Source organism: Cavia porcellus, unplaced genomic scaffold, assembly GCF_034190915.1.
Source record: "Cavia porcellus strain 051 isolate PalLab524CR breed Dunkin Hartley unplaced genomic scaffold, mCavPor4.1 scaffold_3, whole genome shotgun sequence".
Lineage (NCBI taxonomy): Eukaryota > Metazoa > Chordata > Mammalia > Rodentia > Caviidae > Cavia > Cavia porcellus.
Genome location: NW_026947486.1, coordinates 108,563,573 through 108,707,751, shown reverse-complemented (window position 1 = coordinate 108,707,751; position 144,179 = coordinate 108,563,573). Strand labels below are relative to the sequence as shown.

Sequence of the window (144,179 nt, the reverse complement as noted above, 5' to 3'; positions counted from 1 at the left end):
AAATTTATGATAGAGAAGTAGGTGGATATAAAGGTATTTTATATATAATTCATTTTTTTTTTGGTCTTTTTTGTTTTTATCGGTTCCAGGGATAGAACTCACGACTGCCTGTTTGCAAGGCAGGCACGTATGCCGCTGAGCTAAATCCCCAGCCCATATAATTCATTTTTCTTCACACTTAAATTCATGATATATTACTATAACTAAAACTGCATTGAACAAAGGAATGCAGATATTTCTTGGATGTATTGGTTTCATTTCCTTTTGAGATATATATATATATATATATATATATATATATATATGATTGCAGAACAGACAGCAGTATGTAATTGAGTGTTTTACATTCAATTTTTGGAAGCCTTCATAATATCTTTCATTAAGACCAGTAAATTTAATTTCTACCAGGGCTGTACAACAAGTGTGCAATCGATTTCATTTTATCCACGTCTTTATCAACACATTTTAGCTTTTACCTTTTTGGTACTATCAATTCTAATGTATATGAAATGATAGGTTTTTTTAATGTAGATATCTGTGATAATAAAAATTTCAGCATTTTGCATATTTCTATACTGCCTCTTTGGAGAAATCATTTTTCAATTCATTTATCTTTCAGTTGAATCATCTGAATTCTTTATACATTTTATATATTAACTTTTTAACCATTTGTGTGGTATACAAACATTTTGTGATTGTATTCTATAGGTTACTTCTTCATTGATTCCTTTATTGTTCAAAATCATTTTCCTTTGATACAATAATGTTTGTCTATTTTCTGCTTTATTGCTTTTGCTTTTGACATCACATCCAAAAAAAATTCTCCAAAGACCTGCGTCAAGGAGCCTTTTTGCCTGTTTTTCTTTGAAGAGTTACCATATAAAAAGACATTAATAAAATATGATTCACAGTAACATCAATATAATACTTGAGAACAAATTTAATCAACAATGTAAAAAATCTCATATACTGGGAGCTATAAGTGACTGATCAAGTCAAACACAGTTGTACATTTCCATAATCTTATCACTCTGGAGAGCTGAGACAGAAGGATCACAATTTCACACCCAGTCTGGGAAACTTAGTTACATAGTAATACTCTGTCTCAAAATAAAAAGAAAAAAATTAAAAACTAAAAAGTACTGTGAATGCTTAATCTCCTATACCACAAAATCAGATTAATGAAAGAAACTATAGAAGATACAAATAAAGGGCAAGAGGTCTTGAGTTCATGGATTGCAAGCATCATCATTATTATTATTATTATTATTATTATTATTATTGTTTGTATTTTTACGGGTACCAGGGATTGAACTCACGACCACAGGCTTGCAAGGCAGGCGCTTATGCCCCTGAGCTAAATCCCCAGCCCCTAAGCATCATTATTATTAAAATGTCTATACTACACAAACCATTCTACTGAGCCAGTGGAATCCTTATTAAAATTCCAATGACATTTTTTACAGGAATAGAGAAAAGAAATATAATTTATCTGGATTCTCAAAATCTCTGAACAACCAAGTAAATCTTTAGCAAAAATAACAAATTTGAAGGCATCACACTACTATATGATCTCAAAAAGCTGGAGCAATCAGAGCCAAGTAGTACCGGTCCAAAGAGAAACACAGACCAGTAGAACCAAATCGGAATTGGGGAGAGGACAGTCCAACAAATAATGGACAAACTGGAAAAACTACATGCAGAACAATGGAACTACAGTCCCATTTATACTATAAACAAAAATTCCCCTAAATGGACCAAAAACTTGAACATAGGTCATTAAATTATGAACCTACTAGAGTGTGCTATAACTTCATAAGGATTTATGGGAAATTTGCTCAAACTGCAAGAACATATGGTACTGTCACCAGCAATGCTTCCACCAATTATTTTTGACCTGCAAATACAGATAAAGTGGTCCTGTCTCAGATAAATAAACATACTGAGCATCATTTCATGTTCTTATTAGATATTATTAGGTATTTTCTCAACTTTGGAGGCAAATTTTAAAGGAGTCACATTTCAAACTGCTGTTAAAATAAATACCTGGTAACATTTTTATGAACTTATGCACATCTCCATATGTATATGTGTATGGACAGATGTAGTATCTATATTTATAGGCATACATTGCTGCACTATATATTATATATAAATTATCTGCTGTGTATGTCTTATATACACATATATATATATATATACATATATGAATACATTAAATGTAGTCTATCTGTATACATAAAATAGATGCAGATGTATTTAGAAAGATACATAATTCATATCTAATCTATTTCATACTTACAGGGAAAGAGAAAGCATGTGTTTTTTATTTATGCTTTTTACATGAAGTCATAGTGTACTCTGTAGGAATATTTTCATGTTTGCCTCTTTAAGCATTACTATTTTAGCTTTTATATTTAGCTTTCTAAGTGGTATTAATTTCAGTTTTATATATGTTATGAAGTAGAGTTGAGGTTTATTTTTTCCTGGGTATTTAATCATTCCAGAAGGATTGTGGAGAAAATAATTTCTCTTTTACATTGAATTCTCTTGGCAGTATTGCTGAAGATCAGTGGATCAGGTAGGTCTGGGTCTATTTCTGAATTTCTCATTCTGTTTGTGAATCTTTGATTCTATCTATGTGCTAATAATAGCATTGCCTTGATTATTTTAACTTTACTGTAAAGCATGCCATGAGATTCATTTTATCTTCTTCAACACATCCTATTTATTTTGTCCTTCCATATAAATTTGAAAGTTAGGCTGCCAATTAGTACCAAAAAATGGTAGAGTTACAATCTTAACGTTAAGTCTTCCAATATTTGAGAATTATGGATGTTTCCCTTGATCATTATGTAATTTCTTTCAGCAGGACTTATTGCAGTTTGCTCTTTAAACCACTTTCACATCATTAGTTACATGTTTTCCAAATTATTTTATTTTATAATGATATAATGTAATTTTGATTTTCAAATTTGTGCTTTCCTAATATTCTGTGCTGGTACAAAATACAATTGATTTTTTTCTAAATCAATTTGGTACCTGGAGACTACTTATTTTCACTTATTATTCCTAATGATTGTTTTATAGATTCATTGAAATTTTCCATGTAAAGAATCATGCAGTCTGTGAATAAAGGCAGTTGTTTCTTTCCTTTCCTTTCCTTTCTTTTTCTTTCTTTCTTTTTCTTTCTTTCTTTCTTTCTTTCTTTCTTTCTTTCTTTCTTTCTTTCTTTCATTCTTTCTCTCTTTTGTTTCTTTCTTTTCTCTTTTTTTTACCAATTACACTAAGTTCCATACATAATATTAAGTAAAATCAGTGAGAACAGACATCATTAACATTTACACATCCCTGTTATTTACAAACTGTGTGCTTCCAAGATATTTAATTTAGTTCTGCCTCAGTTCCTCATTTGAAGAAGAGAACCATAGTAACACCACATTTTAAAAAAAGTAAGAATGTGTACAATAGGCAGTAGCTGATAAGTCACATAAGTTCTACGTGTATGATAATTCTCATTATTGCTCATTTATTAAAAAGTGCAATGTTGTGAACATTTCTTTGATTTATATTTTTTGCACTATATATGCTTTTCTTTCTAGTCTTCTCATTGTGGTTATTTCTTTCTCTTTTTTATCCAAGTTTTAATTTTTCATTAGTGTATGTTTGCAGTACATTATTATATTCTTCATGAGGAGTTGGCACATGTGCATAAAACTTCTCAATTCTTTCTTCTTCCCCTCATTCTCTTCCCCTTCTGAGCAGCACAATTTGTAATAGTTAAATTTTAGAAGCAGCTAAATGTCCAACAGCCAAGCCTGGTGGTGCATGCCCATAATCCCAGCATTTGGGAGGCTGAGAAAGGAGGAATATTGCCAAGATTGAAACTGCCCTGGGTTAAAATGTGAGCTCAAGGCCAGCCTGAACTGCATAGCTACACCCTATCTCAAAAAGACAAAAGCAAGCAAACAAACAAAAATCAAGCAAATGTCCCACAGAAGATAAAGGGGTAAAGAGAATATGGCATTTATACACAATAGAGTACTACTCTGCCATAAAGAAGGATACACTTGAGTCGTTTGTAGGAAAATTGATGCACCTTGAGATCATATTATTAATTAAACTCAGGCACACAAGCTTAAATATCTCATGGTTCCTCTTCTATATGAAACTCAAAATATAAATAAAAAGCAACATAAAGGGTAGATAATAAGAAACACACAGGGAGACAGATCTCTCACTGTGGTTAATTCACAAAGTGTTTAATTATTGTTTCAATTTCATTCTCAAACAAGCCCTGTATAGATATGTGTCTCAAAATTTCCATGTGCTTATATTAAATTTATTTGACCTAGATGTCATCATACATACCATTAAATCTCGTACTTTGGAGACTGAGGCAGGATGATTGCTGTAAATTGGACGTCAACTTGCAGTACTGATTGAAGAAAGTCAGCATGAATTACATCACAGAACCCTGACTCAAAAACCCAAATAAATTAAACAAAATAGTTCTTATGTATGACTCTTTCCAATGCTGTATATTTTAATCATGTGTAAGTTTTAAGTTTAAAGATTTTCAAGGTGCGTTAGTATACGGTGTTTAGAAAAATAGTCTATTCTTGGGCTATTCTGGTGCTTCTTTCTTTGTGGCATCTTTACTATGTTTTCCATTATCCTTTTATTAGAGCATGAACCTGCCTCTACTTTTGGACAATGAGCTGAGAAGACATTCTTTTAGTAGAACCCACAGAAAAGCAATATTTAAGCTGTCTGCATGATTGTTCTCTGCTTCAGTGACCAATGTCAGTAGAAAACTTGGAAGCTATTATCATAATAGATCCAGAGTGATGTCCAAAAGATGCTGGGGGCATGGCAACAGAGAGAAAGTAGCCCTTAATGTATTAAGCTAGTGTAAAATGTACATCATTGCAATATAAGCCTAGTCCACCTGAATACTAAGCTCTCTTCTATATTTTGGAAGCCTATCTGATTGGAAGCCTTGGTTATGTTCCATTTTAATTTGCCATTTCAGAAGGCCCAGAGTTGGGGATGAGAGAATCAAATGTGAGGAAAAAATATAATTTTTCAGAATTTCTTTAGAAGAAAATTTTTATGAATACGTGGAAACAAACTTTATGAGCCCTTGAATATTTGAATCAAACATTTTTGGATGTTAAGGGAACATGTTAAATAACTCTTTCTCTGTGAAGGAATTTTTGATTCCCATAAACTAATACTGCAGTTCTGCTTGGTTCCCTGTTTCATTCAGCTTACTGAAATGAAGCAGGAAGCAGAATCAAAAACATTTTGAGGGGTTGGGTGCACAAAATTGCTCCTCCCAGCATTATGTATGTCAAGAATTTCTTTTATAACCATGAAGTAAAATAATTTGAGCAATGGTTACATAATTTTCTTTTCACTAATTTTCACTGTTGATGGTTTTGTTATTTAGACTTAAAACATATTTCAGTTAGAAAGTTGTCTCTTTTTGTATTATTAGTACCCCTATAATTTTAGTTTTCTAATATTTCTATTTCACTCTTTATGAGTCTCTTTGATCTACTTTGTTATTTCCATTTTTACATATTTTATATCCTTCTTTAACACCACTTGCTAAATTATTGAGGCTGTCCACTTTTTATTGTTTATCAATATCAGTTTTACATTTACTTTGCCTTCATTTAGTTTTAAATTTTATAGATTTATGTTTTGTCTCATAAAACCTTGATTGGTTTCCATTTCTACTGTTTGTATGATTGTTGATTTTTCATATGTAAATAATGTCTAAGATACCCTTATAAGTTAATCAGAAGTATTTTATTTTTTCCCATTATTTCTGGCTTTTGTCTTCCCTCTGGCGTAGGCTTTATTCTGCTTCTGAGTGGTTGCCTTTTTGAAAGGCATTATGTTGTTTGCTTTTTTTCCATTTCTATAGTTGAAAATATATATTTAACATATGTTTATCTTTAGTAAAGTATAATTACATTAAAACCTACCTTGATCTTTTAAGAATGGATGAAAGAAACTGAAATCCATCACACCAGCCTCCTGTCTATTACATTTGTTACTACAGAGGGAAGCGCGGCTATTAGGACCTTCGGATCTGCAAGCTTGAATTTCCCCTCCATATCTCTGACATCTGGAGCTAATCTCTTTTACTTAGGTGTGACTTTTTCTCAGTCAAGTAAACCTAATATTGTTCTAATTAAAACTCCTTCCGCTATTTCCTTAATTTTATTTTCCTTTTAAGACACATGACATTCCTGAGTTTGCATGTAAATAAATTAGTCTTAATTTCAAACACAAAAGCATATTTTTCACTATATTTACATTTTGTCAAAATATTAGAAAGCATTTGACATTTGCCTTCTATCCATCCTAAAATCTCTTTAGTACTCATTTCTAATTTAATGATGAATGTTTTACAAAAAGAGAATGATTATAAGGAAAATTCAAATAAGAAGAAAATCTTACGTCAAGTTTTGTTGCATGGCATTCTATATAATAGAATTTTTGTAAACATTTTTTCTAGCGTGAACTGTAGTTCACATAGTAAATAACAGTGAAAACGATAACTTGCACATTATTATACCTAGTATGGTAATTAGAATACCATCAGTAAAGAATAAGAAAAACCAATTTAAGTATGGAACTGTGGGTATGTGTGCCTTTTTGAACTTTCTTCAGAAGATATCATTTTAACTGATTAGAAAACTAATAAAGCATTCCTCCTCAATAGAGGTGTTAATTGCTGACAATTCTCAAAATGTTCTCTCATATTTAACAACTTTAATTCTAACATTACACTTCATAGCCTAGTATTTTTCCACAGGGACTTGGACTACCAATTTGAAGTTTACAAGGACAGAAAAGACAAAGCTGATATTGGCATATATCATCAGTAATAATAATTGCATCAGAAAATACTTTTATAAGACATTTTTCATTCAACATTTTCAAAAGAGCTGGTAATTCTGCCAGGAGATTTTACATTATCATATAGAAATAGCTGATATTTTTGAAAGACTGTGATTTATTTAATATTCTGTTTGAACTCTAGATTGATCTCAAGGTTCCCAATTCCCAATCAGATTTCTAACTTTAAATTACAGTGACCTAATAATTTTCAAAACAAAGCATGATATACTGGCTATATTTTGATATATATATATATATATATATATATATATATAATTTATGTCTCATTTGAACTTTCACAAACTCTCAATTATTCTTACTTATGTAGGATCCTGCTTTTTGAAAGGTTTATTTTGTTTTTTTATTGCTGTATTGTGATTGTACATGTTGTGTATATGTGATGCTTCAATCAACAAATACATTTTAATGAGATTTTCTGGTTTGGTTGCTATTATATTTTATATATTTAAAGCTTCTTTTTTTGTAATTAGTGCATGGTCGTAGCACAGAATGGTGAGGATCATTTTGGTAGAGTGATATATGCATCTAATCTGTCCTCATCTGTAGCTGTCCCATGAGCCCTGCTCACACATCCTACTTATCTTCTTCCCTGTCCCCAAGTCTATTTCCTAGTCACTATTTATTTATTTATTTATTTAATCTCTCATGCAAGGGATATCTTGTGATACTTAACTTTTTGAGTCTGGCTTATTTCCGTTAAAATGATGGTCTCTAGCTACATTTAAATGAAGGTTGACCCTACATTACCTAGATTTATAAGTATTCTATATGGTGTTCAGAAACCATTACGAAATTCTTTCCATAACCAGTGAAGCACGTTATATGGAAAACTGAAACTAGAATACATATGAATAGCTTTCCCTTAAGATACAACCAACAAGGCCGTTCTGAGAATCCATCCATATACCATATGACTTACATTTATCAAACTAAGATATTTTTCATTTTCCTGAATCCAGACACATCAAAAATCCTCACAGTGCCAAAAGATTTCATTCTGTATTCTTATCCTTATTTCCATTCAAAGTTGTCCCTCAAACTTGGATTTAACCTTCCTGAAAAAAGAACCACTATGAAATATGACAGTATCACAAGACAAAAGCATACAAGACAATATTTTTCAGTATTTTGATTCTATTTTTTAACATTAAGAGACTTGGTATAGGGAGACTCTATTGTGGGAAGCTAAAATATTGCTGATTGCTGCTGGTGTGTATAAATTCTGTTTCCTAATTGTGTACAAAGCATGAACATCATAGAAAGGTCCAGAATTTTAAGATTTTCATGAAATATTCACTATGCAGAAAGTGTGGTGAGTGTAACAAAATCACTTCAGACTTGGATTTAAATATTAAGCTCAATTTTTAGAGTGTGTAGTCTTCAATGTTCCTTTTTCAATTTGAGATTTTTAATTATAATATAAGGTTGTTATATTAAATGTTGTAATAACAGAATTGTATCCAGCTAACACTACATTGCCTAGAAAAATACTGTTTAATAGATAGTAGCTATTAGTAAATGGAAAATATGAAGTGTTTCCATTTTCCCCTAAAGCAGACAACAGTGGTGTGATTCCATATAATGTGCAAAAGGATTTAGGGGAATTTCTTAGGCTCTTGAAAGGTGAACATTTTAAGTATTTTCCCAGAATAACTTCAAAACAAAACCATATAATGGATTTAATTCAAATTAGATTAACGATAGAGGCTTTGTTTCACAGTTAAATGATATGTTAGGAATGTACATGAATACAAGAAATGTTTCATTGAAACACGAATAATATCATCCAAGTAAATTCAAAACTCCATTAACCTGAGAGATGCAATTATGTGGAATGTTGAAATACGGAAGCAAAAATCCTTGTATTGTTTATGATGGGTATTTCAAGCTACTTCATGCAATTTTCCTTTTAAAACCTACAAAATTTTGGAGGAATTAGATTATCATTTTTCTACATCAAGATCATGAATACAAATTATTTTCAGTGACAAACTTCAGGGACAAATATATGTTTCAATGTTTTTATTATAACAAATTCTTTAAGCTTAGTAATCTGAATTGCAGTATAACTCAACACCTCATGGATTAAAACTAAATATGTAAAATTATCAAAACTTGATTTTGTTTAGACCATTTAACTTGTTTGGATCTCTCAGTTTTGTTCTACCATCAGTGTTAACACCTGAATTATACTAAATATAAATAAAAATATATTAACTACACCTGTAATATCTTCAACAGTTTTCCATAACACATAGAATAAAGTCCACATTCATTTCCATGGTTTATTTGACTTGGGTGATGACAACCTGTTAATAATCAACTTTGCAATATTTTTTTTCATTTTTGGAAGTTGCTATATTTATTTAACATATGCTAAATAATTACATTTCCTTTCTCACTTATCCCCTTTCTCCTGTCTAGAAATTTACCTCCTTTTTTTATGTCCCCTATTCTTCATTTTTATGTATATGTATCATTTATTTCATTTTATTTACTGTTTGGTGTCTAACATAAGAGAAAATATGCAATATTTAACTTTCTGAGTCTGGATAATTTCATTTAATATAACTGTCTCAGTCACTTTTCTCTCATTGCTGAGACAAATACTCAGTGCCTACAAGTTAAGGGAGGAAAGATTTATTTAGTTTACAGTTTGTCAAGGTTTCAGTCCATAATTGTCTGTCTCCTAAGCAGGATGTTTTGGCAGACAGAATTCACAAGAGGAGAAACAATTCATGGTAGTGGAAGACAGTAAAATCAAGTGAGTGAGAGAGAGAGAGAGAAAGAGAGAGAGAGAGAGAGAGAGAGAGAGAGAGAGAGAGAGAGAGATTTTTCTGTTCCTTATTTTGTATACAGGTTACTTGCCATACTCAAATCCTTAATGTCAGCATTGGACCATGAATCAATCACACACTTTAGATTCAGCCACCACCAAAAACCTCTATGACCCCAGGAGGCTTTGGTGGGGGGTACATCTAGACACGAACCATAACAATGACAGTTTCTAATTCCATCCATTTTCTCTGTCAATGACATGATTTTATTCTTTATTTTATGAATACCACATTTTGTTACTCATTCATCAGTCAGTGAAAATCAAGGCTGTTTCCAAAGCTTAACTATTGTGAATTGCTCTGCTATAAACATGGCTATGCACATTCCACTGCACTATGCAGTCCTTATTTCTTTCGAGAATATGGCTGTGCGTGTTATTCCTGGGACAAGTTGTGTTTCTATGTTCATTCTTTAAGGGATCTCTATACTGACGTCTATAATGTTTATACTACTTTATATTCTCACCAACACTGTAGAAGGGTTCCTTTTCCCCCTCATTTTGAACAAGATTCATTTGAGGTGAGCAGATACTGTACTTTATCTCCTTCCCTTAAGTTCCTTGAACACATCATACTACTTCCTGACTTTCTTTGTTCTTTTTTTTCCTGAGACATGATTCCCCTATGTGGTACAGGCTGGCCTGGAAATTTGGCAATCCTCCTGCCTCAGCATCCCAATTTCTGGGATGGGTGTAGGTCACTATGGCTGGCTATTTCCTGGACTGCTAAGTGTGAGACTGTTACTCTTTTTATCTCGAAGTCTCCTTTCATTTATCTATTCATAGAACAATATTTATTGAGATATACTGTGCTCCACACATTATTGAATGTGATTAAGGTATGCCATAAAAAAGACTCTAGAATGAAAGAATACATGATGTCTTTAAGGAACAACTTCAAAGTCTGTGTAGATAGTGCAAGAAAGGAGGTAAGTAATAGGGAGGTAGTTAAAGAAGTAAAGGAAATAGAAAAGTATCTCATTTCAATGTGTGTTCAGAAAATACAGTGAATTTTAAAAAGCTTTATTACAGCAAAAAAAAACACACTGCAATTAATTCCACAAATATTTGCCCTATTTGTGAATACTTTTATTCCATATTTCTTGCCATTTTCTAAAATAGCTTTGGAATGTTCTGTTATGTCTAGTTGAACTTTAGTGTCTGCAATGTCTTATCTTGCTTTAAAAATTTACATTTCATTGTTATTTTAACTCTTCATTAAGAAGAGCCAGAAGTAACAAGATGTCATATGCAATGTAAAATAAGTATCAGTACACACGGTATGTTTTTGTGAGTTTATTTTTTCTGTTGTACAACAGAATTTTTTTCTGTCAGCAACACCATTCGCTGGATTTTTGATCACATCTCCTAGCAACATGAAAGAGGATTTCCAAGACTGCTTCAGAAAATGCCATGAACAATGGGATGAGAGTGTTCAAACCAAGGTGAAATATTCTGAGAGGCATTAAAGGCAGTATGGCTTTTATGACAAAAACATTAAATTTATACACATAATATTCTTTTTAATGACATCTCATTAATAACATCTTTTTAGGTTTTGTTAAATAACACTTCATTGTTAGTTTGTTATACATGTTTTGTTTTGTAAAAGTCTCATCATGGCTTCTGTAAGGAGATGAAAACACTGGTTAGTAGGCTAATACAGTGATTGAAGTACAGTGATGAGTTAGAGAACAGGGTAGGGACAATGGAGATGGTGACAAGTTGTCACTGTCTGGATATATGTATATCTATATGTATATATACAGTTACCCTGGGTTGAACTCATGACCTCTTGCCTGTCAGACAGGCACTTATTCCACTGAGCTACATTCCCAGCTATTCTGGATATATTTTGAAAGATCCATTTGCATTGATAGTAAGATAGGAGGATATGAAATTTAAGGGAAAAAAATAAAAGATGTCTCCACACGTTTGCTCTAGGCAATCTGACAGAAGTAATTACCATCAAACTATAGTGGTAAGATAATACTAGGAGCATGCTTGTGAGGAGAGATGAAAGCACACTTAATTTTGGAAATACTAAGTTTAAATGTATTTTTGAGACCCAACAGGAAATGTCAAGCTGGCAGTTGAATAAACATTTGTGATTTCAGAAATGAGATCTGGGCTTCAGTTATGAATTCAGAGGTCATAAGTGTTTAAATGCTATAAGTTATAGAAACCAATCACTTGGGAATTGCATATTAAGAAGGAACAGAAACAACAATTTAACCTTGTGACACTTCATTTTTCTAATGAAAAGGAGGAGGAAATATTAAAAAAAATGACTGAAAAGTTGTGAACATGATCTGAGGAAATTAAAGAGATCACAAGATTCTGAAAAAAAAATTAAGTGCAGAATGTGTATCCAAACATGGAAAAGAAAGAAAAATATCAAGTGATATAGATAGGTCAAGTGATACAAGGATCAAGAAATGACAGTTGGGGGGACTGGGATTGATGGATGTCTAGCATGTGTCAGGCTTTGATATTGACCCACAATATCAAATTGCCATAGTGAAATGTAATGAAATGAAAAAGTGGTAGTAGAATTGAACTGGGGATGCCCCTCAGCCTAGAGATCTTGCATAGCATTATGAAGGCCTTGGATTCCACCCTCAGAACCAAAAATTTCAAGCAAGAATGAAAGAAAGCAAGAAAAACAAACAAAGAAAGAAAAAGAGAGAGAGAGAAAGACAAGAAAGAGAAATAAGAAAGAAAGAGAGAGAGAGGAAGAAAGGAAAGAAAGAAAGAGAGAGGAAGAAAGGAAAGAAAGAAAGAAAGAAAGAGAAAAAAGAGACAGATGAGGTAAAGGGGTGAGGGAGGGGAAGAGGGAGAGGAAAGGAAAGAAAAGGAGAGGAGAGGAGAGGAGAGGAAAGGAGAGGAAAGGAAAGGAAAGGAAAGGAAAGGAAAGGAAAGGAAAGGAAAGGAAAGGAAAGGAAAAAGGGGAAAGGAACGAAAACTATTAAATGTGCAGTGAACACCACTGGTGGTCTTTTAAACACAGCCTAGAAGAAGAGTATTAAGTTACAACACGTTAATTACATGAAGCTGAAGACGGTGGCGTGGCCCGGAATTCTAACACTCTAGAACCTGAGGCTGGAGGATCACAAATTAGAGCACTGCTTGGGCAATTTAGTAGCACTCTGAAACAAAGAAAACAAAAAAGTTAGTGTGAAGGCCCTATGTTCAGCACACAAGAAGAAAAAGCAAAGTTGGAATGGTTGTGATACAGTGTACAAATTTTGATTTTTTAAATTAAAGTGCTGAGTGAAGTTTCTTGCAAAGATATTAGCTTTAGGGAAGTTGGGTGTAAGTCTGTTAAAGTTTTGGAGAGAGATAAATTCTTCATCTGAAAGGATGACTACGTGAGAGAAATAGACTATGTTTGCTGTGAGCATTAAACATTTTAGGAGGATAGGCGATTCTCGAAGTTTGATTCCCTGACCAATAGAATGAAAGTTCATTGGAAATGGAAATTATTTGACTCTACCCATGGTGCATTAAAGGGGCAGCCTCAGTAGTGGTCGACAAATATGTGTTTTATTCAGTGCGGTAATGAAATCACCGAGGAAGGAATCAAGAAAACAGTATCATCACAATAGCTACAAGGGAAATTAAATACCTAGCAAAAAGCTCTGTCAAGGAAGTGAATGACCTTTGCAATGAAAATGACAGTGCTTTCTTCCACAGCACATACACAAAGAAATTTACAAACTACTAAGAGAGAAATTGAAGAGGACATAAAAATGGAAACACATTGCATATTCATGGATATAAAATGTTAATATTGTAAAAATGAACATATTAACTAAAGTGATGTACAGATTCAATGCAACACACAGAAAAATACTGTAATACTCTTCACAGAAATAAAAAATACAGTAATACTTGTATAAAATACTACAGACTGAGTAGACAAAACAATCATGAGTAAAAAAATTAAAACTCAATGCATTACAATATTTGACTCTAAAATATACTAATTTTGACTGTAAAGTATATTATAAAGCAGTAGCAATAATAAAACCCAAAATGTGTAATTGTCATTGTACAAAAGAGAGGAAAAGAAAGTGCTCTAAAGGATATAACTGCATCTATATTTAAGTGTATAAGATAGAAAACCATATTACTGAGTTTTGTTGAATCATTGAGCAAAACTGTTTGCAGTCTCACTGTTGAAAAGTCCACATTGTATGCTTTAATTTTGTAACTTGAACAATTATTTCTAAGATAACAATATGTAATCTATTAAATAGTGATCCCCTACTGTTTATTCTTTCTGAAATACTGTATAACTTGTACTCTTTTTCTATTTTTTTTCTTTTTCTCCTTAAATGAAACAAAAAAAAATAAATAAAAGCAGTAGCAATGAATATTATATTATTGGGAAAAACACACATATAGTCCAATGAAACAGAGCCAAGCATACAGAAATTAATATTCATATTACAACCTATTGAATTATTACACACACAGTGAGGAAACTGCAGAATTCAAGGTCCAGCCCATAAAAATGCCGAGAGAAGTGGATATCCGTATGCAAAAAACGTGTGGCCAGAGATTTAGCTCAACTGCATAAGTACTTGCCTGGCAAGTGCTAGGTCGTCACATATAGATCCCAGGTACAAAAAACAAAACAAAACAAAGAAACAAAAAAACTCACTTGCAGAAAAATGACGCTAGAACCCTGCTTTTCACAATATACAAAGACCGAGTCAAAATGAATCAAGGATTGAAAAGCAAGACCTAAAATTCAGAAAATAATAGAACAAAATTTCGAGGAATTTTTCAGGATATTAATCTGGCCAAGGACTTTTAGATATGATTTCCAAAAATACAGATAAAAAGCAATAATTAATCAATGAGATTAATAAAACTAAAAGATTTCTGCACAACACAGGAAACATTTACCATAGTGAGACTGTGACCTATAGAATAACAGCAAACATTTGGGAACTATTTATCTCACGTGGGATTAATATCCAGAATACGTAAAACACTCATGCAAGTCATCGTAAAGAAAATCTGATTGAATAATGGGCAAATGACTTGGATAGAAATTTCTTTTTTTTTTTTTTTTTTTTTTTTTTTGTCTTTTTCCTTTTTATCGGTACCCAGGGATCGAACTCACGACTGCCTGCTTGCAAGGCAGGCGCTTATGCTGCTGAGCTAAATCCCCAGCCCCAGATAGAAATTTCTGAAAAACTAATCATATATGTCCAGCAAGTATATGAAAAAATGTTCACCATAACTAATCATCAGGGGAATACGAATAAAAATCATAATGAAACATCATTTAACCTTAGTTAACGTAGCTGTCATAAAAAAATAGCGACTGCTGGCAAAGATATGATGACAGGGGAAGGAATGCTCACACATTGCTAATTGGAAAATATATTAGTTCAACCAGTAGTGAAAACAACATAAAAGTTCCAAACAGCACTAGAAGGGATGTATCGTCCATCAAGCACACAATTGAACATATACCCAAAGAAACTGAAATCAGTATATTAAGGAAATACTTGCATTCTAATGTGTATTACAGTCTTATTCTCAACAGCCAAGAGAGAGAAGCAGTGTGTAAATCCATCAGTGGTTGGACAGGTACAGTACATGTATCTTAGTTACCTTTTACTCGTTGCCGAGACAAAATACCTGAAGCCCAAGTTGGGAAAGGAAAGGTTTATTTCTTACAGTTTTTGGAGGTTTCAGTCCACACTCAGTTGGCTCCAAGGCAGGGTGGCATGGCAGGGCCACAGTTTATGGCAGCCGCCAACAGCAAGCAGGAACCAGCAAAGAGCAAGACACACCTTCTTCCTGCCATTACATCACATCCTGGCTCCACCGCTTTGTGGGTGGAGCACTGACACTATCTATTCAAGCACTAGACAATGACTGAATAACAAATGCACAATGCAAACTCATGAGGCCTGGGGGCCACAGACATAAACCATGACAACATGGAAGTACAATGGCTTATTCCTGAATCATAAAATAAAAATAAATCTTGTCATGTGAGAAAATATACATGGGATGAAAGGATATCATGGTAGGTGAAATGAAGAAGACAGAGAAAGAGATGTGCTCCACATTTCTGTATATTTAAAGATATTAAAACTTTGATCTTACAGAATTTAAAAATAGAATAATAGTTACCAGTGTCTGCCAATGATAGGAATGAAAGATGAAGAAACTACATTTCATGCGCACATGCGTGCATTTGAAGTGGAAGAAAACTATTGTTCAACATTAAGAAGGATAACTACTTTTGAAAGCAATCAGTTGAATATTTCAATATAGTTAGAAAAGAAAACTTTTGACCCTCCCTAAATAACAAAATTTTAACATCTGATGTCATCAATACTCCGGTTAACATGACTGGATCATCGCGTAACAGATACATGTGTTAAATTGTCACAATGTACTCCATAAATATGCCTAATTATTGTGTGCCAATTACATATATATATATATATATATATATATATATATATGCATTTTAAAAGTCAAACAAAGTAATATACTAACATAGAAATATTGGTTACTATGTTTTTTGTATTTTTGTACCAGAAAGTGAACTCAAGACCTTGCTTCTGCCAAGCAGGTACCGTGCCACTGAGCTATGTTCTCGGCCCAATATTGTGTGTTTTTTTTTTAAATTTTCACATTTTTATTAAACATTTATAAATGTCATTTTCACCACAAATTCATCACTGCCAAAGTTATCTATCATTTTTAAGGCAAAGTTTACATTATTCGAGGTACAGTTCTAATAATTCTTATGTGTTCTTTATATATTCTAGATAACAATCTGTCTGAAGACAGCTGGCAATTTTTTCTCATTCTGCGTGTTGTGCTTGCACTGTGTTGATATTTTCCTTTGCTGTATAGACATTTTAATTTGATATAATTTAATTTGTTTATTCTTGGTACTATTTCTGTGCAACAAAAATTCTGTTTAAAAAGTTTTTGTGTATGCTATGATTTCAAGAATTTTACCTATTTTATCTTTCATAAGATTGTTTCTGCTTTGACCAGGGATTCAGCCCAGTTACCAAAGTGTCTGCCTGGCAAGTGTGAGGTCATGATTTCCATCCCTGGTACAAAAACAACAACAACAACAACAACAACAACAACAAAGACATTGTTTCTGTTTTAACATTTAGAAAGTCAATAACAAATGCTGGAGATGATGTGGGAATAAAAGGAAACTTCTACACTATGTAGGAATATAAACTACTGCTATCGCTTTAGAAATCAAGATGGAGATTTCTCAAAAATGCTCAAAACACTTAAACTGAAAATTCCATTGGACCCGGGTATTCTTCTATGTATTTTCCCAAAAGAGTTAAGCAGTGATACTTGCATGTCCATGCTAATAACAGCACAATTCATAACAAGTGTTGGATATGACTAATAAGTCTGTCGTAGAATATGACATTGTGATGGATAAAGCTACTGTGGTATTTGTGTGGAATGGATTACTGCTGTGCCATGCAGTAGAAAGTACTTGTGTCAGTTGTAGGAAAATTGATGCAAATTGGTACAGAAATGTTAAGTGGGATAATTAAGGCACATAAGCTTATATTTGACATTTTTTTCTTATATGAGAAACCCAGAATATAAAGAGCAAAAGAGATGTTAAGTATCAGGAAGTAGGGAGACCGATCTTTCTCAAGGGGGGATGTGATGAAGAGATGGAGGGGGACAAAGGGAGAGAAAATGGAAAATAAATAAGATATGTACATGAACCATCTGCAAATGAAGAATGTAGTCAGCAGATGCTGCAAATATGTACTAATTAAAAATGAAAAAATTAAGAAATTTTACAAAATATGATCCCGGCTGATTTTGTCTTAATTCCCTAAAATTATATTTCTGTGTGATTGGTTTTGCAACTTTGGTGCTATAGATATAGATATAAATATAGACTCAAGATTTTCATAATGCAAAGATACGCTTTTTTTCTCACTTCATTTTTCCAACTTAAAACTTTCGTCAAGTTGTACAAAAGTGGCACGTATGCTACTGGGCATGATGTTTACCTGAACTGTAAACATAAGTCTTTGCCATAATGCCTTGGCAACACTGAACACATTTATGGGGATCTCTTATAAATAGATATTCTCTTGTGTATCACCATCCAGTCATCTAAACTCAGAATTTGACTTGGAAATAATAGTCATATGTAATCTTCAGACCCTGTTTGAATGTATGTCCTAAGACACATTTAATAGTAGGAAGTGAAAAAAGAAGAGAATGTATTTATCTGTAATGTGATTTTTAAGTTATTTATTACTTACGTAATAATTTTCATAGTGAAATCACAATAATTGATTAATCAGATGTTTTCTCCTTTTTATGTCTTGTCACATGATGAAAATCATCACTATAAGAAGTTAAAAAGTTTTGTGTGCTCCCTCAATAATATTTTGTTTCCTTAAAAAAAAGGAATTAAGAAGGTGCCCTTCATAGAGGACAGCATTCTTTCCCACAAATATGTGTCCCATTTTTCGTAGGGTTAATATTTTCTAATAATATGACAAACCTTCTCTAACATAAGAGTATATATAATGTGTTCCAAGAATTTTCATCTTCTCTTTCATATATATTTTAGCTTTGCTGTCCCTGTGCTGGTGATTGAATCTAGTATTTTTGCACTGAACTACATCCACATCTCTATTTTACTTTTTATACTGAGTTATGATCTCACTAAATTTACAAATTTGCTCATATTGGTCTTGAATTTGTGGTCCTCCTGGGACTACAGGCATGTGCCAACACATGAGGCTATATTTTAGCTTTTCTTATAATATCTTTCTCCATAAAAATTTAATTTATATATAGTTAAACCCTTAGAAGTCTTTTTTCATTTGTCTTCTTGAAACTGGGTCTCACTATGAAGTTCAAGCTGGCTCTGAGGTCACTTTGTAACCAAGGCTTGTCTCGAACTCACAATGATCCTCCGCCTCAGTATTTTCTGGGATTGCAGACATGCACACCCTATAAGTTTTGCATTCCTGTTCTGGTTACCGATGTCATTGTTAATCAGCCCCTTCAGAACAACCTATATTTTGGACAATACTATAAAGATATATCATTTTATTGGTAGTATTACTATGTCTTTATTCTCTGAACATTTGACTCTTTAATCTTTGTAATTATCTTTTCTGTATATGATATGAGTGTCTTTCCTTATTCCATAAATCATTTATTCTCAGTTAAATGTGATTTACCCACTGTATATAGAACATGTGAAAATGTCTGCAGACATTTTTGATTGTAACCTAGGAAAGGGGCTTGCAAACATATCTGGTATATAAGAACCAGAAATGCTGCAAAATGTTAGATGGTATGAAAGAGAGCATCTCACAGCAAAGAATTAGCCAGATAAACATGTCAGCAGTGTCAAGCTGAGAAACCATGACCTAGATGGATGGAATAAGAGAAAATCAAATAGTGTTAGGGAAATCAAATCAATCCCTTGCGAGAAGTGCTAACAGATTTTAAACATATCTGACCGGCAAAAACCAGGATTAAGCATTTCAATTTGAACCCTTATACTTAGCACATATGAAAGGGGACTAGCTCATTTTTGTACAGTTTTGGGAAAATGCATTTTCCTAGGGAAAGGTGAAGAGCATGCGTGCACACGCATGTGGAGTCATGAGAATCCATGTAGCATGTATAGCTTTCAGGGAGGTGCGAATGTAACCTTTTGTAATCATGCCAGCATCTCCTCCATCACGTATCATATCCATGCTGCCCATTCTATACTGTCACAACCAATCAGCCTGAAATAAAAATAACCAGTATAGGGACTTACAGTTTTGTTGGTTCTTTTATCTTGTTCTTAATAATTGGTGTTACAATGTATGATTCTACATCAAATAATAGATGCTGGAAATAGTGTGGACACCAATACCAGGATAAAATAAAAGCAATGCTCCTTTCACCATTTAAAAGGGAGAAGAGTAGAACATTTACCTTCATTTGAATACTATAGAATGCATGCATATATTGAATCATCAAATGGAATTATAAATATGTATGATTTTTATGTCAATTGAAAATTCATAATATTTGAGAATAAGACCTCCATTGCTTTACTGTATGGATAAAGGACACATAACAAACTCTAGCCATTTTACCGTCTTCTGAGGTTATCTGTCCTCAATTTTGTCCCTGGATCAACAATTTCCTTTTGTTGCTGGTAACCTTCCTTAAGTTCATATTCTAACAAAATTGGAAAACTTAACAGGACTCTCCTGCTAACATCACGTCATGCCCCGTGACCCATGAGACATGTTAGTTTTTGATAGGAGCAAATCATAAATTCAAAACATGTTATGAATGTTGGAATTTTTGTTTATTCTTCAATAAAGCAAGAGATTCAAAAGTCTTAAGACAATGTTACCTGTTAACTACTATACCACAGGTGCTGGAGATTTAGCTCAGTGGCATAAGCACCTGCCTGGTAAGTGCGAGGTCATGAGTTTGATCTCTAGTAACAACAACAACAACAACAACAAAAAACCCAAAGAAACAAAAACAAAAAGTACATACCACAGGTGGTCTTATGATATGGTAAAATGTTGTCTGAGCTTTGCAGAAAGGTGTCCTGACATATTTAGGCAAAATACACTGTTGCTATTGTTTATCAGTGTCAGACTTTAAGTCTTTCTGCATTTGGACTTCTCCTTTAAATTATAGAAAATAATTTGTTATTAAAAATGGTGAAGATATGTCATCTCTGATACTTCTATTGAGTCACATTTAGGAAAATTGTTGACATAGATTCCTTGTCCACGTTTTTGTCAGACTCTTATAAACTGTTTTGTTCTAGGCCAAATCTTGGGCTTCTAGGTTTATCTTTCTGTTGCCTACTTATATGGAGAATCCCTCATCAAGCAGATTTGGCCAGAGTACATCATCTTCAATATCTGTTCAATCTCTTCATCTCTTCCTGTGTCTAGCTTGACATTTGCACACCCTTGGCTTCTTGTCACTTACAAGCCCATTAGTTTATGCTAGAAGAAAGTTCCCTACCCTCAACTTACTTCATTGTTGACTCCCTTATTCTTTACCTGGACCAAAAACCAATATCTGTGTGGTTTTGAAAGGAGAGTGAGCCCTCTGTCTTCTTGTTTGTTGAACTCCCTCCATTTTGCCTTACCACTATTTTTAAGTGTCATAATGAGTTTTCTTTCATTATACTGTACTTCTGAGAATATATTACTTTGCTGATTGGGATCACATACTTATGATTAGAGGCTGGTGTGCCTGTGGACATTGCTACCACTTTTGTCAAGTTGGCATGGGCAGTGAGGACTTGTAGGAAATATTCTCTGTGTTTTAGGAGATGAGAAGGATACTTCTTGTCCTCAAGACTTCCTGATCTCTTCTAGCTGCCAGACTATTCATTTGGTGGCTATGGCATATATACATTATGGACATCTCTTTGATATAGGCTTATTTTTGCCATATTTACAATACAATGGTGTGCTGACAAATATTCATGGAATGGTTCTTTAAAAAGTTAAATAAAAATAAACCCAGGCAATCATGATTTGTAGTGTTAGTAAATTTGTAAACTTGGTAAAGTTCAGACATCTGTTTGGTAAAGGAGGTAAAGTTGAGAGGAGCATTGTAGAAAAACAGGAGAAAATAGTGGCAAATCCGAGATTAGTTGTCAAGGTCTTTGCCTCACATCTTCACTGTCACACCCAGGGAAAAGGGTAGAATCTAAAAGCTTCTATAAAACATGGCAATGATACAAAGGCTGTAACCACATGTTTTCCTCGTATAATAAATTGCTCTGCAGAATGGCCTTCTAATCTGGAGAGAGGTTATAACAGTAAAAAAAGTTGTACAAAAGTTGAACAAAAAGTTGTAGTAGCACTTGGAAATGGTAATACATGGTTTCCCCATGAAGCAACAACCATAGAGAGATAAATGAACATGTCTCTTAGAGGGTTGGTGGAGAGAAGTGGCATTAGAGCTGAGTGACATGGGATTTATTCACTGGGCCAATGTGCCAACCGTAACTCTTTTGTCTGAGTCACTTGTAGAAGCAAAGATATAGATCAGGGGCTAAGTACAAATAGTCACCAAGAGACAAAGCTCTAGGTTATGAGTTCATAAGCCACAACTTTTACAGCTGCCTGAAGAGAGGAGCCATAGGAAAATATAAGGCCCTGTGCACAGAATACGGAACTTACTTTTTTCTGGGGATCTACACGTTCTGAAGGAAGGAAAAGTCTATTTAGCTCACAATCAGTGGAGGTTTCAGTCCATAGTGTGCACATTTTTAAAACTTCACTTTCTGATTCCTCTGCAACTCAGAGGGGAGATTGTGTGTGTAAACATAAGACACTCCACACAAATAAAATAATTCATATAAAGAAAAGCAACATTGTTTTTGCCTACCCAGGTTTTATAGTTTTAGATCTTACATTTAAAATCCAGTTCACATTTATATATTTAATTTTTGCATATGATATAAAGTTAAGATTTGATTTATTGTTTACACACGTTTGTATATCTTTATGAATAATACTTACTCAAGAGATAGCTTTTTTCACTATTGTATACCCATTGTACCACTGATGAACATAAGTTGATCACGTACACATGTGTTTACTTTGACCTTTTCATTCACACCTTTGTGATTCCCTCTAAGTGTAACTGTCTCTTTAAGGAGAGAGAGAAAACGGGCTGTAATCATCTTGGATGTCTATGTGCCAGACAAAAACATGAATACAATCCTCTCAAAAGGTTCCCTCCGAAGAAAAGGCAACATGGAAATCTATATGGGTTATGGGGACCAGGACTACATTTGAGGAGCAACCGGCTTGCAGCAGTCAGTGCATTAGGAAAAGTGTGGAGTTCTATAACATCTGCTTTGTTGGAAAAGGGATGCTATGCAAAAGGCATCATAATAAATGCACTAAGGATATAACCAAGTTACTGTTGTGCACCTCATGAAACCATTTGCCACAACATGTTGGAGTTCAGACATAAAAAATGATGCTTCCTTTGAAATCAGCCTCTCTAGTTCTCTGCTCTCAGGTGTCTTTTATCCCTTCTCTCTCTCCCCTACTAGTTCACTCCACCCTGACCCCTGGCCCCCTAAGCCCAGTAAGGGGTGACCCCTACTTATATCATGTGGTACTTACTATGGTGAGACCTGCTAACACAAAGACATGGCTATTAAAACACCAAACAAAGACAAAGGGAAATTCTTGCTGAGAAAGGGTAGTGGACTGGTGAGAGTCCCAAAGTAGCTGAGATCAGAGGGACAGGCTGATACGTGCAGAGGCAAAGAGAGAGAAAGATATCAAGATGGAGGAAAATTCTGATGTTAATAAGAAAATAGCACTCTAGAGAAAACTGCCTAGATAGTATCAGACGGTGGCAAAAATATAAATTGCTCATTCATATGTAAGCTTTATTTTCACAGATGTCTGCTCAAGTCCTATGTTCACTTTTGAGATCATTTATCAGTTTGTTTTGCTATTAAGGTGAAGAAATTTTCACTTCTCTTCAAAACTAACATGTGATATAATACATAGTTCATGAACAATCACCCATTCTGTAGCCTGTCTTCGCAGTCTAAAGATTATTTTTTGATATGCAAAAAATTTAATTTGATGTAGCCCCATCTGAATATATTTGCTACTTTTCCCTCTTCTTTTGGTATCACAGCCAAATAATTAATTGGCAAAATTAATATCAAGAGTTTTTCAAACCTTTACAGATTTAGATCTTTAAATTAATTTTTCAATTACATGTGTTTAATTTTTACATATGGTATAAAATTAAGATTTGATTTATTGTTTATACATGTGTGTATCCTTTTATGACTAATACTTACTGAAGAGAGTGGTTTTTCTCCAGTGCATATCTTTGGCATCGTTGTTGAACACCAGGTGATGATGTATGTATGTGCTCATTTTGGGCTTTCCATTCTGATCCATTGGTCTACGTAACTATCTCAATGGCACCACATGTCTGAAAACACAAATAAAAACCACAAGACAGAGTCTCACACCTTCCAGAGTGCCTACTTAACAAAAGATAGCATTTAGAGAAGATAGAGAGAAAAGGGAATATTTTACATTCTTGGTTGGAAAATAAAATTCTAGAGAGGCTCTGATAAAAAGTATCAATGATCCTCAAAAAATTTAAAAGAGAGCTACCTTTTAATCCAGACATCTCACTTCCAATTACGTATCTAAAAGCACGGAAATCTGTATCTCAGAGAGACACCCATATTTCCCTAGAGCTTTTTAGTAGGTTCATTCCCATTGGATTTCTCAGAGGAAATCCACAAAGGAAGATCTGGGAGCAGGGGGAGTTTGGGTTGGGATATTTGATCCCTGATTCTTTCTCTCTGAGGTTCCTCAGCTTGGCATACCATTTGATAAGTATTTCTCTTCTTTATGTGTCAGTCTCTTCTCTAACCCCCCCAGCCTAGAAGTAGAAACTCTCACCATTAGTAACCCTAGTTTATTTCAGTTGCCACTCTTCCTCACTACTGTGCTCCACCTACCATTTAATTAATAGTCTTCTGCAGCATAAAACTTTTGAAATTAGTGAGAGTTGAACATATTATTTGTAAACTCCAAGGATCCTGGTAGATACAACTCTTATCAAGGAAATATCAGATCAGAAAATCCAGCAATGTGGGGTACATGAAAACCATAGGAATTACCCTAATCAGATGACAAACATCAAGTCCAGACAGTGATAAATTCAGAGAGCCAGGGTATTAGTATTCTTGTGGGGGAAACTCCTACACTACTGTCTCTCCTTCCTCTTTTTGCTGCAAATTGCAGAGTGTACCCTTTAGTTAAAAAATGAGGAGAAGAGGAACAGAAATACAAGGAGTCAAAGAAACATAACCATTTCATTGACTTCAGAGGACGAAATGGAGTTTAACTTTATATCGGATTTAGAGTTTTAATGATTGCATGGAACAGGACATGGTAATTTTTCTCAGATTAACTTGTACCATATAAGGTTGATCAGATAAACCATGAGGTCTATGTCATTCTTGGAGGTAAGGCAAAAATACCTAAATTCAATAAAGCTGAAACCTGGTAAATAAATGTTTTCTGATGACAAAGTCAAAATCAAATAAATAAATGATTTATGATAGCATTTTGCTTGTTCAAGGTATTTGTTACAATTCCTTTTGAATTGGGGTAGTATCTTTAAATCTTCCTTAGGCTCTGAAAATATGCCATTCCTTTACATAGTTTTAACAATACTGAACCATTTTACTGTTTACTATATTACACTTTTTATACTGTCAAGACGGTATTATTTCTGAGCCTGGTTGAAAATGTAATGAATAATATAAAATAATCACAATTATTCATTCTATTGTCGCATGTACACCAAACAATGAAAGCTTGATTAACCCTGACTAATTCTACTCCCAGGATAGAAGTAGTACGGCTGACTATAAACTATTCTTTGGTTACCACAAAAGCTACAGCAGTGGATACCAATATTCAAATACAGAACACACAAGGGAAAAATCAAAATCAAGACCAAGAAGCTGTTATCTTATGCTGTATTGCAAGGAAATGGTAAGAATGGTAGAGGAATAGGGTTTATGAAAATAGTGGCAAACTGTAGAGTGTGGGTCTGGTCCAAGAATCTGAGTTGTGAGTAGGCAGAAAAACCCCTTTTACGTAAGTGCTTACTGAATAAGTCAGGAGGGTCACAGTGGTTAAGGTGACCCTTAACCAAGAGAATATGATACTATTTACAATCTAACCAAGGTCAATGGCTTTTTTCTTCATCTTATGTGGAATAGTGCACATGTTTAACCTTCTGCTATTGGATTTAGGGCAAGCACTGAATTGTTATGTACCATCATTTATATTTTTTAACCTGACATGGTCCACAGAGTCTTCAAGGCATTGCTTCATAGCTTTCCATATGGCAGAATCTTTTGAGTTGTAAACTTCTTTTGGGAGGAAGAATAAGCAGACATACTTCACTACCAGACAGCCAGGCAGTGCTGAGGTCCTTACTTATTAATTATAATTATTCTAATTGGCTATTCAGAAATTACTGAAGGGAAACAAAATTATGCTATACCCTTGTGTCGGTGCTTCTGTATAGGCTTTAATTGGTTTCTCATAGTATTTATCTTCTTTACCCTTTAAACATATTTGCACAAGTGTCTTCTATGGCAGCAGTTCTGTTATTTTTTTTCTGCATCCCAAACTGTGGCCACTGTTAATTCACCTGCTCTATTGCCCTTCTAAACCTGATTTCTTATTTTGGTACCGAAGTTTGGACTCACAACCTTGCACTTGCCAGGCACCGCTGAGCTAAATCCCCAGCTCTAAAGCTGATTTCAGATATAACACGGATTTTCATTAATGGATATTTGTTGCCTATTTAGCAAGAATGGAAATCTTATTTGTGCAATGACCTCCAGTCACCAACAACAATAGTCAAGGCTCTCATGTTCTTCTAGAAATATATACAATGAATTGAAAAATTACTTATATTTTATTCACATTGGTTCTTATATATACACATCAAATCTTTTTCATTGGGCATTGTTTAATCAGTTTTATTGAACAACTGTCTTTCAAAGTAACAAATATGCCAATTTTAAGCACATAATCCCAAGAGTTTTCACAAGTATATACCTCAAGGAACCAGTACCACAATAAAGTTTATTTCCATTTTATCCCAATGTCCCCTCATGACTTTTTGTCATATTTCGTTCCCTATAATACTTAGGACCTACTAGCCACCAGTCTATCTTCTGTAACTAAAACATTGTCTTGTCTATGATCACAATCTAATGTAGGGAGCAACGAGTCTCACTTCTTTCACACTGATTGCTTTTTGAGATTCATATGTATGGCTGTGTACATCAGTAGTTTGTTTTATTTTGGAAATTTATTCCATTATGTAGAATACAAAACTGCTTTGTGTATTTACTAATCAGTAAATATTTTGCTTGTTTCTGGTCTGTTGCTTGCCCATTCAAAAGTCTCTTTTGGATAAGAAATTATTAATTTGAGTGAAATTCAATGTATGTGTTTAATTATGTCTTTATTTGTATGTAATTTCTAAGTCTACTGACCTAATTCACAGTCACAAGAATATTTAACCTATGCTTACCTTAGAAGTAGCATAGTTTTTATTCTCATTGTAATTTAGTTTTGTGAATAATTTGAAACATCCATACATGCATATAGACACGCATGTGTACATGCGCATGAATACATATACAATTATATAGAAATATATACATGAATGCAGATATTCACATTTTTCAGATAATTTTTCCCAAAAAACATTTCTCTAACTTAACTATCTTAGTCTCATATATGAATGAGAGTCATGGTTTATGTGTGTCCCCCAGGCCGCATGAGTTTGCCCTGTTCATTTTTGATGGTTCATTGTATAGTGATTGGATTGATGGTGTCAGTGCTCCACCCACATAGGGGGGGAGCCAGGATGTGATGTAATGCCAGGAAGAAGGTGTGTCTTGCTCTTTGCTGGTTCCAGCTTGCTGTTTGCAGCCACCATGAAAGGCAGCCCAGCCATGCCTGCCTGCCTGGGAGCCAACTGAGTGTGGACTGAAACCTCCAAAAACTGTAAGAAATAAACCTTTCCTTTCCCAACTTTGGGCTTCAGGTATTTTGTCTCAGGGATGTGTAAAAAGTAACCGAGACAGAATTTGGTACTGAGAGTGGGGTCGTTTGCTGTGACTATACCTGGCCATGTTTTTCAAGAGGCTTTAGAAATGGCTTGTGGGCAGAGTTTGGAAAGGATCAGACATGTCGCCTGGATGTGTAGAGCTGGAGAAGCTTAGGCTGTTCTGTAGAGGAGATTTTGGTCAGAACTCAGGACACCAAAAGGCTGATAGAAAACCTGATGCTAAAGACCAGGCTTGGGAGGTTTCTGCTGGGACGAAGGACTGCATTGGTCATTGGACTCCACATGATGTGTGTTTTGGCTTGGCAGAAAGTTTGTCTGCACTTTGCTCCTGCCCAGAGACTTTGCCTGAGACTGAGACAAAGGGCAATGGACTGATTAATCTTGAAGAAGAAATTAAAAAGCAATCAAAACTTGAGGCCATGGCATGGCTATTGTTGGGGGCTTTTAGCCAGCTGTATGTTTCAAATCAAGAGCAAAGAGCCCAGCAGGATAATTTAAAATGCTGTGAATTTGGCCAGAAGGAAAATTTCAGGAAGGCTGTGGATTGTAAAGACAGAGTTGAGGTTTTGATTGTTGATGGGAAACAGAGAGATAAGAAAGATGGCCCCGGGGGATCCCAAGAAGCAGGTCCCCAAAATTGGAGCCTCAAGTCAAGGGTGAAATAATTTGCTCATAGAAAAAAGCTACACAGTGCCATGCTCCAGAATGGCGACAGAGGCCAAGTGAGGTTCCAGAATGGTGACAGAGGCCACATGAGTTTCCAGAATGGTGGCAACACAGAGAAGCTTTACATCACAATCAGGTAAACAGAGCCCTGTGATCTAGGCAACTGACCCCTACAGCCAAGAGAGAGAATAGCCTGGTTACTGCTTCAGCTAACAGCAAACCTTGGCGGCATCCACAAGGTGCTGATTTTAGGTGCAAGAAAAATGCACGAATTCTGAGGGTAAAATGGCTTCCAACTTGATTGCAAAGGGCCTGGGAGGCCAAGCAGTGTGCCCCTGAGAGGGCAATTTGTGAAGATGTAAGTGTGAAGCCAAAGATGAAGTGGAGACCCCAGAAGTTTGGAAAAGCCAGGAATGTGGACGATCCAAGGAAAGCGCAAAAAGCAAGCAGAGAGGATTTAAAAGAGAAGCTGCGGGACCTGATACCCCTGGAAGTGCCATGGAGGTGGAATCACCCAAGCCTTTTGGAGCTTGCAACCAGTTTGCTTCAGATGCTGAGCATGGAACTCTAGGACTTAATGTTTGCCCTGCTGGATGTTGGACTTGCTTTGTTTGTTTCCAATGCTTTATATTCCCCCTGTTTGTAACTTTTGGAATGGTAATGTTTATCTTGTGCCTTTGCATTTCAGAAATGTTTAACCTTGTTTTGTTTGTACAGGGGCTTACAGTTAAGAGTTTGCCATAGATCTTGGAGGAAATTTGGGACTTGGACTGTTCAGCAATGCTGAAACTTAGGACTTTGGCAACTCTTGGAGGTGGACTAAATGTCTTTTGTATAAAGGGTGTACATGAGTCCTGGGGGCCAGGGGTGGAATGTCATGGTTTATGTCTGTGTCCCCCAGGCCTCATGAGGTTGCATTTTGCATTTGTGATTGGTTCATTGTCTAGTGCTTGGATTGATGGTGTCAGTGCTCCACCCACTGAGGGGTGGAGCCAGGATGTGATGTAATGGCAGGAAGGTGTGTCTTGCTCTTTGCTGGTTCCAGCTTGCTCTTTGCAGCCGCCATGAAAGGTGGCCCAGTCATGCCCACCTGCCTGGGAGCCAACTGAGTGTGAACTGAAACCTCCAAAAACTGTAAGAAATAAACCTTTCCTTTCCCAGCTTTGGGCTTCAGGTATTTTGTCTCAGCGATGAGTAAAAAGTAACCAAGACAATGAGTTTCTACATTGGAAACTTCTGTTAGTTCCACTAATAAATTTCTGATGTCTATCTATGCTAGTATGAAGCTATTTGCATAAAATAGATTTTACAGAAAGATTTGGAATTTGAAAAGCAGTTTTGTAACTTCTTGATTTTCTAATTATTTTAGGTAGTCTATATCTTTTCATTTCTTCAAGCATAATTAGCCTCTTAAAATCTACTAACAAGTTAGGGTTCTGTTTGACATTGAAATAAGTTTCTAAATCTAATTATAGAAGCGATTATATTAGAAATAAAATTTCAGTGATGCAAACAGTCAATTACTGGCAGTTGCAAAGGAAGTGAAATAACAAGATTTGGTTATATAAAATTTTGCATATAGAGTGAAAACTGGCAAAGGAAAAAAACAAGCTTATTAAATAACTTTAATAGTGATATAGAGCACAGTTGGTATAGTATTGACGATCTTACATTCTTAAGTGCTAATAGTGGTTGCCTTCTTTTAGGCAATTAGAAGTTGTGAAGCATATTAATCAATGTCATAGTGATATTATAAAGTGAGTGTAAACATCATACCAGAAATACAGAAAACTGACCTAAATGTTGCTTGTCTTAGAAGATAACAAGTGTGAAACCATGGCAAGAGGTAAAAGCATTTCTTAATTTTGCTTTGAAATCACTTAGGGTTAGACATTGGCTGAAAGAAACATTATGTTTCTCAACTTGGTACTTTTTTAGGGTCATGAATCATATGATATTGCATGTTTCTTAGGGTCTGCAGTTATCAGAAGTCAGTCATAAACAGTAGTTTCTTAGAGGTTTGTATATTATAACCACACACCCTGGATATACCTTTGCTCAACAGTCACATAGAGATGGAGCAAAATACATCTTCTACCATACAGACTTTTAAAGTAAAAGAATTAAGCAGCGGGCCACAGTTTCATTGTCACTGTTTCCTGATTAGTCATTCTTAATCTAATCACAAATAGGGTCCAAATAAGTATTTTCTCAACTGCGATGGACAATGCCTTATAGTACACTAATAGAATTTTGGTTTGCTGAAATAAGCAGTACCGTACTATAGTACTAAATGTACTCTAAAGTTAAAATAGAGGAGTTTCTGCTTCCAAATTTTGTATGTCTTTTGATTTGATCCTGGTGGGAGTGTTTTACAGCAAAGGGATTTTTCTAAAATTGAGCAGGTAATCTAGATCTCTCCAAATAAAGCTACTGGTTTTGAACTTGATTTGGGAGATCTGGAACACAGTTTTGTTTTCAATGCATATATTCTTGATCAACATGTCTATATTTGTAAGAAAACTTGCTGGAAGAATAGGCTAGATGATATATATATATATATATATATATATATATATATATATATATCATGGTGATTTGGCCAATGCAGTGCCACATACCACAAGGAAAATAGAGGTAGATTGTTGATTTTGATTTGCAAAGATGTTGTAGATCACAGATCTTCACTGAATCAATTTAATTTTGCAGTGTCTGGGGACCAGGAACTGCAAATTAAGACCATACTAAGAACATCACTTTAAGCTTCATTGTGATTTATAAACAATAGAAAATATAAAATTCATGGCATAATCACATTCAACCTGTAGTTCAATTTCAATCAATCTGACTAAACTCTAAGAAGAAACTGTTCTTTGATATGGCTTAGTCACAAATAGGAAGAGATAAATGATTAGAGGGCTTACATACTGCACCATCAGTGTGTGATTTGGCCCTAATGCACAGTCTCTTCAGGGCATCCTTGGAAGAAATACTCTGCTAGCCTGAACACTCATCATTAAAATTTTTGGAGACAAGTTAATGTGAAGTTTCCAAGATGCTGCTGGCTACTGGCATTCTAGATTTCTGACAGTGGTCCCCTTTTGTGCCATGGAATCATCTTCTTCCAAACCCCAAAGTGCAAAACTAACACAATTTATTTGTAGGTGTTTTCAAAATAACATTGTGATAGCTCAGACCCCAGAATAAAACCCAAGGAAGCAAGAAATTAAAATTTGGTGAGCAAAGGCTTTATTTTAGGCCAGGCCTGGTGACACAGCCTCCAGGAGCCAAAATGGAGACTGCACACCTTACAGCAAAAAGGGTTGGGTTTTAAAGCCGAAAACCACAGGAATGTTGTGAACTTTGACCCAGTTTGATAACTTCCTTGTAGTTAAATGTTTCTTGAGGACAGCACATTGTATTGCAGATAGGCTGAGGGGGGTGGGGGAATTACAAGAAACTGAAACTTAAAGTTTACTTAACCTAAAAAGAATGGGGAGGGGAGGGGGATTTACAAGGAGCTGAAACTTAAGTCTTTACTGGAGATCTGTTGAAATGGCACATGTAGAACAGAAAGGAGGCACAATGGTTAGAGCTAGGTTACAATATTCCCCTCTGATGTTGTGAGTGAGGCCAAATCCTTGGCCAGTTAGTTGGGAGGAAAGTTTAGGCCGTATTTCCTCGGCAAATAAATACTTGTCCTTTGGCGGGATAAAGGGAGGTAGTCTGGTTAACTATGGAGCTACAGTTAGTAAATGCAACAAACCCCACATCAATGTCGGAGGTATCATTACGAAAACCTTCTTGGAGACAGGGAGAGTCCTTGAAGCCTATGGGTTGTACTCTAAAGGGTGGGGCAGCACTACAATTTAAGTAATCTTTGTCCTCCAGCGTGGTCAGAGAAACATTGGTGGGAATCGCAAGAGGCATGGAGGAGCCCTGTGCCATGCATAACCAGCAATCTTCAGCCAAAGTTGGGTTGGAAGCATTTAAGTCTTTATGAGTGGCTTTTAGAATATCAGAAGTTTGAGCATCCAGATCAACTCCCCGCGATTTAGGCAGCATCAAGTGGTGGTAATGTATCTGGGGAAATATTATTTTTTAATAAGAACAATTCTGAGGCCATGGCCCTGGCTGGCTGCCTTTGTTAGGTATCACGCAGGACTTTAACTTACACATCCACATTTGAGTCAAACCCCTTGTACCTGAGGGTATAGCAACAAGGAATGCTAACTTGTCCCCACAATCTGTCCGAAGACTATATTATATAATTTATCATTTATGTGGGAAGGATCATGATCCTTTTTTTCCTATTGTATGTATAATTCCCCCCCAGTCGGTGTCTTCACCTTTAGTATAGCCCCTTCCCCAATCACAGGGGCTCCCATACAAAGATTTCAGCAATTGTTCTTTGCTTATGGGGGACCAAAGCCACCGTGCAAAGTCGGCATCAATGTTATTAAAATCCCCTGCAGTGAGATAGAAGGAGCAAAAGTAAGCAAGCTAAAGTAGTTCATGACTGGTTTAATCTACCTATGTTTAGTCAGTTTTAACTTCAAGAGGTTACCTTCAAGTCTGTTGTATAGTCCACTGATTATGTCCCTCCTTGTCCGCTCTTTCCAGTATGGTGAATCCACACAGTTTTTCCTGCTACCTTGATGGCAGTGTGGGTACTGAGCACCACAGTGAAGGGTCCTTTCCAGCAGGGTTTGAGAGAGTCTTGATTGTGATGTCGCACCAGGACAGAAGTTTCTGGCTTGATGGGTGCTTTGAGTGGCCTCTCAAAGGCAGGTCTGGATGTTTTTGTCTAAACAGCTGGTGGATCAAGGTCAACACAGGCTGGAGTGTCTGCAGGGACTTAATGAGATCTTGGTTAGTTATTTCAACTAATTTGTCCTCTGATAGTCTCGGGACCAGTGGAGGGGGCCTTCTGAACATAGCTTCAAAGGGGGAAATTCCAGAAACATATGGGTACATCTAGCTCGCAGCAGAGCAAAGGGAAGAAAGCTCACCCAATTATCGCCAGTTTCTAAAGACAGCTTAGCTAAAGTGTCCTTAAGAGTTTGGTTCATACATTCTACTTGCCCTGAGCTTTGTGACCAATAGGCACAGTGGAGTTTCCAATTAATCTTTAATGCCTGGGTTAACCTTTGGGTGACTTGGGCTATGAAAGCTGGAACATTATTGGACCCCATTGATAGTGGGAGGCCAAATCGAGGTACGATCTCATGCAATAGCTTTTTAACTACCACTAAGGCTGACTTGGACTTAGTAGGGAAAGCCTCTATCCAGCCAGTGAAGGTATCTGCTAATACCGAGAGACAGCAGTGCCCCTGTAAACCAAGCTTTACCATGTCTGTGAAGTCTACATCCCAATGTTCTCCTGGAACAATTCCTCGATGTCAGGTGGTCTCCAGTGCAGAGCTCTTGGCTGAGTTGACTAACAAGCATTGTGCGCATCTGGAGCTCAAAGAGGCAGTCAGTTTGGAGAGTTTTGGAATAAAAAACCGAGTTTTGAACAATTTAGCAAGTTTAGTTCGCCCTAAATGTGTAGTTTGGTGTGAACCTGGTGTAACAGCTCCCGCCCCAGTGCCTTCAGTAACAATACTCGTTTATCAGGTAACTGGTACCAGCCCCCTGGGTTGGGGGACTTCACTCCAAGTTGAGATGCTAACTGCAGGTCCTTCTCTATGTAGACCAGTTCTGATAAAGTGGGAGAAACCAACATCAGAGCAGTTACCTCCTCGGTTTACCCCTCTGATGTAGTGGCTATTTTTCAAGCAGCCTGATCTGCCAAATTGTTCCCTAGGGTGAATAACAGCAAGCCACGGAGGCAGCCAGACTGCTGCCAGCAAGTCTAGGATCTGTAGAGCACTTTTTTATCTTAGTCCCAGCTAAGGTTAAGAGACCTCGCTCCTGATAGGTGGCTCCATGTACATGTACAGTAGCAAAAGCATATCTACTGTCAGTATAGATGTTTACCCTCTTTCCCGTGGCTAGTTTTAGCACCTCAGTCAAAGCAATGAGCTCCGCCTTTTGGGCAGAGGTGCCAGGCTCTAACTGCTTAACCCAGAGTACCTCCTTTTCAGTGGTCACTGCTGCCCTGGCCACCTGTTTGCCATTCTGGATGAAGCTTCTTCCATCGGTGAAATAGTTGTCAGCATTTCCCAAAAGCTGGTTGATTAAGATCAGCCCATGGGTTCTGCTGCAGTTCGAGGATGTCAGTACACTCATGGAGAGGTGTGGCTTGGTTCATCGGGGTCATCCTCAGGCATAAGGGTGGCTGGGTTTAATGCTGAAGAAGTCTTGAAAACTACCAACTCTGGGTCTAGAAGCAGGGCCTGATAGTGTTAAATTCTAGCATTCGAGAGCCATTTTTCGGTTCGGGTTTTGATAAGAGTCTCTAAACTGTGGGAGATCACCACAGAAATCTTCTGTCCATAAGTAAGTTTTTTAGCCTCTCTAAGTAACATTGCCACAGCAGCTAGCATTCTCAGGCAGGGGGGCCATCCTCCTGTCACTGGATCAAGTCTTTTGGAGAGGTAGGCTATAGGCCTCTTCCAAGGGTCAATGTCCTGGGTTAGGATTCCTTTAGCAATGCCCCTGAGTTTATCTATGAACAAGGTGAACAGCTTGGTAACATCAGGGAGTTCCAGGGCTGGGGCCTCTGTCAAGGCCCACTTGAGCTGCTGGAAGGCCTGTTCACATTTGTCAGTCCAGTTCAGTGAATTTTCAGTTTCCCCCTTAAGGGAGTCATATAGGGGGTGAGCTTTTCAGTAAAATTTAGAATCCATAGCCTACAGTATCCAACTGCCCCCAGAAACTCTCGTACTTGTTTTTTATTTTTTTTTTATTTTTATTTTTTAATTCTCTCTCATAGAGCAATTCTAACACCTTGGTTATGTTCTTGTTGGTAGCTTCTTGTAAATTCTCAGTTCTCAAAGACCTTTTGTGCCATCTCTATTAACTGGCTGAGGGGCATTTTCTCAAATCTCTCAAACCTTTTCAATTTTTGCCTAACATGTGGGGCCAACTGAGTTGCCAAGAGAACAACTGGTGATACTCGGGAAACATCCTTACCTCTGGTTGTCCAATCGGGGTGGGACAAAAGGAAAACATGGTTTTGGCATTCTGGATCAGAGAGCAGGCTTCATCTGGATGGCACACCGCTTTTTGTCCCAGGGTGCCAGTAAAATGATGGCACTGAAATTATATACTTAACAAAAAGGGCTTTTTCATGGGTAACAAAATTAATTGTGCCACATAATCTCCTAGATGTCTACAGCACATGCAAGAACTTGTATTTTCTTTCTATGATCACTCACATTAGGCACACTAATTATTTCTTTTAAATTTAGATTGGCTTTTCTCTGTCTTTACAATCTATAACATTCTTGGAAATTCATTTCCCCCAAACTCACAGTACTGCATATTATCCTGTTGGGTTTTTTGCTCTCAATTTGCAACATAAAACTTCTTAAGAGCCCCCAACAATAGCCATGCCACAGAAAGCATTTTCTCTTTTACATCTTTACTTTAAGATAAAACCACCCTTTTTTACTTATTATTAGTCAATTACCTTTTTCTCTTGCTTTTTAGACCTTAAACATTAAAACCTTTAACAAAATCCTTGAAGTGACATTTTAGTAGTCTAAAACATATTTAATCATTTTATGTCTGTTTTACCATATTAAAATGCTGTATTTTAAAAAACTATAACCTTTTAACTGGCTCAATTACAGTATGACCTAGTTTTTACTTGGTAAAGTTGATATGACTCTTAAAAAACATAAATATACATATATATGTGCACATATGTTTACATTTTAACCAGAAAGAAAAATACTCTTTTTTAAAAGGCATGCCTTTTAAAAATTACTCTTTTTTAAAAGGTTGCAAGTAATCAGTTGAGGACTAAAACATTAAACAAGGTGCCACAACATTTAACACACAAACAAAGGTTGCTTCATGCACAGTTTGGTGAGCTAAAGGAAATAATTTTTTCATTATGAACCTTGAGTCTAATAAGCCATGTGGATCCTGCAACACAAATGGGCAACTAGCCCCTAAGTTAGTAACAAGTTCAAACAAGCTTTTCTAAAGCACAAAAATACTGAACATAAATATCTAAATCCCTTTGTCCATTTTGGGATCTTAGAAGGGGTTCCTAGGAGAGAATGTTCTGTTAGATTTGGGGTAACCAAAAGGAGAACAATTAGAACAAATGGATACACAAGACAAGACAAGCTGCAACAAAAATGGCCATTGCTCATCAATTAGCCAAATTTTGGAATTGGTCAAATTTTGGCATCTGGAGGAATTAACAAATTAACCAATGGAGTGGATCCCTTCATGGGGAAGAGTCACAAATGGACGAGATTCATCCCAGAAAACCCAACTGACTCTGTCCTCAGGAGGTCCTCACTCCCCAAATTGAGGGCATCCCCTCCCAATGGAGTGGTTCCCCACTCCACAAGTTGAGGGCATCCCCTCCTAATGGAGCGGTTCCCACTGGGGGCAGAGTCACAAATGGACGAGATTCGTCCCCAAAAAACAATTGACTCTGTCTTCGGGAGGTTCCCACTCCCCAAATTGAGGGTGTCCCCTCCCAAAGTGCAAACTGACTGTGGTCTAATTAACCCCTCTAGAATACTTACTTTTAGGTGTTCAGAATTGAGTCAGGGGTCTTCCTTCCATCCCAGACAAGCCCCCAAATGTGATAGCTGGGACCCTGGAATAAAACCCAAGGAAGCAAGAAATTAAAATTTGGTGAGCAAAGACTTTATTTTAGGCCAGGCCTGGCTACACAGCTTCCAGGAGCCAATATGGAGACTGTGCGCCTTACAGCTAAAAGGGTTGGGTTTTAAAGCCAAAAACCACAGGAATGTTGTGAACTTTGACCCAGTTTGATAACTTCCTTGTAGTTAAATGTTTCTTAAGGACAGCACATTGTATTGCAGATAGGCTGAAGGGGGGTGGGGGAATTACAAGAAACTGAAACTTAAAGCTTACTTAACCTAAAAAGACTGGGGAGGGGAGGGGGATTTACAAGGAGCTGAAACTTAAGTCTTTACTGGAGATGGAATTTTAGTCTCTATTGAAACGGTGCATACAGAACAGAAAGGAGGCACATTGTTTAGAACTAGGTTACTACAAACATATCTCAACTTTTGTTATCTGTGAAATCTTCCTACTTTTGCCTGTGCACTGATTTTTTAAAATGGCATGCTTATAAGCAACAAGTTAGTCTTATTAAGCTAGCCAGAGTTTTGATGGCTGCACAATCAGTTTAGTCCTAAAATGTTCCTTAGACCAACTAGTACTATTCAGAAAAAAATATGTAAAAATTATATTTCCATGAAAATTTTTACAGAGGGCCATACTGTATATTTTCATTAATTTAGTCATAATGATACAAGGGAAAGAAACTTCCATAATGCTAGATACCCTTTATGAGTTCATGTTCTCTAAAAACAAGAAAAATGAATCTTAGGAACAATTAAGGTTGAGAGCAGGATGTGTTTATTGAGAGAAAAAAAAGCTTCTGCCTAAGAGACAAAAGAGATCCTGAATGAACTGTTAAGAATCTGGCTTTTCTGGGAATTTTTATTGAGTAAAACTCAAGGTGAGGCAGGTCCAAGTTGGGAAAAAATGGAAAATCTCAAGGTAGGCATGAGGTGGGACAGAACTATGGCCAACCAATAAGATTACCAGTATAATAGCTCAGGTAAAACTGATTGAATTGGGGGAAAAATTGGGAATCCAGTCCCATAGTAAGCAGCCATGTATACAGAACCTGGGTTTTTCCTGTAGGGGGTTGGGTTAGTGGCTCCTTCTGGCTTCCTCCAGGCATTAGAGAGCTATTTAGAATATCAGTCCCTGATGTTTACCTATAGGGTGCGGTGCATTTATTTTATCTTTTGTCTTGAGATCTCACCCACAGCAGGAGGTGTTTGTATCCCCTACAGTTGCAAGGTATCTGGGCTTCTGCCATGGCTCATCAGAGGGCCTTGTCCTAGCTGACTGTTTACAATATTTCTTACTCAGCTGCCTATGACAATTGTATCTTAAAAACATTAATGATTCCAGAAGAGTTACTGCATACTCAGTTTGTGATTTTATGCTTAAGCTTTAGAATTTTATGAGAAAATTATTTCTAATTTTATATTATGAGCAATTCAGTTTCAATAAAGTTAAGAAACATGGTTATGGTTACAATGCTGGTAAGTAGCAGAACTTTGGACTAACAATAATAATGTCTTTATACTACCTGGTGATAGGGTTTTTGTCACAATATTGTAAGTGCTGTACACTAGCAAAAAGAGCTTTGTTACGTTTTTGTTATGCCTAAGTTATATGACCAAAGTACCTGTAACCTCATCATACTTCTCTATGCGCCATTTTTCTGAGTGACCTAATTGATATGTTAATCAATGCTCCCCTCTGTAAAGAACTGTAAATTCCTGGGAATCTGACCTAATTGATATGTTAACCATTGCTGCCCTCTGCAAACAACAGATGCTATCTAAAATTGAGTGCTAAAATAAGTTGACAAAGGATTGTTAATTCCTGCTAGACTTCTCTGTCCTCTGCAAAAGGAAACAAAGGTCTTCCTCATTCCTTAGCATATCAAGGTTTTTTCATTTCCTGATCCATGCCCATAACCCCTTACTTTGCAAACCATGCTTTCTGCAAAACGTCTAAAAAGTTTTGAGAGAGACACACAGCTTTTGCAAACTCCAACTGCACTGTGTCACTGGGCCAAGGATAAAATAAATCAGCGCTGCTTTTTAAAAACATGTCTGGCCTCATTTTTGGACTCAAGGTTGGGGTTTAGGGGCTTGTTTTTGGACTACAAGACTAAGGACATGGAGAGAACTCCATGACCACCAGGGCCTGGTTTTCTCTGCCAGAAATGTGGGGCTCAGGATATACAGATAATTTCCAACTGGGGTGGCACTTAGGGCCAGCATTGCTGAAGTGCAAGCAGCCAAATGGATTTTTTTTCATGAGCAAACAGGAACTGGGGAAGAAGCAGGAAGTGGTCCGCATTCCTGCTTTGGCCTTCCACCTTGTTAGATCACTGCCGTAATTTCTACTGAGGCACGAACCTTTCACCTGGCTACTTGACTTCTGGTGCTAATGATCTGTGGTATTGCACGCCTACTACTCCTAAGGCTTTATACTAATCAACAAAGGATGCACAGGGGTATAGAGAGTTATGAAATGCAGCACTTTGCTACCAAGAACACTGTCTGGCATTGACACTGATAAGGTTCCATATCATTTGGATTTTATTTACGTTAGGCCTTTGGAGACTCCCCGAAGGATATTTGAATGAGAGAATTTATCAGGCACATCAAGCACATCAAGAAAGCTCATAAGATCAGTCACCCTGACTTCACTGTATTTAAAACCAGAGGTTGATAGCCCCCCAAAAATGATAATTATAAAACACATTTTTTCCAGCTCTGGTAATTGTTCCCTCTCCCATTGCTCCATCCCCTCAGATTGCATTTTTTCTCAAGATTCTTCATGCCTAAACATTGGTAATGTGGCCTTGTGGTGGAACTACCTGTCTACTTGATCAGTTTTCTTGTAACCCTCTTAGTATTCTTTACCCCTCTGGCCTGTATGAACCATGCTGAATATTTACAATAAATGAAATTATAATGATTTACCTCTTTTCTTACATTTCCTCTCTTTTTGTGATATTTGTGGCTGTTTTTCTTCAAGGTCAGGTTAAAGCAATGAAACCAATGCCCATGACTTCCAGGGTCATAAAACAAAGAACCTAGCTTCACAAAAGTGGCTTATTGCAACCAAAACTTGTTAGCCATTTATTTATATCATCACCAGTTTCACAAGTGCTTGTGGACAGTCTGGAATAATGTGGCAGTAAGTCTCCAACTTGGTCTGACTCTCCAAGCCACCAACCTTTTTGCCAGCAGAAGCACTGCATTCTGTAGGGAATTCAGCTCAGCACTCAGCAATCAGGAAAGGAGACAAGATAGGACAAGGAATTTTGCAGGACCTTGAGACATCTGGAGCCACCCAAAAATTGACAATGGATATTTCAAAGGACTGAGCACACTGAGATGCAAGATTGCTAGCAAACTTTAATCACAGATGTCACTGTGATCTTCCCGCCGAAAGCCTCATGCTTTCTGTCACCCGTATGGAAGGGATAGGCTTCTGTTTGTTTGAGGTAGAAAGTCTTATCATGCTCCCTGCTTGAACCTAGATACAATAAATTCCATGTCATGTTATATTTACACAATCCTGTTGGTCTCTGCTGGTTACATATGTGACTATGGTCACACTTTATCCCTCTCTGTGAAATACAGACTGTATTAGCAGCTAATTTTAGTTGTCAGTTTCACAGGATTAAGAGACTCCTAGAGAGGGGATTGGATAAAGGGGACACTGTACTGCTCAGTGCATTAATCTGCTGATGTGCCCAGCCAAGTGTGCTGTCAGGTGGGGCCCAGGTAGAGGTGGGACACTGGAGATATGCTTCTGGAGTGTGTATCTCTTGCTGCCGTTCTTTTTCTGGGTTCTGCTTCCCATCTTCTGTGAACTGTTCAGCTCTGCTTCACCATGTCCTTTTACCATATTTCTGTCTTGGAGTCTACTGACCATTGACTGAAACCTTTGATTCTGAGTCAAAAACAAACCTCTCATCCTCCTTTAAGTTGTGAGCATCAGACATGTCTCTCAGTCATAGGGATACCGAACAATACACTGTATATTGCTTTGATTTTCATACAGTGCCCTTAGTCTAGAAGATGAATATTATGGTGAGTCTATCAACTACATGAACTTCCTTCTGTGCTGAGGGAAAAAAGCTGAGCACTTCTCCTTAAACAGTCATTATCTAACTCTCCCCTGTATCATCACCAACTGGGGGCAGAGGTAAGACGGAGACTGAAAAAGGAAGGCCTCTTGATCCTTGTCTCTTTCCAGCTTAGTGGCACCAAGAGGTCAAGTAGATGAGACACAACTCTCTGACTCCCTTAAAGCCTTATTGTATACATGCTCATTGCATGGAGATAACAGCATCACCTGAGGGAAGTTACACCTCCCTCTGGGCTTTGCAAACTTTAGCCTAAAGGAGCACAATGAGCAACACTCATCACTCTCCAAACTCAAATGATCATTATATGCAGTTAGATAGTTGTTTTTTTTTTTTTTTTTTTTTTTTCTGTGCAAATTGCCAAGGAAAGGTGGCCATTTACTTATACTCAGGGATAGACAATGAAAGCACTACGGTATAACAGCCTTCACTGGGGCTCTGGTATTACTTGCTATGCTGCTAGCTTGGATGCATACCTTAGTTCCTCCCTGTTCTCCTATTCTTTGGCTTCCAGTTCAATCACAGAATACATCTACTCATATGCTTTTCACTTTGTCCTCTTTTTATCATTAATTCACCCTCACTCTTTGTATTCATTCACATGAGACCTCATCCATATGAGAATATGTTTTTTGTATCGAAAATCCATTTTGAGAATTGATAGAGCTGCCTTGGATTTGAGTTTAAAAGATTCTGTTTGACTTACTGCATTCTAAGTGATCTTCACTATTTAGATAATCTCTTTGATTCTTAGCAGTTTTCTCATCAATCATAAAGGGGTCAGTAACTTGTGTATTAATTAAGGGTTATTGAAATAAGCGTGTAAAGTTTTGCAAAAGGGAAGAGGAGAAAGACAGACGAAGGGGAAGAAGCAGATGATAAGGGTATGACAAAAAAGAATTAAATGTGTTCTGTGCATGTACCAACTCGCCATGGGAAATACAGAATCATTATGTACTTTCAACATATGCCAATAAAAATGTTAACTAGAAAAAGTGGGAAAGGTCTTTTTGGTTCACAGTTTCAGAGGTTTCTCTTGTAATCCATAAACGAGCCCCACAGAGTCCCCAATCTCGAGTCCGAAAATGGGGCAAAACACGTTTTTTTTTTTTTTTTTTTTTTCAAAAAAGCAACACTGATTTATTTTATCCTGGGCCCACCGACACAGTGCAGTTGGAGTTTGCAAAAACTATGTGTCTCCCTCAAAACTTTTCTGACTTTTTGGAGAAAGCACAGTGTACAAAGAAAGGGGTTACGGGCGTGGATCAGAAAATCTGCTAAGGAATGAAGAAGACCTTTGTTTCCCTTTGCAGAGGACCCAGAGATCTAGCAGGAATTAACAATCCTTTGTCAACATATTTTAGCACTCAATTTTAGATAACATCTGTTATTTGTAGAGGACAGCAATGGTTAAAGTATCAATTAGGTCAGGTTTCCAAGAATTTACAATTCTTTACAGAGGGGAGCATTGATTAACATATCAATTAAGTCACCCAGAAAAAAAGACACATATAGAAAGTATTGTGGCATTACAGGTACTTGGACATATAAATTAGGCATAATATAAACATAACAAAGCTCTTTTATCCATGGTTATTTGGCCCTGTTGCTTTGTGTTACAGCACATTTTAGTGTATTGTGATAAGAGATCAAGATGCAGAAGGCTGCTTTTATGGGATCTGTGAAACAAAAACAGAGATCCAGGAAGGGACTGAGGTCCAAGCTGTTTCCTTACAGGTAGCACGCTTTTCACAATTTAACTTTCATGAGGTCATACCTCTTCAAGCTACCACAGATTCCCAGCAGTGTTGAAGACTGGCAACACAGCCCTTAACATGTGAGCATTTGAGGAACATTTCCAAATCTCAGTATATACATTTTAGAATAGGTTTTTCAAGTCAAAATCAAAGCATACACTGTTGAAATTGTATTCAAATCCTATTGATTGTATCAGTGAGTTTGTGCAGAAATAACGTCTACAACAGTGACCCTTGCAGTCTTTCACATTTATTTTGATTTTCCTTGACATCTTTCAATAAAGTTTTAATTTGCTTCAGAAAAATGGTACAAATATTGTAGTATACTTATTGTTGCATATTTTAGTTTTAGTTGCTACTGGAAACATTATCTTTCACAATTTTCATTTCAATTTTTTCTGATATATAGAAAAATGATTGAGTTAGAGATTGGTGAGAATTTAACTCTCCTTTCAATTGAATTTTTCTTTCAATTATTTGATTTTAGTGTCTGTTCTTTGAATGAAAAGTTTGTTTCTTCCAAAAAGTCACACAGCTATCTGGTATTATTTCTCTACTTTTTCCCGAATCTTTGTTATGTTATTATTATTATTATTTTATTTATTTATTTATTTATTTTTTGCTTTTTGAGATTGGTAGTGGGTAATTGGCTTCTGTGTTTCTTAAAGTAGATTCTAGCTGTCATAAAGGGCAGAAACTATTAATTTTGCTTTATCAGTGTCTACTGATCATTACACATGGAACTGACCCAGGTCATGGGTTTCTTAAATATTTGACTCAAACAGAAAATGTTAAACATGGTAACTTCATTTTCATAGCAAACAGGGTAACTATTTTGCAATGTATTTGTTACGTATCACATGAGCAAATGCAGCCTCAGTTCATCCTTTTCAAGGACCTTCCTTTTCTTTAAGAAACATTTCCTAAACATGCCCTGTAACTGAGCCCAAGAGATAGGCAGGAAGCCACCTGAGTCTGCAGTGAAATGTGCTTATGGAGGGAGGTAATAATAGACTCCAACCCTTTAACTGCTCATCACCACTATCAGTGGATAGAAATGCATCAGAGGGGAAATATCTACTCTATTCCTGCTGCAACTAAGCTATTATATTTAGAAAATTCAATCTGGCAGTCCAAACCTGCTGCTGATTTTTGTATGGTGTCCTAAGATATACTTATCTAGAAATTAGCTATTGTACTGCATCCCACAGCTTGTGAGGCAAGATTGCAGCAGAGGACAAGTGGAGGACGTTGGCATGAGCGTTCCTCCATTTCACAGGCTATTAAAACAAATAGAGATAGAACTCCAGTAAGCAGTGCTTGCTGAGATGAATTTGACGGAAAAGACGATCCCATGTAAAACAGAGGGAATGTCAAGTTTGTGAATGCAATGCTGTGAAGATTTCTGTCATAAAATAATGTAAACAGGTGCTTTAGATTTCGAACTATGCACCCAAGTGATTTGTATATATTCCAGGTTTCCATTCATCTCTTGATCTCCACATTACATTTTGTATTTCTTCTTAAGTTTATTTACGTGGCTGATTTTTTTTTTTAACAAAGAGTAACTTGTTAATAAAGAAATGTTGATGAAGGTATCCACAGGACAAAATGGAGTCTGGAGCTAAGTAGGATCTGATTCATCTGCATTGAGAACAGGAATAATGAGTCAAAGCTTCCCAAGGGATACTGTCACATTAGCATGTACAATTATTATTCTTTCACGGGCAGACTCAGACCACAGTCTCAGAAAATGTGGCTTAAACTCAAGTGTTATTTAATTCCTCCGTATGGTATGTAGCACTGGAAAAAGGTCAAACTGACTCTCCCTTTTGTGTATACATATTTAAGAAACATCAAAGAGAGAAATGAAATCATATCCAGAAAGTTGCATGATGAACTTGGCAATACAAACACAGCTAACACCAGTAGTCATCTTGGACCAGGAAAGTCTTTGTCCTTGAGTAGGCTTGAATGGGCACTAAGAATGTCCCCGTGCAGCTGAATTAGAAACTGTCACTCATGATGAATTATACAAATTTAGTACTTTAAAATAGTAGGCAATCACCATTTCTTAGTTTTCAAATGTTAAGAGTCAGAGCATGGTTTTACTAAGTAGGCTTCCACAATACTGAAACACATGTGTCCCCAGGAACTTGGAGCATTCGTCAAAGATCATGTGATCGGCACAAAATCAGCCCCTCGAGATCCTAACAATGAGCTCTATTTGCTCATTGTTTGTTAGTGGAGGACTTAAAACTTACCCGCAGCGCCTTACCATCTTCCCCTCCCACAACATCATGGTGTCCTTCCCCAAGGCTTGCAGGGGAACTTGTGCTCTGTCCTCCAAACTTTTGCAACATATTTTTAGATAGAGTCAAAAATCATATGAGTGACTCTCTGAACATTTTTTAATTATGATGAACTCTGATATTATGGTAGCATATCAATAAACCCTACCCAGTCTCAAAGAAACACATTATATGGATTTGAGTATACATCAAGGAACTGAAATCTTAAGGACCATTTTAGAACACATTCAACCACGTACTAGCTGCTTTTTATTCACTATCTCTTAGTATACATTTTTTCCTTTTGGTTGCAGTGTAAGCTCATCTCAAGTCTTTTTCAAGTACTTGGATTGCATGTGTATAATTCATATTCAGTGTATGTAGAGGCAGGACTCAGGCATTTGTATCTCAAACTTCAGTTGTGATTCCCATAAGGAGAAGGCAAACCACTTGAGAAAGGCTTCATGTTCTGACGTCTGGTCCTTGCAAATATGAATGCTGATTTTGAATACATAAGTTACAGTCTTATGACTTTGGGAAGTTCCTTAATTATTCTAAGCCTCATTTGCCTTACCTGAAAAATGGGGAGATAAAGAAGCACTTAATTTCTAGTTGTCACAAAAAATGTAATTAAGCATGTAATGGCATGAAACATGTTAGCATGTTTTGGGCACAAAATAGGTTTTCAGTGAATGTAGTTATTGTTATTTGGTTCCATGGCTTACAAACGTGCATTCTGATGGAGAGTGAATGTTGATAAGTCAGTAGTAGTTTCCTTTGTTTTTCTGTGCTCTGTGTGTGTGTGTGTGTGTGTGTGTGTGTGTGTGTGTGTGTGTCTTTCCTATCTTTTGTTGTTCTAGAGTTTTGCTCCTAGAAAATCATTTTACATCTGAATTCTGGATGTGGAAGTACAGAGAATGCATCTCATTTTTGCCTGTAAACCATGTGCAAGTTAAGTTCTACCATTCTGGTGGTATCCCTAGTACCTGATAGTCAGGAAACTTTATAGTCAGCAGGTGCTAGCAACATCCTTTGTTCAAAACATATAAAGCTACATTCTTATTCACATCTCAGTTTAGTATGAGGTAGAGATAATTTATGTGAACAATGAAAGAAATTTCTTCCTCACACATCAATTAGTTTTACTTTTATTGTTACTGTCTCCTAGTAAACCCAAATAAACTCTGTCCTGATGTATCAAGAGTAATATAATGAAATCATCGAAAAAACCATTGTCTCCAGATCAATATTCTGCTCAAATGTAAGCCAAAAGTTTCTCACACTATGAAAGTCAATTTTCAAACACTAGGCAAAGTATAAATTCCTTTCAGAGGCATTGCATAATGGTGTTATTCCCTCTATTGTGTACTCAGTAAATATTTATTGACTGACTGAGGTTTCACTGTGACTAAAGTCCTACCAAAAAAAAAAATTGCAATACCTCTGTTCTGAGAATTTTTCTTGACTATATCTAGTTCAGAAATTTCATTATGTGTGTTTTGGGAGGTTAATTAGCATTAGGGGAACAGAGCTGTGATTTTTCAGAGTTAGGCTCTGGGTTTTAGTTTGAACCTCTTCTAGCTGGATCAAATTAGGAGAAGTTTTGTAATGTGTCAATATTTTTCAACATGTCAATTTCCTTTTCTATAAAATGAGGAAAGAGCTTCCTATTCAAGTGGTTTAAAAGATTGTTGTGCAACTTGAATGACGGTTTGTCTGTGAAGTGCTCTGAGCGTTAAAACATTATATAAATGCCTCTGTTAATGAAGATAATTGAAGAGGACTACAGTCATCATGACAATTTAAAAGACTTTTTCATAAATATGGCAAATGCCATGTACCCAATTTTTTTCCCCAAGAAGCCAAAGTGAAAATAAAGTAAACGAAATTATGAACACCATGTGTAATCACAAGCTCTTGCTACTCAGCTATGTTTGATCTTAATAACCAGGATTTACAGTCACTTATGAAAGACAGATAAAACCCTTGATGTAATCTCCTGAGGAATTGTGAATGGTCTGCACCCATCAAATTTTCTTTTTCTTCCTTAGAAAACAAGAAGTCAATACTCTCCAGGACTCTCTCCCTTCCTACTTTGAATCTGGAAGAGATCATGTGACTGAATTCTGTGCAATTTAACATGTGTGTAGCAGTAACATCAATTCCTTTACTGGATTCTAAAATATTTTCTAGAATCTTCCATACTCTTGCTGTCTACCTTTCTTCCTCTTTTTGTGACTGCAACTGTTGGACACTTTGCAGAGCCATGAACAATCACATGGAGATAATTTTTGGATTATCTTGAAAGATATAGAAAGATTTATTATATTAAGACACTCATGTTTGTTATTGTTCTTCCAGCTAATAGATTTTACCCTGATTGATACAAATCAGTCTCTGCCATATTTTCATTATGCTGCCTTTGACATGAATGCATACTGATAATTTGTTAATAATATTTTCCTAAAAAGAAATCCCAATGTTAACTGAAATTCTTAAAAAATATTGTTTATATTATCTATTAATATCATTATCCATACCACATTCTAAAACATCAGAAAAGTAGGTATCTCCAAATGTGGAATTTTAAAGTAATCTAATACTTTCTCCTTCCTCAAAACTTATGAACACACACATGCATGTTTGACACACCCCTCAGTTTGGATGTGTAGCTAACATTAATATGTTGCATAGAAAAGAAAAAAGACTACTTAAAAGTGGTGGAAAAGGGGCTGAGATTTAGCTCAGTGGCATAAGCGCCTGCCTTACAAGCAGGGAGTTGTGAGTTCGATCCCCGGTACCGATAAAAAGGAAAAAGACAAAAAAAAAAAAAAAAGTGGTGGAAAAAAAACATCCATGAGATAATGGGATAGTTAACCAGTGTCTATTCAGTTTGTAAACAATACAGCTCCATCTATGGTGAGGCCTGGACTACATTCCTTAATTTCTCTCAGCTTCGGTTACTGATTTTCAAAATGAGACTCCCATTTCCATCACAGTCACTTATGAAGGTTAAATTGGGTAATGTACATTTGACTAAAAAAATATAAATACAGTCACATGCAGGATTTTAATTATTAACCAATGGTTGCCTTTCTATTATATCATTTATATTTTTAGATCCAGGGTCAAGATGGGTTATAGTTCAATAGTCTACAGACATACCTCCTATAATAAACCACAGTTTTCTCATTGCAATTTATACTAATCCTAGAATAAAATATTAAAGACAGGAAAATAAATTTTATATAAAATTTGGAGACTGCATAGTATAATGGATACAAAAATAGACTGAATTCAGAATGTTTTGATTTTATCTGTAGTATCATTTTTTACTTGCTCTGTGGCCTTAAATTATTTTCCTTATGTGCTATCATTCCCTCGTATACAAAATGTAAATATACCTCATTTTATAGTGGGGTTGTGAGATTAAACTGCTTGAAGCATATACATTTCATAGGTTATTATCTAGTACACATTAAATATACAGCACAGCATATTATGTTATATTTGGATTGGGATTACTATTTTCTATCAATCTTAAAATTCTGCACTAAAATGACATTCCATTTTATGAAGTGCAAAACTTGCTCCTCTTATCATATTGTAAGGAGCTTCTCTTTACTGCACCATTTCATTTTCATTGACTTTGTATGAGACATAATGCAATACAGTTCTTCAAACCATATCATCATTCCTCTGACCTCTAAAATGTACCCTAATAAATTAAGATGCCATCGCCTTGCAGAGGGACACTGAAGGATGACTGCAGTACCTTGTACCATTGCAGATATTAACACTGACCCGAAGCATGTCCTAGGACAGTGCTGCCTCCCAGTGCTAATACCTTCTGTCACCTGTAGTGCGTTCATGTTAAAGTCAAATTAAACATGTGTTGCTACTGTGTGTCTCTCAACTTGGAACACACTGAGTGCCCTCTTTTTTGTTAGACATAGGCACTCATAAATATACACATTGCTGTATGTTTTTTGTTAAACAGCCTTGTAATGACAATACTTCTAAGTTCGTGTAATATGGAAAAACTGAAGATGGTAGAGATGGTTTATATTTTTAGCAGGAGAAATGTAACTGAATAAAAAGGGAGATATTTGAAAATCTTGCATTACAAAGAAGACACAATTTCCAAGGGAAAAATGTTCATAATCCATTTTAATTCCCACTTAAATGGATAAGTATGGTTGAAAATTACTGTAAACCCAAAAGTGTTCATATTCTAATTATTGGAACTTATCAATATCACTTCACATTAAAAAAAAACTGGATTTAATAAATGCAAAATGATTAGATTGCACCCTAGTGCTAAATTATACAGGCAGGTGCTACCTAATCACAAGTTTCCTTATTAGAGGATCACAGGAAAGTCAGACAGAGAAGGCGTGAGGCAAGCAGACATTTGGCTGATGTAGCTACAAGCCAAAGAATGCTGACAGCCTCTAGATGCTACAAGCGGTAAGAAAAAGAATCACACCTAGTTCCCTCCAAAGAACCTGTCCTGCCATTTCTACCCTGTTCAAATTATTTGCAATTTTGGAATTCTAGAATTCTAAAGTAACCAATTTTTTCACTTCAAGTGACTGGTTGTGTTGTTATTTATTACATTCACTATGAGAAAATTAATATAATAGGAAACATCTAATTGATGGGAATACACTGAAATGATAAAGGAAAACACCAAGAAACTTCTATAAAATCAACTGTCTTTAGTTTTCATTTCCACTTCCTCTACTCCTATTCTTTGCAGAATCTTTCTTCAGATTTAATTTGTAGTGCATTGTTCAGTTCCACCCCTCCCACTCTACCAAATACCCAAAACCTATGATTAGGTGGGGGAGGTTTTATTTTGTTCATAGTTTCAGGAGATTCAGCTCATTATTGTCTAGGCACAAAGTCAGAGACATCAGACTGAAGAGGATTTGCAAAGAAAATGTCTTAGTTCATAGTTGCCAGGAAGCAGACCACCAGAGAAAAATATCTTAGAGGAAAGAGGCTAGAGGCCATATATAATTCCCAAGATCAAAGATCATGGCCTAGAAGACACTCTCTAAGCGTACTTTATCAAACCCTAGGCAGATCTCAAGTCAAAGAAGTTGACAATCAAGATTATCTCACATATACCAGTCCCTGGGATTACTTCTTATCAAGGTGTTAAATAATTTGACTTACTCAATTGATTAGAAATATTCTATGTAGTCAGTGGTCTTAAACTAAATATTTTCTTTGCTTGGCTTCCAGGACATTGTGTTTTCTTGCTTACCCCCTGTATTCTTCACGTTTTTTTTTTTTTTTTAATTTTTGTTAAACATTTACTGTCTTCTCCCTTTATCTTTCTAAACTCTATCTTAGAGGGCTCCAAGACTCAGTCTCTGTCAGGATTCCTTTCTATCCATACTGATTCTTACACAATCTCATTCAATACTCAATTTTATTTTATTACATTTTTGTTGAAGAATTACTATTTTATCTCTTTTTTTTTTCTTATTTTATATTTGTGGCAAATTACCCTGAATTTCAGACATACATTAAATTGCTCAGTCAAAATCTCCACTTCAAGGTTGTGATGGATTATACTTCACAAAAGTGATAAAAGCAATATTGTCAGGCTCACGTATTCTTTTAGAACTTAGTCACTTCTCTATTTAGAGTTCCTGTCTATTTCTTCTGAGCTGGAAATTGAACAGCCCTTTCTGATTTTTCCCCACAATAGAATGCAACTTGATTACATTGTAATAAAAGACAGTACATAATTTGCCTTTCTCAATTGAACATACTTTACTTTTAATTTTTAAAAAATACTAGTATGTGTTTGCAGTACACACATTCATCATGGGGAACTGATACATGTGCATAGCACATTATAGTTTTTTTTTACTTCACCTTTTCTTCTTCTGTCTCCCCCCTCACTCTACCTCTTTTTTCTCGCCTGCAAGTACTTTTGCCCGTAGTCTAAAACAAGATTTTACTGAAAGCTAGAATAAAGCAAATGAAGTTTCACATCATTTCATCTCCTAATCTTGAGTCGCTGCAGGTAACATCGTGAAAAAGAGATGAGCTCTGTCTTTCAAGCCCTACCAAGGAGAAGACTTTTGAGTAAAATAAATGTTGCTGTTGTTTTAAGTCATGAATGTGAGAAACAGTTTCTCGTACAGAAGCAAATAGCAAGAACAAATGGCATAAATATTGCAAACTGAATTTGCATCACACTGAATTTCTGTGCTGGCTTCCACTAAACATCACCTTGGCCTTTTATAATTTTCTGCATCTTATTTGTAAGTCTATCTTTCCAGTTATTCAGATAAAGTGGAGTTGCACTTAATTTCATTGTGTTTTCTATCTCGCAAACAAACTAAGCAAAACTGCTCAACACTCCCTTCTGAATGCAAATATTCCTTGTTTCACAACCTACCTGTTTAATGGCTGTTCAGAGTTATGTTCTGTCTTTGTTTAGTAGTTTTGTACATCTTATTTATAAAGGTTCGGTGTCTTTTTTATACAGTACACTATGTTTACACAGCACTGCTGTTTTTTCTGACTATTGTACAGTACAGTAGTGCAGTTTTATGTTCTGTTATGCATTATACTACTGCATGTAGGAGTTACACAAATGAAAGCAAAATCATTAATTAAGAGCTCCTTTCTTTTTTTTTTTTTCAGAATACTGTAATGTACATATTATAGACTGTTACTAAATGATTACTTGATTCATTTATCCACCTAGTTGTAGAAACAGAATTTGGGTCTTTAAATGTGACGTGTCTGCATGACAAATATTCAACCTCTTCTCACTCTGTTCAAACCACCATCTTATCTGAGCTCTGCTCAGATTTCTGACCACTTTTATCATTGTCCTCCTCTTCTCTCTTCTCAATGCAGCAGCAGGATGATGATTTTAAAAGTTCGTAATAATATCCTATTATTATTCTTCTCAGAATTCTTGTCAAAGACTCCATACTATACTCACACTAAGTGACTATCTTTCTTATAACTAAGTCTGTGGGTGACCTGAAATCCTCCCACTCTCATCTAATTTCCTGGTTTTATTCTCTCCTATGCTTCTCTCTTGATCATTTTTCTTCCCCATGTAGGCCTGGCTGATAATCTTTGATGCTATAAGAACACTTGCTTCTCAGGGTTTTTACATATGCTTTTTGCTCTGCCTGGATATGTCTTCCCTGATTTCAAGCCTCTGCTAATTTAGCATTATGTTGGTAACAACCATAATGAAGGTAGCACTTTTCCATTTAAACTCCAATGCTGTCTATATTTGCTACTTTGATTTTCTCTGGATCACTTAATTCAAGTATATGGTATGTTTTACTCATTCATTTATATTCATCTCACCCTTCCTCATTACATTATAAAGCATTTAGCAGCGAGTTTATATTTTATATTACTTGTCAGTACATCCCTAGTGCACTGCATCCCCAGACACTATATCTTCATCATGCTTTCTTTCAAGCTGCCTCTCTAAGTGCCATTCACTATTTGTCCTTGCCTACTGGTTTGCTTATCACTTAAGTGCAAACCCCTCTTTCAAGCAAAATTTGCAATCATGTCTTCTCTAGTTGTTTATTCACCTTCTGAGTGAAGACACAGTGCTCTATAGGACATGGGTAATTAAAACATACCGGTTGCCACATACGTCTCCTCCAGTGCCAGTCATCCATGAAAAGCCACTGATTTTTATTTTAATTATTGCAACCTACATTGTCAATCCAGTGGGGAGCTATTTTGTCAACCTCCTTGTCTAGGAAAATTCTAGAACTCCTCTTGCAGTTTAGTAAACATTAGATCTCAATAAACTTCTTTTGATGAAAATGGTATCAGATAAAGGAACTCTACTAGTAAACTGGTGTACAGCAAAACAAAAATATGCAATTGCTGCCCAAGAAGCTAGTAGGGTTATTGTGAACATCAGAGTAATAATGCACTTAAAATTACTTTTAAGATTTCACTAGCCATGTAAATGTAAATATAGGTCATTAATAATAATAAAAGTGAAATACTGCATGATTCATTATATATTCTAACCCAGCAAAGAAGAGCACTAAGAAAGAAAGGTTTTTATTTCCTTTTTAGGGAAACTGATCTTTTGATGTGTCCTGAAACATCTATGTTTGATCTACTAAACCTAACCTGATGAGAACTCTGCTTGAAATCACAGTTCATTTCATGATTTTTTAAAAAACTGAGATAGCCTGAGGGATATTGCTGGATGTTAATAGATACACTTTCTTCACTTTTAATGGAATAAATAATCTTCTTGTTATAAAGCTTCAATCACAAAATCTTCAGACCAGAAAAGCCCACTAGAGACAATCCAATCCATCCACCTCACTTCTCAGGACAGCTTGAGTCCACATTATGCCTAAAAAAAGAATCATCGCATAGCATGGAACATGGAAAAATCATGTCTCATTTAATTGTGTTATTAATCAGAATACGCTCTGGTACTGGTTCACTTAAGGCTTAAGTATCCTTAGAGTTTAGGTCATCTTGACTATCTTAGGAATTCTCTCACAAAATGCTTTGAAATTTGTACTGTGAAATATACGTTTTGGATTAGAATAATAGCTCTTCTATGCAATAGATTGCCTATGGTGAGTTAATATCTTTTCTGTACCTCAGTGCCCTTACTTGTGAAATAGTTTTATGCTCTAGCTTGAAACCTAAATGTCCCCCAAATATGTGTTACAGGCTTCGTCTGCAGTTCGATGGTATTGAGAAATGATATAAGCTTAAGAAATAGGAACTATTACGAGGTTTTGGGTCTTGAAGGTGCAGCCGTAAACTGGGTCGTGGAATCTGAATCTCTCCTTGCTTCTCTTTTTGTTCTCAACACAGTGATGTGCTTTCTGCCCACAGGTCCAACAGGCGAAGGACTGAAACTATAGAATTGTTTTTCAATTTTTTTTTTTTCTTAGTACATGTTTGCAGTTCCTAAGGATTACACTCCTGGAACTACTGAAATCATGTGTAAAATAAACTTTTCTCTCTTTATACATTGATTATCTGTGATATTGTTTATGGAAACAAGTAATATATTAAGAGAATTTCTCAGAGGAAAGAGTATTGACCTAGGTACTACATATAAAGTATTTATCAGCTAAGTGGTGGAAAATCAATAAATATTTGTCAAATAAAGATAGAATAAATCTTTATTGTCTTCCTCATGATTTGCTTTACTTTCTTCTATTTATTTTGTTTCTCTCACTAATATGAGCCTTCTTATATTTGTCACCTGGTACAAATATATAGCTAAGGGAGACATCTAAAAGTGAAATTATGAGGCCAAATGTTAGCCTTGTCTTTTTTCTTTTTAACCAGATATGGACAGCATGTTTTCTGAACTTATAACAATCTAAGCAAAGTGTAATTTGCTTTACACTACATCGTGACTGTGTACATACACACATAATGTTGAAAAGGGGCCTATAATATTTAATTGGGGTTTTTGAAAATGTATGTTGTTTTGAAAATTAAAATATTTGCTAATATCTTACATGGAAAATCTATTATGCACTTCACACATGTTATAAGTTTGCATCAAAAAGAATTTTTATTTTTATTTAATGTTTAATATTTATTGAATTTCACTAATGGATACTTTTTCTTTTTGATTAAAGAAAGACTTCCCTTATAGAGCTTGGATTCACATGTGTGAGAACTACAGTAAAAAGAAAGTAAGTAAGCAATAGTTATTCTATATTACATCAATAATTTATCTATGCAATGGAATATTATATAGCAGTGAACACATAGCTACATGCATCAATAAAAATCTAAAATCTGAGAATCATAAAATCTAAGTCCCAGAAAAATGCATATGATTTTATTAAATAAATATTATAATGCACACAAAACTATTTCATCTATCTATCTATCTATCTATCTATCTATTTAGTTAATATATATATATATATATATATATATATATATATGCTGAATGTACAAAGCTGGAAGGGAATGTTTAATGCAAACTCGAATCTGTGGTTACTTTTCAATTTCAGTGAAGAACACAAAATTAAGAAAATAGACACAAGGATCTCAAATGCCTATCTAAGGCTCTGTTTCTTAGTGAGTTGATAGTTGTACATATATTTGGGTATTTTTTATATTTTTACTTGTGTATACACTATATGTACATTTTATGGCTCTCATATACTTCATAAATCAAAACAAATTTTTCAACTTATAACTCACTAGACAGTGGCAAGCATGTGATTTTCCGACACTAGAGACACTGAGATATTGACTGGGTATTAAAGACATCAATCTCTAACTTTATCTCATACAAAACATCAAAATAAGTATCAGACTGGTTAAAAATCCAATTATAAGAAATTCATAACTTTGAAGTTATTAGATTTAGGCTGTTTATGCTCTAAAGATCCACATGGTACCCAAGGGAATCAGTAGCCATCGATGCGCTCAAGGCCCAAATAGACCAACTTGGTACTCTAAAAGGAAGCTTGGCGGATGTGCTGGGCAGCAGGCTGCTCTGTTATTCTGCGAAAGGAGAAAGTCATGCTCAGTGAAGGGGAAATTCATTGGTGCCTAAAGCAGGCCAGCTGCATGTGTTCTCACCAAGGGTGCAAAGTATTTTCAACTTAGAAATATTAGGCTGTTCCAGATCCTTCCTTATCACCCAGAGAAATGAAAGGAACAAAAGATAGCTATTGCGACTGACTGCTGAAATTGCCTCTCTTGCCTACACAAAAATATAACATGTAAAACTGCTTTCCGGATTTTATATTTTAAATGTTCGTCTTGGAACTGAGAATTTACCGGTTGTTAAATACAATAACTTATCGATTTAAGGCAGCAGAACAAAATTTAAACAAATGTGTTTGCAATTACCCCATTAACACATACAACTTTAAAATGTATTATCCTTCTTATGTGACATTACCATGAATTACATACCTGTAACGAAAGAAATGTATAGCATGCAAATTGCATGACTCATTTTTTTTCAAAAAAATGCATTGTAGATTCATACCTTTGTACAACTAAGCATAAAGCAACTATTTTCTTGGACCTGAAGCAAGACACCATGTCTGAGGTAAAAGGAAATCTGAAAGTAAGCAAATGAAAGTTAATTATACACATGACATGCCAAAATGCTCATAACCTTTAGCTTCTATTAAAACAACTATTCAGCAGTCATTTTTTATATTTTGCAAAAGTCATCTGATTAACCGAAAACTGTTAGAATTCAGAATGGAGCTTTATTTATCACGTGTAATGCAAGTTTGAAATGTTCCCTCATGGGCTCATTAAATTCATCTGCAACTGCTTTCTGAATCTTTTTGTTGAAATATGTACAACATTTCAAAGGGAACTAGAACCAGCAGAAATGGTGAAGCACAGAGCAGTAAAGTCCAGTTTTTTATAATTAAATCAAGGTCAAGCAACTTAAGTTTCTTTCAAGTAAACTTCCTGGGCTCGTACAGTAGGGCACAGAGTGCAGACAGCCAATCCATCCCAGCATGCAAGCTGCAGGATTTTTGGGGTGGGTAGTAACCAGTTTTCTTTGTAAAATTGCTGGTAAGAAAAGATTCAAGAGATGACCAAAATGTAATGTTTTTCTTTTTAGTAGTATGAAAGGCAGAGAAGTTTCGTTTCTCTGGTTTTACATAAGGTGGCGCTCTATCAAATTATTTCAGGAAGGTCTGGGGTTGGCTATTGTTCTGTAGCAGTGCAGATAGAAAAGGTGTTTGGTTTTCGTGTCCTAAGATCTCCATCACAGTTACTAACTCTGCCAGTGCAACAGGAAAAAAAAAACCACATTGAATATGTATAAATAATAAACATGGGTATGATTCAGAGAAATAGTATTTAATAAAAGAGTTGGCAGACCAGATTTGGCTCATGGGCTTTAGTTTTCCAATCTCTGTAGCTGTGCTAAAGCAAGACGGTGAAACTAATCAAAATCCATACAGTCTTTACTCAGAGGGAGGCAGGAAACAGTAAGGATGCCATTCAGCAGTAAACAAAAGTCATTAAAGACTGTGGTCAGGTATCATGAATGGGAAAGAAACATTTTTACAAATCTGCACAATTCTCATCCTGAAACAGGAAACTCAAACACTCAACTAAGTACAATGTTTAAAAATTTATTATCTATTCATTACAACACTCAAAAAAGAAACAGGAAAATAAGCTGTAATATCCTGGGTCAAGGCTTGGCAGCAATGTGAATATGGAGAGTCTATTACTAAATGTTCATAATAAAAAGCTGCAGTGACTAAGAGGGCACCAGTCAAAACAAAGTACAAGAAAAAGCTTCGGCTAATTAAATCGTAAAGAAAGTTTAAAATTATATATATATATATATATATATATATATATATATATATATCCTCATTATGCCATGATAAAGGCATTCCATTAAAATCTAGGAAAACAGTTCTAACACATGGATGACTTGTAATTTATAATAGGTTCTATAGAGATGTAAACCATGATCCTTATAATTGCTATGTTATTTGTGAAAAGATCTCACTTCAAATCACAGGAGGAGACCTCAAAGCACTGTACTGTCTAACCCTTTATCTGCAGTCGGGATTAATTATGATATTAGCTAGCATGCACCCAGTGCCTACTATGTGCCAGGCATTCTCAACACAGTATCTCCAATCCTCGTATTCTTTGAATCATAACTCAGCTATTCACTATCTCTGTGACCCTGGACAATGCATTTAAGTATCTCTGCACTGCTGTTTCTAAAAGGGACTCTTCTGTGGAAGTCTGGGTGAAGTGTCTGCAAAATGTCTGTCATACATTTCCTTTTGGAAGATTTGTTGAGACATAGAAAGCACCTGAGAATTAAAACATACAGAGAAAATATGCTGTAGCTAATAACCTGCCAAAATGCTAAGCAAAATTTGGACACCAAATGAATGCCCTCTCTAGATGGTCATTTGAACTAGGGATGTTCTTGGAGATGTGCTTGCTCTTGCCTACAATGGCTGTCTGAAAGCAAGAGGAGAAAGAGAAAGGGAGATAAATTGTACTCTTCCTCCTCTGATTAGCATAACAGGCTGTGGAATGCAGTGGCCATGTCATTTCACTTTATTTTTCAAATATTTCACCACATTTGGGTCTTAAATGGTCATTATGTGCTATTGAATGATATATGAGGACTTGTCTCCTTCATTAATTATTCTCTGAAATCAGGAGAGTATCACTTTCAATTGTATTCATCCCTACTCCTCATCTTTTGATGAAGAGTGTATGAACTGCACTATGGTATTTGGCATGTGATTATTTACTAATTAGACATTCTCTCTTGCTTCAAGCAAGGTCAGAGTTGCTGAATTTGCTTCCTCTGAGCACCTATGAATAACCCTTTACTTGGCAAATAGTGTTTGGGAACAATTTTTACATTTACTATGCTATACGTCTGGCACTGTATCAGGGACTAGGAAAAGAGTGTGAACAAAAATACATAAAATTCTTGCCATCATGGATGCATTTTGCATTGTAGTAGGGAGCAGGACTTACTCAAACAATTACAGAGCTGAATGTAAAATTGCAATGTGATGAGTAATATGAGGCTGGGTTGTTGGGAATGAAAAAGAAGATATCTGTCCTTCAAAAATTTCTAGGGCAAGACCACACACAATCATAAAGCACACCGGTAGGTGCAGAGTTAGGCAGAGCACCAGGGGATGTGAGATCCCAAATGAGGGACAGCACACACTCTGGCAGCCAAGATGGATATCAGAAGGAGAAGCAATGCTTTGATTGATGTTTGCAAACAAGAGGAGAAATGAACCAGGAGAAATTGAAGAAATTTCAGGCAGATAAGAGATGATAGGTGAAAGTATGGACACTGGGAACCACATGACTCTTGGGGGAATTATAATCGTTTTGGAGCTGAAAAAAAAAATGATGCTGGAGTGAAAGTCAGAGACCAGATTATAAAAGGTTCCTTTAGAGCCTCAGGTTCTGAAATGCTTGGGAAAGTGAACAATGGCCTCTTAAAAGTATGTGGCTTGCAGAGACATTTTAGGTTAAATTTTGAAAAGCAGCTTTGTGAAAGTTAAACTGAAATGGTCCCTCACAAAAGAGGATGACAATTACCTAAGTGGAAAAGATAGTGGAAATAACGATGATGGCCAGTAGGATAACAGGAGCTAATGAGTGGGATTTAATTAGGAGAATTTGGGATTTGTTATTTGGGGGAGATAAAAAAGAAAGGAGAGTGAGGAAAGAGGAAGATGGAGGAGCAGGGGTGAGGTGAGGAAAGTAAGAAGAACTAAAAGAAAAAATAAAGGGTGAAGGGAAGAGAAGATGGAAAGGAGGAATCAAAAACAACAGGCTAGGTCATGATGTCTCCAATAAGGAGGGCAGCAAGTGAGATTTTTAGGCGGATGTAAGCAAACACTTTGAAAAGAGATCAATTTGATTAATAGCCCAGCTGGCCCAACTATTTTCTGTGTGAATTTGGGTAAGATATTTAATGATCCTTTGCCTGCATTTCCTCATCTGTAAAAGGGAAATGAAACAGTAGTTATCTTACATCTTTGCTGTTGAGATTAAATAGCTTAATACATACTAAGTTCCCAGAATCATGAATCTCAATAAGTAATCTATAAATATGAACTCATACCATTCTTTCAGGTGAGAAAACGTATATTTGGGGATTTGTATATACTGAGATTTAGGGATGTGTGAGATATTTATGTGACAATGACCCCAAGCCAGCTTGTTCATTACTACATCTATGTATACCTAGCAAAACGCTGGCTTTATAGAACAGCTTGAAGGTATATATTTTAGATCAATAGGTAAATAAGTGAATGAACAAGATACAAAATGAGCGAATAGATTCGCACCTCAAAGAAATGGGCAAGCAGGCAAGGCACATTGGAAATAACTGTTGTAATGTAGGGCATGATTGTCATGGTTTATGCTACTGGCCCCAAGCCTCATGCATTTGCATTGTGCATTTGTGATTGGTTCATTGTCTAGCTCTTGGATTGGGGGTGTGAGTGCTACACTGGCCTAGGGGTGGAGCCAGGATGTGAAGTAATGGCAGGAAGAAAGTGTGGCTGGCTCTCTTTTGCCTGTTTCTTCCTTCCTGTTTGCAGCCGCCATGAAGTGCAGCCCAGCCATGCTACCCTGCTTGGAGCCAACTGAGTATGGCCTGAAACCTCCAAAAACTGTAAGAAATAAACCTTTCTTTTCCTAACTTTGGGCATCAGGTATTTTGGCTCAGTGATCAGTAAAAAGTAACTAAGACAGAATTTGGTACCAAGAAATGGGGTCCTTTGCTATGACTATACCTGACCATGTTTTTTGAGAGGCTTTGGAAATGGCTTGTGGGAAGAGTTTGGAAAGGTTTGGACAGGTCACCTGGATGCATAGACCTGGAGCAGCTTAGGCTGTTCTGTAGAGGAGATTCTGGTCAGAGCTCAGGAGACCAGAAGACTGATAGAAAGCCTGATGCTACAGACCAGGCTTGGGAGGGTTCTGCTGGGAAGAAGGATTTCATTGGTTGTTGGACTCTCCATGATGTATGTTATGGCTTGGCAGAAAGTTTGTCTGCATTTTGCTCATGCCCAGAGATTTTGCCTGCCACTGAGACAAAGAGCAATGGACTGATTAATCTGGAAAAGGAACTTTCAAAGCAGTAGAATGTTGAGGTTGTGGCATGGCTATTGTTGCAGCTTTTAGTCAGCTTTATGTTGCAAATCAAGAACAAAGAGCCCAGCAGGATAATTTAAAATACTGTGAGTTTGGCCAAAAGGAAGATTCCAGGAATGCTGTGGATTGTAAAGAATGAGTTGAGACTTCAATCGCTAAAGAGAAACAGAGAAATAAGAAAGATGGCCAGGGGGCATCCCAGGAAGCAGGTCCCCACCCTTTGCAAAACTGTAAAAATGAAAGAATTTGCTCAGAGGAGAAAGCTGCAGAGCACCATGCTCTGCTCCAGAACGGCATGGAGGCCACTTGAAGCTCCAGAATGGTGGCAACATAGAAAACACTTTCTTCACAATCAGGTTCACCAAATCCAGCAATCCAGGCAATCAATCTCTATAGCCAAGAGTGAAAAGAGCCTGGCTACTCCTTCAGATGGCAACAAACCTTGGTGGCATCCACATGGTGCTGATTTTAGGTGCAAGGAAAATGCATGAATTCTGAGGGTAGGATGGTTTTCACCTCGATTGCAAAGGGCCTGGGAGGCCATGCAGTGTGCCTCTGAGAGAGCAATTTATAAAGATGTAAGGGTGAAGCCAAAGGTGCAGTGGAGACCCCAGAAGTTTGGAAAAGCGAGGAACATGGGTGATCCAAGGAAAGCTACAAAAAGTGAGCAGAGAGGGTTTAAGAGAAAAGCTGCAGGAGCTGAAATCCTTGGAAGTGCCATGTGGGTGTGGAATCACCCAAGCTTTTTGGAGCTTGCAACCAAATTGCTTCAAATGCTGAGCATGCAACTCTAGACTTAATGTTCATCCTGCTGGATGTTGGACTTGCTTTGTTTCCAATTCTTTATATTCCCCTGTTTGTAACTTTTGGAATGGTAATGTTTATCTTGGGCCTTTGCATTTCAGAAATGTTTAACCTTGTTTCATTTGTACAGGGGGTTATTGCCATAGATCTTGGAGGAGACTTGGGACTTGGATGGTTCAGCAATGCTGAAACTGTTAGGACTTTGACAACTCTTGGAGATGGACTGAATGTCTTTTGTATAAAGGATGTACATGAGTCCTAGGAGCCAGAGGTGGAATGTCATGGTTTATTTTGGTGGCCCCCCAAGCCTCATGCATTTGCATTGTGCATTTGTGATTAGTTCATTGCCTAGCACTTTGATTGGGAGTGTGAGTGCTATACTAGCCCAGGGGTGGAGCCAGGGTGTAATGTATTGGCAGGAATAAGATGTGTCTCACTCTCTTTTCCCTGTGTCCTGCTTGCTGTTTGCAGCCTTCGTGAACTGTGGCCCAGCCATGCCACCCTGCCTTGGAGCCAACTGAATATGGACTGAAACCTCCAAAAACTGTAAGAAATACAACTTTCCTTTCCCAACTTTAGCCATCAGGTGTTTTGTCTCAGTGACCAGTAAACAGTAACTAAGACAATGATCAAGGCTGAGATTCCCCTTAAATTATTTTAGGGTGAGGAGAATACAAGATAAAAGATTGAATCCTGAGAATCAATGAAATATAAGATTCATGGACAGTAACAGGATACTAACAAAATTAAGAGAATGGAGATCAGATGAGAAGATAATAAATGTGCTATTTCTACAGCAGAGACCCATAATTCGATATGCAGCGACAATTATTATTTATTCATTTATTCTTTGTACTGGGGATCGAACTCACGACCTCACCTTGCCAGGCAGGTGCTTATGCAACTGAATGCAGTGACAACATTTAGTAATATATACGATGGTCCTCCAAATCAGGATTTTCCTCCCCCAACTCCCAGCAGACTTTATACAACTTTTTGGTTATTTCTAAACTTCATGTATAGTTATTCCTTATTTCCAAACTACATATTGTGTCTGAAAAGTCCTAGACATTTAATTACTTGAAGAACAGTACTTTTCTTATTTCATCTGTATTTCCCTGGTATCCAACACAGTACTTGGAATATCACGGAGGACTAGCTTTATGCAACTTAAATGAACTACACTGATCTTAATAAAAATAAACTACCTTATCTCAGGTGCAGGATTTTTTAAGTGAAAAATAAATGGAACTGTTATTAATTCATGTATGTCCCAAGTATGACAAAACCGAATGGGTTGAAGAGAATTCCAAAACCCAGGAGACAGAGGCCGTACATTACATTGACTAGTCTCATTTGCTCTCCTACTGGGCTTTGGAGGAAGCATTCACCAGTTGTAATAAGTTTCAGATGTGTGTAATTTAAAAATCACGAACCTGGTAAAATCTTAGCACATGAACAACTTATTTGAACTCGACAGACACTCCATCAGAAAGCATTTATTAAGTACACTTACCAGTGACCTTTCAAACTCAATGCATGTAATATTTCCTTCAGTGAGAAAATTATACCTCAAGAATAGCTTATTAACTTATGGTTCTCATTCAGATCACTATTTTATGTTCTCTGGTACAGTATGATATCCCCGTGGTCAGAAATCATGTCTTGTAACCCCACCACCAAACACAGGAACTGACAGCTAGTAGGTTGTCAGTAAATGTTCACTTAATTATTAGCTTTAAACTACTTATTAGGAATGTGAATTCAATGTGGAGGTAAGAAATAGTGCAATTATGAAATGTCAGTTTTATTTTAGAACACCCCCTTCTCAGTAGTGGAGATGTGAAGAAAGCCATAAGGTTGTTAGCTTAAAGTTTATGAAAAAAGACATGTACCCTCAAGGACTTGTGTGGGTTCATAAAAAACATGAAAGGAAGAAAAGAACTGCTGGAAAGTACATGCTTTTCAAAACACATGGTGAAATACCTACCCCACAGTATTAGAGGGCATCTTATAACTAATCTTCGCTCACCAATAACTACTGCTTCAGTTGAATAATTGAGGTGTAGGAAGGTCGAAATGACTCAGAGGATTTCAAAAGGAATTTTAGTTGATGTAAATTTTTATAACTCCATCAAAATGATGGTACATGCTAATTATGTGAATAAGTCTTAGGTAAGTTTGACTAATTTTAACTGTGATTGTGGGAAAAAATAAGTCCCTTAATAACTGGTGTTTATAGCTAAAAGTCACTGGTTAAATAAGGAAAACAAATAACTTACTTTTAATGTATATACTTTAGCAATTATTCAGTAGTAAAAAAAACTTGGCTTATAATTCTATCAGTTTTATCCATTTGATAAATTTATATTGAAGAGTTAAAACATTCAGGAAACCCCTCTTGCCTTGTCACTCGGTCAGAACAACCAGATGTTCTGACCTGATAGGGAAGTTGTGATCCGACATCCCCAAAAATAAGAGCACGGTGAACTATCGACCCTGCCAGACAGGATGTGAGTTTTCAAAAACATCAAGCCACCTGCAGCAGATAGCTCACCCACCAGTAAACAAACGACACAACCCCTATTAACCAGTGCCATCTGCTTCTGTAACCGAAGCTTGCTTTGCAGCTTTCGGCTTTATATACCCTGCACTTCCCTACTCGGGACTCTCCCACACCCCTTTCCCACCAGAGTGAGGTCGGAGAGTCCCTTGCATGCACAGACAATAAAACCCCTTGATTTTTCATGAGAGCTGGATCCTTGGGGCCTTCTTCGCAATGGTGATCTTACAATATAATCACCCACACAATCACAGGACAAGCACCTTCAAATTTTCCTCACAATGTTCTTTACATTTATAAGCTCCATGTACTCTAACCCCTGGCAAACATTAACCTGTTCTCCACAGTGACAGCTTTTTGTCTATGTAAGAACATTACATAATTGGAAACATATTTATGTTCCTTTTGAGGTTGTCTTCATTCATTCACCATAATTCTTTTGGTGTTTATCCACTTCACTGTATACGTATTTTGTAACTGTGCGTCGATTATTCTTTTTGTGGGTTTCATTTTTTAATTTACTATAGTGTAATAACCCATTTTATGGATAAACAATAATTTGTTGATTCATTCATCCCTCCAAAGGTCATCTGTATTATTTACAGTTTGAGCAAATGATAGAGTTCTTATAAATATTGGTGTGAAAGTATGTATTTGAACATAAAATTTAATTGAGTAATGACCATTCTCATGCAGTAAAATTTCTGAGTTTTATGGTGAAGATATGTCCTACTTTGTGTAAGATGTTAAAGTATTTATCTGAAAGTCTCTGGCGTTTTGCTTTCTCTCTTGTAATGAATACAAAGTCCAATTTTCCACCTATTTATTAATATTTGCTCTTGACACAATTTTAAATTTCAGGTATTCTAATAGGTATTTAGGTCAATCTCACTAGGACATCAATTTGCATATCTCTGATGACTGATGCTCTTAAAATATTTTTTATGATTGTACGCCAGCTGCATTTATCTTTGGAACATTATCTCTTCAGTGATTTCTTTATTTCTTTATTTCTTTTCTGATTTGTTCGTTATTCTTAGTGTTCAGTTCAGGGACTTCTTTACATATTGTATTTTTTATTTTAACAGAGCTTTTAAAATTCTTTCTATTAGTACATATTTTCAGTACATAATGACTACATTCCTTGGATAGTCTTAGCCTCTGTACATACCACATCTTAATTCTTCTCCTATTCTCTCCCCTTCCGTCATCCTCCCTCCTTTTTCCTCTATTACTTGTTCCTTACTCTTCAGTGTAGCAGAATTTCTGTAGCTTGCCTTTGCATTTCCTTAACAGCTTCTCAATGCAAAAGTTTTTAATTTGGAAGACATTCAATGTAGCATTTTTTCCTTTAAGAATTGTACTCATGCTGTTATGCATAAGAATACTATCTAAAAATAGTTATGTAGATTTTCTCTTATATTTATTTGGTTTTTTTACTTTAAATATTTATTGTTACTTTGAGGGGGATAGAATTTCCCTAGTTCAAGCCAACTTTGAACTCATTCTGTAACCCAGGGTGGCTTCCAACTCATGGGAATGCTCCTGTGTCAGCCTCTGACGTACTGTAATTACAGGCTTGCACTACCATGTCCAACCAAGATTTTATAGCTTTGCTTTTTACATTTATATCTACTTGTCACTTTTTATTCTAAACAGATTAAAAAGCAATACAAATAATGCAGAGTTTCAAAGCAAGATGACAGGAAATTAACAGTGGTTATTATATTAAATACTGCTGTCTTCAAAATAGTTGCTCAGATTACCAGATATTGGCATGAAAAATCAGTCAAACAGTATAAGCACCACTGTTACTTTCAATGAACTAATAGGATGAACAGTACAACTATCTTAGATATCTTGAGCATATATTTATTTTTTCCTCAATTTTTATCTCCTTTCCCCATCCAGTCATTCTTTACTTTTGAGCAGTTTATTTCCCTTTCACAATATCTATTGTACCTTTTGGATCTGTGGTATTTTCATACACTGGAGTACTACACAGCTATAAAGAAAGATAAACTTGAATCTTTTGTAGGCAAGTGGACATAACTAGAGACTACTCATAACAAAGTCAGAGTTGCACGTGTAAACATCATAGTGTCTTCTTAGTATAAGAAATTGAAAGAGTAAGCTACTTGTCACTTTTTATATAAACTGTAAGGTTTACTATTTTTGTATTAGCATCCATTTTTTCCAATACTATTTTGGTAAAAATCATATTTTCTTCAATGAGATGTTTTCATACTGTGGAAAAAAGCAATTGACTCATTTTACTGGCTTTATTCTGAACATTTCATTCTGTACCTTTGATGTATGTGTCTTGCCTTTAACCAATATTATACAATTTGATTACTTTAGCTTTATCTGTAGTAAGCATTAAACAGGGCAGTATATACACTACAACTTTATTCATCATTTAACAATTATTTTGTCTCTCATGACCTGTTAATTACAAGAACAGTTCTCAAAGCCTTACAGGTGGATTTCTTGTGAGAAATCATGCAGTACTTTAATAGCGTGGCTTTGACCTGATGTCAGCCCGAGGCATGGCATTCCTATGTGCTTTTCAGGACCAAGATATACAGGGTCTCATGAGTTTCTTTGAGATTTGGATAACATGTAAGGACACAGATGCCAACAAAACCTTGCTATTATGATTTCTTTTGGTAGCTCATGCTGTTTCCCAGATGCAGCTTATACTTTTATTTTTGTGTTTATCTTTATTGTTTTCCCCTTGTTTAATTCAAATTCTCTCTGCAGAGCTGATTTCTCCCATACTCCATTTACCCCTCTCTTTTAAAGTGAACTTTTGGCATTGTTAAAAAGGTTGTTTCATCTCTCTTACTTTCCTTGTTTTCCATAAAAGTTATTGTCAGAAGTTCAGCTGAGTAGAAAATGTTAAATTGCCACATGCTGTAATAACTAATTAAAACAATAAAAAGACAAGTGTACTGTAACAATCTATCTTTTAACCCTTTTGTCATTACAGTATAAGCAAGAGACTGAATCAGAGTAGACACCTACTTCTCCCAGTTCAGTTTTTTCCAATAGAATAGAATGCTTGATTGAAGCACATACATAGTGGTTCTCTCACTATGGAAAGAAGTCAATGAGGATGAAAGGGAGAAGCAGAAGAAGAGAGCAAATGAGGAGGGGAAGGGCAGCTGTGATTTAGATCTGGGATTCTTCCCTTCCCCAGCATCGTGAAAGGTGACCACTATAGCTAACTTGCTCTGTGTTGCTCATCAGAGGTGGGGCTGAATAGGAAGACCAAGGTCACTGCACTGGGAGACAGGGAGGGGCACGTCTTCCACCGCAGGTCCTTCCTTCCCTCTCTGCTTCCTGGGCACCTCTGCTGTGCTCCTCTGCCATGAATTTCTATTTTGGGAGCCAGCTGACTACGGAAGGTAAACAGAAACCAAAATAAACCAGTGCTTTAGTTTGTGCATGTTAAGTATTTTTTTCTCAGCATTGAGAAAGTAAAACAGACAGACAGACAGAATAAAGGCTCTTGCTATTCTGTTTTCTGAAGATCTTGATAGGGAGGAACAGCAGGACAGGAGAGGCTGAGACTCGCAAACTATAATTTCCTCCTTTTCTAGATGAGGAAGTATTGCTAGAAGCACCTATAGAAGGCTCTTAATCAGATTCCAGGTAAAGGCTCCTGGGCCTATGAGCAGAGCTAACTGGAGCAAAGTGGGGTGAGACCTGAGGCCACGACTGCAAATCTAAGCAGAAACGGACAACTCATTGGTGAAGAGTGAAACTGGAGGTGGAAGAGAGGCTTCACCAAGAGGCTTATCACAGAAAGCCTTAGTAATTTCCTGTGGTCAGGCTCGAATGATCACAGGTAGGATTTGTGACCTAGAGTCAAGTTTCTTAGTTATTAATCAGTTTATTATGATAGTACAGGCTGGAGAAAATATGGTGGTTGGATCATAGTGGCAGTGAATCAGAATAATATGAACTTGGATGACTCTTTTTTAAATCAGATTTTATTGGTACACTTTAGATGTACACAAGGATCACAATTATCATAGAGAATTTATACCTGTATATGATATAACACAAATGATACAAAAAAGCTTTAGAAGCAGAAATAACACAATTTTAAGATGAATATAAGGTATGTGAGGATACATAAGAAATTGGGATAATGAAAACATGTATTTGAGCCCAAAGATTATGAGTACAGTAACATACTTTAATTAAGTGTAGAATAAAGAGGACAATCAAGTTTGGGGTGAAACCGAAATCTGTTTTGATTACTTGGTGTTTAAGCTAAAAATATAAGATAGCTATTTGGAATTACGATGGAAGCAAGTGGATAATTAAGTCTGTACTTCATGGGGGAAAATCAAGACTAGAGACATATTGGGAAGTGTTTGGCTGACTGCTGGTATTTAAGATTTTATGCTGGAAATGCTAATGCATATAGAACAGTTAGATGAATACTGAAGGCCTGAAACAAAGACCCCCTAACTCCAACATTTAGACTTCAAGAAGAGGAGAAGCCACTAAATGAAAACAAAGAGTAGTCAGATTGGTACAGGGGAATACAGAAGACTGTAAAGTCCCAGGAGTCAAAAAAGTAGTTTAAATGGGAAGTAATAGCAACATTCAAATATTGCTGGGAAATTACATATACTAAAAACAGAGACCACAGTGTGGCAGTGAAGAAGCTACTTATGACCCAATGAAAACAGAGCTGCTAAAGTACAGGAAGTCTGAATACACAGAAGGTTGGAGAAAGAATATGAGATGGAGATGTTGAAGCAAGAATCTACAGAAAACTCTCAAAACACATACTGTGAAATGAAGCAGAGGGATGATGTAATCCATGGGAAAGCGTGATGGTGAAGGCATAATATTGCTGTTGCTGTCAAGCGAAAGGAGTATAACACTTATGCCTGGTATTATTGGAGGTAATGGTCAATAAAAGGGCCAGTACTCAAAATTTACATAAAGAGAATTAGAAAAGACAGAGATAGAGAAAAAGAGAAAGATACAGTGAGACAGAGACAGAGACAGAGAAATAAAAGGGTATAAATAACTCAATAAGTAGTGATACTGCACCATGATGGAAATGATGATACTCTCACAATTGAGCAGGCAGAGAAAGTAGGCAGAAGGTATACAGAAGGCTGAGAGATAGAGTAATAATTTCCGAAAGTGTGCAAAGGGAATTATTTTATACAAGGCTCTAATCAGCTTTCCCATTTCTGGGACCAAGCCTGCAACGAAAAGACGCACAGATTTAATTTGGTTTGCAATTATAGAGGGTGCAGTTTATGAACAGCTTGTTCATAAGACAGAAACAAAATGGCAGCAGGACATTGTGGTTTATTTCCAGATATCCTCTCAAAAACCTCATCTACAGGGCTGGGGATTTAGCTCAGCGGCATAAGCGCCTGCCTTGCAAGCAGGCAGTCATGAGTTTGATTCCTGGTACCGATAAAAATACAAAAAAAAAAAAAAAAAAAAAAGAAAGAAAGAAAGAAAGAAAGACCTCATCTATGAGCAAATGAGGCTTTAGGAGGTGATAGGGGTTTGATAATAATCAGTGGATTTGTTCAGTGATGATTTTATAAATGGATGTGGTGTTGGGAGCTAAAAGCCTGGTGGAAGGATGTGGGTCACTCAGTCATACCCTGGAAAGGTGTACCTCCCTCCTCCTCCGTTCATTTTTCCTTGCAGCCATGAGTAAGCTTCTTGTGGCATGATCTTCTGGCATGTCGCCCGCCTTTGGAGCCACCCAACTATAGACTAAACCTCTCCAAACTGTGAATCAAAGTAAATCCTTTCTGCTTTAAATTGGGAATGTTTGGTACTATGTTCAGTAACAATAAAGTAACCAAAATGGGCATGATGGAGTGGAGCACCTCTGTTCGTGGCAGCTGGCAGATGGAGCCCAGGGAAAGAGTACTAGCAAAACATTCCCTCTCCAAAGGCACTTACTTCCCTAGTGACACACTTTCTCTAGCTGTGCCCTGCTACTTATCAGGTGTGAATCTCAATGGATTAATCCACTGAATGGTATACCAAATACTGCTCTGAGAAACAGTTATTCCAATCAGGCTGACATTTAAGATTATCTGTTAGAAGCCCAGCTCTTATAAGCATGATACCTAGCCATATATCATTACACTATAGGCAATCTCCAAATAAACAATATCAAGTTAATAATGCTATCAATATTCCAAAACTATCTTGCATACAACCACAAATAATATCATACTTTTCCAAATTTTCAACAGTTTTAGCATTCTCCGAAGCTGAAATCAAAAAGTCTCCTTTGAAACTCAAGGCAAACTTGTATTATGAACACTGTAAAAATAAAAACACACCCAATTATATAAGACAAATACTAATGGACATGCAAAACCAAATACAGAAGAACAAATTTATAACAGAGGAGATTAATATCCCATTGTCACAAAGAGATAGTTCAACCAGACAAAAAGAAAAGAAATAGTAGAACTGAATAATAACTGTGAGCAAGTGACTTAGTAGATGTTTGCAGAGTGTTCCACCTAACCACATCAAAATAAACATTTTTCTCAGCTGTTCATGTGACATTCTCTATAATAGACCATATATTAGCACATAAGACATTCTTAAGCAAATGCAAAGATATTGAAATTATCCTGTGCATAATAGCTCTGAAATTGGAAATTAACGCCAAAAGAAATTGCAAAACCTGCATAAATATATGGCAATTAAATAACAAAATTCTAAACGACCAGTGGGCTACTGAAGAAATTAAAGAAGAAATAAATCAATACCTACAATTCAATGAAAATACGGAAAAATATATCATAATCTGTGGGATGCGATGAAAGTTGTCTTGAGAGGAAAATCTATAGCAATAAACTGTCATAACAAGAAAACAGAATGAGCACAAATAAACAACCTAGTGCTTCATCTCATGCTTCTAGAAAAAGAAGAACAAGTAAAACTCAAGGTCATAGAAGAGAGGAAATTATAAAGATCAGAGCAGAAATTAATGTGACTGAAACTAAAAAAATACAAAGAATTAATGAATCAAAAAGCTGTTTTTTGAGAGAATAAACAAAATTGGTAAACCTCTAGCTAACCTTATAAAGAAAAAGAAAGAACAAAACCAAAATTCATGCAATAAGGACTGAAAAGAGGGAAATTACTACAGATCCCATGGAAATTCAAAAAATCATGAATACCTACTTTGAAAATCTCTACTCACATGGACAGGAATACACAGAGGAAATGGACACATTTCTGGAAACATATGAATTACCGAAGCTCAATCAAGAAAATATAGCAAATTTGAGTAATCCAATATCAGCTATTGAAATTGAAAATGTAATTAAAAACTTAACAACACAGAAAAGCCCAGGTCTTGATGGATTCACAGCTGAATTCTCCAAGAAATTTAGAGAAGAGTTGATGCCAAACTCTTTAAACACCTCAGTGAAATTGAAGAGGCAGCAATCCTCCCTAAATTGTTCTTTGAGACAACTATTATTCTGATATCAAAAGCAGAGAAAGACCCAACCAAAAAGGAGAACTCTAAGCCAATCTCACTAATGAACACTGATGCGAAGATTCTCAATAAAATACCGACAAATAGAATGCAACAAATCATCAAGAAGACTATACATCACAACCAAGTGGGATTCATTCCAGGAATGCAGGGATGGTTTAACATACATAAATCAATAAATATAATATACCAAATCAACAGAGCCAAAAACAAAAACCACTTGGTCATGTCAATAGATGCAGAAAAAGCTTTTGATAAAGTCCAATACATGCTCATGCTAAAAACCCTTCAGAAACTCAATACATGGTGTCTACCTCAATCTCATAAAAGACATCTACGACAAACCAACAGCCAACATTATAGTAAATGAACAAAAATTGAAAGCTTTCACTCTAAAATAAGGAAAAAGCAAGGATGTTCACTGTCACTACTCCCATTCAATACATTTCTGGAAACATTAGTCAGAGAAATCACACAGGAGAAGGAAATAAAAGGTATAAAGATAGGAAAAGAAGAAGCTAAATTGTTACTTTTGCAGATGACATGATACTCCATATCGAAGATCCAAAAAACTCCATTAAATGACTATCAGAGGTAGTATACAAATTCAGCAGTGTAGCTGGATATAAAGTCAATGCTCAAACATCAATAGCATTCTTGTACACAAACAAAAAATCTCACTGAGAGATAAATTCTGGGGATATTACCTTTCACAATAGCATCTAAAACATGAAATACATAGGAATCAACATAAACAAGAATCTAAAAGACATATATGCTGAAAAATATGCTATGCTAAAAAAGGAGATTGAAGAGAATATTATAAAATGCAAAAATATTCCTTGCTCTTGGCTAGGAAGAACCAACATTGTGAAAATGATCATACTCCCAAAACTGTTATACAGATTTAATGCAATCCCAATCAAAATACAATTAACATACCAGGCATATCTAGAGAAAACACTCTTAAAACTCATTTGGAAACAGAAGAAACCTAGAATAGCAAAGGCAATTCTGGGCAACAAAGACAAGGCAGGAGGCATCTTAATTCCCAACTTGAAACTACATTACAAAGCTACAGTGATAAAATCAGTATGGTACTGGCAAAGAAACAGCTCTCAAGATAAATGGAACAGATTAGAAGATGCAAACACAACTACAAAGACCCTCAGCCACCTGATATTTAAGAAAGGGGCTAAATGTGTTCTCTGGAAGAAGGATAGCATCTTTAATAAATGGTGTTGGAAAAATTGGCTCTCCACATGCAGAAGACTGAAACTACACCCATGCCTATCACCATGCACTAAACTAAAGTCAAAATTGATCAAGGATCTACATATTAAAACAGAAACATTAAATCTACTGGAATACAAGGTAGATAGAAGTAACCCCTCAGACAAAGGACTTATATCCAGAAGTCCAAAAGCCAGCAACCCCTCAGACAAAGGATTTATATCCAGAACATATAAAAAATTGAAAAAATTCAAGTCCCCCAAATTCAAAGGCCCTCTTCAAAAATGGGCATTTGAGATGAACACACAGTTCTCAGATGAAGATATACAAATGACAAATAAATACATGAAGAAATCTTTACCATCCCTGGTCATTCAAGAAATGCAAATTAAAACAGCATTGAGATTTCATCTCACTCCAGAAAGAATAGCTGCCATCAAGAAATCAACTGATAGCAAGTGTTGGTGAGGCTACAGAAAAACGGAACACTGCTCCACTTTTGGTTGGAATGTGGACAGCACACTGTCACTATGGAAGTCAATATGGAGATTTCTCAGAAGATTAGGATCGGAAGTTCCATTCAATCTAGCTATTCCCCTCTTGCGTATTTTTCAAGAAAAACTGAAAAGTTCATGTTACAGTGGCATATGTGCACCTATGTTCATAGCAGCAAAATTTGTAATAGCTAAATCTTGGAAACAACCAACATGCCTATCAACATCAGATTGAATAAAAACATGTGGTATTTTTATACAATGTGATGTTACTCTGCAATAAAAAAGGATGGTCTTGAGGCCTTCATAGGTAGATGGAGGCAACTTAAGACTCTTCTCATAAGTGAAATAAATAAGCATCATATTTATAAATATCACATTGTGTCTCTAGTGTAAAAAGTAATAAAAAATATAGGAGTAATAAAACCCAAAATGTGCAATCAATACTGTAAAAAAGAGAGGGAAAGAAAGTGCTCTAAAATATATAACTGCATGTATGTTTAAGTGTGCAAGATAGATAAACTTATTACTAAGTTTTGTTGGATCACTGAGCAGCATTGTTTGCAGTCTCTCTGTTTGAAGGTCCACTTTATGTGGTTTAATTTTGTAACTTGAACAACTGTTCTAAGATGATAGTATGTAATTTATCAACTAGTAATTTCTTAGTGTTTTTTTGAAATTCTGTATTATTTCTAGCCTTTTTTCTGTTTTGCTTTTTTTCTCTTTAAATAAAATTTAAAAAAAAATTTCATAATTCCAAGATACAATGCCACAGGGTAAACATTTCCAGCACCACTTCCCCCTCCAAAAAAAGGAAATTGTGGGGGGGGGGGAGACTCAGAATTAAAGAAGACAGAAAGCCAGCAGAGTAATCATAAAGTTTCGTACTTCCATGCTCAGCTTGCTGGCGACATAGTGTTAAGTTATGAGTTCTAGTGGGCCTGTGCATCTCCAGCCCTATGGCTTTATGTATTCCAGCCCAAATACCTTTTTTGGGGGGGCTCATTCTGTCCTAGATTTGTAGGTTTTTTTTTTCATCAAATTTCCTCATGTCTACAACCTTCTGGGCTCTGAGTTGTACCTTAGGTTCCAGTCTCACAGGTGCATGTGAATGCTTATCAGGGGCATATTGTCTTTATTTTTAGGCCTCCATTTTAAATGTGAGTGGAAGCCTTACTGATCTCACAACTCTTGCATTCTGCATTCCTGAAAAACCAGCATCATAGGGACAATGGTAAGGTAACTCCATGGATCATATCCACAGCAACTTCTGAGTCTCTAGATGATTGAGCACAGAATAACTCATCTCAGGGAATCATTTTGTCAGACTTCCTTTCTTAAGCAGTAGTTTTTGGGCCTTTCTTCTGAAATGAAAGTTACACAGTTATACCTCTGAGTCTGTAATTTGTGGGATTGTGCTGATTCCTTAGATGCCCATAAGAGACTTTTGTCATTCTCAAATTACTTGTTTCCTGTTTAATGGAGCTACTATTTTTAAAAACCATATTTTCTTTAACTCCAGTATTTCACATGAGTTTTTGGACCAAAGTCTAAGGTTTTCACATCTTTCTATTCTTGTTTTTGCTCTCAATTGTCACTATAGGTTTGGACAAAAAGCAGGGAATAGTAACACTGGGATATCTTAAAAGTTTCCCTGCTGGAAAACATAAGGCCATGGAGTTGGAGATGCAAAGTCCACTTGAACTCATATTTTGACACCACGTGTCTAGCATGCTGAGCATGGAAATACAGAATTTAATGTTTACCCATTAGCTTTCTGTCTTTTTAAATTATGAGACTTTTCCCTCCAATTTCCTTTTTTGTTGCAGAGTGTTGGGGGTGATGGAAATGTTTGCCCTGTGGCATTTTACCTTGAAATTATGAAACTTGATTTTGATTTTTACATAGTTCATAATACAAGTGTGACTTGATCAATTAGTCTGCCATCATTTAATTCAGTCTCAAAGTCTTACAACATATATAGAACAAATATTCTTGGCAACAATGCAACATTCATGGCTTCTAGTCTATTTCTCACTAGTCTTCACTCCAATTGATGTCCTCTTGTAATTGACCACTACTTCCCACATTCTTATCAACCTTCTGATATCTGGGATCCAATCAGACATTCCATAATGTTTTTCTTATTGAAGTCTGAGGTTTCTCTAACCCATATGTCCAAACTTTTGAAAATGTTTCCCTCTAATCAGTTCCATGCCTTCTGAACTGATGGTCAGGTATTAGGAAAACAATTATCCTACTTCTTTTGTACCAAATTTCTTCATTTATCAGATTTTGTGTCCCTGGAACAAATTACTGGACAGGTACAATTTAAAGGAGAGGTATCTTCCACCTCACAGTTTCATAGCATTCATTTCATGGTCAGTTTGATCTAAGGCAGCAATAAGATGATGAAAAGGCCTGGTGGAACAAAGCTGTGCACCTTATGGTATCTGGAAAGCAGAGTACAGAAGAAGATCACTAGGAAGAAACAGACATCCAGAAGCTATTTCCCCAGTGACCTACATCTTTCTACTGATCTCTATGTCCTAAGAGCACATTTAGTTATAAACATCACAGGATTGGTCCACTGTTGAGCGTGGTGCTCCCATGCTCCAATTATCTATCTAGAAGTTTCTTAATCTAGTCAAGTTGGCAACTAGGATTAGCTTTCACTAGTGGCTTCTACATTCTAAATAAAATATCAGTGATTTCATTAGTTCATTGATGTAAGATCTTTGAGAAGAAGCACTTTCAAAATGTTGGCTTGGGAAAAGATTAAATAAATCTTAAGCAGATTCGTAGTTTTATGATCAACAATTATAAAACGTCCATATGAATTATCTACATGTTGTTGCCAATCTGACCTATTTATGACCTTGTGCTCTTTAAACATACAAATGAACTGTCATTCATTTCACTTTTATCTGTCTCAATGTTATCTGTTTATTCTTACTATATTTTAGATATTTCTCCAAGTTGTTGCACATCTATTTACATATTTTATTCCTTAGAGTAAGATGAAGCAGGAAAGATTTCAAAATGAAAGTCATTATACAAAATACATGTTTCACCTGGAAATAACAAAAAAAAATCATGTATTCAGTATTTCAAACCTTGTTTTGGTTCAGACAAACTGCGTAATGGATACATACTATGTAAAATTTGAACAATAGTTCACTGCTGACAGTGAAATGATTGCTTTGCATTAAAAACAATGAGAAGTACATGAGATAACACTGAAATGAACTCTTATTAAAGATAAGAGAATTATAATCTTTTCACATGTTTCCAAATTCAGTATTATCTAAGTGTAACTCATTTTCTCTACTGACTGGGCCTTGAGAATCTTTCCTTTCCATCTCAAATGATGCTTCTTTTCTGTTAGTATTTTATTCTTTAAAGTTCTTGGACAGCTCCATGGAACAGTCCATTAGTGGTAAGCAAAGAGATGCTTGAGTCAAAGATATGAAACCTCGCATTTGTGCTTTTATTGGTGTATGGTTGTCTCTTTTTATGTTGATGCCTGCTGAGGAGCAGCACATGTTGTATGAGGTAGTTGTGGACTACTGGGCTTGATTGCTTGCCTCCTGATCTGTGTTTGCCCCTTTTAGCCTGAGTTTTCCCTGCTTTTAAAAGCTCTAGGGTACTTCCTGCAAGGATTATGAAAGGTCTCTGCTTTAGCTAAAAGACTCTCTCTGCCCTATCTTTCCATTATAACACTGTCTCTTGCATCTCGCTTTTTAATAAAAAATCTTCCTCTGAGTGATAGGCAGGAAAATACAGCTCACCAGAGTTAGCAGCACTGCCCTTCTTTTACCAGAAAATAAAAATGTCAGTGTCTAAATACAGGCTTGAAGTTAGGAAGTGTGCTTTCCACCACTTGACTCAGTCCATCATTTTCTTGCTGTGGAGAGTGCAGGGAACTGCTTGACCTCTCGGTTTTCTCTGGTTTAACGCAGGCTATAATTTTTGTCTTACCATCCAGAAGTAGGTGAATAATTAAGGGTTGTAGAGTCTTTAAAACTTGAAAAGGAGGCTTAAAACTCTAATCACTAGCAGTATTCAGGTAAGATTTTGAAGTAATTTACAAGAGAAAATAAATAGTTTGGATATAGAGCAGAAAACCATGAAACAACACAAAGTCGTGAACAAACTTACAAAAAGATCCTGAAGTTGAGGCAGAAAGACATATACCCCTGCCTTTTGCTCCATTTCAGAGGTATGGCTTATGTACCCTTTTGTAGACACATTTGCCTAAATTACTTATCAGTTAGATGTATTTAAAGAAAAAAAGGCTTGGAAATCTGGGCACGTAGTTACACGTTTGAATTCATTACCTTCTAGTACTGCAAAGGACTTGTCACATGTTTCAAATTTCTGTGCCTCAGTTTTGTTATTTTGTACCACATCAATAAGTTTTACAACAAAGTGCTGTCAGAAAGAGTGGCATGCATAGATATGTGCAAACATACATTGATGCTAAACCATGGATAGATTTATTTTTTTATGGAATGACTGCTTCCTTCTACTTGTTAGAGCAGATATAAGATAGTTTGTGTGGCAAAGGTACAACATCAATTACTCTGGTAATTCGATGGCTGCACTAAGACTGTTAAAAGCCAAACAGTGCAGACATAGGATGGTGATTTGTATGTGGTTTGGGGTTATCCTCAAAAGTCAACGTGCTAGAAGTTTGATGACTTGTGTAGTTGTACTGAGAAGAGGTGTGATTTTTATTAGGTAGGCCCTAGTGGGAGATGGTTAGGTAAGCAGCAGTGCAACCATTTGGAGGTATGAATGCACTAGCTATTAGGATCCAACTGATGCTTCTGAGAATGCATTCTTTGCCACTCTTCCATGCATCCATTCATTTTCTAAATCTGTATTATGTTGTGAGTTGGTCAAAGAGAACTTCACCGGAAACCAAACACATAGGGCTATTTAGTCTTGCCATTTAGCCTCTAAACTTTGGGAAAAATAGTCTCTTTTTTTCTTCAAAGTTATAAGCCTCTAATAAGTTGTTAGAGCAAAAGAAAATGGAATCAAATGCAAGGATTAGGGCCAAGTTTAGTGCAGGGCCTTGGTTAGAATGAGCATTGTCACTTTGAACCAAAAATATGTCTGACATCAGACCAAATGTATTATTGCACTACTAGAAATAATATCAACTGTTTGGTAAACCAAGGAGACCTCTATATATTATTAAAAATGTAGAGAATCTTTGTTCAGCTCCAGAAACAGACAATAAACATGAAGATAGATGATGTAGAGAACTAAAACGAATTACAGCTATTGGTTGCAATCATCTTGCCCTTTACTTCTATGAATTTGACCAATAAAAATGCCTCATATAAGTTGTATCATGTAATATTTGTCCTCTATCTGGCTTATTTCACTTAGAATACTCTAATTTTCTGAATGTGGTCATAAATGTCAGGGATTCTTTCTTATTAAAGCTGCCTAATATTTCATTGTACACATATGTCAAATTTTAGTTATGTATCTCTCTATGGATACTATAGTAGTTTCCGTATGAGAATATGGGAATGGATGTACACTTTTAAATTGCTGATTTCAATTCCTTTGGATAAATATGTGGTATGATTGAAATATATTTTGAATGTTTAACCTAAAAATAGCATATTGAAATATATATTTCCATCAATCCCCCTCACCACCAAATACTCCTGCTTTGAACACACTTATAACACCATTCTTGCCACTTTTTGAGACACTTCTGGAAGTCCTTTTTTGCAGTCCTTAGGTGTGTTGTCCTGATGTTTTGCACTGAGTCAAGATTTTTACCTTTCATGTTCATTTTGACTTTTGTGATGACCTGGAAGTCTCATAGTGTCAGATCTGGATAAGAAGGTAGATGAGGACACAGCATAATGTTTTTACAAGACTGTCTTGTGTAGGATGACACTTGGCAATAGAGTTCATTGAGATTTTTATTACAATTTTAAAGACACTCATGAAAGAGGACTTACAGAACTACCTCCGACAGTGGCAAAACAATGGGTAAGTGTGCTTGAAACACTGGGGAATATTTTGAGGCAGACTATGGCAATATGTTTTTAATGTAATTGTTTTATTTCCACACTAAATATAGATTTTGATCACAATTTCTACATACAAGTGAGATTGTTGGATTATATGACATTCTACTTTTAAATTTGTATAGAATTGCATAATATTTTCCAAAATGGTTGTACATTCTCACCCAAAGTGAACAAATATTCCTTTTGGTGTGCAATTTTTCCAACTCGAATTGATTTTGTTTTTGTTACTGCTATTTTTCATTTACATTTTAACAGATGTGAAGTGATTTCTTGTGTTATTTTGATTTTCATTTCCCCAATAATTAGTGTTGTGCACCTTTTCACATTCATATGCAGTCTACATGTCTTTTCTGAGTAAATATCAGTTGTTTATTCACTTATTTTTAATTGCTTTGCATATTTATTTTTACTGTTGTAGATGTTACATACTTTGGATATTAACACTTTTTTAGGTATTGGATTGGTTTATATTATCTTCCTTGGTACAGGTTTTCTTTTCATTTTGTTGAATATAACCTTTGTTGAGCAAAAGGTTTAAGTTCTGTGCAATGCTGTTTTTGTAACTTTGCTTTTTTCCCCTGTGCTTTTGGTTTCATTTACAAATAAAACAAACAAACAAACAAACAAAAAAAAACATTGCTAAAGTCAGTCTTAAGTTTTTGATAGGTTTTCTTCTAGAAGATTTATGATGTGAGGTCTTTTGTTTAAATGTTTCATTTGCTTTGAGTTGATTTTTACGTATGGAGAAAGACAGGTTCAATTTCATTCTTTTGAATATAGGTACCCAGTTTTCCCAAAACCATTCTTAAAGAGATTATTCTTTTCTTATTGTATTATTAGTACTTTGGTAAATATCAGTTGGTTGTATATACATGCCTTTCTTTCCGAGGTCTCTATTTTGTTTTATTGGAAAATGTTTCTCCTTTTATGAAGTATGATACTGTTTTGGTCACTGAAGCTCGGAAATATGAGTTGCAACTCTAGTTTAGCAATATAAATTATAGTCAAGAAGTGTTATACCTCCAGCTTTGTTCTTGATTAACTTTTCTTTTGCTAAATGTGGTCCTGTGTGATTTCACATGAATTTGGAATTACTTTTCTCTATATTTGTAAATATATCATTGTGATTTTCATAGGACTTGCATTGAATCTGTTGATTCCTTTGGGTAATAACCACATTTTGACATTATTATTTCTTCCAGTCTATGAATGCAAGATATCTTTACACTCAATGGCAAATTTTTCTGTTCATTTTAATGTAGTTACACCTGACATTTTTGTGTGTAAAATTTACACATAACATGAAATCATTACTATATGTAATTGCATACTATACATGGTACTTAATTTTTTCCCCCGGCATAACACTCACCCACACTCACAATTGAGAGGAACGCTGGTTTTACTTTTGCTCACATTTCAGTCCTTGGTGGATGGTCTCCAAAGGCGAAAGATCTTGCAGGACACAACCTGTTTATGACACATGCAGGTAACTCACTTCTTCCCACCATCTAATAACACACTCAGAGGCTCATGCTCCAATCACATGGTGATAAGGTATGAGAAGGAACTACTATAAAATAAAGAATTCATTCTATCATAACTGAATGAAGAATAATTTTTTTCTACAGAGTAGTACAATCAATGCTATTTATTTATTTCGTCTCTCACTTTAGCCCATTGATAAGGTCATAGCAGACAGATACGGAGATAATAATATTTGCTTGTTTGGATAGTCATGATTTTGTGTGAATTTTTATATGTACTCTCGTATGTGTCCTTGTGACTTCTTACAAAAACTGTAACCATCTATAGACATATAGCAAGTGATTACAATAAAATTATGAAAAATATAAGCCACCATGTCGTAGACTAAATTTTTATTTTATTTTTTTCATACTGGGGATCAAACTTAAGACCTTGCACATGCCAGGCAGGAGTTTGGGCCACTGAGCTAAACTCCTGACCCCATAGACTGAATTTTATGACTACAAAACTGTTACTTTGGAAACCAAACCCCGATGTGATGGTAGTTGGAGATAAGGTCTACAAAGAGATAATAAAGTTGCATATAATCATAAAGTAGAATAATAACCGTGTAGTGCCACTGTATTACTAGCAAACTATGGCACCAGAAATCCATACACAGAAGATAGCCACGTGAAGATCTGCACAAAGGCCGTTTGCAGTCTAAGGAGCGAGTCTTCATGTCAAGCAAATCTCTTGGCACCTACACTTTGGAATTTTATTCTTCAGAACTAAAAGAAAATAAATTTTTAAGTTACTTAGTTGTGGCATTTTATCTTAATGACAACCTACACAGACCAAAACAACCATTTGCCATGTATAACAGTGCAATTTTATCTGTACCTGAAGTAATCTATGTGGCTTTCTATCATAATAAGGAAAATTATATCAGCATAATTTATATAGTTATTTTAGTTACATTTCCCGTGATTGCTACTGCATTTTAGTACTTCAAATAAACTTTTGCATTTAACGTTATGTGCACTGTCTGTTGCTACTTTCATCTTCATTTTCTATTTGTGTTATAAATTTGTCCTAAAGATTTACATATCCCTGTATAGTTATGGTTTTAACCCTTGTAATAGCTTTATATATTTTGGTATGGTGTCTTCATTTAATCAATAAATGTAAATCAGTAAATGTAAGTTTTCAAAGCATTTAAATATATCAGTGTTCTTTATGATCTCGACATGACAAAGGAATGTTACAATATATTTTATAATTTGTAAATTTATTTCATATATGGTTAATCCTGCTGAAATTTATTTGTGACTTTGCATACTGAATAAGTAATACAATGTTTCTATCATTATTTTTGACTACCTCTTTTCCTGTGGCTTACATAATGTAATAAATTGGAATATGTACTATGATTTGCTTTCCAGTTATTTGATTTTGTGGGCATGAATTGTACTTTAAGTATGAATTTGTTAGTTTCATAAATTCATTTAACATTATTTTCCTTATTATTCATCCCTTTTCAATCAGACTTGTTCTTGTGTATCCTTAATTTTAAAAATAAATTCTAATTGACTTGTTTCAGTCTTTGACTAATGTGACCCACTGAGCAAAATGAAATGCAAATAAAGTAACTGTCTTCTCAGACAAATGGGAATGGCTATGTGCCACCAATATAAACGGGGGAAACACATGCTGACTACGATGTAAGAGAGACTGAAATGGGAATGTGGACTGAGAAACAAGGATGCCACAGAAATTTTTAAAAATTAGCAGAAACTATACTAGAAGGCTCATGCAACAATTCTTTGATCATGGTAATGTAATCATGAACAAATTTTAGTAGTGACAGTGGGATATTAAAGAAATAGGAAATATTCCAGAAAAAAATTAGCTCAGCAATAGAAGATAATTTTTAAAATGTTCCCAGTGGCTTCCGATAAGTTTAAAGCCAAAAGCACAGTTCTGGCTTTTTGTAATAGTGGCTCTTAATTTGGATTGTATTTATGTTATTAATAAAGTTAGAGAGACTTGCTAGTCTACTAGTACTGAAGAAAATGAGAAAGCAAACTAGTCTATTAGTCCTACTGGTTTGCAATGCTATATTTTGAAATTTAAGAGATAACTCAAAACCATTTGTATTTGAAAAGTTTGGACTATATGAAAAAAATTAAGGAATTATTTGAGTAGATAAGTGACATCATTTCATTTCTAATCTATATCTCATAGAAGAGGAGGCTGTTAAAAAGAAAAACATTAAGCAATTTTCAGAGTTATCTGAATTCTTTACTTATTAGTACATATTTGTGGTATATGATGAATACATTCACTGTGGCTGGCTGGTACATGTACATCTTATTTCTTTTTGTATCTTCTTCCTCTCCCCATATTAACCTCTCTCCATCTCCTAATCCCCTTCTCACTTGCCAAAAATAGATCTCTTTATTTCCTGTTGTCTTCTCATTTCCTTTGTTCTTCGATTTATTTTTACTTTGGCATTCCCATATAAGAGAAACCATATGATATTTAAACCGCATGTCTGATTTATTGTACTTAGCATGATGATCTCAAGATGCATCTGCTTTTCTAAAAATGATTCCAAATTTTCCTTCTTCGTTGCAGAGTAGTATTCACAGTGTACGAATACCACATTCATTTTATGCATTTCTCCTGTTGATGGACATTCCATTGCCACAATTTAGATATTATCAATTGTGCTGCTATATTCTTGGATATGCATATAACATTTTAGTGTCTTGCTTTGTAATAATTTCAAAAAAATTCCCAAAAGAGAATGAATTATTGGGTCAAAATGGATTTTATTTTAAATTTTTATAAGCATCTGAATACTGATTTCCATAGTGGTCATACTAGTTTGTACTCCCAGCACAATGTAGAATTCATTCCCTCACTCTGACCAGCATTTGTTATTATTTTGATTTATGAGCAAAAATGATATGTGAATCACATCATCCTAAGAACCAGAACACATTTAAAGTTCTCCAACATGTTGTATAATCAGGTAGCATCCAAAAATGGAAAACAAATGGAGGCAAAAAGACACTGCCAAAGCTCACTGTTTGTTTGTTTGTTATCTGAATTGGCAAGATCCTAAAATTAACTAAAGCTCAGACTCTGTAACTGAATAAAATTCAGCTATACTGTTACATTGAGGATCCTCTCAGGTTAATTTGCTTCATTTAAAATTGATGACTCCATATTGGTTTGCTTTGTTAGGTCCAGTACAGGAGCCTAGTTCAAATCAATGGTCTACACATTTTATTTAACAGGTTGTCTTTGCAGATTTGAGGGCTGAAAGAACATGAAATAGTTTGGGGTAAATGTTCTGAAGCTTTTGGTATTATTTTATTCATTCACCGGATTTTTATTAAATACATATCACATATCTGTTACTGTTTCAAACATCATGAGTACATGAGGAAACTCATTATGTGTGGAGCTAATAGGGCTGAAAGAAATAAAATGTTATGAAGTTGTAATTATTGATAAGAGACGATAAAAACAAAGTGGGGGTGGTGTCATTTTCAATAGACACTTTTGCTTTTTTTTGTGTCTTTTTTGAGAGAGGGTCTCACTATGCAATTCAGGTTGGCTTTGAATTTACTTGTAACCCAGGCTGGCTTTGAACTCACAGAAATCCTCCAGTCTCAGTATCCTGAATGCTGAGATTACAAGTGTGAGCCACTGTGCCCAACCCAGGAGACACTTTTGAAGTGGATGTACTGGCTGGAGACCCCTATAAATTCGGTTAACAAATCATGTAACTTGAAGAAGAAAGAATTCAGTAATATTAAGGTCCTGCAGTTGAAGTCTTTCATGGGACAAATAAATGACAAACTGTTTGTGAGTGGAAGAAGGAAATCATTTGCTCCCAAATTGTGTACAACCCCTTCTAATGTCTGTTCATAGTTCACATTGGTGAAGGAAATTTGAAGGTTATTTGAAATGAACATTTTTCCCAATCATTGGTAAAGAATTATAAAAATATCACTTTCCAAAATTTGTCAGTGTGTTCTCTTATAGTACTACTTACCTTAAATTCCCATAGAAATATTAAAGTATTTTAATTTTCCATGTTTCAATTATCAAATTCACAATGTATAATAGCTAAAGTGAAATGTTCTGTGTGATCATCAAGAGATGAAGGGATAAAGAAAAATGTGATATTTCTACACAGTGAAGTATTACTCTGCCATGAATAAAGATAAATTTGGGCCATTGATAAGTGTGAATACACCTTGAGAATATAATAGTAGGTGAAATAAATCAGACACAGAAGCCTACCTCTCACACAGTTTTTCCTATGTTAGAAAACCAAAATGTAGATAAGTAGCAAAATAAAAGACAGATGATAAGAAATAAGGAGATCTTTTTCATTGGGAAGGGCAACAATAGATGCAGGCAGGGGGAAAGGGCAAGAAAAGGTGTCATGGTTTATGTTGGTGGTCCTCAGGCCCCATGGATTTGCATTGTGCATTTGTGATTGGTTCACTGTCTAGCACTTGGATGGGGAGGTGTGAGTGCTACACCCGCCTAGGGGTGGAGCCAGCATACAATATAATGGCAGGAAGAAGGCACGTCTCACTCTTTTGCTGGTTCCTCCTTGCTGTTTGCAGCTGCCATGAACTGTGGCCCTGCCATGCCATCCTGCCTTGGAGCCAACTGAGTATGGACTGAAACCTCCAAAAACTGTAAGAAATAAGCCTCCCCTTCCCCAGCTTTGGGCTTCAGGTATTTTTTGTCTCAGCAATGAGTAAAAAGTAACTAAGACAAAGGGTATGAATAAAACAGAATCGAAATATAATATGAAAATAGAGCTTTGCAAGTGGGCACGGTACTAAGAAATGGAAGGAGCAGGACAGAGACGAATGGAATGATAAAAGATTTGAGATATGTTATATACATTTCCCAATTTCCCACAATAAATGCAATCAATGTGTGCTGTGAATATATATGGAGAAAAATAAAAATGAAGAAAAGTTTAAATCATTTTATGCAATTTAATTTTATTAATTATAGTGCAACAAATATTTTTTGCCCACACATGGATTAGTGAATAATTCTTTCAATTCCAGCCCTCTGACCTTCTTTTGCTTCCGTATTCTCCATACAGGTTTTATTCCCTGTCTACAATTATCCTTCCACTTGCTTCATTTTCATGATTGATTATTACTGGGTGCTTACCCTTTTATATCCTCATAAGCCTTAGTTTGATGCAAAATTCATAAACAACTCTATTTTATGTTGATTCTTTTCATTTCTTCATTAGTGGTCACTCAGGTGCTGGAGACACCAAGATACATAGAGTATATTATCTGTCACCAAGTGATAAATATGAAAATACATAATTTCAACTCAGTGTTATAGGGGCACTTATAGAAAAATACAAGATATATTGTACTACAAGTTAAGCACCCAGCTTCCTCAAATAATTGTGGGGGAGAAGAACAGAGTGTAGCTCATTCAAACAAAGATATTGTGATATTCGTGGAGAATAGAGCTAATCTCTGGGGGTTCGAATTTAAAGGTTACAATAAAGATTGAGATTAGAAACAAGATTGGATAGAGGTGAGAAAAACTTTTCAGAATGAAGAATAATGAGATTTGCTTCTGTGTGGTAGGAAATAATTGTTCTGACAGTGTTGGAACTAAAGTAGAAGAATGAGACTTGTACTTAACTATAGTGGAATAAACAATATTGGTTTTAGGACAAAGTAAATAAATGAAAGAAGAAACAAATACATGAGCGCCTTTCAGAAAGGGACAATCCAACATGCACATCCCTGCGAAAATGTCTGTATATCCTAGCATTATCAGCTGATTGATGGGGACTTATTCTTTTATATCCTCATTAATTATAGCTTTCTACAACACTTATGGGTAAGAGATGGTGAAATCATCCCCATTCTTGGCCCCCAATGAACCATGTATGTAGCTTAAGTTTTATAATTCTATGACAATTCAAGTATTTTACAGATTTCATAGACATATAGAAAGTTCAGCAAAAGCTACCCGGATGTGAGTGTTTTGATGAAGAAAATGTATATTTCATAAAGGATAAAGACTATTGATAGCAGACAATGGCAAATTTAAGAAATTAAATTTGCAAGAAAGTGTCATGCTCAGATGGCCTTTTTCATCAAGACCTGTACAAGGCCCTCGTTGGAACCTTAAGAGAAAGGTGTAGGCTCTCAGGCATTGGCTTGAATATTTGGTGACTACTGATCTATTTTAAAAGGTAAACTGGAATGGAAGAGAATCAAGAGATGGGGATTTGGGGGATGGAGGGCAGCAAACAGGAATAAACTATGAATTAAGATGTATTGTATACCTGCACCAACTTCACACAAGGAATGTGAACATTTTGTTACAGAGGCACTAATAAATTACAATTTAAAAAATAAAACAAAAATTAAGCCAGGCTGATTCTCAGAATGATAGATTTACCATCCATCTTTGATATCAACAAGAAGATAAGTAAATATCTAATGAATGCATTGCTAAATAAAACTTCAATGATCTGACATACTTCTTCCTGTGAAGATAAATCAGGTCTGACACAAAGGAGCTCTTGAAACAAAATAAAGTGAAATGTAGTCCAAAGCAACAGTTAGTATGATGTATGAAAAACATTATAAAACTTTTGAAAGTGTTTTTTTAAAGCTTTCAAAGAGCCACGGTAGCTATAGTTGGTGCTGTCTCTCTTGTTATTTCCACAGGGAATTAATTTCAGAAGCAAAATGCTATATCTCATCTTGAAGGAATTAAAATTCATGAAAGGACCCAATGTAGGAATCTTGTCACATTCGTGAAACAATAAGGCTTGCAGAGTCCCGAAATCCTCAGGATGCAAAAAACAAAACTAAGACCCAATGTGAGGCAATGACCATGGTGTTTATTTCAGCATTTGCTTTCGGTATCACATGGTGTTTGCAGTCTCCACAGGGCACTGTGCTGGGGTGCTTGCAAGTCTATTTAATCATATCCCTAAGTCAGTGGCACAGGGGGAATCAAAGATTTCAAAGAAGCTAAATTTGCCAAGGTGACATAGCTTGTGAAGTTGTAGAGAGAACGTCAAATGCAGCATTGTCTAATTTCAGCATTTTTTGAGATAGAGTGACAGAATCAGATTTGCTTTTATGCATAATGCCGTATGTCTTGTCTTGTATGGGCTAGGTTAGTGTTATTCCCTGTGTTATACTGTTCTTTACGTTATTTAGTTATTTAGTCGTGACTAACAAACAGAAAAAAGAACAGTATTTATTCACCTAATCATGAAAATTCACATATAGCATATACAAAGAGAGTAACACAAACACATAGAATTCATTAGAGAAAAAATTAGTAAATTCCCTTTCCTGGTTGTAAGATTGACCTGCGAATAAACGTGTTTCTAGCTTAAATTTGAAGAGACTGATAGTAAGTAAAACATAGTAACATGTATACAGTTATCTAAGTGATCTGGCCAGAAGGAAAATGGAGTTAACTTACTGAATGGGCTGAACGGAATTTTTCCAGCCTTTTGAAACATTATGAATGCATCCCATTGTTTTCTGTTATTTTAGATTATAACAATACCTCAATATTATATAATTCAGTTCACAAGATGTTTGCAGTTCTTATTCATGGTCTAATTGCTCTTGGGTGAATTTCCTGATCTCGCTAGTTTTTGCCCTTTGACTCTTCTTCTATAATGTAATTAGAGTAGTCTTTTAAATTTCCCAATCTGATACTATCACTGTGTCTGAAAAACATTTCAGTGATTCCCTTGTAATCTTTAGGATTAATCCCCCAAATTTAGTGATTCTAAAACACATACGTTACATAATGACTGCACACTGCCTGAGAAAATCTCTTAGTTTAAACATGGGCTCAATTATATGACTGCATTGAGCTGTGGAGTCAACTGGAGGCTCCGCTCAGGTGGAAAGTCTAGGACTACTTGCTTTTATAACTTGTAAGCTTTTATCACTAAGGAAGTTAGTCCTAGAACTGGGTCAGATCATGTAGCACTGGAGCTTGTTTAACTGTGGGTGAGAACTAAAATGGAAGAGATATAATTATATAGGCATAGACTATCCAGCAAGAGAAGATTTTCAAACAATGTGAGTGTCCTTCATAATCATCAGGAGGGCATGGATGCCCTTAGACTGATGGACCACATCCCGAGGGTTGCTTTTCAGAGAATTTGGAGTAGGGTAAAAGTTTGTATGTATTATGAATTTCTAGATGAATCTTGTGCAAATAATTTGATGACAAGACTTTTAGCCCCTCTGAAGCCTGCAAAGTGTATTTCTTGAAGTGTAGCAGAAGTGCCTTTCTTTGGCATCAGTTTTACCAGCTTAAATGGACCCCTTCAAATCTAAGCCTTGGACCCTTTCTCAACATAATTTATTTCTCATTCTTCAACACCAGTTTTTTTTTTTTTTTTTTTTTTTTTTTTTTTTTTTTTTGTCTTTTTCGTTTTTATCGGTACCAGGGATCGAACTCACGACTGCCTGCTTGCAAGGCAGGCGCTTATGCCACTGAGCTAAATCCCCAGCCCCCTCAACACCAGTTTTGATAACTAAGGAAATATCTGCTAAATGGAATTACGTTTTGTTTGTACCTTCACGATCCACTTTACTATTACTGTAACTATTTTTTTCCATAATAAAAGGCATCAATAAGAAAGGAAATACACTGATTAGCAGAAATAAAGAAAGTGTGCATTTACACACGTCTGGATCAATGTGTGTGTCTGTGTGTATGTGCTTGCACATCCATAAGCACAGGTTTAAAACACCTAATGCAGTGTTAATGCTGAATTCCTTCAAAGTAACCTTTCTACTAATATACACAGAAGCTGGTAATTTAACGAAGAGCTTAGCCATTACCTCTTAGAAGCTGCCTGTATGAAGAAACCTATTACTATAATCGAGCAGTTTATTCCACCAGGGCAACTAGTTTAGCTTTCTCCTTTTGCTTTTCCTCATTGCACTATAGTAGTGTAGTATGCCTTTCTCTGGTCTGATTCTTGGACTCATTCTGTGAAGAAAGGTCATAAAGCAAACTAGTTTCCTGTGTTCAATGGATATTTGAAGTATTGCGTTTCAGCAAGAATTCCAAACCTCTCTAATTTTAAATATCAAACAGCAAATATTGGAAACATGATCATTTTTTGATGGTACTAGAGGCAGGGCCAATCTTTTGAGCTCTTGAATCCTTAAGGATCAGGATTCCATAGATCAAGTTATGGAAGAATGAATTAGTTAAATTCTTTGGAAGAACAAATGCACATCAGATACTTACTCACTGGTGATACTGTGAAAGTCAGACACTTGGAATTTATTGTAATGCAAAGTGTACCTTTTCCAACTATGGGAAGTAATTAAAAACATCTGGGAGCTCATTTTGCTGTGATTTGGAACTTCAGACTCAAATAATTTGCCCTTTAATATTCATATCCACACCATGAATGATAGCTGAGGAAATACATAATGTTTGTCCATTTTATCTGATAAAACTCCTTCTCCCTTAATTTATTTTTATTTCCCCCTGTAATACTTGAAGGACTCACATATACCATTAACTTTTTAATTTGGTGTGCTTATAATTGGCAATTCTATTTTTGTCATCCTGAATTAAATGTATTTTCCTATAATAATGAGCTTGAACCAAATGACATTAATGTTGTGTCAGTTTTCTGTCATTGTTTCACAATACACTAAAATAGAAAATAATTTTCTCATTTTTATTTTACTTACTATAGTTGATATTCTTATTTCATTATTAGTATTCTGGCCAGATGATTTCTTTGGTTGTCATTTTAAAAATGCATAAAGCTAAATTAAAAGTTGCAAAGACTTTGGGGATGATAATTAGGCAATCATCTATGTTAGATGTGCTTAAAACTTTAATCACAACACATTTATATCAACATTTTTCTTAGAAAATGTTAAGAAAAACATACTTTAATTTTAAAATTTGTGATACACACTTTATTTCCATTACTGTGCCTAAATAAGATTTCACAAAGATATTATGTAGCTGTAGCATGTATGAAGCAGGTAAAAAGTATTTTTGGATAGCACTGTTGAACATAAGCTGCTGGAGAATTTTGAAATATTATGTTTCAAATTGTAAGCTTGAGGTACTAACAAGGAAACGTCTTTACTACTCAAAGTCTATCAGATACTTTTGTCAAACATAAGAGCAAGAACTATGTATTAGTTACTTCTGTGTTGTGACAAAATACTGAGAAAAGTTCTTTTAGGAAGAAAAATTTATTTTTTGTTCCACATTTTTAGTTTAAGCTTGGTTGGTTCCATTGCTGTGAATCTGTGCCAAAGGCAAGAGCATCATAAAAGAAGGGTGTTCCCTTTAGCAGAGAGGCAGGATGGAGCCAGAGAAGCAGAGTCCAAAGGTAAGACACAGTTTCCAAGGGAAGGTCTGTGACCCACTTCCTTCAGCCAAGCGCAACTCCCTAAGTTCCCTTCACTCCCAGTAACGTCGTCAAATTATGCCTCTTCAATACATGGATCCACTGACAACATTAGAACTCCATGCGGTAACTTCCCAAAAGGTCATTATCAAACAGGTCTTCAATACAATGATGGTTTTTGGATATATTGAATCACAACAATGACAACTTATTGTGTTACTTTTGTCAGGTACATCCATATTTTGAAATACTTTATCAAACCACATCACTTGTGTCTTTATTAGAAGAACTAAAGGAAAATCAGTGACTGAAAAACCTATTATACTATGAATACATAATTCCTATCAGCATAAAGTAGCTTGTTATAACTTGTCATAGTTTGTTACTTTACTGATGCACATGTGCCAGTGTTCATCTAATGAGAAGGTATTGGGGTTCAGAATGAGAAATCTCTGCATCCATGCATCCAAATGCATCCATGGAGTTGTGATGTTAAACCCTTATGCATAAATCCCTTCATTTCTAGTATAAGAAAAGTATTGTTTGTCATTAGTATAGTATAAAAATTCTATTCATTTGGGCCACTGCAAAAAACACTATTTTTGTTATTTTGATTTAATGCATCAGATATTTTGAGATTAATCTTATTTTCATTGGAAATTGAATTGTGATTCACCCTTGTTGAGTAGCTAGGGGCTAGGTAATACTTTATCAAAATAATCTTTTACTAGGCACAAATCAAGTGCTCATTAATGATAACTACCATGAGAGTTTGCTATTGCTGTTTTAGCTACTCTTAAGTCATGGAGTATCTGCTCCATGCCTTATTCTCAGTGTTGGTGTCATGGCGAATGGGCCATACTAGGTCCCTGCCTCAAAAAAAAATAGAATTGAATGGAAAAAACATTTTGAACAACCAAGTATAAGCAAAATGAAGGCTATTACAGGGAAATTTAATCCATTTGGGAAGGTATTGGGGGAAATAACTCTGTGATGATATTTGTATTGACTCTCAAGGTGACAAGTGAAATCAAGTAGGAAAGTAAATGGTATAAAAAGTTTGTAACTGAATAATGACAAAAACCTAATTAAAGCTGGTGCTGAAGGCGGACTTCTGGGAGGAATCAAATGTAAACTTCAGACTGAGAAGGCAGTAACAGCAAGAACCTGAGAGTTGGAGACTGTGAAGTGATACCAGGGCTAATCCTTTGCAGTACTATCAGACCTGCCCGATCTCTCATCTCCCTACTCTTCCCTCAGTGCTGGGAACTTCTGTGTGAGCCATTATTACAGTGCTGATTTGCAAATTATGCTATCTAGGTTGGAATTCTGTTGAGTTCCCTGTTAACTGGCATAGGCTTTAGGCAAATTAGCTCAGTTCCCAGTTCCCCTTTACTCATATACAAATGGGGATGATAAATTAATATCTATCTCATGTGCTTTTGTAGTAAAAACTTAATACATTCAAATTTTTAGATTAGAACTTAGTATATATTAAATATTCAATAAATATTGGCTTTCATTGTGATTAACTGATATCTTGGCACTTGTCTTGCTGTCTCCCCATGCTGCTGGCTCCACCTGGAATGTTCTTCCTCTGCCCTCTTAATCCTCTTATTTACCTTGCACAGTTGAAATCTCTGCTGGTCACTGAAACCTTTGAAATGAGTGATAGGACCTCATCAGAATGCAAAGCCTGAGAACAAAAGAGCTTTAAGACAGAGCAGCGGAAATTCAAGCATTTTAAATTCTGTGAAAGAAACAGAAAATAGGAAAAATATCCAAAATGCTTGTTTTCTTCTGGGGTTATCAACACTAATGACCATATCAGAGGGAAGCTGTTTTGGACACTCTTTTTCTTATAGGAAGCCTAGTAAGAACAAAGCAAAATGAAATGTACCAAAGCTGAGAGGTGGAGGCATACAGTCCTTGTGATATAATCTGGGTTTCTCAAAAGAACTAACCCTAACGACCAATGTTAGACCTCCCAAGCATATGGATGAACTTCAGTTTAGATTATGGTGATATGCATTGAGTTTGTTTTACCTGAAAACAAAAGTTCAAACAAATGTTATTTTTCTAGGGTTAATAAAAGTAATAGTCCCAAGTGATTTTATATTTGAAAATCTCTTTGTCAGCAAATAAAATCACTGAAATGTAAACATTTGGAAAAACCTAGCTTAGTACAAAATTAAAATTCACCCACAATTTGCTACTCAAATTTAAGAAGCATTGTCCAATTATCTTCTGAAAAATAATGTGATTGACTGATCCAGAAATCACACTACAAGATAGATATATATTCAAAGGAATGTAAATTACTATGGTGAGAAGATACACATTCCTATGTTCATTTAACCCCTTTTGCAATAAATAAGAGGGTAAAGCAACCTAAATAGGCATCAAGAAATGAGTGGACAGAAGGGAAATATATGTTCACAATAGGCAACTATAAAGCCATTCAAAAGGAAGAACTCTATGATTTGTGATGACACAAAAGTGAGTGTAGGATATTAGATTAAGTGAAAGAAGCCAGGCATATAAGAAAGATACTGTATTATTTCACTTAGTTATAGAATCTGTGTCTTAGCTGGTTTTCTCATTGCTGATGATACAGGGGAATGAAACTCCTAACTTACTAGATGTCCAGTACAAGTTTGTGTTCTCTAAAATCAAAGAATGAATTTTAGGAACAACGGAGGTTAAGAGTAAAATGTATTTATTGAAAGAAAGAAAACTTCTGTCTGAGAAAGAGACAGAAGGTGTTGCGTGTGGGTTGTCAAAGGTTGTCTTTTCTACTGACTTTTATAGAGCAAAACCACTAAGTGAGACAGGTCTAAGGTGGGAAAAACAGGGGAATTCACAAGAGGGTCATGAAGTGGGACAGAACTATGACCAGCCAATGAGATAATTGCTCAGGTAAAATTGATTCACTAGGGGACAAATGGGGAAGCGAGTTACATAGCAAGCAGGCATGCTTGAAGAGCAGTGACTCTTCCTGTATGGGGTTGGGATGGTGACCCCTGGGTTTCTCAGAATGATTGCGATCTATCTAAAATGTCACTTCCTGATGCTTATCCTTAGGAATTATGTCAGTGCAGTTGATTTATCTCTTGTCTTGAGGCCTAGCCCACAGAAGAGGTGTCTGTCTCCCCCACAGTTGCAAGGTGTCTGGCCATTGAGGACCCAGCCATATCTGACTGCCTATAATATTTTGATCTAGCCCTGCCTTTCCCCATTCCCTTTCTATTCTATGCAGGCTATAAGCCTGGTTCCACACACAACCATGGTGGGGCTTCCATCATCCATACAACTTCTGTCACACACCCTTCATTCCAATATAACACATTCTAAGACCACTCATCCAAGAAAAGCTACAAATATGAATTCATGAGGCTTTGAGAGGGTATCTGGATACACACTATAACAATCATGAAAAAGCCCAATCCATAGAAAAGTGGTTAACAGAGGAGAAGTAGAGATAAGTAGTTATCAGAAGAAGGAGGACATAGCTAAAACCTGCATCAAAGGCACAAAGTTGGAAGTAGACAGGAGCACTGTTTTAGTGATCTATTGTTGTGCATAGTGACCATACTTTTCTCTTTTATCTTGTTCTTTTGCTTTACAATTTATATTCAATCCAATTTAAATTACAATTGTTTTACTACTGTAAAACACATGCTATAAAATTTGGTTTTGGAGACCAGGCATGGTGGCACATGCCTGTAATTCCTGTACTCAGGTGGCTGAAGTAGGATAATTGCTGTGAATTTGAGGCCACCCTGGGCTACATAGTCTCAACAAAAATAACAACAACAACAACAATGTATTTGATAATTTTTTGCACATGTAATATTTAGAACTTGCTTGTTGCATTTTATCTTTTTTTATTATTTTTGTGCTTTCCCGAGTGTAATGAGGCTAACACTATTAAGATCTTTAATTTCCTCTGCTCGAGTATGGGTGAATTCACTTGGAATTCATTCATGTATTTATTTATTCTACAGGAATTGCTCTGGAGTTTTGTCGTTTATTCTTCTTTGAGATTGGACCCCTGAAACCTTTATTCTGAAGTAAAAGAATCAGGCCCAGATTCTGGTCTTTTACCCTACAGTTCACACACAAATCCCAAGCAGTAAACCCCCTCGTAGTAGAAGCGTAACAGTTGTAATGTATGTGGACCTGGCCACAGTTTTATCACTGTGCAGTATGTGGTAATGAGAACAGATATAGGTCGCTGTTTTCCATACCGCTTTTTTCTTTGGAAGTTTTTTTTCCCTTTTCATATACTTTACTCTTTATTTATTTGAGGTAATAAAGTATCAGTGTCTACGATCATTCAATCTTTCCCCTCTAGGTTTCCTCCCAGCAGGGGAAAAATGATGAACCTTGACAGTGCTTCCCTAGCTGTCTCTGGTAAAATACCTGCTCAGTTGAACTTTCTATAACATGGAATGAATCATTATTTTTTATTTCTTAAAGTATTATTTATTTTGCTTTAAATTTTTCATAGCAGTGTCATGGAAGACTGAGTATGTGGAGCAAGGAGTGTTTTAAGTAAGGCCAATTTCTTAAAGCATCTGCTGTCATTTGCTAGTGCATCTCAACCATTTAATATTGTGTCTTCATTGGTAACCCTATTGTCTTTTTTAATTGAGTTTAGAGGAGAGATACTGTATAGTGCAGTTTTATTTTATTCTATTATTTTAGAGCTTTTATTTAGATTTAATATTTTGATACAATAATGAGATGATCCCAATAAATGTTAGAGAGTGCTGTCATTGTTCTGCTTAGATATTCTCTCTCGATAACAGACATGGGCATTATTTCCTCATGGTGTTCTTATTCTGAGTGCTAATCCTTCTGCCCAGCAAATAATTGCCACCCAGAAGCCTCATCCAAATTACACTCCCAGGCAACCTACACCTTAAGGGTGAATTACTTCCTTGCTGCATTTCGTGCTTCAGAGCTTCCCTTAGGATCAGAGAGAATATACTCTAAATTTGAGACTACAGTCTCCTTTAATAAGTTCCTCTGCCCCGCCCTGCTTCTTTTGCTTTTTATCACCTGAGAATTCTTCCTCAATAAATAATTGTACACGAATATGTATCACAGGGTCTACATTTAGAAAAACTAATAAAAAGCCACCAGTTAATGGTTAAATTTGGTAATGATGCTACATTTTCTCTGCAGTTTGCACTGTATGTGTGATATCATTTAATCGGCAGAAAACTAGAATTAACTCCATTTTACAAGCGAGTAAACAGAGTTAGAAATCTTCCTTCCTCAGGTTAATGCAACTATTAGAAGAATAAGAATTAGATGAATTAGTACTAAGTTTAGAAAGGAAAACAGAAATTGAAGAGGCACATTTTTTTCCCTAGAAAGGATTGGTACCCTAAAATAACAGTCACAGTTGTAGAAACATCCTTGATCCTAGCTGCAAAAATACTTGAGTTTCATATAAAAGACAAATAGACTATACATTTTAAAAAAAATTTTAATACCTTTTTGTGGCTCTATTTCTATGTGTGGTGCTACATTCCCTTGATATGTGACTCTATCATTTTACCAATTCTATAGAGCCTTAATCTGGGTAATTTAACAGGAAATCCTGAACTCAAGTATTGTATATCTCCCAACTTTCTTTTTTGAGAACTTTGGATTTTCTAATTCCTGGGTGTTTCCACACATATTTTACAATTAACTTGGTGAGACTGTCTTTAAATGTTGTCTGAAATTTAGATTGGGATTGCAAATAAGCAAATAAATCTGATTGGCAGAATTGATATATAACTTGATATCCCTCAACTCTGTAGTATTGTTCATTGTACAGTCTGTTTACATTTTATAAATGTAAACCTACATTATAAAATATTAGTGTTATTCTCATTGGATTGTATTTTTGCTTCTTTTTCAATTAATAAATCTAGTCATGATTTCAAAATGTGTTCATTGTGACATATTTCCCCAATCATCATGTGCCTTCTTAAAACTTTTTCTGGGGCTGGGGATTTAGCTCAGTGGCATGAGTGCCTGCCTGGCAAGTGCGAGGTTGTGAGTTTGATGCCTAGCACCAAAAAAAAAAAGCCCACTTTTCTACATTGTGTAGTGTTTTGCATATTCTCTGTTTTTCTAGATTCCACACATGTGCAAAACATGGCATCATGCTTCTGTATCTGACCTATTTCTCTTAACATGTTGACCTCCTGTTCCATTTGTTTTCCTGCAATTGACATAATTTAATTTTTACTTATATATGAAAACTAACCCAATATACATTTTCTTTATCCATCCATGAGTTCTGTTACTAGTTGTGCCTCAATAAAAATGGGTATGCATGTATCTCTACAGAATGCTGACTCTAATACTTTTTTGGACACATACAAAGAAATGGAAAAGCTGAACAAAATGGCAGTTTTACTCTTAGATTTTCAGGAAAATTCATATTGATTTCCATAATAGCTGCATTAATACACATTTCCACCAACAATGCAGGAGGGTTCCTTTTATACTACATCTTCGTTTGTACTGTTTTATGAATTCTCCATAGCCTTTCAGGCTGGGGTACTCCATACACCTTTGATTTGCATTTCCTTGATAGCTACAGACGCTGAACATTTTTCATGTACTGATTAGCCACTGAAGATCTTTTTTTCCAGAAATGTTCAGCTTGTGTTCCCATTTATTGATTGGATTATCATTTTCTTTTGTTTAGTTCTTTGGGCTCTTTGTATGTTGAGGACACTGTTCTTTTATCAAAAGAATAGCCGGCACAGTTCACTTTATTCTGTTGACTGTTTCTTTTTCCTTGCAGAAACATTTTGACTTGAGGTAGTCCCATGTGTCCATTTTTACTGTTTTCTGAGGTATGGTCTCATTTTCTGCACGTCCTTATCTATGTCTATGGTTTGATATGTTTCCCATGTGTTTCCTCCTGTCAGTTTCAATGTGTCAGGTCTTCTACTTAGGCTGGGATCATTTTTCATTGGATTTCTGTACAGAGTTAGAGAAATTGATCTGGTTTGAATATTCTGCATATAGGCATGTAATTTTCTCATCACCATTTGTTAAAAACAATGCTTGTTCTCCACTGTACATGTTTGCCTCTTTTGTGAAGAATCAAGTAGCTGTAGGTGTGTGGGTTTAATTCTGTATCCTTTGTGCTATTTCATTTGTTTGTGTACTTTTGTTGCCTCTCTCTCTCTCTCTCTCTCTCTCTCTCTCTCTCTCTCTCTCTCTCTCTGTCTTTCTTTTGTACCATGCTCTTTTTCTACTGTGACACTGTAGTGTATTTGAAATTGGGTACTGTGTTATCTTATCTTCAGCATTATTCTTTTGCTCAGGATTACTTTGGCTATTCTGGTTCTTTTGTGCTTTCATGAGAATTTTATATTGTTTTTTTTCTTAGTCTTTTAAGAATATCACTGGTAATTTGATGTGGACTGCATTTAATAAGCAAATCACTTTCAATATCACGGCTATTTTATCAATATAAATTTCAGTACTGAATTGCAAATGCGTGATTGGGTATCTCCATTTACTTTAAAAATCAAATTCCAGTTGGTCATTACTGGTGTTATTGATCAACTTTTCCATCCCTGGGACAAAATAACTAATGTTCATAGATTCAGAAGTTTCCATACATGTGTAACTGACTCCAAGGCAAAAACTCCAAGGCATTGTGGAAAGGGATGGTGGAGGAAAACTACTCAAAACATGAAAGCCAAGAAGCACACACAAACAGAAGAGGGAGTTGGGACAAGTATATACCCTTCCAGGTCACGCTCCAGGTAGCCCATCTGCTCCAGTCAGGGCTCACTTTCTAACAGCACATTTAGCAATGAATTCATCAAAGGATTAATCAATGTATAAATTCAATGATGTGTGCAGTATTCCTGCAATCCACTCACTTTCCCAAAATTCTGCTTCTGAAGAAATGAGCCTTTGTGGAGACATTTTCAATAGATATTGTTTGGCTTTATCTACAGGAAAGAACAAAATAAAAAAAATGAATAACTGAATTAGAATGTGTATATATATATATATATATATATATATATATATATATATATGAGAGAGAGAGAGAGGAAGACAATATATATTTGAACAAATTCAGCAGAATGAACTGATGTGTGTTTATACATGATTATGTAAAGGACTTCATTAGGTAGAGTTACGGGATATGAAGCTGGATAATCCACAGTGGGCATCCTCACGGGGAAGAGTCAGAACATCCAGTAGCTTCTCAGACCAAGAATCTGGAAGTCATAGGAAAAAATATGATAAAGGATGTAGTACCCATCCAAGACTGAGGGCTCACAAGTTCCCTGGATAGCTGTTGGTGTGAGCCCAGTTGAAAGTCTGAAAGAAGCTAAAGCCTGATTCCCACAGGCCATGGCAGCAGTGAAATATGCATATATATATATACGCATGCAAAATGGAGCATTTCAAATGCAAGCCAAATTTCCCCCACCCTTGCCTTTAATTCCATTTATGCTGAAGCAATAGTTCAGTAACGTTTATATTCAGCCTAAATCCAGTATCACAAAGATTATCCCAAGGCCTGTTGATACCTCAAGTAGCAGCCAGATAGATGTTCTGCCACCGTGATGACTGCTACCACCTCTGGGTATTTCAGTAACTGATCAGTGAGAAGCAGTGCTTTAGGAAGCTATGAAATGATTTCCTGCACTCTTTTTCCTAAAATAAGGTCCTTCAAAAGGATTTTCCACTTTTACACCTCAGAACCTACAGTCCCGGGGTCTAGGGGATTTCTAAGATGTCTTCAGGAAATCTTTCCAGTTGTTTAAGTACTTTGTCTCTTTCAAGGCAGTTGCACTTACTTTAGTTCTAACTTCAAAACATGGGTTTCTTTCCTGGTCAACCTCAATTGTTTTTTTTTTTTTTTTTTTTTTTTTTTTTTTTTTTTTTTTTTTTTTTTGACATTTTTCTGCTCTGCAACTTTCTCCTAACTCTCATTTTAAATCTGGCCCCAAAAAATGCAGCCACTGATACTCATGCCAATGCCTGAGTTTTGTTTTTCCTTCAATGCTGCATTTTTGATCAACTAATTCATCCCCCTTAAATTCAGCTTTCCACATTTTCTGAACATGGGCAGCATGATTGTTTGCTTCTTTCTAGAATGTAATTAAAACTGCCTCTTCCCAGTACATTCCACTTCCCAAGAGATAATATATTTTCTTCTGAAACCTCCTGAGACTGGCCTTAGATCTCCACACTCCTATCAACGTCGTGGTCTTCAAAGCTCTGGTCAGAATTGCCTGACAAACTCGTTTGCAACATGGTAGGGATTTTGTAGTCAACTTATCCAAAACTTTCCAAATCCTTCCTACAAATCAGTTTCAGTGCTTTTTTTTAAATTTTTTTTTTATTTAAAAGGAAAAAGAGAAAAAACAAAACAAAACAAAACAGTGTAAGGGTAGAAGTAATACAGAACCCCCCCCCAAAAAAAAAACAGTAAGAAATCACCAGTTAACAGAATACACATTATCTTCTTAGAGATAGTTGCTCAAGTCACAGTATCAAAGCATACAAAGTGGACATTCAAACAGTGAGACTGCAAACAGTTGTGTTCAATGATCCAACCAAAAAAAATTAATATGGTCATCTATTTAATACCCCTAAACACACTTGCAGTTGTATCTTTTAGAGCACTTTTTCCCCTCTCTTATTTACAACAAAATTTACACATTTTGGGTTTTATTACTCCTTAGTTCTTATTACTTTTTTTTGGAAGAGAATAAAGTCAAATATGGCCAAACAAAGCTGTCCGTCAAAACCAAGGATAGACATAGCACATGATGTAAAAACAGAGTATAAGGTTATCAACAATGGTTACCATAATGCCTCTTGCTTTCTTAAAAAGAATTGTCTATCTCATTAGATATTATAAAGTTGAACAAAACAGTAGAGAACAAGACCAATAAAACCTAAACCTTGTAAACATTACAGGAATTCCAAAGAAGATAATAGTCAAACCAGAATGGACATCATAGTGAATCTTATTGCCTTCAAAGTAGTTGCCTATACCCTCAAACTTGATACTATCATACAGAACGGAACAGACTCTAATCAGTCAAAACAAGACAGTGGGAGTATTATAGGACTTCAAATCAAGTTAATAGGAAATCAAAAAAAGTTGCTATAATATATCCTGCTAATTTTTCAAATTTTCCCCTTAGTTAAAAAATCATAAAAAATAACTAAATAATTTTTTTAATGAATAAGGGAGAGACTGAGATAAAAGAGGGCATAACAACATTACAATGCAGGTCAGAGCCTGACTGTTTCAGCAACCTAGTGATTCACCACCAAATAACCCAAATTAATAGTAGTTAACATAGTGTCTGTCTTTTTCCTTGAAATATTTGAATATAACTTCATATACTATAGCATGAAACATATCAAGTCAGTGTGAAACCACTCAAACGGATGAAAGCATTGTAGGTTATTTAGAACCAGCTAACAGAAAATGAACAATGCTTTCTATATTGTCTCTTTGCCTATAACAATTTTTGTTTATACTTTCACATATAATAAAATCCAGCATGATACATCATGATAAAACCGACGGAGAGAGAAGAGCCAAAGTTTGGTGGGGCTTCAAAACATGATGATAGTAAATCAGCACTAGCTATTATGATGCATTGTTTTCTTCAAAATAGCTGTTCATTTCATCACGGGCCATAATATCAAGCAGCCCACAATAAAGCCATTCCAATTAGTAAGTGAAAACTTTACAAGGCTTCAAGGCCACATAATGGGGAATCATGATTACCACATACTTTTATATATTTGAATAATTTCTTATATTAGGGAAACTATTCATGATTCACACATGCGAGATTGATTTATTTCACTTATGAGTATGGTCTCAAGCTGTTCCCATTTATTGATATATATCTCAATGTGATCCTTCAATACAGCTGAGTAGTACTGTGTATAGAAATACCACAACTTTTTTATCCATTCCTCAGTTGATGGACACTTGGGTTGTTTCCAAGATATGGTGATTACAAATTGTGCTGCTATAAACATAGGTGCACATATATCACTGTGGTATGATGCTTTCAGTTTTTCTGGGAATATGCCTAGAAGTGGAATAGCTAGAACAAATGGGACTTCCACTCCTATCTTTTTGAGAAATCTCCAGACTGACCTCCACAAAGGTTGGACCAGTCTACACACCCACCAACGGTGTAGGAGAGTTCCTTTTTCCCCACAGCTTCTCCAGCATTTGTTATTGTTGGTTTTGTTGATCCTGGCCATTCTTTCAGGAGTGAGATGGAATCTCAGTGTTGTTTTAATTTCCATTTCTCTAATGACTAATGATGATGAACATTTTTTCATATATTTATTTGCCGTTTGTATTCCTTCATCTGAGAATTGTGTATTCATCTCAGATGCCCATTTTTGGATTGTATCTTTGAATTTTGGGGGTCTGAGTTTTTTTTTTTTTTAATTCTTTATAGGTTTTAGACAGAAGTCTCTTGTCTGAGGGGGAGTTCACTAAGATCTTTTCCCACTTTGTGGGTTTTCTTTTCACTATGCTGGAGATTTCTTTTGACATGCAGAAACTTTTTAATAAGAGGTGGTCCCAGTTATTGATTCTGGGAAGTATTTCCCGTGCGGTTTGAATCCTGTTCATGAATTCTCTACCTACCCCTATGTCTTCAAGGTTTCTACCCATTTTGTCTTCCAATAGATTTAGTGTTTCTGTTTTAATACTCAGATCTTTGATCCATTTAGATTTTAGTTTAGCACATGGTGATAGGCATGGGTCTAGTTTTAGTTTTATGCAAATGGAGGGCCAGTTTTTCCAACACCATTTGTTAAAGACACTGTCGTTCTTCCAGTGAACCTGCTTGGCACCTTTATCAAAGATAAGGTGGTTGAGTGTATTTGTAGTTGTGGTTGTATCTTCTAATCTATTCAATTGATATTCAGCTCTGTTTTGATTGCAGTACCATGTTGATTTTACTACTGTTGCTTTGTAGTGTAACTTCAAGTCACGATTGTGATGCCCCCTGCCTTGCCTTTGCTGCTTAGAATTGCCTTTGCTATTCTAGGTCTCATCTGGTTCCAGATGTATTTTAGGAGTGATTTCTCAAGATCTATAAGGTATCTTGATGGTATTTTTATTGGGATTGCATTGAATCTGTATAACAGTTTTGGGAGAATGGCCATTTTCACAATGTTTGTTCTTCTTATCCATGAGCAAGGGATGTCTTTCCATTTTCTGAGATCATCTTCAATTTCTTTTTTCAGTGTATTATAATTTTCCCTGTATAGGTCTTTCACTTCTTTTATAAGAGTAATTGCTAAATATTTCATTTTTTTTTGCTTGCTAGTGTGAAGAGTGTGGTTTCTCTTATTTCTCTCTCTGTGTTTTTGTTGTTAGTGTATAGGAATGCTATTTATTTCTGAGTATTGATTTTTTATCCAGGTATATTACTGAATTTATTTATTATATCTAAGAGTCTTTCAATGAAGTTTAGGGGGTCTTCTATGTAGAGTACGATGTCATCTGCAAACAATGATTATTTAACTTCTTCTTTTTCTATCTTTACCCCTTTTATTTCTCTCTTGTCTAATTGCTCTGGCTAGTACTTCCAGTACTATATTAAATAGGGGTGGTGATAAAGGACATCCTTGTCTTGTGCCTGATTTTAAAGTATAGGCTTTCAATTTTTTGGCCATTTAGTATGATACTGGCTATTGGTTTGTCATAGATGGCCTTTATTATATTGAGGTAAAGACCATCTATTCCAATTTTCTGAAAATTTCTTATCATGAATGAATGTTGGACTTTATCAAAGACTTTTTCTGCATCTATAGAAATAATTGTGTGATTCTTACTTCTGGCTTTATTGATATGGTGGATTACATTTATTGATTTACGTATGTTGAACCAACCCTGCATGCCTGGGATGAATCCCACTTGGTCATGGTGTATATTCTTCTTGATGATTTGCTGCATCCTATTTGCCAATAATTTATTGAGGATTTTTGCATCTGTGTTCATTAGGGAGATTGGTCTATAGTTCTCTTTTCTAGTTGGCTCTTTCTTAGGTTTTAGTACTAAAGTAATATTTGCTTCCAGAAATGACTTAGAAGGATTACTTCCCTTTCAATTTCACTGAATAGTTTGAGGAGTGTCGGCATTAGGTCTTTGTATTTCTTGTAGAATTCTGCAGTGATCCCATCTGGGCCTGGGCTCTTCTTTGTAGGTAAGGACTTAATTACATTTTCAATTTCATTAATAGAGATTGGGTTATTTGGCAGTTTTACATCCTCATGATCTAGTTTTAGTACTTCATATGTTTCTGTCTATTTCTTTTGTGTTATCAAACCTTTGAGATTAGAGGTTTTTGAATAGGTATTGATGATCTTCTGTATTTCTGTAGAGTCTGTAGTGATTTCACCTTTTTCATTTTTATTGCATGAATTTGAGCTTTTCCTTCCCTTTTTAAAATAAGGTTGGCTAGGGGCTTATAGATTTTATTTATTCTTTCAAAGAACCAACTCTTTGATCCGTTGATTCTTTGGATTGTTTTCTTAGTCTCTATTGCACTGATTTTTGCTCTGATTTTTATAATATCCTCTCTTCTTTTGGCTTTGGGCTTGACTTACTCTTCTTTTTCTAGCTATTTGAGGTGTAGCATCAGGTTGTTTATTTGTATTTGTTCTGTTTTTCTGATGTGGGAACTCAGTGCAATAAATTTTCCTCTGAGGACGGCTTTCATTGCATCTCACAGATTCCGGTAAGTTGTATCTGCATTTTCATTTTCTTGTAGGTATTGTTTAATTTCTTCTGTGACCCAGTGATTAATCAAGAGTGTGTTATTCAGTTTCCATGTGTTTGTGGGATTTTGCAGTATCATTTATCATTAATTTCTAATTTCAAAGAATTACGATCCAATGACATGCAAGGCATGATTTCAACTCTTTTGCATTTGTTTTAATATGTTCTGTGAGCTAATATATGGTCTATTTTAGAGAATGACCCATTTACTGCTGAGAAGAATGTGTATTCTGATATTGTTTTGTGGAACATTCTGTATATGTCTATCAAGTCCATTTGTTCACAGGTGTGATTCAGTTTTGTTATTTCTTTGCTCATTTTCTGTCTGGTTGATATGTCCCTTACTGTCAATGGTGTGTTAAGGTCTCCTGTTACAATTGCGTTACTGATCATTTGATTTTTCTGGAATTTGGTGCATATATATTTAAGATAGTTATCTCTTCCTCTTGGAGTTTTCCCCTAATGAGTATGTAGTGACCTTCTTTGTCCTTTCTGATCATAGTTGGTTTAAAGTTCACGTTGTCTGCAAATAGAATGGCTACTCCTGCTTTTTATTTATTTATTTATTTATTTTGGATTCTTGTTGCGTGCAGTATTGTTTTCCATCCTTTGACTTTCAGTCTGTGAATTCCTTCTGGGTTAGATAGGTTTCCTGTAAACAGCAAATGGTTGGATTTTGTTTCTTGATCCATTCTGCCAGTCTGTTTTTTGACTGGTGCATTGAGGCTATTTGCATTAATGGTTATAACTGTTATATGCTGGTTTATTGTTGACATATTATCTTTCTGCTGTTGCATCTTTTTCTTTCTGTTCTGTTTAATTATCTGCTTTGCTTAGTGGTTTTTTTCCTAAGTGTGTCTAAACTGTCTCTCAATATTTTTTGTAGGGTTGGCTTGGTGTTCATGAAGTTCTTCAGCTGTTCTTTGTCATGGAAGTATCGTATTTCACCATCAAATTTGAATGATAGTTTTTCAGGGTATATCAGTAAAGGTTGGAAATCATTTTTGCTTTAGGATCTGGAATACTTCACTCCATGTTCTTCTTGACTTTATTGTTTGTGCTGAGAAGTCTGCTGTGATTCTGATAGGTTTTCCTTTATAAGTGATTTGTTTTTTCACTCTGACAACTTTTAATAATCTATTCTTTTGTTGGATTTCTGAGATGGTGATTATCATATGTCTGGGTGTAGTTTTATTTTGGTTATGACCATTTGGGTTTCTATAGTCTTCACTGAACCTGATGTTGGTTTCTGATCTCATGCTTGGGAAATTTTCAGCTATTACTTCTCTAAATATCCTCTTGACGTCCTTTATGTTGTCCCCTTCTTTTTCATCAATCCCTATCAATCTTATGTTGTTTTTCTTTGTGTCATCTTGCAGTTGTTGAACTGTTATTTCCTGATTCCTTGTTATTTTTAAAAGATCTTTCCTTTCCTGTTCACTGGCTGCAATCTTGTCCTCAAGGATTCTATCTTCATTTCTATCTTCACTTTCATTGAGGTGGTTTTTACAACTTCCAGTAGAGTTTTTGATTTCCTGTATATCTCTGTGCATATGCTTTATGTATTCTGTTTGTTTTTTATATTGCTCTTCTAGAGATTCTATCTTTTTGTTTAGTTCCTCCAATTTTTTAACTGTGTTTTCTTTAGATATATTCAGAATCTCTTTCATTTCTTTTATCATTTCTTCTTTTACCTGGGAGATTATTTCGATTTTGAATTCCTTTAAAACTTCCCAGATTTGCTTGTTTATTTCAGTAGCTATTATGTCCAATATTTGAGGTGTATTGCATATATTTTCTTCTATATACATTGCTCCTAGGGTTTCTTGAGATGGGCTGGAGGTTTGAGGTTGTAATTTGGTCTTTCGTTTTGTCATTTTCCTATATTTCTGTGTTGCAAGTATTATTTGAAAGCTTCCTCAGGGTCTGTTGGAAATCCACCTCTATGTTCATAGCTCCTGGGACGCTGGCACCTAGATCCCCCAGGCCGCTGGGCCTCTGGAACCAGTGGCGGTCTTCTGCCTACTTAGCGCTCCATAGTTCCAGATAGGCTGGGTTCTAGGAACAGTGTGCACCCACCTGCTTGCTTGGAACTCCATAGTTTTCCGAGCGCAGCCAGAATGGGGAGGCAGATGTAGGCACGTCGGACCTACTTAGCCACTTCTCTGCACCCAGAAGGCTCGAGGGTCCTGAACAGGGAGGGCTTTGGGCAGAGTGCACTGGGCACTTACCTCAGGCTACGGGGCCTCTGGAACTGGTGATGCTTGCCTGCTTGCTTAGAATTCCACAGTCCTCTAGACACACAGGAAGTCAGATGCAGGTGCCCCAGATCCGCCCAGCCCTTGCTCTGCACCCAGATGGTTCAAGAGTCCCAAACAGGCTGGGCTCCAGGGCCAGTGTGCACCAGCTTGCCTGCCTGAAATTCCACAGTTCTCTGAGCGCAGCCAGAATGGGAGGCAGATGTAGGTGCCTCGGACTCATTTTGCCACTTAACTGCACCCAGAAGGCTCAAAGGTCCCGAACAGGCTAGGCTTGGGGCAGAGTGCACTGGGCACTTACCGCAGGCTGCAGGGACTCTGGAACTAGTGATGCTTGCCTGGATGCTTAGAATTCCACAGTCCTCCAGACACCAGTGCCTTCTGAATTATATTGTAGATGCACAGTAATGACTCTATTTTTCAGTATCAATTTCCTGTATTGGTCAGTTTTTCTGTATTGGTCAGCACATTCACCTAGGATGTTATAAATAGATGAATAAGCTGATGAACAAATTGTTTCCATGAATCAGTCTAATTCCAAAAACCCCTCCTCTGTGCACATGAGATTTATATAGACCAATTTCCATCTAACCATAACACTGATGAAATAAAAAAGGGTAAATTTGGTAAATTAATTTTGTATTATGTTGCCTTGAACAAGTAACTTGACTAGTTCTAGGAGTTTTCTGTTAAATACTTTAAATTTTTTAGACAGTTTTGAATTAATGAGTTCTTTGCTTAATTGTGTTGAAACAAGTGATACCACTGTTTTTGGTTTCTTACTCATATCTCTCTCTTATGGCTTTCACTTTTTCCACTGAAATTTCCCATTAGAGTTTGCATGTTGTATGTTTTTTCTTTAGAAATTTAAACACCTTAATAACAATAATTTAAAATAGATCATCACATATTTCCAGTATAATTGTAATGTTCTTGTCTAGTTTTGAAAAACCTTTTATCTTCCAAGAAAATGTTATTTTTATTTTGTATTTTATGCTTTTGTTTTTAATATCTGAAAATGGGGATTCATTCTGTTCTGCTAATGCTTTAGCCAAAAGTTTGCAGTGTAATATTGCTTGGTTTATACTCATTAGAACATGCATCAAATACATTTAGCTAAAGCCTGATGTAGTGTAGGGAATTATTTGCCGAAGGATTTATTTTTCATTGTGCTTCAAACTCAGTATTTTTCTGATATGTCTGAGATGTATTATCTGCAAGTTACTTGATATTGACATTGGTGATATAGCAAAGGATACATTTTCAGTTTTCTTTTAAAAGATCAGCCTTAGGCAGCCCCATCTACCATCTGAGGGCTTATTTTTAAGCTTCATTAAGGTGAATTTAGAGCTACCTTTACTGTAGTCTAGGGATTAGAGTGTTTATAACACATAAAACACTAAATATTTTTCATTTTTGTGAGCCATAGATTTTCTGTGGCAACTATATATTTTTTTCCATTACAATATATAGTATCTATTGACAAACATACACCAAGACAAATGGCCAGATTTTACACAATATTATTTATAAATACAGATGGCAGTTTGCATTAGAGTCAAGGACCATACTTTGACATTTGACATTTTATATGACCATCCTCCCACTTAAAATTCAGGTCTTACTGTACCTGACCCTAATTTACAGGTATTGATGATGTTTATCAGACCTATATATAGAGGTCTGAAGTCTAATAAATCAAATACTACTTTAACTCTACTATTTTACAGTACAGAAAGCCACAAACAAACTCTTCCCCTGAATGAACAGACCAGTCTTCAATAAGAAAATCAAAAAGGTTATTTATGAACTTTTAAAAACCACTCTCCTGCCTTAAGTAGATTTCACTTTTTCATACTGTACACTGTAAATTTCATCTGTTTTGTCATATTAGTAAGTGGATAACATTCTTATTTGATTTTGATCATTGCCCCCCCCCAGAAAGTATTCCTTTGACACAAAGAGAGTTTAATTGTTCAAGTATTTCCAGTATTTAGGGCACAGTCTTGGTCACTGTTGAATTAGTAAAATACTATATAATAAATAACTTGAAAACAACAGAAATTCATTACATTTCTGGAATCTAAGAATTCAAAAATCTAGATTCCAGCCAATGCAAAATCTCCAGGGTTTTCATCCTGTTCCATTCATGATGGCTTCTCATTAATCTTTCATCTGATTTAAAGACAAAGCAACTGTGGGCCTCTTTTATGAGGTTGCTAACTCATTCAGTCATGGTCCTTACCCCTAAATAATGTATCCCAGGCCTTATCCCTAAACTAATCAAATTAGTGATCAGGCTTCAATATGAATTCTGGAGAACATGAATACCCAGATTACAGCAGGAATTTTTTTCTAATATATTGAACTGTTACAACTTCTCAATTCACCTTAAGTAACACAAATCTATCATTGGATCCTTTGCCTCTGAGTGATAGTAAAAATCCAGTGGTCCTCTTCTGAGGACAACTTTGAAAGAATCTGCAGGTGTGACATTTTACTGCTAAGTGAGAATGTAAGAACATTCTTTTCATATGGTTGCCACTGGCCCTGATAAGTATTTGGCAGAGATGAAAATCCCAACTCTGTACCTGGCCTTCTCTGACACCACACACATCAATATATTGGAATACACTGTGACATGCTGAGGAGAGCAGAATTCTAGTGTTTCTGCTCATCCTTAGATAGCAGAGGTGACCGTATACAGGGTATTTTGGAGGATGTTGTAGTTAGAGGTTGCAAGGAGAACAATTGCATACAGGGCACATAACTTTTAGTATTATTTATAATGGCCCCCCAAGGAGTCAAATACAAAGAAGGTACGAGGAATCTGTTCACAACACTAAAGACCTGGAAAATCCAGCCAAAGGCCTGGATCCCATGGCAATAATCTGCACGATTTCAGTTGAAGACACACAATCCATGATAATGACCCATGCAAGTCTATCCCACAGATCTACACTGGGAAGACCCAATTGTCAGTTATGGAAGCTAGAAAGTCATCTATATCTACAGGCTGAGAGTTTTGCAGTGGAGCCAAGAAGTAATGCTCAAAATAAGGACGAGGGCTCCCCTGAAAAGTAACACAGTCATCCTCAGTGACTATGAGGTCCTGAGCTCCACCAATAATAAGAACAGCCAACAGCCAACAGCCATGACAAGCTTCTCCTGGAGATTAAACAGCATACATCTTCCCTTCTGGTGCCATGAAAACATGCTCAAAGTGAGGACCAGAGCTCACCCAAAGTGAACCTCACCAACAAGGTCCTGAGCTCCTTCAATGATAATGACTGGATTCATATCAATGAAGCCAGCATGACAAGCTCTTCCAGAGAACCAATGGCTCCAAATAGCAACAACACATAGGAGAACCCACAATGCTTCTTTCTTCCTCTCCATCTCACATTTTTATGCTGGCACCCGTCCTCACGTGGGCCATCCACGCTCACCACCTGATTCAGTGCAGCTGGCATTAAAGCTGACCAGCACTTAGCAATCTAGTACAGGAGCAGGGCTAAAGGGAATATTCAGGTACATAAGAATTACTTTTGCAAAATTTTTTTCTCCTGCCTTATCTCTTTCCTACCCCTTGGTTAGAGAAGACAGGATTTTTTTCTCTGTATGTATTGGAATTTTCACGTTTTTTTTTTTTTTTCTTTAACCACAAGTTTTGGATAAACGTTATATGGAGAAAGAAAGAAAAAAGTGAAAAGAATGAAACAAAGAAACCTGAGAAACTCACTACCATGTCATTTCTTGGGTCTTGAACTCTCTAAAGAGTCTGTTTTTCTCCAAATTTCAAAGCCTTTTTCAAGTTCTTTTGAGAAAGACTATGTATTAGATTTCCTGCTCACTCTCACACACTTCTTGGTGAGTGTATATATTAAATATTTAAGTAATGACAAATGCTGAACAAGTGCAACGATGAATGTATTCTTATAACTTTTCTATTTTGGTTAATTTTAATTTCATTAATAATTTTTTCTAGATCATACTTCAACATTTCTCATTCTTATAGTTTGCAAATAGCTGCTATTAATTTGTGACTTGAAATGCTACCTAGATATGGCAGCTATGCAGTCCCACAGGAGGTAGGACAGCTCATTTAAAAACTGCATGTGTGTGTAAGGTAGATTCCCTTTGAAATTTTGTACAGCAGCAAATCAGGGATGACTTAAAATAGTTTTTTTTTTTAGAACTAAAGATTTTCAAGCTGTTTTCGGTTCACAGCATCTAGATACGGCTTCACCTTCACCTTGAAGTCAGCCTTCCCACAATCACAGGCACTAACAGCATTTTCTTCCTTTCACTGATTTTTGGAAACAGAATGCTGCACCTTCTTTTCACTGGCATATGCTATTATACCTTGCTACAATTCTTTCTAGCCCCCTCTATTACCCTATGTTATGCTATTCAAGTCCCTAATTGCCCTGTACATACTACTGTTATGACAGCTTATAAAAGAATTTTGCAGGCTCACACTGCCATAATTCTTCAACAGGGGTTATTCTGTTCCTGTTGCATCAGTTCCCACATTTGTTATTCCACCTGTTGTTTCCAGCATCTGTCCCTTACCTTTTGCTCTATTATGTCTTGTTATTCTTTCAGTGGAACTTTTATCAGAATGAGAATTAAAGCAGTGTTACTCACTGAGGTGACTTAAGCTGGAAAAAAATTTGCAAGTTTACCTGGACTCAGGCTTGACAAGTATGACACTCTATTTTATTAAACTATATTTACAGATTTGTTGGTTTCCTTGCAACAAAGGATGAACTCTGTAAAATCATACATCTAGGGTGACAGTGGTGAAGAGAATAATTTGGGATAGAGAGGCGTCTTGGAGGCCAAATGACATCTTGATGGTGCTGCTTTCTTGCATGGGAAGATCAGTTAATTCTCAAAAATATTTCCTTTTGCCACATCAGAGTTAATCCCAATTACAAGAAATGATCATTTAAGAAAAAGTGTGTAAAGACAGGTGTATTGGTGCATGCCTGTGATCCCAGCACTCAGAATGCTGAGGCAGGAGGATCCTTGCAAGTTCAAGACCAGCCTGGGCCACAAAGTGATTGCAAGACCAACCTGAACTTCATAGTGAGACCCTGCCTCAAAAAAGCCAAAACAAAAACTCAAATAGCAAAAAACAAAACAAAAAAGCATGTAAAATGGAATGGCATGATCTGTAAGGTGAAACAGATAAAATTCATGATAATTGAGGTTTTATATTTTGGAAACAATAAAAATAATCTGTCACATAAAATATTGGGTACAATAATATAAAATTTAATATTTAACCTTCATGCAGTGTAAAGAATACTTTGCAGGATACTGGGCCAGTCTTTGAGAGATGCATAAAAATGAACAAAATGATATCATAGCCTTAACAAATCTTTATCTCAGTAGAACAAACAAGACATTTAAATAACTGAAGATGTCTCCAATAGGTAGAAAAGGATTAGTTGTATGAGGGAAGGTTAGGTAAAGTGGTTATGGGAAATCAGGACAGAGAGATATTTCCAGCAGGAACAGCAGTTGGCAAGATGATGGGAATGCTTAACAAATGAGCTAAACAAAGTACCATTTGACTAAGCATCGATTTAGTTTTAAAGGAATGGGAAAAAGAACCTCTTAAGAAGGGAAATGATGATGCATAGAAATAGGAAGGAATGATGGCCTGTGATTTACTTTGCTTGCAGGGTATAGCATGGGAGGCAGGAGAAGGCACTGAAGAGGAGTCTGAGAAGCGTGATAAAGCATTGCCCTGGAACAGACACCCACTGAGTACTGAGTCAGGACACGGCATAATCAGAGTGATGGCTTAAATCAATTAATGTAGCTCTTGAATTCAGGGTTGCTTACTAAGGGGTAGGAAACACAGGCAAAATGAGCAACTAAAATTGCTCTTCATAAAAGACATTATAAAGAGCTGAATTGTGGTTTCAGAAATGGCAAAATTATACATAGACATATAGATAAAAAAGATAGGTGTAATGAGATACACAAAAAGGAACTACTGATATTAGTGTCTTATACCCTCAAAACCAAATTCCATTTGAAAGTCAAGTTTAAATCAGTTCTGTGTTCACATACCCTGTTTCTTTTCAGTGAAAGTCATGATGCTTTACTGAATTGGTGCAACAAGCTGAACAGGTTATTATGGGACAAAAGAGTGGTATTAGACATTGAAGGAAGTTATATTTCCCCTAGGCCTAACAATGTGCGTTACTTGTATCTTTCTGGAATTCCTCAGCCCTCAACCACATACACAAAAATTAAATTTAACAGGGTCATTTATGTAAAGAAAAGAGTCCAGGTAAGGGATACTGTTAGAGTTATCGGAAGGAACAGAAATATATGCATATTTATGCAAGGGAATTCTTAGGTAAGCGTACATGAGTTCACAATGGCTGTCACTATTCTGGAGAGCCAGAGAATCCAGGCACTGAGCAGCCAAAAAAAAAAAAAATGAAGTCCACAGATGTAGTCTTAACCCAAGGACAAATGACCAGCGAGCTGCTGGTATGAGTCTACAGTGGAAGGCTAAAGAAACGGCACACGTGGAGCCCGATGTCTAAAGTAATTGACAGCAAAAGAGACATCTACTAAAGCAGAGTGGTGCTGTCTGCAAGTGCATGAACTTCCTTCTTTGCTCCCTTCCTTCATTCCATCTAGATTGAAATTCTATTAGTTGGTGCCACTCACAAGCATGGCAGGTCTTCCCCTCTTCAGTTTGCTGCTATAGATGTTAATCACTTCTGCAGATACATCTTTAATAGTCTGCTAGGCATTCTGTAATCCAGAAAAGATGACACAACACGAATAAGAGTAAGAGATTTATCTAGTGAACCAGTCAGTGTTTACTAGAGAAACAGATATAGCCCAAGATATACAAATGCATAAGAATTTACAGTTGCCTTACAATGGCCTTCCACAGAGTCCAGTGTGGAAAAGTGCAAAAGGACTCTCTGAGCATTGCAGACCCAAAGGAACCAGCAGATGGCCTGGAACTCAGCGTAGTGTTCTGTGAGGGTATGGGTCAGGAGGCTGGAGGGTCTGTGCTACGAGCCAGGACACAGCATCCAAGGCGAAAGAGAAGATTGGTGCTCCCCCAAAGAAGACAAAAGCGATCCCAGTCTTTGTTTGCATTTTATAAGATTGTGGCGATAATCCTGCCTCAGTTGGGTAACCTAATTTAGTTGAGTGTCATTTACTCAAGTTGATACAATTAATCAACTATCATCTAGAAATAGTGTAGACAAACAGGCTTAGTGCTTATCACAGCATATAAGAAAACAATAATATAATTAAGTACAGTTATAAGTCTTTTTTTGAGACAGAGTCTCTGTGGCGTTCAGGCTGGTCTTAAACTCACTAGGTAGCTCAGGCTGGCTTTAAATTTGCAAAGATCTTCTTGCTTCAGCCTCCTGAGTGCCCAGATTGCAGGGTGCTCTGCTGTACCCACTTTAAATCCATTTCTAAAAGAGAAAGCATTCTTTTTAAAATATAACTTGGCATAAATGGTCAACAACAATATTAACCCTTAAATTTGGAAAATTCAAATACAGAAGTTAAATTAATGAAATTCACTATTTTATTTTTTGGCAGATTTTATTTTATTATTTTTGCAGACAGGCATCAAATTGCGGGTGGAAATATAAACAATTGTGGGTGTTTAGGGAGAACTGAAAGTGCTTTACTTTAGCTGTTATTCTTCGGTAAACATAAAAGTGGTGGACAGGACCAGGAACATAATTTAGTGGCACGGCACCTACTTGACAAGCATGAGGTATTGTGTTTGATTTCTGAACAACAATAATACCAAAAAATAATGAACAATATACGTGAACAATTTTTGTTTAATTTTCCAGTATAAACTTTAAATCAACATTTATTTTAAAAGTAAGGGAACAAGACATACAACAAGATTGCACAGTGTTTCATTGGAATAGATATGAATGTAAAGTAAAAGCTTTGTATTCATAAATCACTAGTCCCTGCGTGGAATTTAATATTACTCGATTGTTTTAGAAAATATATCCATGTTGTTTGATTGCCAAAATTTGAAGCAAATAATTTCTCTACTTGCTTTGTGGGTTGGAATAACTCCATCAAAATTTTTTACCTTTTTTGTGCAGATAAAACTATAATCTTCATTAAGAAGAGAAACACATAAGAGAGTTTATCTCTCAGATGTTGGAGTGGATTTAGTATTTCAATATTCTTTGAAAGCAACATTAATTTCCTGAGGATATTATTATGCGCTCACCTTATTCATTGGTTGAAATCTCCAATGCTTAATTATTTCTTGGTTTTTCAACCAAGATAATACTTTTAAGCTACTTTTGCTTTGTTTATTATACAAAGCAATATACGGTGTGGGAATACATTTTGTATTGTATTGATAATTCTCAAAGAACGGTAAGAACTGTCATGGGATGGCTTATTTTCCTTGGGTATCACAGAGACAGGCTAAAATGCACCCTACTGCTTTTTATCCCAAAATTAACTCACTCCAAAAGTCAACAAAAGAAGACCTAATCCCCTGGACTCCCTGCAGGTGACAATTTCTTTTCCTTTTCTGTTGTCTACTTACATTCAGACAAGCTTGAGGAGAAAAATTTCTTGTTCAAGTTTCTGCCTCTTCTTTGTCTTAAACATGCTAAAATTATGACTTGCAAATATCTAGTAAAGAATCTAGAAGAAAATGTTCTAGTTTTGAATTTCCAAAGAGATCATGCTACCCTTCTTTAGAAAACTTTTGATGACATCTTTTACTTATCTGGGTTCCTTAAAACACTGGGCTACTACAAACTTGATTTCTGTAATGATATCATAGTATAAGTTAATAAAGTTCACATTTAATATGTAGTTTATATCATATTAGAGAGAGAAAAGCATATGTTGCTTAATAAGGGAGATCGTTAGTGATACACACGTTTCCGTGATTACATCACTGTCTGAACACATAGGGTAGACTGACACAAATGTAACTGCTAGGGCGCAGACATTCTATGTGGTTTCTTGATGCAATAAAGTTATTCAGTAAATAGGAAATGTACAGGTTGCTAGCATGGCATAGTTTGCTAACTCACAGTAAACCTTCTTTATATAAGGTAAAGTAGTAGACTCCAGGATAAGCACCTAATGCATAATATAATGAACATCGTCATTCGTTCTCATTTTCACATATGATATAGTTTGCATAATCATAGAAACTATACATTTATGTGTCTGATAGGGCAGTAGGATTATTTATGCAAGCATCACTACACACACATATCTAATGCATTGGAACTAGGGTTTCAGGATGGCTATCACTCCAGTAAATGAGATGAAATTTTCAGTTCCATTATAATCTTATGCTACCATCTTAGCATATGTGGTCTTTTGTAGACTGAAATATCATTACACAGTTCATTAAAATATTTTAGTATAATATTTTGATGTTTTACACGCATATATATTTCTATATATGGAACAGTTTTATATATATATATATATGTATATATATATATATATATATATATATATGCTGCTTGTTTGCTTTGCAATACCAGATTCATAACCATTATTCATTTGATTTATTTATTTTCATTTTGAGATAGAATCTCACTAAGTTGCTAAATTACTTAGGATGGACTCCAAATCAACCTCCTGCCTCAGGCTCCCAGATGCTAGGATTTAAGTTATGTTCCATCACCCCTGGCTAAGACTTTTGTTATTGTTGTTATTCTTCAGGTTTTATTTTTTTGATTTCACACTATTGGACAGGATATATAAGAACAAATTTGTTTTATCACATACATATTTTTGTTCAACTAGCTATCTACCTAACTGCTTTAACCAGCCTGTAAAAAGGACTAATGCACGTGGTTAATCCACTGTCAATTATGCCTCTTCTCCACTACAATTAATAAATGTGCTTTTGTGGTTTATGGTATAAAATGTTTCTATACCTTAATAGGTGACATTTTAATTAAGGCAACAAGCATAAATTATGTTACTAATAATAAATGTAGATCTACTTTAAACATGAATGAATACACACTGTTGTAGTTACTAGTATGGAGTAGTTGAGGGCTAACATTTTGTATTCAACATTAAAGGGCCTCACAATGGCCTGTATCTATAAGAATATTGTATCTATAAGAATCACTAAACTTGGCATATTACATTTTTTCTCCACTATTCAGATGAGATCACAGACATGTGTAGAGGATAAGTTACTTACGCAAGATCACAAAACAAGTTTAGTATGTTTGCTCACATTGAATTACAAGTGAATTGCATTCAGTAGTTTACTTTTGATTGCTTTCTTAGTACTCAAATATTCATTTTTCAATAGTGTTCATTTATAATACATTTATGTTAACTGATTTCATGGAAGCAGTTAATGACATTTTCAAATGTGTCTTTCTGAATCTTAGGAAATTTCAATTTATTTTATTTTAAACAGAATAAAACAAACAAAAACAGATCAGAAAAAACAAACAATGCAAGCAACATAGGATTTCTAACCAAGACAACAGGAAATCAGCAGTGGCTATCATAATGTTTCTTGTTTTATTTTTTTTCAAAATACTTGTCCATAGCTTCATATACCATGAATTCAAACAAAACAAAATAGTATAAAACCAATGAAATCATTACAGAACTTCAAAATCAGACAATAGGAAAATCAACAATGTCTAACAAAATGTCTCTTGTTCTCTTCAAATATCTTTTAATAACATCACACTTATTGGAATCAAATAATAGAAAACAAACTAAAACAAATCAAAGCAAAGAATAAAAATCATTACTGGACTTCAAAACAAGATGATAGAAAATCAGCAATGGCTGCCATAATGTCTCATTTTCTTCAAAGGAGCTGTTAATACCAGCACCTATAATGAAATTAATTCCTGCAAATTCTTTAAGAGAAGTTCTAGGCATGTATAAGCCTATGCACATCTATCCTTTCTGTATTGCAGTTAAAAACAAAACAAAATACAAGAAAAACAAGAAACGAAAGAGGCAGTTAAATAACAGTAACAAAGAGCCCAACACAATAGCAATATAGGCTTTCAAAGCAAGACGGTAAGAACATAACTAAGGTTATTATTTTGCATAGTTATTTTCAAAAGAGTGACTCCAGATTTCCAGATATAAACAAGCAAAATTGATCTAATCGTATGAATGTCAACTGTTTGGTTTCAAGAACCAATAGAAATAGTACAGTCATTTTAGCTATCTTTTTTTTTTTTTTTTTTTTTTTTTTGTCTTTTTCCTTTTTATCAGAACCGGGATTAAACTCCTGACTGCCTGCTTGCAGGCCAGGCACTTATGCCGCTGAGTTTAATCTGCAGCCCCTATTTTAGCTATCTTAAGCAAATTTATATCTTTTTTTCTTTTCTCTTCCTTCTTTTCTCCTTTCCCTGAGTTATTTTTCCCCTTTGAGCCATTTCTTACCCTTTCACAACATTTATTAAAGATTTTGTGTCTTATTTACTCTTTCAGTTTCTTACTCTAGGTAGACAGTATAATATTTACACATGTATGTTTGATTTATTTTACTTATGAGTATGGTCTCAAGTTGCGTCCATTTACTTATTAAAAGCCTCAGTGTGGTCCTTCTTTATAGCTGAGTAGTACTCCATTGTATAAAAATACCATATCTTTTTTATCCATTCCTCAGTTGATGGACACTTAAGTTGTTTCCAAGATCTGGCTATTACGAAGTGTGCTACTATAAGCATGGGTGTACATATATCACAGTGGTATGATGTTTTCAATTCTTCTGGGAATATGCCTAGAAGTGGAATAGCTGTGTCTAATGGGAATTCCAATCCCAGCTTTTTGAGGAATGTCTACCCTAATTTCCAATAGTGCAGAAGAGTTCTTTTTTCCCCGTGGCCTCTCCAGCATTTGTTAATGGTGGTTTTCTTGATCCTGACGATATTTTCTGGAGTGAGATGGAACCTCATTGTTGTTTTAATGTACATTTCTCTAATGACCTATGACGCTGAACATTTTTTTTTCATATATTTATTTGCCATTTGTATTTCTTCACTGAGAAGTGTGTATTCATCTCAGATGCCCAATGTTGGTTTGGGTCTTTGAATGTGGAGGTCTGAGTTTTTTAAATTCTTTATATGTTCTAGATAGAAGTTCTTTGTCTGAGGGATGGTTGACTAAGTTTTTTCTCAGTTTGTGGGTTTCCTTTTCACTCTTTTGGAGATTTGTTTTGAGATGAAAAATATTTTTAATAAGACAAGACCTCAGTTGTTGATTCTAGGGAGTATTTCTCATGCAGTATGATTTTTGTTCATTAATTCTGTGCCTACTCCATTGTCTTCAAGATTTTTACCTACTTTGTTTTCCAGCAGATTTAGTGTTTCTGTTTTAATAATTAGATCTGTGATCCATTTTCACTTTAGTTTAGTGCATGGTGATAGGGATGGGTCTAGATAAAGTTGTTGGCACATGGAGAGCCAGTTTTTCCAGCACCACTTGTTAAAGAAGCTATCTTTCTTCCAGTGCATGTTTGGCCCATTTGTCAAAATAAGGTGGCATAAAAGTGCCCTAAAGGACACAACTGCAAATGTGTTTATGTGTGTTAAGATAGATGACCATATTACTAAGTTTTTGTTGGATCGTTGAACACAACTGTTTGCAGTCTCACCGTTTGAATGTCCACTTTGTATGCTTTAATCCTGTAACTTGAACAACTATTTCTAAGATGACAATATGCAATCTATTAACTAGTGATTTCTTACCGTTTTTTTTTATAATTCTGTATTACTTGTACCCTTATACCATTTTTTTCATTTAAATAAAAAAAAATAAAGTGTCTGAGTTTGTTTGCAGTTGTGGTCATATCTTGTAACCTAGCCCACTTATCTTTAGGTCTGTTTTTATTCTAGTACCATGCTGATTTTATCACAGCAGCTTTGTAGTATAACCTCAAGTCAGGAATTGTGATGCCTCCTGACTTGCCTTTGTTATCCAGGATTGTCTTAGGTTTCTTCTGTTTCCAGATCAATTTTAAGAATGATTTCTCTTGATCTATGAGGTATGTTCATGGTATTTTATAGGAATTTCATTAAATCTGTATAATAATTTTTGAGAGAACATACATTTTCTTCCTATCCGTGAACAAGGCATGTCTTTGCACTTTCTGAGATCCTCCTCAATTTCATTTTTCAGAATATTGTATTTTTCAGTAAATTGATCTTTTTCTTACTTTGTTACATTGATTCCTTAGTACTTCATATTTTGAATGCTGTTGTGAAGCTGAATGCAAGGTTTCAGTTGCTTCCTGGGTTAAGGATATCTGTCTAAACTGCATCGAGTTTCCCCAGTTGAGTGGGAGTTATTATGCAGGCTTTATCAGGTCCCTAGTGGCACTTGAAGGCTTCTTACATGGGGAGACCATCAGCACACCCCAACTGGCACTCCAGAGCACCCTAGCTGCTTGAAGTTGTTGGGCAGATTCTACCGCATTTTGAGTTGTGTACCAAGGAGGAAAAGCTTCTTGGGGTTGCTGGATGGGGGCCTACCATGTTCCCAGTGAGGTACTGAGGTGGAGTTCACTGTGCAGGTCTTCTGCTAGTGCCACTAGGAGGAGAAGGTTCCCCTGCCACTCTGAGTCGCTGGAGGGGGGCCCCAAACAAGACCTGAGTGACCTGCCAAAGGTCTCCACAGTTTGCGACAGTGGGCAGGACCCTACCAGCTTTTGAGCATGGGGCTGAGGTTGCATGGCTAGACAGCTCGTGTTTTCTGTACAGACCTTCCGCTAGCACCGCTCAGCTCCAGAAAAACTTTCAATTTATTTTATTGTGGGAAAATTTGCTCCAACTGTTAAGTGTTAAACAGTAAATACTAAAAAAGAAAAAAATTAAGAACCTATTTTGGGAGCTGGGTATTTAGCTCAGTGCCCAAGTGCTTACTTGCTAAGTGCGAGGTCATGTGTTCAAATTTTGCTATTAAAAAATAAAGCCTATCTTGATAGTAAATGTTATAGAATAGTTTGGCAACTCTTTATGTATTGAGGAAAGTAAAAAACTGAGTTTTCATATAAAATTACGCAAATTTATATTGTATGAGTCAGGTACAGAAAGAAAATGATGCATTGTAAAAAATAGTAATAATAAATAAGTCTACAACTATCTCAAGAACCAGAATCCTATGACATACATAGAATCATGTTTTCTGACTGCTAATAATATCAAAACCAATCTGAGGTTTTAAATTTGATTTCAAGGCAATTCTCTGATAGGTATATATCAAACCATGGTAGATGTAACCAGTGTTTTCTATTCGTTGTATTTTTAAAAAGCAATGCTCTGCATAAAAGCCTTCTTAGAAAAGGACTTTGTTTATTATTCATACTGGAAGCCAAATGAAGATCAATGCTGTTTTCCTCATCTTAACTTCATCATCAGATTGTTTTGATTTGTAGTTCCCTTACAAAAACATTCTTTTCAAGCAAATAAAGCAAAAAAAAAAAAAAAAAAAAAAACCTTACTCTTGTTATATAAGCAAGAGATGGTCTAGAGTTTTAGTCTCTATTTGATTAGACTGATTAACTTTTTTCTTCTATTTCTGTCCTCTTTTCCATCTCTGTATTAAGAATGTTTCACTTGTCTCTTCCTGATAGTCTCTGCCTGATATGGTAATCAGACTGTACTGTGACTTTGAGTAACAGAAAATGTCTAATGAGACACTGTCCCAGTGGAGGCTCCCCAAAATTCTGCATCTTGCTTTTTAATGAAAAATTTTTAAAAAGATGCAGGGTGACCTTGTAAGACAAAGACATCATACATACTATATACTATCTCTTTGAGTCAAAACCCAAAGATGTTCCAGAACTGCTTGTATTTAATTTTATTTAAACACTTGTAATTTTAGATAAATAGATTGGCAGTGCAGATGGGCCAACAAAGGAACAGCTCCATTCCTTAATAGTTAATAGAAAATTATTAGCTTTAAAAAATTGTCTTCAATGTTTTATAATATACAGTCTTTGTTTATGGCACATTGTTTTGTAATATACAGTTTTATATGTACAGTCTTCACCATGTTTTATAATATACAGTCTTTGTTTATGGCACATTTTGTCTTTAATGTTGTGAGCACTCTATATATTATTTGTTTGCTTCCCTGCTCATTGATTGTAAACCACAGCAACCAAAGTAACAGTAAAGGGAATGATGCGCACAGTGAAGTAGTCTCTACTTAGAGATCCACATTATCATTGTAAGCTTGAGATAAGCTGCACCAACGTTAACAAGGGCAATCACTGGGGCTATTATGTTAGCAAAGTTAGTGGTATTTTTTTTTTATTTAAGAGGAAAAAGAGAAAAACACAAAACAAACCAAAGCGGTGTAAGGGTACACGTAATATAGAACTACAAAACAAAACAAAACAAAACAAAACAAAACAAAAAAAAAAACAAAACAAACACACAAACAAAAAAACATAACAGTAAGAAATCACCTGTTAGTAGATTACATATTATCATCTTGAAAATAGTTCCTCAAATCACAGTATCAAAGAATACAAGGTGGACATTCAAACAGGTAGACTGCAAACAGCTGTGTTCAATGATCCAAAAACATTGATACAGTCAGCTATTTAACACCCCTAAACACACTTGCTGTTATATCCGTTAGAGCTCTTTTTCTTTTTTTTTTCCCCTCTCTTTTTTACAACAAAATTCACACACTTTAGATTTCATTACTCCTTAGTGCTTATTACTTTTTTTGGGGGGGGGGAAAGAATACAGTCAAATATGGCAAAACAAAGCTGTCAGTCAATACCAAGGATAGACATAGCACATGGCGTAGAACAGAGTACAAGTTTATCAACAATGGTTATCAACGTTGTCCCTTGTTTCCTTAAAAAGAATTGTCTATCTCATTAGATATTATAAAGTTGGACAAAACAGTAGAGAACAAGACCAATAAAACTTAGGCATTGTAAACATTACAGGACTTCCAAAGAAGACAATAGTCAAACCAGAATGGGTATCTTAGTGAATCTTATTGTCTTCAAAGTAGTTGCCTATGTCTTCAAACTTGATACTACCATATAGAATGGAACAGAGTCTAATCAGTCAAAACAAGATTGTGGGAGTACTACAGGACTTCAAAACAAGTTAATAGGAAATCAAAAAGAGTTACTATTTATATATCCTAATTTTTTGAATTTTTTCTTTAATTAAGACAAACATAAGAAATGACTAAATAATTTTTTTTAAACAATAAGGGGGAGATTGAGATAAAACAGGACATAACAATATAACAATAGAGGTCCCAGCATGACTGTTTCAACAACCTAGTACTTCACCACCATATAACCTGACTTAATAGTAGTTACCATAGTGTCTTTTTCCTTGAAATATTTGGATAAAACTTCATATACTATAACTTCAAATATTTTCAAATCAAGAAGCCCAGAATAAAGCCTTTCTAATTAATGAGTGAAAACTTTATAAGGCTCCAAGGCCACCTAATGGGGACTCATGATTACCACATATTTTTATATATTTGATTCATTACTTACATTAGGGAAACTATTCGGTATTCACACATGCGAGATTGATTTATTTCACTTATGAGTATGGTCTCAAGCTGCGCCCATTTATTGATAAATATCTCAATGTGATCCTTCTTTATAGCTGAATAATACCCCGTTGTATAGAAATACCACAACTTTTTTATCCATTCCTCAGTTGATGGACACTTGGGTTGTTTCCAAGATCTGGTGATTACAAATTGTGCTGCTATAAACATAGGTGCACATATATCACTGTGGTATGATGCTTTCAGTTCTTCTGGGAATATGCCTAGAAGTGGAATAGCTGGAATAAATGGGATTTCCAGTCCCAACTTTTTGAGAAATCTCCAGACAGATCTCCACAAAGGCTGTACCAGTCTACACTCCCACCAGCAGTGCAGGAGAGTTCCTTTTTCCCCACAGCCTCTCCAGCATTTGTTGTCGGTTTTCTTGATCCTGGCCATTCTTTCAGGAGTGAGATGGTATCTCAGTGTGGTTTTAATTTGCATTTCTCTAATGACCAATGATGATGAGCATTTTTTCATGTATTTATTTGCCATTTGCATTTCTTCATCTGAGAATTGCATATTCATCTCAGATGCCCATTTTTGGATTGGATCTTTGAATTTTGGAGGTCTGAGTTTCTTTAATTCTTTATATGTTTTAGACAAGAGGCCCTTGTCTGAGAGAGAGTTCACTAAAATCTTTTCCCAGTTTGTGGGTTTTCTTTTCACTATGCTGGAGATTTCTTTTGACATGCAGGAACTTTTTAATAAGAAGTGGTCCCAGTTATTGATTCTGGGAAGTATTTCCCGTGCGGTTTGAGTCCTGTTCATGAATTCTTTACCTACTCCTATGTCTCCAAGGTTCCTACCTAATTTGTCTTCCAATAGATTTAGTGTTTCTGTTTTAATATTCAGATCTTTGACCCATTTAGATTTTAATTTAGTACATGGTGATAGACATGGGTCTAGCTTTAGTTTTCGGCAAATGGAGAGCCAGTTTTTCCAGCACCATTTATTAAAGAGACTGTTGTTCTTCCAGTGAACCTGCTTGGCTCCTTTATCAAAGATAAGGTGGTTGAGTGTGTTCGTAGTTGTGGTTGTATCTTCTAATCTATTCCACTGATCTTCGGCTCTGTTTTGATTCCAATACCATGTTGATTTTACTACTGTTGCTTTGTAGTATAACTTCAAGTCAGGGATTGTGATGCCTCCTGCTTTGTCTTTGCTGCTTAGAATTGCCTTTGCGATTCTAGGTCTCTTCTGGTTCCAGATGAAATTTAGGAGTGATTTCTCTAGATCTATAAGGTATGTTGATGGAATTTCTATTGGGATTGCATTGAATCTGTATAACAGTTTTGGGAGAATGGCCATTTTCACAATGTTTGTTCTTCCTATCCATGAGCAAGGGATGTCTTTCCATTTTCTGAGATCATCTTCAATTTCCTTTTTCAGTGTATTATAATTTTCACTGTATAAGTCTTTCACTTCTTTCGTAAGAGTAATTCCTAAATATTTCATGTTTTTGCTTGCTAATGTGAATAGTCCAGTTTCTCTTATTTCCCTCTCTGTAATTTTGTTGTTCGTGTATAGGAATGCTATTGATTTCTGAGTATTGATTTTGTATCCAGCCACATTACTGAATTTATTTATTGTATCTAAGAGTATTTCAATGGAGTTTAGGGGGTCTTCTATGTAAAGTATCATGTCATCTGCAAACAATGATAATTTAACTTCTTCTTTTCCTATCTTTACCCCTTTTATTTCTCTTTCTTGCCTAATTGCTCTGGCTAGTACTTCCAGTACTATATTAAATAGGAGTGGTGATAAAGGACATCCTTGTCTTGTGCCCGATTTTAAAGTAAAGGCTTTCAATTTTTGGCCATTTAGTATGATGCTGGCTGTTGGTTTGTCATAAATGGCCTTTATTATATTGAGGTAAAGACCATTTATTCCAATTTTCTGTAAAGTTCTTATCATGAATAAGTGTTGAACCTTATTGAAGGCTTTTTCTGCATCTATAGAAATGATCATGTGATTCTTATTTTTGGCTTTATTGATATGGTGGATTACATTTATTGATTTGCGTATGTTGAACCATCCTTGCATTCCTGGGATGAATCCCACTTGGTCATGGTGTATAATCTTCTTGATGATTTGCTGGATCCTATTTGCCAATATTTTATTGAGGATTTTTTTCATCTGTGTTCATTAGGGAGATCGGTCTATAGTTCTCTTTTATAGTTGGGTCTTTCTCAGGTTTTGGTACTAGAGTAATATTTGCTTCCAGGAATGACTTAGGAAGGATTGCTTCCCTTTCAATTTCATTGAATAGTTTGAGGAGTGTCGGCATTAGGTCTTCTTTATATTTCTTGTAGAATTCTGCAGTGAATCCATCTGGGCCTGGGCTCTTCTTGGTGGGTAAGGCCTTAATTACATTTTCAAGTTCATTAGCAGAGATTGGGTTATTCAACAGTTTTATATCCTCTTGATCTAGCTTTGGTACTTCATATGCTTCTAAGAATCTGTCTATTTCTTCTGTGTTATCAAACTTTTGAGAGTAGAGGTTTTCGAAATAGGTGTTGATGATCCTCTGTATTTCTATTGGGTCTGTAGTGATTTCTCCTTTTTCATTTCTTATTTCATGAATTTGAGCTTTTTCTTCCCTTTTTTTAATAAGGTTGGCTAGGGGCTTATCGATTTTATTTATTCTTTCAAAGAACCAACTCTTTGATTCGTTGATTCTTTGGATTGTTTTCTTAGTCTCTATTGCATTGATTTCTGCTCTGATTTTTATAATTTCCTCTCTTCTTTTGGCTTTGGGCTTGACTTGCTCTTCTTTTTCTAGCTGTTTGAGGTGTAGCATCAAGTTATTTATTTGTATTTGTTCTGTTTTCCTGATGTGGGAACTCAGTGCAATAAATTTTCCTCTCAGAATGGCTTTCATTGCATCCCACAGATTCCGGTAAGTTGTATCTGCATTTTCATTTTCTTTTAGGTATTGTTTAATTTCTTCTTTAATTTTCTTCTGTGACCCACTGATTACTCAAGAGTGTGTTATTTAGTTTCCATGTGTTTGTGGAATTTTTGCAGTATCTTTTGTCATTAATTTCTAATTTCAGAGCGCTATGATCCGATAATATGCAAGGGATGATTTCAACTTTTTTGCATTTGCTTAAATATGTTCTGTGAGCTAATATATGGTCTATTTTAGAAAATGATCCATGTACTGCTGAGAAGAATGTGTATTCTGATGTTGTTGGGTGGAACATTCTGTATATGTCTATCAAACCCATTTGTTCACAGGTGTGATTCAGTTCTGTTATTTCTTTGCTCATTTTCTGCCTGGTTGATCTGTCCCTTGGTGTCAGTGGTGTATTAAGGTCTCCTGTTACAATTGTATTACTGATAATTTGAGTTTTCATTTCTGTTAATAATTGTTTTATATAACTGGGTGCTCTGGAGTTTGGTGCGTATATATTTAAGATGGTTATCTCTTCCTCTTGGAGTTTTCCCCTTACAAGTATGTAGTGACCTTCTTTGTCCTTTATGGTCATTGTTGGTTTAAAGTTCACGTTGTCTGCAAACAGAATGGCTACTCCTGCCTTTTTTTGGATTCCTGCTGTATGGAGAATTGTTTTCCATCCTTTGACTTTCAGTCTGTGAGTATCCTTCTGGGTTAGATGGGTTTCCTGTAAACAGCATATGGTTGGATTTTGTTTCTTGATCCATTCTGCTAGTCTGTTTCTTTTGATTGGTGCATTGAGACCATTTACATTAATGGTTATTACTGTTAAATGCTGGTTAATTGTAGGAATGTTATCTCTCTGCTGTTGCATCTTTATCTTTCTGTTCTGTTTAATTATTTGCTTTGCTTAGTGGTTTTTTCCTTTGTGTATCTAAACTGTCTTTCAATATTTTTTGCAGGGTTGGTTTGGTGTTCATGAAGTTCTTCAGCTGTTCTTTGTCATGGAAGTATCGTATTGAACCATCTATTTTGAATGATAGTTTTGCAGGATATATCAGTCTCGGTTGGAAATCATTTTGCTTTAGGATCTGGAATACTTCACTCCATGCTCTTCTTGACTTTATCGTTTGTGCTGAGAAGTCTGCTGTGATTCTGATAGGTTTTCCTTTATAAGTGATCTTCTTTTCTCTCTGACAGCTTTTAATAATCTATTCTTGTGTTGGATTTCTGGGATGGTGATTATTATATGTCTGGGTGTAGTTTTATTTTGGTTATGACTGTTTGGAGTTCTATATGCTTCACTGATCCTGATGTCAGTTTCTGATCTCATGCTTGGGAAATTTTCAGCTATTACTTCTCTAAATATCCTCCTGGCATCCTTCATGTTGTCTCCCTCTCTTTCATTAATCCCTATCATTCTTATGTTATTCTTCTTTGCATCGTCTTGCAGTTGTTGAATTGTTGTTTCCTGATTCCTCGTTATTTTCAAAAGATCTTTCCTTTCCTGTTCACTAGCTGCAATCCTGTCTTCAAGGTCTGAAATTCTATCTTCACTTTCATTAAGGCGGTTTTTATAACTTTCAGTGGAGTTTTTTATTTCCTGTATATCTCTGTGCATCTGCATTATGTATTCTGTTTGTTTCTTATATTGCTCGTCTAGGGATTCTATCTTTTTGTTTAGTTCCTCCAATTTTTTATCTGTGTTTTCTTTAGATATATTTACAATCTCTTTCATTTCTTTTATCATTTCTTCTTTTATCTGGGAGATTATTTCGAGTTTGAATTTCTTTAAAGCTTCCTGGAGTTGCTTGTCAATTTCAGTGGCTATTATGTCTGATATATGAGGTGGATGGGATATATTTTCTTCTATATACATCGCTCCTAGGGTTTCTTGAGATGGGCTGGAGGTTTGAGGTTGTAATTTGGTCTTTCGTTTTGTCATTTTCCTATATTTCTGTGTTTCAAGTGTTATTTGAAAGCTTCCTCAGGATCTGTTGAAAATCCCCTTCTATGTTTGGAGCTACTGAGACTCTGGCACCGCGCTGCCCCAAGTCATTGGGCCTACAGAACCGGTGTCTCTCCTCTGCCTCCTCAGAACTCCGCAGTTCCAGACAAGCTGGGCCTCAGGGACACTGTGCGCCCACCTGCCCCTTGGAAGCTCCACAGTTCTTCAATCGCAGCCGGGTTAGGGTACTCACCACAGGCCGCAGTGCTTCAGGAACCTGTGGACCCTCCCTGGTTGCAGAGATATCCAGAGTCCTCCAGACATGCAGAGAGGCCGGTGAGGGCACCCCAGATCTGCCCAGCTCCTCCTCTGCAGATCTATGGCCAGGCGCGGCAGCTAAACAGGCTGAGCTAGGCTGATAGTGTGGGCCCGCCCATCCGCCGGCAGCTCAGCAGGTCTCCAAGTGAAGACGGAATGGGGAGGCTGATGTGGAAGCCTCAAACCCACCTCTCCCCTTTACTGCATCTGGAAGTCTGGGTGAACTCCAGCAGTCTGGGTGGAGATATCCAGAGTCCTCCAGACACGCAGAGAGGCCGGTGAGGGCACCCCAGATCTGCCCAGCTCCTCCTCTCAAGTTAGTGGTATCTTATGGGGGAATCATTGTATTGAAAGCTAAATAAGCCTATATCTTCCTATAGACTTACAGTCCTACAGTATCGTAGAGATAGATGGCCATAATGATTCATTGTCATGACAAACAACTAAATAGTGAGCAGATTGAAAATCTTAATCTAAGATACATATTTTTTGGTGAATCAAACAGTTTTATCAGAAGACAACAAGGCAAGATATGCGCCTTTAAAATCTTAGGAGTGTACATGGAAAACACACACACACACAAAACCAACAAGCAAACAAACAAACAAAGAAAAAAAAAAAAAACACAAACTGTCCTGGAGGTAAAACTGATGCAGTGTAATGGAAGGAATGTGGTATTTGGAGTCTCAAAGCTTCACATGGAATCCAGGTATTTACTGTGCAAGTAAGAAAATGTTAGTTTATCTCTCGGAGACTAATTTTCTCTGGAAAATTGAAATGGTAAAATCTACATCTCATGATTGCTGTGAATATCAGTACCAATCTCTTGTTTAAAGCACTGCGTCATTGTTTGAGGGCTTCCTGTATAAAAGAGGACACCAGTGTTCTATGTGAGCTGGGAATAGAACCTAGGTCTGTGGCAGAAGTGGAGAGACCTCTGGCTTGTGAAAGTGAGATCAAGAAAGGTAGCAAAACACTACAAGAAACACGGAAAAGCAAGGCTGCCAAGCTAGGAACTAATTTAAAGCAACAAATCAAACATGCCATAGCAAGCAACAGCTGACTTCTCAGTATAAACACTCAAGTCAAGGAGAGTTTAGAGCAAAGTATTTCAAGTTCCAAATAAAAACAAACTTCAACTCAGATTGATGGACCCTGCAAAACTATCTTTCAAAATTGATGGAGAAATAATATACTTCCATGACAAAGAACATCTCGGGAAATTTGTGATCACCAAACCAGCACTCCAAAATATTTTGAAGGATATTCTAGAAAGAGATAACAAGGACATAAAGTCCATGAATTCCGACAGAAAAATCCACTATGCAAGGTGGATAATTAAACAGAGGGAGGAAAAGAAAGTGGGGGATTCAACAACAGGACAACAACATGCCCAGGATAATTCAATGCATATCAGTTATAATTATCAATGTTAATGGCCTCACTTCACCAATCAAAAGACATAGATTGGTAGAATGGGTCAAGAAGCAAGATCAAACAAGCTGTTACATGCTAGAAAACATATTTAATTCTAAAAGAAATTCAGACTGAAAGTCAAAGGATGGAAAACAATACCTATGCAACAGAAATCCAGAAACAAGCAAAGGCAGCTATTCTATTTGCAGACAAAGTGAATTTCAAGCCAAGACTGATTAAGAGACACAAAGAAAGTTACTACATACTTGTAAAGGGAAGACTCAAAGAGGAAGAGATTAAAATCATAAATATATATGCAACAAACACCAGTGCACCCAATCATATAAAACAATATTAAGGCATATGAAAAAATCGAAGCAGCACTAATACATTTGTATCAGGGGATCTTAATACCCCATTGTCACAAAAAGAGTGACCAACTAAGCAGTATATCAACAATGAAATATTAGAACTGAGCCAAACTTTGGAACAAATGAGCTCACGAGATATCTACAGAGTGCTGCACCCTACAACAACAGAATAAATATACTTCCCAGTGACATTTTCCAAAATAGAACACATATTAGCTCACAGAATATGCTTAAGTAATCAGAAGAGAATTGAAACTATCCCATGCATATTTTCAGGCCATAGTGCAATTGAATTGGGAATCAGTGGCAAAAGAACCCAAAATAACTTCATAAACATATGGAAATAAATAGAACTCTCCAGAGCAACCAATTTTATCTGGGTCACAGATAAAATTAAAGAAGAAAGTAGACAGTTTCTACAATTGTATGATAATGACAATATCACATATGGAACATATCAAAGTAGTTTTAAGAGGAAAATTTTAGCAGTGAATACCTATACCAGAAAAAGGGAGTAAACACATGTAAGCAACCTAACAGTGAACCTCAAACTTCTAGGAAAGTATGACCAGGCTACACCAAAAGCTCATATAAGGGAGGAAGTTATAAAGATCAGGACAGAAATTAATGCATTGTAAAGTAAGAAAATAATACAAACATTCAATGAATCAAGTGTTGAGTTTTTGAAAAAATAAATAAAATAAACAAATATTTATCCCACCTTATGAAAAAGGAAAGAAAGGACTCAAGTTTAAGCAATTAGGAATGAAAGGGTTAATGTCACAGTGGATCCTGAAGAAATGCAGAAAGTCATCTACTCCTACGCTGAAAACTTATATTCTAATAAGATGGAGAATGCAGAAGAAATGGACAGATACCTGAATACATATGAATTACCAAAGCTGAATCGGGAAGATATAAAAAGCCTAAATAAATCAGTATTAATGAAATTGAAGATGTAATTAAAAATCTATTAACAACAACAAGAAGCACAAGACCAAATGGATTTAATGCTGAATTCTACAAGAAATTTAGAGAAGACCTAATACCACTACTTCTCAAACTCTTTAATGAAATCGGAAGGGAAACAATACTCCCTAATTCTGTCCTGGATGTAAGCATCACCCTGGTACTGAAACCAGAAAAGGACTCAACTAAGAAAGAGAACTATAAGCCAATCTCCCTAATAGACAGAGATGCAGAAATCTACAATCAGATACTGGCAAAAAGAATGCAGCAAATCATCAACAAGATGACCTAGTGAGATTCATTCCAGGGATGCAGAGACGGTTCAACATATATAAATCAATAAGTGTGATATAGCATACGAACAGAGTCAGGGCAAAAAATCACATGATCTTCTCAATAGATGAAGAAAAGCTTTTGACAAAGTTCAGCACCCATTCATGATAAAAATCCTACAGACAATGAGAATAGATGTTCTTTATCTCAATTCAATATAAGCCATCTCTGACAAACCAACAGCCAACATCATACCAACTGGAAAAAACTTGAAAAAGTTCACTCTAAAATCAGGAACAAGACAAGGATGTCCACTGTCTCCACTCTTACTCACGTGGACCTGGAAACTTTAGCCAAAGCAATTAGACAAGAGAAAGAAGTAAAAGTTATAATCTTAAGAATGAAGAAGTTAAGTTACTATTATTTGAGATGATGTGATACTCTATACAGAAGACTCCAAAATTCCACTAAAAACTGCTAGATTTTATAAGCAAATTCAGTAGCCTAGCTGGATACAAATACAGCACTCAAAAAACAATAGCCTTCCTGCACACAAATAACGAATTCACTGAGAAAGAAATTAGGGGAAAAATACCTTTCACAGTAACATCCAAAAAAAAAAATGAAATACATAGGAATAAACCTAGTGAAGCATGTAAAACACCTGTATATTGAAAACGACACTACTCTGAAAAAGGAGATTGAAGATGATATCAGAATTTTGAAAGATATCCCTTGCTGTTGGGTAGGAAGAATCAATATTGTGAAAATAGCCACACTTGAAAAACTGTTTTAAAGATTTAATGCAATTATGATCAAAAGTCCAACAATGTATCTCACAGAATTAGAGAAAATATTCCTAAAATTCATTTGGAACCAGAAGGGATGTAGAATACAAAAGCAGTTCTGGGCAACAAAGTGAGGGCAGGAAGAATCACAATCTCTGACTTGAAATTAAACTATAAAGCTACTGTGATAAAAAGAGCATGGTACAGGGGAAAAAAAAAACTAAAAAGACCTGAAGATCAACAGGACAGATTAGAAGTGCAGAAATAACTCCAGACTGAGACACCTTATCTTTGACAAAAGTGTCACACACAGTCACTGGAATAAAGATAGCCTCTTTAATAAATGATGCTGGAAAAACTGACTCTACACATGCCAAACATTAAAAATAGATTCATGTCTATCACTGTACACTAAATTAAAGGCAAAATGAGTCAAAGATTTAAAATCATAAACATTAAATAAGTTGGAAGATAGAATAGGTAAAACTCTTGAAGACATTGGTGTAGGAAAGACTTTATGAATGAAACATTGATCACACAGAAACTATGACAAAGCATCAACAACTGTGATCTCATCGTATTAAAAAATGCACAGATAGAGAAACCACCAACAGTGAAGAGACAACCCACAGTGCAGGAAAAAAGTTTTCCAACTGTTCCTCAAACAAAGGAGTATTAGAGAACTTATAAAAACTCAAAAAAAAATCAGACCTCCCAAATATAAAGACCCAATCCAAAAAAGAGCATCTGAAATGAATACACACTTTTCAGATGAAGAAGTACAAACAGCAAATAAATATATGAAAAAAATATTTATCACTGGGCATTTGAGAGATGCAAATTAAACTGGAACTTATATTACATTTCACCTGGAAAGAATGACTGTTAGCAAGAAACCAACCAATAACAAATGCTGTGAAGGCTGAGGGAGAAATGAATCTTTCCTCACTATTGGTGGGAGTGTGGACTGGTACAATTACTATGAATTGAGTCTCTTTTCTCAGTCTTCACTGGTATCTGGTTCTCTATTGAAAGAATATTTACTAATTGTCATTAAAATTTATACCAAATGAAATGCACTTTAAGAAGTATAAATCAACTATCCTTGTAGAAATCTGTCTTTATTCCTCCAAATCCAAAGCATGTTTACTGAACCTCTATTACCACCTTTACAATCACTGCTTTGTGATTGAAAATGCCTATACCTTAAATATAGAATATATATATTCAGAATATAAATTGAGTTAGACTCCAATCTGCAAGACGTGGAAGTGCATGGCTGTTTAATCTTTATATTTCCATTATTAAATTGCACACAACAGGCCATTATATCCATTAAATACAATTATTTTACCTGAAGTTCTTCATTTCACTTTATGTACTTCTGATAAATAATTTAATTAGTTTATATTTTACTTTAAAAATGCTGATGACATATTTTCCTAGGAGATTTTGGTTTTCCAAATCTAATGTTCTGTGAATAACATTCTGGATTCTTAAATTGCCTAAGCAAGGCACAACAAAACTCGCTGAGGAAGTGGAGAACCTAAAACTCATGACTGGTACATAATCCAGCACAAACAGTGAACGCTAGCTCACTAGCATTTTCTTAACTGTAGTTTCCTTATCAGTAAAATGAGAATAATTGCTACCTCTTGTAGCTATTAAGATTAAGTACTTTTGTTAATTAGTTACATTTCACATACTAAAAAATTTACTGTTCCTATAAAACATTGTCAGTTTTTACTGTTCCCTGAAACTTTGACCTTAAAAATCTAATAATTGTACTATCTCAGTCATTTCACTTTACACCATCCATGGCACAAGACTAGCCACATAGTAGGTGCTTACCAATATTTTGTAGAACAAAGAAAAGTTGAAGAAGAAACAAGGAAGTCACAAGAGGGTAAGAAATTGTAAATTGCATGATGCTTGTCTGAGATTTTTAAAAATAACTGGAACTTTTCAATCCATAGTGGTACACTTTTGATCTGAAATGTCCCACAATGGCAAATGTGTTAAGGTGCTGTCCCCAGAATATGGAGCTATTGTGGATTGATGGAGACCAAGAGAGGTGCAGCATATTTGAAGGAAGTTAGATCACTCAGGGTGCCCTCAAAGGGCAGTGTTTGTTCCCCAGTCTCTGCAGGTCTCTCTTTGCTTCCTGCCCATTACGAGTTAGTCTTCCACTGCCACCTGCCACCAAAACATGGGTCAAGCAACCACTGGACTGAAAACTCTGAACCTGTGAACCAAAAATAAGCCCTTCCTCTTTTTAAATCTTTATTTTAGGTATTTTATTACATTAATGTATTGCTGTCCAATACACTTAATAAACTGCCTGGTACCATATTTCATGAGTCATTTACTTCATGACATAGTATGAAATTCTCTGCCTGTTCTGATGCATGAGTTCACATTCATCATTTTGTAATAACAATTTTTAAAATGTGAATTAAGTAATCAAGAATTTGGATTAGGGTTACATACAGATTTAGATGTGTTCTCATCTGTAAGCTACATTCATATGGGTAGAACAACATGAGGCTGTAGCATGAGCCACGTAAAGGGTGCAGGGTCAGCTTTTTAAATTTGTATGGAATACAACTCAGTAGAAAATAATCTGCTTTAGAAATGGCCCAACTATCTGAACAAATGTTTGTGAAATGAAGAAAAATGAATTAAAAAATCAACATAATTTATCAACAGGAAAACGGAAATCAAAACCACAATAAGGTATCACAACACTTACTAGTATGGACCTTATCAAAAAAAAAAATAAATGTCGACAAGCATGTTAAGAAAAGGAAACCCTTGTATATCTGTCTTCGATAAGAAAGTAAATTGATAAACTCATGATAGAAATGAGTATGGAGTCTCTCTCAAAATGAAAAAAATAATAGAGCTACAGTAGGATTACCCATTCTCACTTTCTGTGTATATTCATATGAAATATAAAGTCAGAATTTTTAAGAGATATGTGTATACATACTCATCGAGGCGTTATTGACGATATCAAAATGTGGACGCACCCTAGTATCCATCAAAAAACGAATGGATCAAAGGGAAGGATTATATAGTTAAAGGAAGGAAAGAAATTTTGGAATTCATAACAATATAGATAAACCTAAAGAACAATATGTTAAATGAAATACGGCAGGCACAGAAAAAGAAATACTGTATAATCTCACTTATATGTGGAAGTTAAAAATTTGATGTCATTGAAGTAAAAGATAGATAGAAACCTATGCTGGAGGCATAGATGTAGAGAGTGGAGAGATTTTGAATAAAAGGTGCAAAGTTTCAAATGCATGAGCGGACATGGTGTTTAGGTCTAATTCACAGCAATAAGAGTAAATTTCACGTCTCACCATAAAAATGACAGGGTAGAGAAAAGAAAACTATGTTAACTTTGTTTAATAGTGTCATATTATACACATAGCTATCAAGTCATCACATTGAACTGCATACACTTATACAGTTATGATTGATATACCTAAATAATATTAATTTAAAAATGCAGCTGTCTTTTTCTCATTTTTCTCAATTTTCACAACAGTAATTCTGGGGAATTTAAACAAGTAGAATAACCTGTGTCTCATTGTGGTATGAATCTCTGTAATCTATTATATTTATTTTAGCTATTAATTTTGAAGCCTCACTGAGGGGCTAACAACTGGGGGAGGTGAAGGTAACACCAGTGTGGAAATGCTGCTTTGTTGGGTGAACAGCAAGCAAAGAGAAAGGCATGATTAGATAGGGAGCCCACTGATGATGATTAAGAGGCTTACAAAGACATGGAACTAATAGGTAGAGAAGAAACCCTGCTGTCCTTTTTTATGGCAGAGGAGTATTCCAATACAAATTAAATACCACATTTTTTTATTCATTCGATGGAATGAATGATGGGCATATGTGCCATTTCCAAGAGTTAGCTATTACAAATTCTGCTGCAATAAACACAGATTTGCATATATTGCGGTGGTGTGATGCTTTTAACTCCTTTAGGAAGCCACGTAAAATGGAAATAGCTGAGTTGAATGTAACCTCTAAGTTTAATATTTTTGAGGAATCTCCACACTGCTTTCTGCCTTTGTACTGATTTACACTCTCAGCAACAGTAAGCAAGGTCCTTTTTCCCAACACCCTTGCCAGCATTTGTTATTGGCTGATGTCCTGATGATAGCAACTCTTTCTGGAGTAAGATAGAATCTCAGTTTTTGATTTCTCATTTTTAGGTAAATGAATGCACCTTGAGAATGTAAGAGACATAAATAGAACACACGTGTTTAGATATCACATTGTTTCTCTGGTATGAGAAACTCAATGTATAAGTAAAGACCCAAATGGAGAAAACATATTGGGATGTAGGAAAAAAAGGTTCAAATGGTAAGGAGAACAAAGGAAGGCCAAGCAGCAGGGGATAGGCAAAAATATATAAAAAAGAATAGGCGGAAAACAATAGAAACAAAATTTTGTCAATGAGCAAGGAAAGACTCATTGAAAGGAAGGGAAGGGAATGGGAAAAATAACAAAGATATGTAGGGAGCCGCACGACAGCCCCATTGCTGCTTCCCTGCCTCTCTCTCTCCTATGGGCACTGCGTCTGCCTACATTAACCATAATCCTCTCCTGCTTACGTCACATACCCAGTCTTGAGGATGATCCTGTTGCCTCTTCCTGTCCCAATAGCCCGCCCTTTCTCTATAAAAGATGTAATCACTTCCGGAATAAAATGGGGATTGATCGGATTCTCTCTCGACTTGCTTCAGTCTCTCTTTGTCTCCCCTATGTCTTTATTTAATCCCTGTTCCTCCTCCAGGTACACCCCACGGAATGATCCGCAGGCCGGATCAAAGATATACCATGTCTAGATACAAATTCCCTATGATAAACTTTACTATTACGGGTGTCAAACATGTTTTAAAATCTACTATTAGGAAACGACAGGAATATTGGAATTGCCCATTAAAAATTCAGAAGGCGGAGGAGGAGGAAGAGAAGGGGAGGTGAAGAAAGCACAAGGCAGAGGAACAAGAAGAGAAGGAGAAATGGCAGACAGGTTCTGATCTGTAGCCCCCGAGCGCCTTCAGGGAGATTCCTTCAATGCCCCGGCATCTGTTTCCTTCTGGGATAAAAGTGCCAAACAATCTTTACTTTCCAGAGAAATCGAAAAGTTGAAATAGCACGGGGAACTACTTCGTGCACACTTAATGCCTTTTTTTTGGTCCCTTCCCTCTGCAGTGGAGAGACTTCCGGGAAGGACAAGCTGGAGGCTCCGTAAACGCATCCATGGCCGTGGCACATGTACCGCTTTAGCAGCAGAGCAGTTGGAGAATTTTGCACTGTGCAACAACAGAAACTGAGGATTGGATTATCCTTCTGGAAGTTCCTAGGAATGTAGGAAGACCTGAAAGGTGTTAGAAATAAGCCTCCCACTTAAGTCTTGATAAAAACTAGTTTAAAAGTGAAACATAATCAGCTCAGTCATTCAGCAACCCTTGGGGAAGTGGAGCTGAATCTTAACTTGCAGGTTTGGAACAGTGTTCTGTGTGCAAACCCAAATGCTAAATTTTGATCCATTATCAAGGAGCCAGAAAAAAATTGCAGTATGTGCCATAATAAATTCATCCCTTTATGATATTCTTCAATGAGTATTGCCCTTTGTAGTGCCCTGCTTTATAACACATTATGTATAACTTTTAAAAAGCGAAAATTATCTATCTAAATAACAAAGTGCATTTACTGAAATACCATGTACTGAACCCAATCTGTGGATGAGTTTTGGCCATTTGGGCCTCAGGATTCTGGGCTGATTTCATGGAGACACAGTGAAAATGTGAGCAAATCAATTTGGTAAAACAAAGCAAAACAAAACACCTGATATGTCTAAGTCTAAAATTATTTATATCATTTCATTAAATAATTTGATGTCTAGAAAATTTCCTAAAGAAATAATCAGAACCAAAATCAAATTACCCATATACCTACTGCAGCGCTGTTTACAGTGGTAAATTTGGATGTAACCAATACTCAAGAGAAGAATGGTTAGAGAGCCTGTGAAAGCCATGTCATCTTGTACATAAACATCAAAATTTTCCATAGATAGCACAATATCGTTTAGTAACACTTCTTGGTGGCATGGAAAATAATAACAATGTTATGTTAACTGCAAAATGACAATTTATAAAGTTTTGGCGAAATGCAAATTATGTGTGTTCAGCATGCATGTAGATATGTGCATGCTTGTATGAATACATTATAAAACAACCAGAAGTATAGGCTCCAAAGTATTGTGGGTCTAACAGATATAACTTATTGATTATTGTATATATATATATATATATATATATATATATGTTTTGGGAATTTAAAGTTAATGTCTACTATTGCTGCAGTCTGAAAATGCAATTGCTCATAACGACACTTGCATGGTGATCTATAACATTAGCAGTTTGTATGAGATGAGAATAAAATAGGTTTTAATGACTAATTTTTAAATAGGTTTAATTGAAAATGAAACATTCTTTGTTATCCCACATCCACACTGAAGTGTAGTACATTTTAGTTATATACTTTAATTAGGTAAAGAGTCAAAGTACTTGAAAAGTTCCTCATAAATAACAATTGTCCTTTTGATTAATATCCCCTGGTCTGGTGGAGCTGAGTAATTCTTATTACCTGTCCTTTTTGCCAGCTGCTTCTCTCCCTCATGCTGGTTAGATCAGTGACATTCATGCTTATAGTGATGTACCAAAAACAGTAAAGCATGCTACAGGTTCCAGAACATTCTTTGCCAAAACATTAAAAACAGTTTGTCAAAGCAAATGTGTGTCATTTTATCATTTGGACATGTGACATGCTAAACTGCTGTGATTTTGACTGAGATCATTCATTGTTCTAATCCCAGCACTTGACAGAATGAAACAGATAAGGTAACAAGTTTAAGGCCAGCCAGGACTACGTTTTGAGACCTTATCTAAAATTTAAAAATGGAGAAAAAACAAATAAACAAAAAATTCAACAAAAGTTTTAAGCTTGTTGCATTTTCGGCAGACATAAATCCATGAAGAATTAAGAAATACATCCTTTTCTGTCTACACACTGTATATTTTACTAAATTCAATTATTATTTGTGTGTGTATCTACTTTTCAATTTAAATTTCTTTTAAAATGATTTACAAAATATCAAAATTATGCATATTTATAGGGTACCAAATGATGTTTCAGTATGTGTGTATATTGGTATAATGTTTATACCAGGGTAAATTCTAAATAGAGCAAAATGTATCTCTTCAAACACTGATCATGAATTTATGGTAAAATCATTCAAAATCCTTTCTTCTACTTTCTTGACTGCTCTGTATAGTTGTTCTACTGTGTCCTGACACAACAGAACTGTTCTTTTTGAGCCGGTTTCCGTATTTAGAAAGTAAGGATTGTGCACCCCAGATGCTAACCTACCTCTTCCTCCTTGTCTCCTACCCAGATATGGATTCCATGCTCAGAAATCTGACCCTGGAATATATTCAGTGTCAAAAAGGTTTTAAAAATGTAAATTTTTCATTTGTATTAAAAACAAGCTGATTTCTTTAATGTGCATTGGACATGAAAATAAATAGTGAATAACGAGTGTCTCGGGAACACTTCTAAATGAATTATAAACCACAAAGCACCTAAATGCAGGGAAACAAGAAGCATACTCACTTCCTGTCCACACTGTTTTGAAACGGAGTTCCCCCCGTGTACTTGAAGGACATGATAATTGCTCACTTGTGAAACAGATATGTTTTTCTTGAGTATAAAAATATGAATTTTGGATGCAGGCCAAGTTTAATTATTCCTCATAGAAAATGCCTTTCACCACAAATGACAAATTCTCCCCTAAGACAAATGGCCATATTCACATACCTGCTTATTGAAAATTGTTTCAGTATTGTGCCTCCAACCCATCATTTACTTTTCATGTAAAAATTGATTCTTTTTAGTCAAAGAAAAATATTTAAAAGTTAAGGCAGGATATATATTTTTCTTCTCACTCTGAATTAAGCTGAGTTATCTTCAAGGTATTTCATATGTAGTGTAGGAGATGACTAAAATCTAAACAAGGACAAATATTATGCACTGTGAAGCATAGTACACTGCATGAGTATGAAGGGAAAATTCGATTGTGACAATTTCAGGAACATGCAAAAGGCTTCACAGCGAACATGGACACTTCAGGTGGCATAGCAATTGACACAGGGACATAGAAAGATATTCATCAAAATTTTTTAGTGCAAATATACCCATGCCTAGATACAATTCTTAGACTATTTGCGTACAGAATATTAAATCATTTCTGCTCTCTAGAATTACAGTGATTTTTAAAATTTATTGTGACATGATAGTATCAATCAAGACTAGCCAAACTAATTTTGATAATGCAACCAAAACTAGTTATAATTAAATACAGTGATCAGAATACAGTATTTAAGATCAAATTTCGTATGGAAAATGAAAATGAGGTACTAAGTAAAAACTAAGTTTAGTGTGCGATCTTTCACTTGTCTAGTCACACTGCAAATATATATTACCTGCTACGCTAATTCTTGAGAGAATACAGTGATGAACAAAATAATGAACAATATTCTGTACTGCCCTTGTGGATGTTACAAATGTGTCTGTGTTCATCACTGTTTTTACTTATTTTTAGGGCTGTGGGCGCACACTTATTTGCACATATACAAAACAAAAGAATAGCAAAAGTGCAAAAATTAAGAGTCATGAGACTCTAGTTTCAGTTTTGGCACTTATGACACAGTGCTTTTCCAAAAGAAGCCCCCCAAAATATCTCTTGAATTCTGACTTTGATACACTCCAACCAAGAGATGAAGTGTAATTTAATACTGTGCAGACAATAACCTTTGTTTGTAGCTGCTAGCATGTTTCAGATTGGATGCTATATGACATCTAAAGGCAGGTCAGAAAAGGTCACACACTTTTTGTCTGTTTCTCTTATGACAGTTTCTATTGGAGAAGCCAGGCATCATATGAAAATCTAATTTTCCTGAGGCTACCGTGTTGGAGAGGCTACATAGACACTTTGGAAAAAAGTTCAAGCTGATACCAGATGTCTTCATTATTTTCTCTGAGGTGTAGATATGTGGGTAGAACAATCTTAACCTTCTGAAATATTCTATCTACCATGTCACTCAATGACCTTGGTTAGTGTCAGGGAGAGTAGAAGAATTATCTCACTACAGAATTTGCAATATGCAATAAAATACTTTTGAAGTAAAACTAATTTTAAAGTCTAATTAGCTGCAATACTAATTGTGACAGATAAGTAATTTAATTGCTGTGTGAACATAGCAAATTTGGAAAATGGAAATAACAACAATTGGTACTTCCTATCCAACACAGAAGAGCAGGAGATTATGAAAGACAAAAAGCTGTGGAAGTCATGGACTATAGGATGGTACTGTTGGAGAGCGCTAAAGCTGAATACATGTGCAGGGCTGTGGTGTGGCCCTGGCATGATTGAATTGAGAATGAGGAGACACCTCAGGGGGCATGATAGAACACCTGGGGACTTTCTGGGGATGGTTTTCCTTGATTAGCATCGTCTAAGCTCTGAGGGGGCCATTGAACTCCTCCCAAGATCCTGTTCAAGTTTCCTCCATTGTCCACTCAACTCCTTGCTATTTCTGATTAAATACAGGCTGCCTAGTGTCAGTCAGCCAGCTGCTAGTAGAGTTACAAGCTCTGCTGAGGATTTCACTCCTCCTGCAGCCCTAAAGACCATGCTGCGTGTTCCTCTGAGCCTTCGCCTTGCACCCCTTTGGAGGGTTGGGGGTCTAGGTACAGAACCCAACTTGATATGACATACAGGTAAGCAGAAATCATTTTCTGCATTTATGTATATTGATTGCTATGCTCTGAAAAGTCTGTGTTCCCTTAAAATGTATATATTAAAGTTTAGTTGTCAGGTAAAGCCATTTGGAGTTAAGGGGGTGGGGTAATCACATCATCAAAGTAAATGACATGAGGTTATGAATGCGCTTAGTGTGTTTATAAAAATAGATCGCAGGGAACTCCTTTACTCTTTAACTATATGAGGACATAGTAAGACAGTCTAACCTATGAGCCACAAAAATGTGTCTACATCACATGTTGAATTTACCAGCACCTTGCTTAGGGTCCGTTAGCCTTCAGAACTGTAAGAAATTAACTTCTTGTTCATAAACTACCCAGTTCTCATATTCTTTATAGCAGACTGAAAGGGCTAATGTATACACAGAGATGCTCCTTGATTTATTGTGTTGTTGTGTCCTGATAAACCCACCGTTAGGTTGAAAATAACACACACCAAAATGAATCTATTCAATCTTTTGATCACATTTGCTAAGCAACACAGCACACTGCTTTCACAGTCCTCTCCCCACCCCCTGATCACATGACTGACCAGAAACTGCACATTACTGCTCCTACCCAGCATCCTCAGCAAAATTAGTATTATATATCACCAGCCTGGGAAAAGCTCAAAATTCCAAATTTAAAGCAGTTTCTGCTGAATGCAGTTCATTTTCTGAATTCATAACAACAACTATCTATACGTATTTGTCCCTGTTAGTTTATTTATGTCTTAATCAGATGAGATATACTGGGATATTAATTCATAATAATAATTTAACCTTTAGTTGTGCAGAGGTACCTATAAAATCCATATTAGGTCATAATTGATACTTACAAATTATGATCAAGTGAAGACTGGCCACCAGTTTCTTAGCATCTGTAATTCTAGTTGGCTTCATTAATCTCTGGTTCTTTTCTTGACACCTAAAGTATAATTTTCATTAACTGATAAACTGTTATTTCTTGGTAAGAAATGTAGTCCTAGAAGAAAGTCAACTGCTTACTAATAAAAAAGAACACATAAAACAGACCATAAAAATGACATTTAGAAAGAGAAAAGAGTAATAAAATTAAGTCTAAATTAAAGAGAGGTAGAATCAACTTCAGAGTAGTTTACACCTTTGGTATCAACAAGTCAATAGAGATATTACTTTCTCAATAGAAATAAGACAAATGTCATTTCTGCTTAATTTAATGAAAAATCTGCTCTTAAAATTCTATATAAAACATTTCAATTCTGAAAGATTTATTTACTCAG

The 144,179-nt window shown here is 35.8% G+C and overlaps 1 long non-coding RNA gene across 1 annotated transcript; it reads left to right on the top strand.

The window, feature by feature from the left end:
* Positions 1 to 27,227: 27,227 nt before the first annotated feature.
* Positions 27,228 to 139,286, top strand: LOC134475509 (uncharacterized). The gene is made up of 5 exons (XR_010046685.1): positions 27,228 to 29,287; positions 54,702 to 54,758; positions 60,177 to 60,250; positions 62,008 to 62,082; positions 138,269 to 139,286. It is a non-coding gene; the product is annotated as an uncharacterized LOC134475509 (long non-coding RNA).
* The last annotated feature ends 4,893 nt before the right edge of the window (positions 139,287 to 144,179 follow it).